At 43.1% G+C, this 144,179-nt stretch overlaps 3 protein-coding genes and 1 long non-coding RNA gene across 4 annotated transcripts; 2 read left to right on the top strand and 2 right to left on the bottom strand.

Moving 5' to 3' along the window:
* Positions 1-28,432: 28,432 nt before the first annotated feature.
* LOC139062586 (uncharacterized) lies at positions 28,433-31,906 on the bottom strand. Its single transcript, XR_011516141.1, has 3 exons — positions 29,036-31,906; positions 28,742-28,840; positions 28,433-28,620 (listed from the first exon to the last, which is right to left on the bottom strand). It is a non-coding gene; the product is annotated as an uncharacterized lncRNA (long non-coding RNA).
* Positions 31,907-41,944: 10,038 nt separating this feature from the next.
* On the top strand, positions 41,945-43,597 carry p2ry1 (purinergic receptor P2Y1). The gene is made up of 2 exons (XM_070543278.1): positions 41,945-42,163; positions 42,281-43,597. The coding sequence occupies exon 2, from the start codon at positions 42,310-42,312 to the stop codon at positions 43,369-43,371; it is 1,062 nt and encodes a 353-aa protein (XP_070399379.1). The 5' UTR covers positions 41,945-42,163; positions 42,281-42,309; the 3' UTR covers positions 43,372-43,597.
* A 23,902-nt stretch (positions 43,598-67,499) lies between these two features.
* Positions 67,500-102,416, bottom strand: cenpe (centromere protein E). Its single transcript, XM_015951074.3, has 52 exons — positions 102,158-102,416; positions 101,376-101,482; positions 101,206-101,295; positions 101,010-101,128; positions 100,805-100,924; positions 98,923-99,004; positions 98,776-98,843; positions 98,624-98,698; positions 98,486-98,537; positions 98,143-98,230; positions 96,421-96,550; positions 96,207-96,326; positions 95,968-96,120; positions 95,712-95,883; positions 95,525-95,621; positions 92,758-93,028; positions 92,626-92,682; positions 92,384-92,551; positions 92,211-92,285; positions 91,975-92,043; positions 91,717-91,848; positions 87,860-88,037; positions 87,586-87,740; positions 87,244-87,492; positions 86,965-87,144; positions 86,088-86,204; positions 85,845-86,003; positions 83,043-83,186; positions 82,688-82,903; positions 73,854-73,937; positions 73,672-73,755; positions 73,439-73,591; positions 73,132-73,347; positions 72,989-73,051; positions 72,788-72,904; positions 72,486-72,716; positions 72,343-72,405; positions 72,142-72,258; positions 71,849-72,070; positions 71,663-71,746; positions 71,478-71,558; positions 71,121-71,243; positions 70,847-71,035; positions 70,567-70,776; positions 70,249-70,461; positions 69,922-70,125; positions 69,664-69,840; positions 69,490-69,590; positions 69,280-69,377; positions 68,171-68,306; positions 67,738-68,084; positions 67,500-67,659 (listed from the first exon to the last, which is right to left on the bottom strand). The coding sequence occupies exons 1-52, from the start codon at positions 102,211-102,213 to the stop codon at positions 67,589-67,591; spliced, it is 7,083 nt and encodes a 2,360-aa protein (XP_015806560.1). The 5' UTR covers positions 102,214-102,416; the 3' UTR covers positions 67,500-67,588.
* Positions 102,417-109,138: 6,722 nt separating this feature from the next.
* On the top strand, positions 109,139-110,595 carry LOC107380052 (ras-related protein Rap-2b). The gene is made up of 2 exons (XM_015951077.3): positions 109,139-109,953; positions 110,364-110,595. The coding sequence occupies exon 1, from the start codon at positions 109,350-109,352 to the stop codon at positions 109,899-109,901; it is 552 nt and encodes a 183-aa protein (XP_015806563.1). The 5' UTR covers positions 109,139-109,349; the 3' UTR covers positions 109,902-109,953; positions 110,364-110,595.
* The last annotated feature ends 33,584 nt before the right edge of the window (positions 110,596-144,179 follow it).

Here is a 144,179-nt window from a genome sequence, read left to right as displayed (position 1 = left end):
CGGACATGTGAAGCAGCAGATGGAAGAACCTGACAAAGAGTGAAAAACAGTTCTGAAGTGGAAAAAACTTGTTGGGACTTCAAGGAGATAAAAGGAAAAAAAACTCAAGAAACAACTGTGGTGTTGCCTGAACAATGTCACTGTGACAGCATTCTGCACCGTCACCGAACCCAAACCGCTTGCAGTTTTGTAAATTTGCTTCTTGCGGTAATAAATCAGTATTCTGTCATATAAACCACATATAATTCATTTTGTTCATCTGCAGCTTTCCTTAACAATGTCTCCTGTCACCTTCTCTCACTTTCCCTTCGAGTCCATCCCTGCCTGCCATGCATGTTTCACACATAAAGTAGCTGATTCACTGAAGCCATCAACAAGCTATAGTCCATCGGCACACTAGCAGTTGGCAAATGAATCATCAGAGCTGCAATTAATTCACTGTGATTTAAAGAGCGAGAGGCTCAGTGCTGAGACGGGCAGCACCTCTCCTCTCTCCATCTTGTCTCCGTGTTATTGATCTAATCCCAAATGCGGGCCTGATGTACTTTCTCTTACTGACTTCATATTAATTAATCTTCTCCAGCCCCTTTAGTGGCCGCTTCTCTGAAAAACAATATCTGTCAAAAATCAGACTCTCGTATTTCTGTAAGGAAAGGTTTGACGTATCCCCATCTTCAATTTCCTGTTGAGAAGGCTTAACTGATTTCCTGTGATCATCAGGTAGGATCTCTTCAAATAAAAGATAAAACTCTGTTCTGACTGTCCGTCAAAATCATGAGAGATGTTTTAATGTATTCACGTGTTGACAATGAAGCTGCTCAGTTTGGATGAGGAGGCCATGTCTATTGTCATGGCTGAATTTACTTGAGTGACACATCCATCCATCCACTTTTGTCTGCTTACCCGGGGACGGGTCGTGGGGTCAGCAGCCTAAGCAGGGAGGCCCAGATGTCCCTTTCTCCAGACACTTGGACCAGCTCCTCTGAGAGAATCCCAGGGTGTTCCCTGGCCAGCTGTGAGACGTACAGGTGCTGGCCAGTAAATTAGAATATCATCAAAAGGTTGAAAATATTTCAGTAATTCCATTCAAAACGTGAAACTTGTACATTATATTCATGCAATGCACACAGACCAATGTATTTCCGATGTTTATTACGTTTAATTTTGATATTTATAGGTGACAACCAATGAAAACATCAAATCTGGTATCTCAGAAAATTAGAATATTCTAAAGGCCAATGAAAAAATGTTTGTTTCTCTAATGTTGGCCAACTGAAAAGAATGAACATGAAAAGAATGTGCATGTATAGCACTCAATACTTAGTCGGGGCTCCTTTTGCCTCAATAACTGCAGTAATGCGGCGTGGCATGGACTCGATCAGTCTGTGGCACTGCTCAGGTGTTATGAGAGCCCAGGTTGCTCTGATAGTCGTCTTCAGCTCCTCTGCATTGTTGGGTATAGCGTATTGCATCCTCCGCTTCACAATACCCCATAGATTTTCTATGGGGTTAAGGTCAGGCGAGTTTGCTGGCCAATCAAGGACAGGGATACCATGGTCCTTGAACCAGGTGCTGGTGGTTTTGGCACTGTGTGCAGGTGCCAAGTCCTGTTGAAAGGTGAAGTCTGCATCCCCATAAAGTTGGTCAGCAGCAGGAAGCATGAAGTGCTCTAAAACTTCCTGGTAGACGGCTGCATTGAACCTGGACCTCAGGAAACAGAGTGGGCCAACACCGGCAGATGACATGGCACCCCACACCATCACTGACGGTGGAAACTTTACACTGGACCTCATGCAACGTGGATTCTGTGCTTCTCCGCTCTTCCTCCAGACTCTGGGTCCTTGATTTCCAAAGGAAATGCAGAACTTGCTTTCATCAGAAAACATAACTTTGGACCACTCAGCATCAGTCCAGTCCTTTTTGTCCTTGGCCAGGGCGAGACGCTTCTTGCACTGTTTCTTGTTCAAGAGTGGCTTGACACACGGAATGCGACACCTGAATCCCATGTCTTTCATGAGTCTCCTCGTGGTGGTTCTTGAAGCGCTGACTCCAGCTGCAGTCCACTCTTTGTGGATCTCCCCCACATTTTTGAATGGGTTTGTCGTCACAATTCTCTGCAGGGTGCGGTTATCCCTAGAGCTTGTACACTTTTTTCTACCACATTTTTTCCGTCCCTTCGCCTGTCTGTTAATGTGCTTGGACACAGAGCTCTGCGAACAGCCAGCTTCTTTAGCAATCACCTTTTGTGTCTTGCCCTCCTTGTGCAAGGTGTCAATGATTGTCTTTTGGACAGCTGTTAAGTCAGAAGTCTTCCCCATGATTGTGGTGCCTTCAAAACAAGACTGAGGGACCTTTTAAAGGCCTTTGCAGGTGTTTTGAGTAAATCAGCTGATTAGAGTGGCAGCAGGTGTCTTCTATATTCAGCCTTTTCAGAATATTCTAATTTTTTGAGATACCAAATTTGGAGTTTTCATTAGTTGTCACTTATGAATATCAAATTTAAATGTAATGAACATTGGAAATACATTGGTCTGTGCGCATTGCATGAATATAATGTACAAGTTTCACGTTTTGAATGGAATTACTGAAATATTTTCAACCTTTTGATGATATTCTAATTTACTGGCCAGCACCTGTAGTTCCTCCAGCGTGTCCTGGGTCTTCCTTGAGGTCTCCTCCTGATTGGATGTGTCCACAATACCTCACGAGGGAGGCGTCCTGGAAGCATCTTAACCAGATGTCCAGACCACCTCAACTGGCTCCTCTCAATGTGGAGGAGCTTTGGATTTACTCCGAGCCCCTCCCGGATGACCAAGCTTCTCATCTTATCTCTAAGGGAGACACCCTGTGGAGAAAACCCATTTTGGCCGCTTGTGTCCAAGATCTCATTACTTTGGTCACTACCAAAAGTTCATGATCTTAGGCGAGAGAAGGAACGTAGATCGACGGGTAAATCGAGAGCTTCGACTTCCGGCTCAGCTCTCTCTTCACCACGACAGGTCGGTACAACGCCCGCATCACTGCAGACGCAGCACCAATCCGCCTGTCGATCTGGCGCTCCATTTTTCCCTCACTCGTGAACATAACCCCCGAGATACTTAAATGCCTCCTCTTGAGTGACACACGTCAGCTTGAAATTTCTGAGACAAAATTGCCCTCTGTCAACTCCTGGAATGAAATGTTGCTTTGTGAGGAACATGAAGTGCTTTCAGAATCAAAATCATCCTCATTAGTTACCAGTAGCTAATTCTGTTGCCTGGAGATTTGTGATCCAAGCACACACAGTGAAAATAATGATTTTAAATAAATAAATAAATAAATAAAGACAAGTGTGAATGCCAGGGTGCAATCATCCATTTTTTGGTGTCACATTCTCAGAACAAGAACACCTACTCACCTGATGTGGCTTCACACATGCTGCCCAGTTTCCACCACCATGTCTTCCTCCTCTCCTGAAAAACACAATCTGTAAAAAGATGTGTCCAACTCCACAGAAGGTGTCAGTTACAGAAAACCACTGGCTCATCTCTTTTGTTGTTGTTGTTTTCTGCTGTGCCCAAAACGGTGCCGTCAGTCTTAGAGGAAACATTTCATCAACTCGTTTACGTGATTGTTTCAGAGTCAAAGCACATTTCTACTCCTCAAAACTCCTGATTAGTTGGATGCCTGAGTACAACTTCATTCAAAAGGACCCGTCTGATGCGACGAAGGCTAAAAGATCTCAGAAAGCAATTGCCAAACCGGGCGTTGAGGTCTGCTGATTGCCTGCTGCTTCGTGTTCCATTAATGAAATACAAAACGCGGGGGCAGCGTGCTTTTGTCTATGCTGCTCCGACATTATGGAATGCACTTCCTCTTTCGGTGAGGCTGGCACCATCCCTCCTCCAGTTCAAATCACTGCTGAAGGCTCACTTTTACGACCAGGCATTTTTAAATCCCTGACTTTTATTATTTTATTATGTGTCTTTTTATTGACTGTACTTATCTGCCTTTTTGTGCATTTTATTGTTGACTGTGTATTGTTTTATACTGTGTTTTTACTTTTTATTCGGTACAGCACTTTGGTCGGCTGCCATGCCGTTTTTAAATGTGCTTTATAAATAAAGATGGTATGGTATGGTATCTTTTAACCTACGGGCCTTTTACCCTTCCCTGGGGGAGTTAACCCAGGGTGGCGTTGTTGTAGCTCTTTTTATCAAATTATTTATATCTCTAATTCCATTCTTGCCACAGGAACTATAAAAGACAAACAATGCTTTCACAGCACCGAATCCCAGAGCGCCCACTGCAAGAAAAGAGAAGGGGGCTGGGCTATTTTTGGGTTTTCCTTCTCGGTCTCTGCAGAATTAATAGGTTGGTTTTATCAGGCAAAATCTAACGAATATTGCCAGTTTCGGCAAGTGTGGGTGTTGGCTCAGAGACGATTATTCAGTCCAGTATTTTTCCAGAACATTAAAGCAGCGTCAGTAGTGCTTGAAGCAGAAAGCGTTAGAAACAGGCTGTGAACAGATGTCAAAACATATAAACTCTAGGAGATTCACTTCATTTATCTAGCCAGCTCCTTACATGTAGACAACGACGCTCAAACACACAAATCGCATCGTATTGTTTTGTACGTTCATCATGTTGCATTCTTTACCCTCTTCTCCTTGTTTTTGTATTTCCAGGCTTTGTACATAAAGTCTTTTTTCCAGTATGACCTTGTGAAGACAAAACTACTATCATCAAATCCACCATCTTTAAACCCAGAAGAAAAATGGTGTCTTTGTTGTGCCCTACCCACGTCCACACTCTTCAATGTGACCTTCAGCCTAAAATATTAATGTAGGCAGGAAAACCTGAAGCAGGCAGTTTCTCATGAACCGGTGTGTGAAAAATCCTCCAACCTACACTGACTCAGACTCTTTATCACACCAGGACAAACAGTTAAGTGTTATTTTTATCTTCCTGGACTAAAACAGACCCAGGTCTGCAAATCTAAAAGAGTGCACATTTTGCAACATGTACATGTATTTTTGTGAGATAGGCAAAGTTACTGAGTCCTGCTCTTCCTCCTCACTGACACCTTTTTAGGTTTGGAAAACGGTGCCCACCAGACCGTTTGGGTATTTGATATGAGCTGAATAATAGAGAACAAGCCTTTTGTGTCATGAGTCGGGGAGAGGAGGAGGACAAAAAACTGGAAATGTCGGAAAAACAAATGAGACATGAAAACTCAAAAAGGAACAAAAGAGGGAGAAAGTACATCGAGTCATTTTTCTGAACAAAGTTTTTTTCTCCTCCACACAATACCTGTAGACTTAATGCTGGGTATTACAGTAAATACGTGTTTTGTGTAAGGTTAATGAGGCCCACTTCTTTTTAAATGTTCCACGCCAAGTGGGCCGGGCCACTACAACCATAACATACGTAACTAAAAAAGGTCTTGTTTTTCCATTTTTGTGCATAGATAGATAGATAGATAGATAGATAGATAGATAGATAGATAGATAGATAGATAGATAGATAGATAGATAGATAGATAGATAGATAGATAGATAGGGGCAGTAGTAGCTCAGGTGGTAGAGCGGGTTGCCTCATGATCAGAGGGTCATGGGTTCGATTCCAGCTCCCGCCAGGGGTATCCTGCTGTTGTGTCCTTGGGCAAAACACTTCACCCAACTTGCCTGTGTTAGTGGTGGTCAGAGGGGCCGACGGCGCCAAATGGCAGCCTCGCCTCTGTCAGACCTCCCCAGGGCGGCTGTGGCTACAAGTAGCTTACCATCACTAGCAGTGTGTGAATGTGAGAGTGTGTGAAAGCGTCTTTGGGTGTCTAGAAAAGCTCTATATAAGTTCAATGCATTATTATTATTATTATAGATAGATAGATAGATAGATAGATAGATAGATAGATAGATAGATAGATAGATAGATAGATAGATAGATAGATAGATAGATAGATAGATAGATAGATAGATAGATAGATAGATAGATAGATAGATAGATAGATAGATAGATAGATAGATAGATAGATAGATAGATAACGGGGCCAACAAGTGCTAAACACCTCTGGGAACTCCTTCAAGACTGTTGGAAAACCATTTCAGGTGACTACCTCTTCCAATCCAATTTATTTAGGAAGCACTGATAAAAACAACAATGTGTACCAAAGTGCTGTGCAATTAAAACATACATTAAAAGAAAGAAATAACAGTTTGCAGCAATCCTGTAAAAGTCACAGTAAAAAAACAACCAACTTAATGGAAGGCTAAATAAAAAAGATGAGTCTTCAGGCGAGTTTTAAAACACAGTAAGGGAGTCTGCCTGTTTTACTTCTATAGGCAGAGCATTCCATAACCTGGGGCCAATCATCCAAAAGGCTCTGTCTGCTCTACTCTTACATTTTGTCAGGGGCACAACGAGTAGTCCACGATCAGCTGACCAAAGAGACCACACAGGCACACGAGAAGTCATCAACTCAGACCAATATTGTGCGGCAAGATCATTTTGGAAATGTAAAAACAAGTAACAACATTAAAACATTTATCCTGTACCTGACCATAAACCAATGAAGGCCCGAAAGAACCGGCAAAATATGGTCATACTTTCAGGTCCCAGTTAAAAGACGTGCCTCAGAATTCTGAACCAGTTGCAGACGTGAAATGAAAGACAAGCTGATGCCCATACCTCTTGAAGCTCATCAAGAGAATGTCAATAAATGAGTATCTAATAGTGCTGGAGACATGTAGTCATTAATAATTTTGCCTAAAACCGTCATTGTTGCTCTCTATATGTGAGGCCCATTCATAGGCATGTCAAGCCTGTAGGTGGCAGTAGTTTAAATCTTTAGCACCTTTGGAAAACACTCTTTGGAATAACTAAGTAATTGGCAAACACTGTCCTTTTCTTGGGGTCTTCTACATAAAGCCGTGACTGAGCTTGTAAAAACAGGTAAGCGAGTGTAAACCCAGGTCACCCTTGGGATGTCATCATTTTTGTTGCGGGCAGTGATATTGCGAATCCTTGTTATTTATGTCCACAAGCAAATGCCGACAATGAAGAATTCATAAATCTCCACTTTTGTCAGACCTTTTAAAATAATAATTTTTGGTGTTGTTGATTTTCACTTTTGAATGGATAATGGGCCAAACCATAGAAAATATTTTTGTTTTGCGGGACACCCAACTACGTGTGTACATGGTTTTAGAACTTGTTATTTAACAATATTTTCTCAACCTAAATCAAGCCCAAATCTTGATACTATTGCCACCATGTTGGCCTACTCGTGGAATTTCGAGTTTACTCCTCTTTAGGCTTTTATAGTCTGGCCTATTGACAGTTCTTAGTGGTGGGGTGGGATCTCCAGTTCTACAAATCTACCTCTATCTGCTCCTAACTCAAAAATTTTTTAAAAAAGCCCAAGTCCAAATAGTCCAAAGTTGACATGGCGTTTCCATCTTTCTTTATTCAGTAACATCCCACCCACCAACAGAGGGATTGGATTGGCCCACCAAACCAGTAGAGTGCTGTGATTGGATCATTACAGGGCCATCGCCATCTTGGTTTCACTCATCGACATATATAGTTTTTGTGCCAAAATGGGAGATTCCCACCACCGCCATTTTGACCGTGTCACAGGTTCCATCACGCCCAGACAATTCCAAAAAAGGGAAAAGAGGTGGAGCTGAGGGTGGGGCTGTAAGGCTTGGATCAAATGACGACACCCGTCGAACTGAAGCAATGTAGCTACAAGCTAACCCAAAGCTAACGGAGGTAGCTACCTAGCTACAACCGGAGTTAACTGTGCACAACACCGGAGCTTCTGAGTCACAGATACACCGGGCTGACCGGTGGGTAAAACTGGGTGGAACACAGAGATCTCCCGAGAGCTCCACAAGCTGGCAGCCACGCAGCAGACCGGCACCGCTGCGATCAGAGATGCGCCGAGCTGCCGCTGAGGGGGACCATACCGATAGTCGGAATCCAGCTCCACCAACATGTTATATTTCAACCCATTTTCAAAAATGCAGCGTTATGTTAAATGCACTGGGTTTTACCCTATTACATTTAAATTTCATGTTTAAACAGTACATGTTAAAATCCAAGCTCAGCTAGCGCAAGAGCGCCAATGACCTAAAATACATAAATATAATTTTACTTACCGAAAAAAATGAAGTGGAGACTTCTTGGGCGCTCTATTGTACAATTAATACCACAGCAAGTCATTGTGTCCAACAATTGCACAAATAATACAGTAAATCCTCTAATACAGGCCCGGGCCTGTATTTGACTCAAGCTCATCAAGCTCCAGGCCTTTATTGGAAGGAGGACCAGAATTAGAGGCAGGCCTCTATTTCTATTTGAGCAAAATTAACTAATGGTTCGCTGGAGTTTTTGACGATTAAAATTGCGCCCACATTTTCAAAGTTAAACACATTTCTTTTAACAACGGTAGTTTCTGCTTCTGCCCTCTCCCCCCCTCTCCCTGCGCAGTGGCCGCAAACTCACTGATGCGCCTGCAGCCTCTCGGAGTTCCTGCTGCTCTAAACATTAAAATAATTATTTCATTTTCTGTTCCTCACTACTGATTACCTTCAATGGTGTCTGTTTGTTGCAACCACCAGGTACAAAAACTAACTTGTTTTTATTTGACTATTTTTCTGTCCTGTCTGTTTATTATCTTCCTGCATCTCCTCTCAATCCTAAAGAAAAACTGCTACCTGGGTTCATATATATTCACCTTATGAGTTACCTTTGAACTGCAGTTCTAAAAGATCTACCGACCGCAAAAACAGCGGAGTGCTCGCTGCTTGGCGGCCGCATCAGTGATCTGTGCGTCACCGAGGACAAAACGGGTGATGCGCCCCGCTCCACAGCAGAGAAACGCATCAGCCGCAAATAAAAGAATAAAAGACAGAAAACATTAAAGGAAATGAGCCGACATGAACGATCGCGTGTTAAATTAGTTTTTGAGGTGGTGACACCTGATTTGATAATGTTACTGTGGACGTGCTCAGGACACAGATGTCTGGAGCGCGTCAACAATCAGAACTTTGCATGCGCAAGCTGGTTAAGGTTAGGATGGGGTGAGGGGAAGGTTAAATTGCAAGAGGGAAAACGTCACAATTTGGTTACATGTCCATTCTACGGCGGTGTCAGTACCAATGCTCTGGCACAGCGCGTTGCTTCCCGACGTGCAGGAGCTTGTCACCTGCTGTCTGCAGGCTGCTGTCTTTTCCGAGGGCTGCATCTTGCCGGTCATTGTCATGTGACAGCGACTAGTCGAGGACAGGCATAAAAAGTCACTATAGTGAAGTCGACTAGTTCATACAACCCCTGTTACTACTCCCCAGTGTTCTGCAGCATAATCAGCACGTTCTCTTTGAACTTGATATCAAATTTTCGCCTCCTCTTCGTCTCCGCACCTGCCAAATCGCGGTCTATCACTGGCAAATCAAAAGTGAGACGGATGACACAACCGCCCCCCCCGTGGTACTTGCTTGTTACCACATTCCACCCGGCCACAATAAAATACCGGCCATTATTCACCTCCGCCGACTCCGACACCGGCCAAAATATGATACCCGGCCGTTAAATGAACACAGGCCAATATTAGAGGATTTACGGAAGCTAAAAAGAATGCACAAACGCTACAACTAATGGTCTAAGTTGAGAGACTGAATATGGCGGAACAGTTTTAAGGCGAGGCTGAGGCTCAGACTGAGGCCTTTCCCCGGAGCTAGCGCTGCGGTCACGTGGGTCTGATGCTCATTAATTTTTCAGAATTTTAGGCTTTTAATACACTTAAACAGACGAGTAACAAAAAATTCACCCCCCTCAGAGTTGTCTTGAGTGTAAACTAGATCTATTAAACCAAAAACATGTTTTGGAACCAGGCTGTAAACATGTTTATTTCTGCTGTGAAATTGGTATTTTTTACATGGGAGTCAATGAGGATTTGCTCGCTTCTGACACCAGCCCCTAGTGGATGAGGGTGGAACTGCAATTTTTCTTACTTCCTGTTTCGCTTCATTTCCAGACCCTAATTTTGGGGGCTTGGTTTCACTCTGTCGATCTAACACCCTGCCCTCCTGGCTGATAGAGCGTTGTGATTGGCCAGCCAGAATACTGAATACTTCCAATGAAGCATTGCTAAACCGACGAGCTGAGCAGAATCATTTTGCTTCAGCAACAGGTGGTCTAGATTCCATACTAGGTAAAAAGTCCAGCAATAAGCAATTTATTTTCCGTTTTATCAGTTTGTGTCTCATAATAGTCACACGTGAAATTGCACAGCCTCTATTAGGCTCTATTATGCTGCTGCTGTGGTGTTTGAATATAGAGAAATGCATTAAACAGCGGCAAGCCTGATCGCCATGCTTAATAATTACTAATCCTATTGGTTTTGTGAATTTGCAGCTGGAAAGCTGCCAAGTCAGCTGTTGCATTATTCCCCGTTTAAATTTGCTCCCATGTGACTAAATATTCACCTGACTTCGTTTTAACCATAATTTGACTTCTTGGTCCACCAGTCAAGTTACAAACCAGATAATACCAGAGTGCTCATGATTAAACTCATAATTTGCCCATCATGCTCAGCTGACTTCACTTAGACTCCAATTATTTGGTTTTAAAGCTCCCATGGTGCCTTTCTGCTCCCCTGCCATTTCTTTGGTTCCTCATATAAAAGAAGTGATTGTTCCAGATCTTGGCACTCCCTTTCTCCAGATGTAACATGCAGCTCCTTCCCCTCTCTTTTCATGGCTATCACCCCCCCCCCCCCTCCCTCCCATCATTTTTGTCCTCTCAACTCTGAATTTCCTCCTCCTCTTTTATTCATTCACTCTCTCCGTCTCTAACACGTCCTGCTGTCACAGCTCTCTCTCTTTGCATGTCTTCCTTCTTCTGGTCCCTCATCTGTCTTCTAACGTCACGGTGTCATGCAATGACAGTTAGCAGTCTGACACAGAAGAAGGCATAACTGCTTCCCCTGTAAAATGTCCTCATGCCACTGTTTTTTCTTTTGATTTGCATAAACCCAAAACGTGTTTGAGTTGGCAGACTGCCTTTTGCTCTCACGTTAATCTGTCATTTTGTAATCTCTTTTAGTGAGAGCAGCCAGAGACTTAACTGTTTTAATGCCACGAGCAATAAATTTACTCAAAAGAATGAAGAAGGGCACGAAGATAAAAGATGTAATGCTGAAATCAAAGCTTTAGACTGTCTTTATTTGCATGACTATATCATCTTAATTTACAAATTGCATTAACGGTGAGCTCTCTAAAGCTTGTGTGTGTGAGAAAGACACAGATATTTGGTTGTTGAGCACGTAAACTTGTTGCATCATGTCGTTTTGACTTGCACCCTCATGTTTCATTTTAACCCTTTGTCTTCCTTTTCTTTCCGCAGAGTTTTCAGAGCTTGTTTGGACGTGTTAATTTACACACTATAAGCTGGAAGGAAGTTGTACTTTTAACAAGTACTTGGCATCAAATGTAGCAAACTGATTTTTATTACCAGATGGAAGTGCTCTTTCAAGTTTCACCGAGCAGTTTCCTTCCCTCTACTGGTTAAAAGTGGAATTACAACAGTTGTAAACAACCCTGCTGTAGCTAGCGCTAACAGTGAGCTAACACTAACATGAGCCAACTAATACTAAAATAAACCACGAAGTAAAAAGATCCACACTGTTGGACAAAAAATATTATTAGTTACAGGTCCAGAAGCAAAAAAGCCAGGTCACCATCAGTCAGGAGAAAAAAAACTAAACGTAAGGGTGCCAAGCTCGCCACCAAAGTCTCTCTACAAATGATGTGATATGCTCGGCCTACACTTGAGGCTATTACACGCGTCTCTGTCTGCATCGGTGCGCTCACTCGCACATGTATTGGCGGAGATGTTTTCCATTTATACTTATCTGTTGGCGTCATTGTTGTGTAGCAATTTTACGCCAGGACAGCAGAGGGTGTATTGCATTTCTGGTGCACCCAGCCCTTATTGCAGTCACATGTCTAGTGTGTTTATAATGTAGTTATGTATTTCAGAGACATTAGAACACGGGCAATTTTGTCCTCTGCCCCTTCATCCAGTCACCACCTTTAAACTCATATTTCCTATAATGTCCTGACATGAATAAAAGGTTTGTTGCATGTCTTTGTACTCGTTCAGTCACGGGTGTATAAGCATTTATATTGTCGGACTTTTCCACAAGACATTCTTCAAGGTGCTCGTATCAGCCACAAGATATGTTTTGCTCTAATTTGATCTTTTTGAGGGGGAATGGCGGTGCTGCTGACGGAGTTAAAGGAAGTGGTTTCCTGACCAATCACAGGCTTGCTGTCTCTGTCGCTTTCCATGGATATTTATTGTCCATTCCCATCTGTACCGGGTAGGCCCGGGCCGGGTAGCGTAGGTTGTTTACATATCTGGGTGGCCTGGTATTTTTCCGGGCCAACCAAGGCTCATTCTCAGCCCTCTTCTCGAGGGGGTCTGCTTCAGGCCGACCAGGGCCAACACACCCACTGCTGACAGCAAATTCACACCTTCCATTAGAGCAAGCCTCTGATTGGTGGGTAGAATCAGCCCACATGGGCTTAAGGCAAGGATGTGTGGAATCAACCGGGCCAGGCTGGGGCCGACTGGGGCCGACTGGGGCTACCCAGCCCGGGCCGACCCGGTACAGATGGGAATGGCCCATTAGAAAAGTGGGCTCCACTATGTTTGTCTTTGCGAGCCTGTTGGAGAGCCCTTGGTGTTGCATGTCTCCATCAATGCAGATGGAGAAGCATAAACTAGGCTTTAGGCGAGCCAATGGTTGACCTGCTGACGCTACAATGAAGTGTGGCTAGACCACGCTGCGGAGTCAAATATTTTCCTACCGCTATACAAAGACATACTCCACAGGGTGGCTGGCTCCCCCTTAGAGATAGGGTGAGAAGCTCAGTCATCTGGGAAGGGCTTGGAGTAGACCCACTGCTCTTCCACATACAGAGGAGCCAGTAGAAGTGGCTCGGGCATCTAGTTAGGATGCCTCCTGGACGCCTCCCTGGTGAGGTTTTCATGTCCAACTGGGAAGAGACCTAAAGGAAGACCCAGGACACGCTGGAGGGACTGTCTCGCGGCTGGCCAGGGAACGTCTTGGGATTCACCTGGAGAAGCTGGTCCACGTGGCTGGGAAGAGGGAAGTCTGGGCCTCCCTGCTTAAGCCGTTGCCCCCGTGACCCGACCCTGAATAAGCTGCTGAAAATGGAAGGATATATTGTAAAAATCTAGGCTACTGATGGGACATTCAGGAACAAATCTAATATTTTGAATGGCTCTTCCCTTTGAACAATGAGAACAAAGTCCTTTTAGAGAATCGCTCTAGTTTCTTCCATCAACTAGATGGACATGATTTTGGTAGTAAGACACATCATCCAAAGCTTCAGCGGGTCACCAAAGCTGGCCACGACCAGAAGAAGCTTCTGCCACTTCGAGAGAAACATTTGTTTTTAATACGGTTTGGTACTCCAGCAGAGTGCACTCTAATGGGGATTTCTCATGGAAGCATTTTAAAGAACATATAAACAAACAGCCTTCTGAGTCATTATGGGTCAGCACTAGTTTATGGTCACACCTTTAAGTGCACCATTAGGCTTTTTCCCTTCCACTCTGTGAAGCACCTCAGCGCCATTGTCTCCAGCTCTGATGGTGCTTAATATTACAGGGTGAAAGACAAGCATCCTTCTCCTCCTCCTCCATGAGTCAACCTTACAAAGATTATCAACCTGATATCCTCCTACCAATCACCTGTTTAGATCTTGTAGCATCCCATCTGCCAGTTAGTCTTTATCTCATCTGGACCTCCAAGCTTCAGTCTTGCTCATAAAAATGAAAGCAATAAAAATCTAATTTGGTCATTTGAAGTACGGTTTGTAACAGAATGAAATGACTGTTTTCCACCGAAAGTCATTTTCCCCCTCTCCTCTGACACAGGACTAGCCTGCATGAGATATGGCCTCAAGGTCTCATGCATTTGCTTATAAACTGCTTCTTTCCAGCTCAAGAGAAGAATGAAGAAAGGACTCTCTCCTTTTAATTAATCAAAGAACTCTATTTTAATAAAGCTAATCAAGCAAAGTGTTAGTCAATAATAAGATGTGACCAATCTGTGAAATCAAAATATTAATTACTTTATTATAATCCTATAGAATATAATAAGTCATGGACATAACTTTTGGGGGGGACATGTCCCCCCCACTTTTTCCAAAGTCAAGTTTTGACCCCTGCACTTTTTACCATCCAAAAACAATATTACGCTATATTAAATCGACACTGGTTGAGCTCTAGGACCAAGCGGAAAACAACCATTTGTGTTGAAGCCTGTTTCCCATTAGAGCATACTGCAAAGACACCCCCCCCCCCCCCCCCCCAAAGTGAAAATTACGTCCATGTAATAAGTAATATGACTTTAAATGTTTCCACTAGGACTGATCTCACGTAGCGTTAGGACATGACACATTGCTTTCACTGATCCAATCAGAATCTGCCAGATCTGACGGAGGCGTGGTTTTGGTGGTGTTTGGTAAATCTGTCAACTTTTCATTCGACCATAAATCAAAACATCCGAAGTATAAAACTATGCCCACGCCATCTTTAACGCCAGTTCAAAGCGTTCTAGAGAAGTTGTCGGAGTGGCCAATCCGTAACTTTCCTCTTCAACCAAAAGAACCAACGACAAGCTGGATAAAATTTGTTGTTGTTCCACCTGCTGCAACGGTTCCTTTCAGAATAAAAGCTGAACCATCAAGACCCAGGTTTGGGTCTCGCTAGACGCCAACAAATTGTCGTGACACAGAAGTATCTCAAGACGGTTGGTCGGCTGTCGTGGCTGCTTCTACAGGCTCCGGCTCCATAAAGGTCAAGCTGGACCTTGACACCTCCTGATCTAACAGGGACTTCCACTCAGGGTACGTAGACTGACAAATGGCGTTGAATGTGTTTATGAATCTCCAAATCAAAGCTTAGCGTGAAGACATCACCTTCAGTTCCCATCAGAACTAATTGCTTCTTCGGATTTGCCGGTTCTGAGCAACATTCCACCTCACTCCATTCACCGTCTCATCCACCTTAGCTACACCATACATTTAGTGTTTAAAGTTAGTCTAGTTTAATTTGTTTTTAAGAAAAAAAAATTACTTTTAAACTTGACTCTCTCTCTTCTGTTGTCTCTGAGTGAATACAAAGCTGTTATCTAATCCCTGCATTAAAAACTTCCAATCTTCTGGTTTAAAATAACCCAACAGATCCATAAGGTTGATTTCATATTTCCTATGGAATCTTGCGCCGTATGGCTTATTAAATAACACGTAATTTAAATCATTACAGGTTCTTTCACCCTAGATGTTTTTTTCTCATAATTTGGAATAAATCAAGTTTTGAATGAACTTTATTTTGTCTTTTGTTTGTTGTCTGAATCCAGAAATATGTTCTAAGTGTGTTAAACTTTTCCAGTTCGTTTAAAAATAATTGCTCATATTTACAGTACGCTAAAGTACACTCTTATTAATTTCAACTAAACTTTTTTATATGAAAAAGGAGTAGCAGTTATTTCAAAAGGTACTTTATGTTAAATAATATTAATTCATTTTGAGACAAACTGCAATTCCTTAAAACTGCAGTCAGAAAATCAACTTATCTCAGGAGCCAGAATACGGTCATTGACCTGATTACACCTGGTTAAAAAGTAGTCAAACCTCTTCAGGTTGTTCTCAAATAAATAAACAGAAAAAAATCAAAACAACAAAAAAACAGACCTGCCTGAGATTGTAAATAGAAATCACAACATTAATAACTTCTGATTTTCAGATTAACACAGCTTCAACATGTTTTACAGACAGGAAAAAATCTATTAAACTAATATCTATATCGCTATCGGTTAAGGGTTACCTATATGAATATTTAAATAAAGATGCCATAAATTATGTTAACTTTTAACCTTTATTGCCTCAAAGTGCTACAAAGATAATTTTATTGGCTTTGTCCCAGGGCCGAAGTGGTTAAATGGTGGAACACGTGTTTGCATTAGGACCCAAGACTAGCGAGGGAGTGTAGCAGCACGCAGACTTTACTTCATAGGCTCACAGATGATTAACTGGTTAGAAATAAACTAAAAAGTAACTACAGGAGTCAGTACCTGCAGGAGACGGGACACAAAGGGAAGTGAGACACTGATATAAACTGGAGGGTTGATTACTGAATGGGAACAGCTGACTGGGGACTGATGAGCAACAGGTGGAAACAACGAGCAAACCCAGAGGAGCTGGGGGGAGAAATAAACAGACAATAAAAAATAACAAACAGACTCAAATAAGATGAACTGAAGACAAACTGAAAACTATTAAAATAAACTTAAAAATTCTCATGTCCTCTGATGTAGTAGGACTTGTCAAGTTATATTTATTTAATTAATTTACTTTATATATATTTGTGAAGTTAAAAAAAAACATTAAAATCAACTTTTAAAAAATCTGTTACGCAGACCAGAATGTAAACTAAACATTTCTTTATGCTTTCCTTCATGAGAGCAGACAAGGTGCATCCAAACTTACCGACTCATTCCACCAAAACTCATTTCTGCTTTAATGAAATTTAGTCCAGCAGCTCGCTTCTTTAGGGCAATCCTTTCCTTAACTGCCAGACTTGTTATGTCCTCCCGAGAGCAACATTCATCATGAGCTGCTGGCGCTTTTGAAAAAGAAAAAGACTTTTTAAAGCAACATCACACAACAGCTTCTTGGGACCACATTTTTTATTATTTTAGGTAACGTTTAAAGGGGACACATTATGCAAAACTCACCTTTTGTCATGTCATGCGGGTCTCTACTGAATGTAAACACTAACATAGAAATAATAATAATAATTTGTTTTCCATTTTGTTTTCTGTCACATTGATTTTAGGAATTACGTGCCTAAACGAAGTTGTTTCAGAAAGCCCCCATTTGTGATGTCACAAACAGGAACATTAGAATTTAACCTCATCTGCCATGTAGAGCTGCTGGAGGAGCTGTAGCTCTACTCTCAGCCCCTCAGGCATATGAGAGCTTCTCAGCATAAAGCAGAGAGAGAGAGAGAGAGAGAGAGAGAGAGAGAGAGAGAGAGAGAGAGTGAGTGAGTGAGTGAGTGAGTGAGTGAGTGAGTGAGTGAGTGAGTGAGAGAGAGAGAGAGAGAGAGAGAGAGAGAGAGAGAGTGTGTGTGTGTGTGTGTGTGTGTGTGTGTGTGTGTGTGTGTGTGTGTGTGTGTGTGCGTGCGTGCGTGCGTGTTTGAAAGGTAATTAGGAGACATAAGTGTGTGTGTCTGTGTGTGTGTGTGTGGGGTGGGGGGGTCCAATTTAATTTAGTTCACAGAGAGAACGACAGAAGACAAAAATGAAAGAAATCTTCGGAGACCCTTGAGATTTCTGAAATTATTATTATTTTGTCTGTATTTGCTTTATAAACCAGTAACTCTCATAATTTATTAAATTTAAAAAAGCATCTTCCTGCCTTTTATATTGGACATATAAGAGCCTAGAGAGGAAAATAGCCTGGAGTTATTTTCAAATACAAACCAAATTAAGAGTTACAATACAATTTAAATAATAACTAAACAACCATTACTCACAATCACCAGCAATTTTCTGAAAGATTTAGTCTCTTCAAATGCTGAATCCAAACTTTTTTGGTCCTTAAACTTCCCAGACAATCAGATCTTCCCTCAGCTTGACGGAAAATCTTCGTGACATTTAACCTGATTGATCACATTAGCAAAGAGTCAGTTTCTCATCCTGTGAGAGTAAATTACCTGTCGTTGGACAGTTGAAACAGATGTAGGATCTGCGAAATGTGGATAAAATTATTGGAAAATGAGAGGGAAGATTAAAAAGGACAGGAAAAGCATGTGTGGCAGAGGCAACGCGTTGGGTTGGGTGTAAGGTCGAGCCTGTTGATCACAGCTGTAGCCAGACGAGCCCAGGGGAGCCGCTGACCTTTGTGCGATCGTGTGTGTGCGTGTGTGTGCGCGTGTGTGTGTCCAGACTGTTTACTGAAAAATAAAAAGCACACCTGTCTTCACTGACCTTTCTTTTAAGGTCGCCCTGATGTGAATGTGGGGTGGTGATGTCAGCAGAACATGACACTGAATGTACTACTGTAATTGCCTGTTTTACTACAAAACTTTACTATGCAGAAGAGTTTGAAAAACACTTTACCTCCAGTACAAACTACACTCTCACTCTACAAAAGGTTTTCGTTCCAGCTCAATGAAAACTCGCTGTCTGTCAGCCATTGCTCCTTGAGTGGATTGGCTTTTACAAACTTTTTTTTAATTCAAACTTTACTTTAAAAAATGGGATGAAAAATTCCATTCACAACATAAGAATCTCATTCCATGTTGTCGTTCTTTTTTAAAACACAGAAACGGTTTTGTTACCTGTTATTGACGCTACAGTTTCGCCGACGGCTGCCGGCTTCTTCAGGCTGACGCTGATGGTGGCGCGTCACTTCCTTCTCCGTTTATCTGCGGGCAGCAGAGGACGTCGTCGCCCTCTACTGCCCGCTCTCCCCTCTCCGACGATGCAGTCCCATGCGTGGTCCAGCGTGTAAACTCCGTCGTCCCTGTTCATGGTCCCACATCCACGTCTCCTTATCTCGATTGCTTCCTTGATCCATCTTTTGTATTTTTGTTGTTCAGTGGTTATGATCCGTGTGTTGTCCCAGTCCATTATATGGTTTTCTCTTATGCAGTGATCTGTTACGGCTGACTTATTTATTGTACTTTCTGCTTCTTCTTTTGATGTTCTTGTGTGTTTTCGATTAGCCTCTTTCTCGCACTCCTTTCTATGTTCTATTGTTCATGTGTTGCGTTGGCGTCTGGTTTCTCCTATGTATGTTTTATTGCAGAGTTTGCATGGGATTTCGTAAACGACTCCACATTTAAGTCCAGCTGATATTTTGTCTTTTGGGTGCACTAGTCTGTTTCTAACTGTTGTGTACCATACAATACCATACTGTAGCATCAATAACAGATAACAAAACCATTTCTGTGTTTTAAAAAAGAACGACAACATGGAATTAGAAATAACGCACAGCAAGAACACACCTAAGATGTTCAAACAAGAATCTCACATTTCAGTTTAAATTCACACCTCCTTCAAAAGATTTGTGTTCACAAGGTGAAGTAGATAAACTGTCGTTGACTAAAGACAATCCCCGCAATGGTAGGCACCCTCCAGGAAGCATCTACGCCTCCTGCTGTTGAGAAACAGCCAGCTGCTACCATTTCAGCTTTAGGACAAACTACCAGAGTCCAAAAAAGAAAAACACCATTTGAATTCACAAACAAAAAAAAGTTGTTTAGCCTTTACCGATGGCTAGTGCTGAGCACTCTCTCGTTTCCTCTGTGGGCTCCGGTTCTGACGGACTTGGCCTAGGGATGATGGCCGACAGGCAAGGTGAGTGTTCTGTGACCGTGTTTGCGTTTAAAAACTACCGTATTTTCCGGACTATAAGCCGTTACTTTTTCCCACGCTTTGAACCATGCGGCTTATAATGAGGTGCGGCTTTAGTCAACCAGAAAGGATGGATGCTGGAAAGTCTAATGAAGGAATGGTTAAAGGAGTGCTACGGAAAGCGCCCAGGAGGATTTTGGTCACAGTAAAACGGTGCTGCTTGTTTTCCCAGCTCCACCCCGGGATGATGACAGCAGCACGGAGAGTGACACTGACATCGCCACAGAAGAGATATGTCACGAAGCTCTTCTGAGGCTGTTCGACTTCAGTGGTTTCAGTGTGCAGGAGGACAATGAATGAACTAATCAATAACTTTGCTGTTTTGTTTGATACTGATCAGTTCAGTTACGTTCAGTTAAACTATGTAAAGATTTAATTTACATCTATTTAATGAACCATAAGACATGAGATTCCATAGTGAATATGAAATCATTCTTATGGATCTTTGGGTACTTCTAACCAGAAGATTGGAACTTTTTATTGCAGGGATTATGTAACACTTCGTATTAACTGAGAGACAAGAGAAGAGAAAGTCACCTTTAAAATGTTTAAGAAGATTTATTTCTAAACAATTTTAAACAAGACTAACTCTAAACTCTAAGTGAATGGATCTTGGTGTGAATGAGACGCGAGATGAATGGTGCATGTGTGAATGATGTTGTCATCAGAACTCTCGTATCCGGAGAAGCAAGTCTGAATGATGTTGTGATGTTTTGCTCTTAAGCTATGGTCGGAGTTTCATGAACGCATAAGACACCATTTTGTCGCTCCACACATACCCTTTAGGATGAGACCTCCGTACAGATCCAGAATGCCAGGTCCTCGGACCCCCCTTCGGTACCGTAGCCGATGAAACAGCGTCAGCAGTACGACAGACTAGTCTCTGGATTGTCTCCAGGTAAAAAGCGACAGTTGGTTGACAGCGTCAGATGGACCCGGAGGGTCAGTGAGCTCAGCTTTTATTCTGAAAAGAACCGTTGCTTGGTTGGTAAAATGCAACAGATTTTATCCAGCTTGGTGGTTCTTTGCTTAAAAAGGAAGTCCGGGTGGCCGGTCCGATGCTTCTCTTAGAATGCGGTGAACTGAACTAAGATGGCGTGCGGACTGGTTTTATTAATCTGGATGTTTTGATTTATGGTCGAATCAAAGTTGGACAGATTTATAAACACCACAGAGACTATGCCACGCTTCAGAAAGAAAGGTTCCGATTGGATGAGTGAAAGCAACGTGTCATCCGTTTACATTACGTGGATCAAGATGTCTAGTGCAGCTAGATTAAAGTCATATTACTTATTAAAATTTACTAATCTTAACATTGTCATTTCACAGATTGGTCAACATCTTATTATTGACTAACACTTTGTTTGATTAGCTTCATTAAAAACAGAGTTCTTTGATTTGTTAAAAAGAAAGAGTCCTTTGTCTTCATTCTTCTCTTGGGCTGGAAAGGAAAACAGTTTAGAAGCAAATGCATGAGACCTTGAACAATATCTCATGCAGATTAGTTTCTGCTGAGGAGATGGGGGAAATTACTTTTAGGTGGAAAACAGTAATTTCATTCCGTTACAACTACGTTTTCAATTCAGTAGATATCTGCGGCTTTTAGCCCGGTGTGGCTTATATTGAGGTGCGCTCTATAGTCCGGAAGTCACGGTAGCTTGTTTTGTGGATTTTCTATTGCATCATAGACTATGTTTACATGCAGCCAATATCCGGGTTATGATCAGGTTATGGTCGGTATTCGGGTTTCTGAGTTGATCAGAATAACCCGTTTACAAGCATAAATAGAAAGAGTTACCCCTAACTTGCATAACCCGATTTAAATGCGGACGTTGGGGTAGCGTCAGGTATCCATGAAAACAACGTTTCCCAGTTCGGAAGAGATAGCGGCCGCGTTTGTTTGCGCCTTAGTTTCCTCGTCACTCCAAAAGTGTGGTGCTGTGCCGACTCGCCATGTTGCTCCCAACTTGTTGTTTACTTCCGGTGTTCTGGCGCATACAAGACGTCTCGCTACTCAAAAGACCAAGATTCCTTGCGAACAGAGCATACGCAGAACACACGCCTTGATGGGGATATTCCAATATGCGTTTACACGACCAAACATTCGGGTTAGAAAAGGGTTACCCCAGGTGTAGTAACCGGGTTTTTAAAAACCCGTTTATGAGCCTATCTGGGTTGTTGGCGGTGTTTACATGGACCTGCGGAACCGGGTTATTGTGAATATTCGGGTTTTAAAAGGTATACTGGCTGCATGTAAACGCACTGATTACCTCTAACCCAACCGTCACCACTATAGCTAGTCTATTCTTAACCCTAACCTTAAAAGTTGAACACTTAAAAAAAACATTGTTTTAATGATTATCTCTGATTATAATCGGTCACTCTGAGTTTTTCATGCAGACTCCTCCTACACCTATCTCCTTGACAATGGCCATGTTCGAGTTGAGCTGCGCCTCACCTGGAAAACAGACAAGAGCAGACGGAAGCAGCAGGGGGAGTGGCGGAAAGCCGGGGTTTAAGTCGGACACAATTTCCTGCATGTGTAGCTCGGGGGTGACGATGGCTGAAGATATCGCGTTAGCGTTCACACTTGTTTAATTTACAATTTTAATTCTGGTGCCTGTTAGCAGCTGAAACACATCCTCACATGCTTGTTAATATCATATATTGTATATGAAGACATGACTGTAATAATAAGTAAAGGTTATCAGCTGTAGGTTTAGTGTGCTCATAGGAAACGTGACAAAAGAACACAAAACGCATTTCTCTTTATGGCCTATATAGTTGTCATCATCAATGTCCCATGATTTACAGAATACATGTGACCAAATAACATTTCATGTTCTACCACCGGATGTTTGGATCAAAATATGAACCAATCAGATCTTGGATCAGGTGAACGCCAGGCGTTTCCCGTCATCCTCTAGGTTTTGCAGCCGAGGGAGAGCAACTGCAGCGCCTTGCTCCAAAATCTGCGGCCGCCTTGATCTCACGAGGTTATCGTTGCCTATGTATGCATGACGTCAGAGCAAGTCGGCGTCAAGTCGGACACAAATCTAACCGGCAAGCACTGCTCGCCGATCACCGGTGATTGAATCTGCGCAGAACTGGCTCATCTCGAACACAGCCATTGAGAAACACCTAGAGTCATATTGCTGTTAGCCAATCAGAGGTGAGGTGTCCAAATTTAAGGAAACAAGTGTTCAAAACCTGTCGCTCTCTTCTGATGTGGCACTCTGCTAGTTCCTGAAATAAGTGCATCTGAGCTTGTTTCCCCCACTCGGAGTATGACTTAGGCATTCATTCCTACTAGAGACCACTGCAAATGTATTGATTAAATGATTGCTCAACTCCTTTAACTTAAATTTAATTCATACTACACCTATAAAAGCACGTAATGAGGTTTATTTCATTCTGGGGACTAGCCAAACGTCCCCATGATTTCAAAATGTTTCCATGTTACAAGATAAACATGAACACAGCCCCTATAATGTAGTAAATACACACACACACACACACACACACACACACACACACACCTGATCATCATTCAGTGATCTATTTCCCCAGTAGTCTTTTCTCTGATTTTCTGTTTGTTTCTGTCTGAAGAGGTTTTTTATTTTTTTATAGTGTATTAAAATATGTATATCCTGCCTTCCTGATGTTGCCAATATTCCTGCACCTTGGGTCCTTCTCAAGTTACATCTAGGCTCATTTCTTTGTTTTTGTTAATTAAGCGTCAGATCTGAAGGGGCCATGTTGGAATTCATCACCATCCCTGTTTCATCCCAGCAGTAAGAGCAAGAAATGCTAAAACACTAAAATATACGTAACTATAAGTTCATCATATTTATATTACAAACAAACAAACAAACCATACAGAGATTATTAGTCTGTTTCAGCGCTAATCCAGAAATCCGTGAGAGGAGAACGTTCCAGCAAATCCATGGCAGCACTGGGAAGACAGAAAAGCTTATTGGCTCGGTCCAAATGGTGAGCTTGAATCTACTGTGAGACCACAGTGCTAATGGCTGCAGCAGTTAAACCCAAAGTTGTTTCAGCGGAGAGGAAACACAGAAAGCCATCAGCAAATGATCCGCATGGGAGCGACTGTTCGGGAAGCAAGACTGAGGTGGAGGTTTGACCCTTTTCCATCAGAGACACAACACCGGAGTGACTTACGGACAGCTCGGAGAAATTCCTGGACTTCCCTAATTACAAAATATATCTGAGCTTAATCAGACATAACTGGACAGAGAAGTAAACAGTGTTCCCATGCAGCCGTAATCAGCAGGAAAAGATTAAAAGATTGTGGTTTGCACAGCTTGTTTGGTCATGGTGCTTTGTTTTAGTATAAAAGCAAAGATTCTGAATAGCTAATGACACTTTTTGTTTTTGCTCTTTTAATGCTTGTTTGGCACAAGTCCAATATCAGCTAAGTCAGGAAATACCTGGCTGTTTTTCAGCAGAAATCTCAGCTGTGCTGGCGTGGACGTCGAAGCGTTTATGTTGAGTTCACTGAAATGGGCCGTGAACAGAAGCACACAGATACTTTTGCTTTGAGAGCAAAACTAAATCAACAGATTTCTTTTGCAAGCAGTGGCGGCTCCAGACATTTTTTTCTGCAGGTGCTATGAAGGAGCTAGTCTTTTTATTGAGGGTGCTATGAAGGAAGTGGTCATGCGTACCTATTGTTCTCTAAAACACCTTCAACACTAGCAGGTACACATGCGTGCACAAAACCTCAACAACACCTGAAACAATCATTAATTCACATAACAAACATATGAACAATCGCTGACTTTTCCATGAAATCATAAACACATACAGCCACACAGAAAACCGTCTATCGTGTTGCAAGGTTAGCTAACGTTAGCGTTAGCATTTCCAGCGGCAAAACCCTGGACTGCTGCGGCGGTTGAGGGTTGACTCTCTTCATTCAGATCCGTAGGTTTTTGTGGGTCTGAGATCACTTTCAAAGATTCATTCATTTCTGACTGAACCCGTGGAAATGTGGGCATCAAAAACCGATCCATTTTACCACTAGCTCTACCTTTCACTCGTTCGCAGATGGAAAATGAGGTCAAAGGTTAACATCAATTTCCTGTTTTGGTTTAAGGTTTTACTTTTTATATGATAATTTACTGATTTTTGTTTTGTATGTTAAATATTATCACATCCACACGTTAAATTAAAATTAAATTGTAAAAAAAAAATCTAATATTTACTTGGGGGTGCAATGACTAATCCAGGGGTAGCTATAGCGCCCCCTAGCGCCTCCCTGGCGCCGCCACTGTTTGCAAGCAAGCTACCCAGATAGCAAATTCTTTATGGCCCTAGTTTGGCATGCCAGTTTGGTACTCTTTTGGATGGAATGATGGGCCAAATATGGCCCATATTAGGCACACCAAAATAGAATTATGGATTGTCAAAAGGTTGCCAGAATCATTTTTGGCACTAGTTTGGCATGCCAGTTTGGTACTCTTTTGGGTGGAATGATGGGCCAAATATGGCCCATATTAGGCACACCAAAATAGAATTATGGATTGTCAAAAGGTTGCCAGAATCATTTTTGGCACTAGTTTGGCATGCCAGTTTGGTACTCTTTTGGGTGGAATGATGGGCCAAATATGGCCCAAATAAGGCACGCCAAAATAGAATTATGGATTGTCAAAAGGTTGCCAGAATCATTTTTGGCACTAGTTTGGCATGCCAGTTTGGTACTCTTTTGGGTGGAATGATGGGCCAAATATGGCCCAAATAAGGCACGCCAAAATAGAATTATGGATTGTCAAAAGGTTGCCAGAATCATTTTTGGCACTAGTTTGGCATGCCAGTTTGGTACTCTTTTGGGTGGAATGATGGGCCAAATATGGCCCAAATAAGGCACGCCAAAATAGAATTATGGATTGTCAAAAGGTTGCCAGAATTCTTCCAAAATAAATTGTGGAATTCCAAAGCACAACCATAACTATGGCCAAAGGATATCAAGGTGTAACCATAAGTTTGCCAAAAGATCACCCAAAATAAAATGTGGCTTTCCAAAGCATAGTCATAACCATCCCAAAATCCCATAATAAAGCCAAATATGAACCATAACTTATCCATAATTAGCCATACATTTACCAAAAATATTATATTTTATTCTGAACTTTATGCTAAATGTAATTTAACATTTTAATAGACCATAAAATGTCCTTGTACAGAAGATTCAGATTTTGTGCCTCAGTTAAATAGCCTTGTGAAATAGCCTAGGTTACTGTGTGTACGAGGTGCATAAACATAAAACCAAACAAGAGTAAAATTTGAATATTTTATTTATTTATTTTTGTAAAGGTCAGTCCTGGACTGAGTCCTGGGCTGGTTGAGGGGTTGGTTGGGCGGGCATTCTCCTTTTGCGCCCTCCGTCCCTATCCCCAGCCCAATAGAACCATTTTTTAATTGTATTTATAATTTCTGCCTCCGTAGACGCCACACAGACCAGATTCCTTCTCACTGCAGCTGAAAATAAAGGCATACACATGGAGAAAGACTTAAAAAAGGACGACGCAACAGTCCATGCAAAAGAGAACTGTGGTGGGCTAAGTAACTGGCTAGTTAAAAAGTCAGTTTTGCATTAGTTAATGGATGCATCTCGTCATATGGGGTTGAAAGTGACAGCCAAAGTTACAACATTAAATCATCATAGTCACTTAGTACTTACACGGCCACAGTTTACTTTACCAAACACAGTTTACCAAACACAAACCAGCAGTTCTTTCCTGACACTAAAACCAAGCAAGAATTTCACGAGCGAGAGTTGACCCTGAAGAACGCGTCACATTGTGGGCAAAGTGGCAATAGCTGTCTTGAAGCCAGCGATAGCGTGGTGTTATAATTACGAGATATTCACAGGCGCACTGCGTGCCATTTCGCAAATGAGTTGTTAAGACTATAAGTATTTTGACTTTGAAAAGAAATGTGATTGTCATGGATGGCTAATAATTTTATCCTAAACTATGATTTTATCAGCTGTGTGATAGAACAGTTGTGTTACTGTTGTGATTAAACTTACCAATTACAATGCCTTTTAGGTGGAGCCTCTCAAAGGCCACCTTCCCATTTTGCCCTCGGCAAGGGCATTAGTCATGGCTCCTTTGAGGACCCGCCACACCGTGTCCTTAACTGTGGACCCCCCCCGCAAGGCCGAGTTTTGAACCCTAAAATTAGAAAAATTGATCTTCATTAATTTTTTAAACAAAGATTGATTTTCATTGAATTTTCAAACAAATATTATACAAATTTAAAGAAAAGCCTGGATAGCCATTGTGCTCCACTATTTATTTATTTGGCGTTACATGGTTGCCTGATGAAGGGCAGAGACCTGAAACGTGGGGGGGGGCAAATAATTGGGTGGAGCTCGTTGACTTCACAAGCAGTCCTTTAACTCCTTTGGCATATCTACCACTTTAAGATATTGAACAACACATAAATTGGATGTGCATGCCAAAATGCATTGTCCAAAACTTTGTTGTAAAGAACAGAAAAAAGCTCACCAATTCATGGGCCAATGTTGGACTGATTCCAAGCTCCCTCTCCAGGGCCATCAGGGCCTGAACATCTGCCAAGGGGAAGATGCCGTGGTGCCTGGTCTCCACACTTCCCCCTGTGGTCAGGCTCTGAAGAGCAGTAACAGCAACAAAAAGGTCCTGCACCATTTTGGTGAGGCCGCGCTGCTGCTGAAGGATTATTTCCTGTTTCACCAGGACTTCATGCAGGAGAGCTGAAAAACATTTCAGACACAAAGAGACAACATAGTTTAAGCATTTTTTGCATTTACATGTTGTGTGTGTGTGTGTGGCATTTTAATTAACCAAAAAGAGCACACGTCACCCCTCTGTTCATTGAGCTCCACTGGCTACCGCTAGCAGCACGCATCAAATTCAAATTGCTATGCTAACACTAGCATACAAAGTCCAAGTTGGTATGGCTCCCATCTACCTGAATCCTCTTGCAAAGGCTTATGTCTCGGCCCGGCCGCTCCGGTCATCACAGGTTGGTCGGCTAGCAGTGCCTACACCACGCTCAGGACAATCCAGACTCTTCTCATGCATCGTTCCACAAATGTGGAATGACCTTCCAAGCACTACCAGAACAGGAGCTTCCTTTTCAATTTTCAAGAAACTCCTGAAGACCCTGCTCTTCAGAGAGCATCTTCTTAAGTAGCACCCTCCTTGCACCCATCCCCCCTCTCTACTGTCCACTCCTTGTTCCCTACTCTCCATGATTGATGTCAAGTTGTTGTTATTAGCCTCAAGGGCAACATGCCGATTATCACTTGTAAATCGCTTTGGACAAAAGCATCTGCTAAATATATAAACATAAACATAATTCTTTTCCATTCAGACTCTCTCTCTGTGTGCGTGTGTGTGTGTGTGTGTGTGTGTGTGTGTGTTTAGCTTTATAAACCATCTTATATTAGTATGTATGCGTGGATCATGTGTGTTTGTATACTGAAACTGGCATGTGAGGACTGGGTTAGGGTAAACCATAATAACCTTACATGTCGTGTCGTCCCTCTGCTGCCACTGCCCTGGAGAGGAGTTGGGGCAAACTGTAGGCACCTCGAGAGCCGGTTCCTCCCTCATCATCCCACCAGATGAAGAGGGAGTTGGAACTGGAACCCCCTGGGTTCCCTGGTGACCCTGCAGGTCAGTGGCCTGCAGCAATGATGTCCCCAGGGTCATGACATGCTGGAAGAGTGTGTAGAAGATTGAGAGGAAGAAGAACAGTTTACAAAATGTAATTATTGACCTCAACAGTGACGTAATGGCTCCAGAATTGTTTTTCTCCATGTAACTGCCTCATTAACCTTTGTAAATTTCCTAATGTATCACATTTGAAACACCACACTTACCTGATCAGCTACACTCAAACCCATTTGCTATACATACGTTACTGTGGTATTTGTTGAGATTTCCATTACCTGGTAATTGGTCAGGTCAGGCAGAGGTACAGGTTATTGGGGAGGATGAACCTTCTCCTCACTGGGGGGATGGCTGGGAGTGGGGGAAGCCCTCTTCCAGGGGTCTGGGCTTCATCCTCTGATGAGGCCCGGTCCTGGACATATGCTTGGCCTTTGGAAATGAACATGCAAGACAACATTTATTCTGAATTAAACATTTATTTTAAGTTAATGAGTGCAAATTCAACACAGGCCCAAGAGGTGGAGGAATGGAAAGTTCACAAAATTCTTACTTAATTCTTCTTTGAGGCCTTTCAATGGCTTCCGCCTCAGACTGGAGGTCTGTCTGCTCCTCAGCAAGAGGGAGCTTCCTCCTCGCCTCATTAAGTCATCTGTGTTCACAACAGAGTACATTTTCATGTTGTGTCACTTTCTTAATTATCTTTATTAAATATCCCGCTCCTGCCCGCTCCCGCTGAATTTCTGACATTTACCGCCTGCAACCGCAACGTGCGTGTTACACTCCCGCACCCGCTGTGTGCATGTCTACTCCCGCCCGCAACTGCATAACTCTGAGAAATTATTACCTCACAATAAAAGACATGTATTGAGTTTGTGTCCTCTCTGGTCCTGGAGAAAACATGTCATTTTATAGGCTATACCAGGGGTCGGCAACCCGCGGCTCTTCCATCCATCTGATGCGGCTCTCTGTGCTTGTAAAATAATGAATGGATATTAAAATAAAATGCTTTATATTTTACTGAATTAATTTTATATCTGTAAGTCAATTCTAAATGTAAAGATTGTCTGCGTAAACCTGAACAGTTCCAACCCGGTCTTACTGTGAGACCGGGTTGACGGGTCACGCTTGTGCATAATTGGCATTTTCTGAGCTGAAGAGGATGTGAGATTCTGGGATTCTCCTCAGACAGGCTCAGGGATGCGTTGCCACATTGGAGACAGGAACAAGCACTATTCAGCCAAAGTTTCATAATCAGGGAACATTTTCTGACAGTCTCTCTGAGGGACAGGGTTAGGAAAACACTCGCTTCAGTGGGAGGAACCTTCCCGCATGCGCCCTGGTTCTGCGACGCGCTCCAAGCCCCTCTCCACATCTTCAGCTCGCTGTGCACCTTATGTATGCGCTGACAGCGAGCTGCGCTGAGTAGTGTCCAGCTCAGATGTTCAGATGGGAATCTTTTCTCAGGTGATTTAGCTACATCTGCAATAAAATGTCAGTTCGTCTGCATGCGTCGGGGTAATTCTTTCTATTCTTTCTCCGTCAAAATAAACGGTCAAATACGGGAAATATCCGGTCAACACAACACAAGCCCTGCTTTTAACTGTTCTGTTTTCTTGTGAAAATTGTTGGAAAGAGATTAAATTTAACTTGATTACCACCAGAGCCGTGCACTGCGCCGTTGTCTTCGTGACTGGAAATGAGGGAAAAACAAATTGATCGGATCCTGGACGTCTTTTAACACATTGGTCAGGATTGACGCACTTTGTTTTCATTTAGTTTTTAACCCTTTAACGCAGATGCGTCACCAGGATCACCGGTGACGCATCGGCGCATGTTATTTCAAACAACTCGCTACTTAAACTATAAAATTCTTGAAAAAAAAAAACATAAAGGAGCTACTGTGTGGTGCTTAAAGGGATAATGAAATCAAGGCCGTTTCATATTCTATTCTCCTCTGTAATCAGGCAGTGATCGAGGTCACTTTTCTGAGACCTGATTGAGAAATAACACAATCGGAGAAACTGCTCCAAATGTCTGACTTGCCTTGCTTTGGTTTTTGTGTCATAAAGACCTTGTTTCAGCTTCTTTTCAACATCAGTTGCCGACTCCATCATACTCATCCCGATCCAGCCGACCGTTCCTGCCCGCAGCAAAATTCACACCACCCTCCCCCACAAGACTTGTGTTGGGTCTCGCGGGACCCAATCCCGATGCAGCCCTCTACCACCTGGTACTGTTACAGTCTGCTGCAGCCGCAGCGAACCGCGTGACCCTATGGCGAAGCCACTCGGTCGTATATAGACGCTGGTTCCGTTAGCTGTAGGTTAGCCACAGTTAGCATCTGTACCTCATCTAAACAGCGGCACAGCCACTATCTACTAGCAGAAACCAAGCCATTAGTTCTGGAACCCGGAACGTGGCTGAATATTACATTTTGCTAAAACAAACAATACAGACCTAAAACAAAACTATAGCAAACAAAAAGGTAGGATTCAAGAAGAAATAGTACTCACCTCTGTCGTGATGCTGGAGAAATGAACAAATTAGTCCTGATTCCCGGTCTTCGATCACTATTTTTCCCGCCATTTGATGAGTTTTATGGCTTGCCAAAATAACCCCATAGCACACCTGCAGAAGTCACAGACGCTGTCCCGCTCTCTTCTGGCTACCCAGAATATGCCATAATAGCCAGCCGCCTAATTTTCTATTATGGCAAACCATAATTATGCCACGGTTAAAACAGAAACACTTGCTGACGTAATTGTCTATAATGGGAACCCAAAATTATGCCACATTTATGCCAATTTACTTTTTCGAACATTTTTGTGCCAGAAGGATGCCAAAATGCCCAATTAATGCCAAAATAAAACCAAAATGTTTGCTATCTGGGTAGGTTTTGAACACTCACCCCTCCCCCTCCCCTTAGGTATAAGGAGCCTAGTCTCCTCCCTTTCCATTCGGCTCATGGATTCCCGAAAGAAGCAATTTTCTAATCCGCTTTGCCTGACGTTCTGAATCACACATATGTTGTACTTCAGTTTAAATGAAAAGTAATGAAGTGTGTTTCGACCACCCCGGCCACGTACTTAGAGATTTGTCAGCTGGTAAAAGTTCGTAATTAGCATGATTACAAATCGGACATCGGTATGACTTCACCACAGAATCGTCTGTCTCCTAGCATAGCTGCTACTTACCACATAGCCAGATTTATGGTGGTTCTTTCCTCCTGAAGGCCGGATTTGAAGTTTGCTGAACTTACAGATATTTTACCTCTGCTTTTCTCTGTGTCTGGTTCGATGACGTCAACTTGGTGATGCACATTTGTAGTTCTGGACATATTTTCACACAAAACCTAAAATAAATTTTACCTCCGTTCAAAAATAAATGTCTTCCTGGCATCAAAATGCATCTTATAATTTGTGGAAATCATATGTGAAATCCATGGCACGTAAGAAAAGGACTAAAAAATAGCATTTTTAGCCTCATTAATTCATTTTTTAGCTTCTTCCGGGGACCCATGGTTCAGAAGTAGATGAATGTGATTTCGGCTTCCTATGCCAGAACCGAAAACCGTGATGTTGGACAAAATTAGCGCTAAACACCAGTCACCATTTTCTCTTGTCCAAACGTCTAGTTGTAGTTTATCCTAAAGTTGAAGTGGTAGCAGCTGGCTGTTTCTCCTTCTCTGATATTATTAAGTGGAGAACTTTCCACACCAGTGGTGTTCTGTTGCAAAATACGCGAGAGCCTAATGAGTGGAGGACCCAGGGAAGTGCACAAGTGTGGCAGTTTGACGAGACCTACAACCGGACAGTCTGATGGTTGCTTTTTGGTCCGTAACACGTTATTGGCTGTGGTTTTTAGACAAATGCAAAAGAACCATTTAATTTTTTTTTATCTCCACAATATACTTATAGCTACACTATGGTAGGATGTTGTTTAGAGGCTTGAAAAAAAAGTTTTAAGCTTATTTGTTTTCCAATTTTGTTATATTAGCTTTAAAGCTTTGGAGATTTGCTTACGTATTTAATTTTAGGGTTTTATTTCGTTATGTTTTTGCATGTATGCATTGTAACAACCTCAGGTATTAATATTCTAAAATTTCTTGTAAAAATTATCCTAAAAGGCAGAAGTAAAAAAAAATGACCATGCTCTCCGACTGACTTTGCCGCTCAAACTGCTTGAAAACCAACTTTACCATATTTTACATTTTTCTGTTTTCCTTTGAACTGTGCAACCTCATTTAAAGCAGGCTCTCACTGGAAAAACTCAACTACGCCATCAGATATGTGTTTACAGGAAATGCACCTAAATGGCTTCCAGACCCTCAGCGTAAAGGGCAAGCACTTTAGTGTTTTCAGGCAGGAAAACAGAAGCATTAGGGCAAAAAAAAACTAGCCTTTTAATGAAATTCAAGTCCCAATCCATTGTTTTGTTTGCACTAAAGGGCCGAGGTGTGTGATGTTTGAGGATGAATAGAAGAGAGAAATATAAAAGAGCCACTGAAAGAGGCACAATAGTGAGCTGATTCAGCGTGACAGAAGAAGAGAGGAAAAAGAAGACTTCATTATTTTCCCATCCTAGTCTGTTGGAAAGCTGATAAGAGAGATCAAACCTGGCTCATCAGAATCATGTTCGTTGGTCCTGTTCTCGGCATGTGACGAGCCTGGAATTGGATTAAAAATATTTATAAGTTTAATGAGGGAAAAATATTCATAAACTGTAGACGGACAAAGGTAAACAGAGAAGAAGAAAAAAACAGTGGCGCACTCTGGAGCTCTGGAGATAAAAAGAACTTGAAGGCATAGTGGAAAATTGTTTTCTCACAAATCCCCTAATTTGTCAAATTAGATTTTCCCACTAAGAGAGAAGCCCCCTCTGCTTAATATGCTAATGTGCCATGGCGACTGATTTTCTTTCTTGGTGGCGTTGCAGAGACCCAGTTTCACCACTCTTAAGAGAAATGACTCGTATCAGAAAAGCTGCTAACTACTCTGACTCTGATGGCCTGCACAGTGGGATGTACGACAAACAGGTCAGGGAGGGAATCGCTTCACCAGCCTGTTAAAGTTAAATTTGCTGCTTGTGTTTTAAAGCCACAATTCTTTTTTGTCAAACTTCTAAGCTGTTGGTGACCAGAGAGCAGCGAATGCAATTTTAGCTTTGATCTAATCTGATTTCACACGAGAAAACACGTACGGATCAGCACTGGGCCCAATGACACGGACTGGTTCTGATGGGAACTCCTGATTCTCCAGTAGAAAGGACAGAAAAGAAAGATATGTCTGATTCATGCATTAAAGTGACGATGTGTATTTTCCCTGGCGATAGGGGGCAGTTTACCTAAATCATTGTAAGCAAGTGTTTGAGTAAGACCTTACCAATGGATGGCCATCATGGTCAAAAATCCCTGGGAGCGCAACTTCAAGCAAAATGACAACACATCAAATTCCCCTTCATCACTGGCAATGAGTGAAGAAGTAAATGTGTAAAACAACGTTTATTAATGGCGAATGTTTTGTAATCGTTTGTATCTGTGAATCAGTAAATGCATTTTGTCCTCGTGGGCTCCCGTAGAAGGAAACATGGCGTCGCCCAGAGACTTTGGGTGTTTCTCAATGTCAAGTCACCTGGCCTTGCAAGGCGATGTCTTGCGAGGCCAGGCACCTTGCTTACGAGGACACTGTCCTTCCTTGGTCAAAGAAAACGGTTAAATGGAACAGACTCGCATCACGTGAATGCGGCTTCCACGGCGGTCATGTAACGTCACGTGACACGGGAGATAATATTACTGTATATTTAATACATATAAGTTTCAATACAAATATATAATGAGCCTTTTTCTTATTAAATTGTGTATGTATTTGTTAATTGATTTATTTTTTATATATATTTTTTATATTTGTTAAATTAAGTATATAAGACTTGCTTTTAAACTTGAAATTGGCCCCCGAAGTAGTTACCGACTTCTGATCCGCCATCTTTTTGAAAATACTGCGATATATTCTGGGAATTTTTTTTTACCAAGACTAGGCTACAAGACACCTCTCATGTATCCTTGCTCAGCTAGTTAAACAGCTAACAAACGGCGAACACACGTCTCGGTAAAAAATGAACATTGGAACACATCTTGGCGGTTCCTGATGACATATCTCCTAGGCAACCGGGGAGGGGCCAAGACATTGAGAAACACCCTTAGACCCGCTTACATGTATTTTAGACAGTGACCCTACAAACAGCTACATGTAAATGTTGTGTCATTAAAAAAATAAAAAACAATATTTATTGATGCTATTGCCATTAAAGGCACACATTAAAGGACCCTCTGGAGGTTTCTTCCTGTTAAAAGGGAGTTTTCTTCTCCACTGTTGCTAAATGCTTGCTTAGTATGAGGATTGTTGTAAAGTCACTGACACTAGTCAGTGGCTTGACGCAATTTGCTGGGTTCCTTATTTAGGAAACTTTTTTTCTGATTGGCTTAATGAATTGACCTGTATTGGAACGTTTACTATGTGAAGTGCCTTGAGACGACCCTTGTCGTGATTTGGCGCTATATAAATAAACTTGAATTGAAAACTTGAACTTGGCAATTTTGGCTTGCTTTTAGCACCCTCTAGTGTCTGTTTAGTAAAGCGAAACCTATCTCTTCGCCCGCCAGTTGGAAGTTGCAGTTGGTCACAGGGAGAGGTGGGTGACATTTCATCAACTCTGTAAAGAGTCATCACATACTGGCTCAAGATAATGATTTCAAAGCATGTGAAAATTGCAAAGAATGGCTTTAACCAATAAAACTGATGGAAAAGTTTGGATTGTACTTTTAAAGTCACCATGCCTTGTACGCTGGATTTTTAAAAATCGTTTATATTTCTCTCCAGCACCATTGCAAGTTTAAAATCAATTTAGAAACATGGTGAAAACTTTCCCATCACGGAGCAGCTCCTCTGACAGGTTGAGGTGTGCTGACCTTATGAATGTAGCTGCTTAATACTTTCATTAACGTTCCAGGGAGCACCCAGCCGTGTCCAAAATGTCTCTGTTCCTGTCAGCTTCTAGGGGGGTCAGAGCTAAAAGGGATAGGCAGGAAATTTAACAACAAAGTCCTGAATGTTTTCCTTACTTTACTCAAACTGTCTTGAAACTTTTACATTTTTCATCTTTCTATTCTTAAAGGACATTTATTCAAGGACGTGATTGAAAAGAACTCTAATAGTCGCTCATTGTGTCTGCTGGAGTCTGTTTTGACTAAAATCTTGTTTCATTGTCAATTTCTGTACACTTGCTGTGTTTGCAGCACAGAAAAGTGATAAGGGGCAAACTTTTACTCTCATCTGTTGACAGATGTGCTCCCTGAGACATCTGGAATGGATTAAAGAGACACGCAATGCAGTGAGTTAGCAAACATGCCATCCTAAGCATTTAGAACACTTGAATGCTAACAAATGCAAATTCTTGGGATTTCTTGGCTGTTCTTAAAGCAGCAAAACATCCAAGTGCACACTCACTGCCTCATCTGTTGGCCCAATGCAACCATCTCTTCTTCACTTACATAAAAAGCCCAAACACAACCTATGGGGTTTCTCTTGTCACCTGCTAGAAGGGATGAAAAGCAGGAATGTTAGGAATAAACCTTTGGAGGACGATGCACTACCTGAAAGAGAAGCCGATCTGTCAAAGTGAAACAAGTTTATTGCATCGTTAATCCTTGGTGAGATAAATATGCCACACAGGAAGAGAAAATACCACCAAGTACCTGATGGTTAAGTAGCAGCATTCAATGCAAAATATGAGGCTGATTGGCTGTACTTCCATCCATCCATTTTCATCCGCTTATCCTGAGTGGGGTTACGGGGGCAGTTGCCTAAGTTGAGAGGCCCAGCCTTCCCTCTCCCCAGCCACTTGGGCCAGCTCTTCTGGGGGAATCCCAAGGCGTTCCCTGGCCAGGTGAGAGGCATAGTCCCTCCACCGTGCCCTGGGTCTACCTTTAGGTCTCCTCCCAGTTGGACGTGCCCGGAAAACCTCATCATCAAGGAGGTATCCTGACCAGATGCCCTAGCCACCTCAAATGGCTCCTCTCGATGTGGAGGAGCAGCGAATCTACTCCAAGCCCCTCCCGGATGGCCGAGCTTCTCACCCTGTCTCTAAGGGAGAGCCCAGCCACTCTGTGGAGAAAACACATTTTGGCCGCTTGTATCCGCAATCTCCTTCTTTCGGTCACTACCCAAAGCTCGTGACCTTGCAGTTATAGTATAATTATTATTTTCGGTAAATTTATGCTTTTATTTAGTAATTTTAGATTATATTTAGTCATATTTGACATTATTATTTACACCAGTAGAAGAGATAGAGGTTGAAAATACGCGTCCAAAACAATTCCTCCGCTCCTCTATGAGCACGGCACGGCACATGGCAGACCGTTTATTTCCTGGTCCTCGGGAAGGGACTTGTGTAACATTACCGTAATGTATTGTATACCACTGGAAAGTACATCATCTCAGCTTTCAGAATCTGTTGATTGCGCAAACTGTTGAAGAGTTACGGTAAAGTACGAAAGCCATTTTGTGTCGCCATCGACACAGCCGCAGCAGCTTTGGGGGCCCCTAGCGGCTTGGGGGCCCTATGTAACAGCATAGGTTGCACATAGGAAGAAACGGCCATGAGACCATGTCTGGGCTCTCCCTTAAGCCCAGACCACACTGTGTGTTTTTTAGCCATCCTGTACAATTTCCTCTTTGTGAACAGAATCTTGACAAAAAGCAGTGATTGTGAGGGTGATGTGCAAGTCTGTGGCCGTATAGTGTGACCAGCTCTGTGACAGCTTAATGAGCATCCTCACGACCAAAGTCAGCCTCCAGCAGTCTTCCAAGAACTGCTTGAAAACCTACGACTCCCATCTGCAATCCACCGATAAAAATACACCCAAGGATTGGCGTGAACAACTAGTGACGGGAGAGCAACACGAGAGTAGAATTAGCAAAGTATACAACAGTGGAAGCTACACGCAGGGTCAAGCGGACTGCTCCTTTTAGAGACGAGTTCAGAGAATTAGCGGTGCCGCTTTTCTCTATTTCCATCACTGTTTTTTTGGATAGCTGTCGACTATTAGTGACGTATACTTTTCAGAAGGTGCGCTCGTGATGAATGAGATGTTGTGTAGTCTGGCTAACTAGTGTCCTCACAATGCGACATGAGCAGTTCTGTGTGCGACAGCTGAAAACAAACTGTGTGGTCTGGGCTTTAGCTGGTGAAGGTTCTCATTGATCCAAGCCATGGTAATTCAAGGGTTTTGAAAGAATGAAACTGGACTTTTTTTGGCTTCTTGAAGATGTTTTGATTCTCATCCGAGGAGCTTTGTCTCTACCTATGAATAACCCTCCTCCCTACCCCTAATGAGTATTCCAGTCAGAATTGACAAAGCTCCTCAGTGGGAAGCTTCATGAAACCAAATAAATCCTGTTTCCTTCATTCAAAGCCCTTTGGATAGGGTGAGAAAGTCAGACATGCGGGAGGAGCCTGGAGTAGATCCGCTGCTCCTCCACATCGAGAGGAGCCAGTTGAGCATTTGGTTAAGATGCCTCCTGCACGCCTCCCTGGTGAAGTGTTCTGGGCACGTCTAACTGAGATATGGACATGTTGGAAGGACAACGTTTCATGGAGCCTCTGATTCTCCCAGAGGAGCCAGCTCAAGTCGCTGGGGAGAGGGAAGTTGGGACCTCTCTTTTTAGGCTGCTGCCCAGGACAAGTGGATGAAGATGGATTGATGTTGTTACTGACCTAAAGCTGCTTTTGTACGTGACGCCATTTTGGATGCTGGGCTGAAGTTTAAACAAGCTTGTTGAATCATATTGTGGTTTATGTTGTGCAACCATCATCTGGAGCTCCAACGTTCTATCAGATTTGTTGTTTGATTCTAATGTGCAGTATTTTAGTTGCAGCTATTTCTAAAACCAACTCAGCCCGAGGTAACCCTGGAGACATCTGCCCACACTAAAGCAGCTCTGGCCAACTGGCAGAACAATCCAGGCAAGTTCTGGGCCTTTAGTGAGGGGTAGGTTGAGGAAACTAAGATAGAAACTATCAGGCAGAAAGCAACAAACTTGACAGAAGTCCCTCCTAAACTGTCTTGTTTTAGATTACAAACGTAATAATGTACTCATAATTTATTTACAGATTTCCTCTTCAGAAATATTCTTGAAATTTACGACTAAACCTTCCTCGAAGAGATGCACGTCACACATCCATCTATTTTCTATGCCCAATTATCCACGCAGGGCATCAGGGGGCCAGACCCTGGACAGCTTACTTGTCCATCTCAGGGCAACACAGACACACAAGACAAACACCTAACTTACTCACTCACTTGTATTCACACTTAAGGACCAATCAGACCAATCAACCTGAAAGTCATGTTTTTGGACCATGACAGGTAGCCGGAGAACCCGGAGAGAACCCATGTGTGCACAGGGAGAACGTGCAAACACCTTACTGAGAGACCCCAGGCTGGGACTCAAACCCAGCACCTTTTTGCTGCAAGGCAACAGTGCTATCCACTGCTCCACCGTGCAGCCCACATTTTTTTTTCTTTCTTTCTTTATTGAACATGCATGCAAATCAATAGACAACCCAAAGCATTCAAAAAGTATCCAAAAAGAAACCCACACATATGTATATGCATATATACACATACACACATACATACATACATACATATATATATACATATATATGTATGTATATATATATACATATATATACATACATATACACATGTAGAACATGTTCAATGGGAAGGGAACGAAGCTCTGGTAGCTTATATAATCCCCCCCAAATCAAATTTCAAGAAAGACAAAACAAAAAATATATATATTTTCCCTACACTGAGTGTCATTGCCATTTTCCTATAACATGTTTTATCCTCAATCACACAAACCAAATTTACATTTTCTCATGTTTCAACCCCCCCACCCCCCCACCCCGCCATGTTCACAGCTCCCAGTTCACCAACAATAAACAATTACAATCAAATGCAACACCCTTACAATTTTTCCTCCTCCTCCATGTAATTAATTAGTATAATTTTTTTATACTTCTCTTTAAACTTATGCAATGAGGGACTTTGCTTTAGATCCTCACTTAGCTTATTCCAAACTCTTACACATTCACACATTCTTGAGAATAACACACAGAGTCTCACACTACAGGTTTGTCTCGTGATCCGCCAGCACTCAGTGTGTTGTGAATGACTCTCAGCTGCAAACACGTTAGATTTCAGCTCAGTAGCTTTCAAGCTAACATAGTTAGAGCTATTTTGTATTGCTTATACTGATTATATGTGGTAGACACTTTCAATCAAGTTGCTTTCTTTAATTAGATGTATATGCAATGAGGATTTTCTGAAAGTCTCATTAATACCTGTCCAGTGGTCTGTGAGATTACTGCCTGCCAATAGATGAAAGTGTGCCACAAAATGTTATTTCTAAAAAAACACAGAACAGGGAAAAATATAAGGAAAATATAGCTTTACCATTTATTTTTGGTCTATTTAGGCAACTATTGCCATTTCCTGTAGTTTAATTTTTATGTGAACTAAATAAATGGACAACAACAAAAATATAAACAACAACGAGGGCCTATGGAGTCAGTGTTTAATTTATTCTTTGGTCTAATAATAACATCCATTATAAAACTGAAACAATCTTGGCTCACTCTCTTCCTCTATCTTAGGATTCTTGGCCATTACAGCATTTCGTCTTCATCCAGATCACTTGTCTATTCACCGGTCATCCTCCTGTCTTTCTTTCAGCTGTCTGCAGGGTCACGATGTCCTTGGCTGTCTCTGTCGCACACTTCAAGCTGTCTGTTCCAACTTTTTTAAGGCAGCATTAAATGAACATCCTGACCTTCTGGCACAAAATCCTCCTCTTATGCTTCTTCTAAGTGACTGCTCTTTGGCTTCAGTCTCTTCTTGACTGATTGTATTTGTGAACGAATTGTAGCTCTTAAACGAGGAGGCTAACAATGACTTACTGGTAAAAGTAATCTATCACTTGTATGTGTTGTCTAGGCCCCACTAGAAGGAGCTATGATCTTCTTTAAAGGTACAATGTGTAAGAATTTTATGATGAATAAATCATAAAGAAGCAGGGGTCCGAAAATGATCACAAGTCTCGCTGGTTAATATCATGAAATTCGAACATCTCACCTAACAGAAACGCAACTCTTCTGCTGCCACCGTTTGCTTTTCTTTCTTGCCTAAAAATGCAACGTTGATGTTTTATCTCCACAAATATCACCAACCTGAACGCTTTCCACCATGTTGTGGAGTTGTTATTGCTAATGGTTAGCTTCTACTAGCCAAACACACTCTGCTCTCTCCTGTTTGCCAAACCAGCAACAGCCTTCTGCGGTTGGAAGCCAAGGTGGATGAGTCCATGAATGCTAACTTAACAGTGTGACACGCAGATCTGTTCGTTTGTTTTTTCTGACGCAAGCCTTTTCCCGTCTACTTTCTGTCTGCGGTTAATGAAGGAAATCAGAGTTGAAGACTACTTTCGTGTTGTGCATGCATGAAAAAGAACAAGTTCTTACAGAACTTCACATTTAGAGAAAAATAAATACATTTAGCATCAATAACTCACTTAGTCTATAGATTCAGATTATTTTATTTTTGAAACTGTTGGGCTATAAAAATTAACACCATTTTCCTCTACACCACTAGTCTGTCCTGTGTACCAGTTACTTCGGATGTTTGCCTGCCTTGTTGTCTGAGGAAACTTTTAGATTAGAGTTAAATCCCACGTTCCATTGATTAGCGTGCTTGCTTATGTTTGCATAGGCTTTATGGAGCCAACCTTGTTGAATCTACTTTCCATTTTAAGCACATTTAATTGTGTATATAATGTTAACAGCTAAATAATTAACACTTAAGTCAGACAGATTCATACATTATACATAAACTATGAAATGATGCCCTCAAGGATGAAATGGGCTCCATTATTGATTATTTCCTTTTCCATTGTACGTCTAAAAGAAGATCAGGACATTATTGTAACATAACATGATCAATACTCATGCTTATTTGTTATTAAATACATAAACGGTAAGGGTTTATTGCATTGGCATTTTGTGTTTTTTTTTTTTTTTTTTTTTTTTTTTTTGCTTTTTTACTTTATAACTAAACAAAAAGAAATCCTAGAAATCAGAATTATTAAAACAAAATGGCTGATTTAGATTTTTGGAGGAAATATATTTATTTAGAAAAACTAAAGACTTCTTTAACATATATCAAGTTTATAATGGCAGGCCTGTATAATATTACCCAATGATTTCCTTTCATCTTTATTGTTATTCGTCGCATCATTATGAACTGAAAAGGGGATTTTTGATTTTATTTTATAAAAAAATTCAAATAAATATTTCTATCTCATTCCACCTGGATTTAAAGGGTCCACGTGTCTGTAATAATACACAGCCAATCCTGATCTGATAATGGTGAAGCTGCAGAAGTGTGTGTGTGTGTGTGTGTGTGTGTGTGTGTGTGTGTGTGTGTGTGTGTGTGTGTGTGAGTGTGTGTGTGTGTGTGTGTGTGTGTGTGTGGACTTGGACACGGGAAGCGGCTGGGTGATTTTGTGAGTGCGCTCCTCCCCTCCCCTCTCCTTTCCTCTCCTCTCCGCGCCAGAATGCGCGCAGCCTTGTCGCGCTGTTTGTGATTCCTGCTCTTCATGCCAGAGCCTGCAGCTGTCTCCGATGCATCCCGCCGCCACTGTTGTTGTAAGAAAGCGTCGCAGCGCATAGAGGAACTCTCCTTCTCTCCCTTTCTCCACACTCCCAGGGGATTTCCTCACTTTTTAAAGCATTTCCTGCTCTATTGGAGGACTTGAATGAGAACAACCTGGCAGCTGAAGCGCCCCGTCTGCATTCTGACTGAAATCTCTGTAAACTGTGAAGGCATGAGGAATACAACTCTATCTCGGCGGTAAGGCTTCTGTTTACTCTGCAAACCGAAACCAGGAAAACAGAGACTGTTCGTGTTTTCTCTTCTGCTACGATCTGCTTTAATGAGACTGAACATGACATGTTTTCTCACACACAGCAACAGGACCAGCTTTTGTCCCTGAAACCATGACCACAGACTTGAACCTGACGTCTCTAATGAACATAACTGAACTCGGCAACCAAACAAGAGGATGCAACCTCACCAAGACCGGATTCCAGTTCTACTACCTGCCCACTGTCTACATCATGGTCTTCATCACGGGGCTGGTGGGCAACAGCCTGGCCATTTGGATGTTCGTGTTCCACATGAGACCGTGGAGCAGCATCTCCGTCTACATGTTCAACCTAGCCCTGGCTGACTTCTGCTACGTCCTCTCTCTGCCCTTCCTCATCTTTTACTATTTCAACAAAACAGACTGGATATTTGGGGATGTGATGTGTCGACTGCAGCGCTTCATCTTCCATGTGAATCTTTATGGGAGTATTTTGTTTCTCACTTGCATCAGTGTTCACAGGTACACAGGGGTGGTGCATCCACTCAAGTCTTTGGGTAGATTAAAGAAGAAAAATGCCGTCATCACCAGCGCGCTTGTGTGGTTGGTAGTTATTATCGCCATTTCACCGATTCTTTATTACTCCAGGACTGGTTTGAAGCGTAACGCAACCACTTGTTATGATACCACCACTGAGGACGAGTTACCGGGGTATTTCATCTACAGCATGACTTTGACTGTGTTTGGCTTCTGTATCCCTTTCATCATCATATTCTGTTGCTACGGCATGATCGTCAAGGCGTTGATCTACAACGACATGAACAACGCGCCCCTCCGGCAGAAATCCATCCACCTGGTAATCATAGTCCTCGCGGTCTTTGCCGTCTCTTACCTGCCTTTCCACGTTATGAAAAACCTCAACATGCGGGCCAGGTTGTATTTCCAGAGCCCGGACATGTGCGAGTTCAACAACCGCGTCTACGCCACGTACCAGGTGACGCGGGGGCTGGCAAGCCTCAACAGCTGTGTGGATCCCATTCTTTACTTCCTGGCAGGAGACACCTTCAGGAGGAAGCTGTCGAGGGCCACGAAAAAGCCGTCCAGGAAGGGGGACACCGTCCTTCAGTCCAAAAGCGAGGAGACGGCTCTCAACAGCCTGGCTGAGTATGTGGAGAACGGAGAACGAAGACCATGACGGGACCACCGGTCCTTCCGACGGACAGAATAAATGAATGCACTGTGTGGACTGTAGGATGAATGCTCCACTTAACCCTGTGACACCATTGCTTGCTTGCAGCGTGTTGGCATTAATAAGCTATTGTACTGTACTGTGTTGTTCTCAAAGTATCAGAGCCATCACTTTTCTTCTTCTTCATCCTCTAAATCTTCTCCATCATTAGGTAGTTACTTACACTTCGGACTTAATGAGCTCTGTGAAGAATCCGTCAGGGGGAAATTAATTGTCCAACAGGCCTTAATCTCCTGTTAGTCATTAGTTTCGTAGCAGAAGCCCGAGAACGCATAGCACCCTCTCTAGCCATGAGCCGATGCCTAATCAATACCTCTTAAGCAGAGGAGAGCTTCGGCTTAAGGAAGTGAAGCTAGGATGAAAGAAAGGAAGAATGCACTGAACCTGCAACTGCAAAAACAAGTGCAATGCAGACAACGTAATGCACTATTAGCTGAGTTCCTTCGCTCATTCGGTCGCTCCTGATTCTTTGTTTCCATCTTTTGCAAACGGAATGGAGCTCATTTCTTTGTTGACAGCTCAGAGGTCAAAGTACGCGAAGGCTCTGTTACAACATATTGTCATCTCCGATGTTTGTCACGATATTTCCAGTATTTTTTGTCGATATGGTGACAGATTTTTAGATGTGCTGTACAGGATGTCGTGACGGTTCTGATTTGTTTGTTTTATTAGGTGTCAGTTGGACTAATACCGACCCCTGAATATTGCATGAGTCCAGTAAGAAGCCAGTGTCAGTGAAACCGTGACTCACCGCAGCAAGTTCAAACTATCCGAGCGTTTATTGCAACATAAAGTCAGACTTCTTTTACCGTTCTTTTGCGACTCCATCGACACGTTGAAGATCAGCTTGTGTGAGATACCTCAAAGTAAACTATGTGCACTGTCTGTGTTCGGCAGGTGAGCCTTTTTTGTTTGATGTCTGTTGTAAACAAAACTCTTGATACATTTTCTGTAGATGTTTGATGTCTGTAGCTGACTAATTTCTGTGTTGTGGCCGCTACGGTCGTCAAGAGAGGAAGTAAATCAGTCGTGCAGGAAATGTGTGTCGATATTTTTATACACGTAAGAAATGATCAAGTCTACAAGACAAGCCATCATTTCTCTTTTATCAGTTACATTAGCTTTTGATGCTGAGAGAACAAACCCTGACTTTGGTCCAGTTTTCTCCACCTTCAGCGAGGAAGTGAGGGCCTGAGGGAGGAATTAAGAGTGGGACCTTTTTCCTTTTGGCTTCTACTCAAGCTGCCTTTGTGTCCGTCACAATGGCGTGGAGTTATTGATGCAGGCGGGGTGTGAAACTGTCGCCAGGGGCCCTCGGTGGCACGGTGCTCTGAGCACAGGAAACCAGCAACCTCTCCTCCCTAGAAAAGAGCCCATGACTACAAACCGCTTTTGATTTCCTGGCTTTGAGGTACAAACGGAATAGACGGCTCTGAGAAGTGTGTGTGTGTGTGTGTGTGTGTGTGTGTGTGTGTGTGTGTTAGAGAGGCTTAAGGCAATGGGGGGACCTGATTCTAGAAGGTGCCTGTTAGTTATTTTTGTTTAGGTTGTTTGGTGTTCAAAAGCAGCCACTGAGCATTTGTGGAATTTATCCTCTTTCTGCACAACTCATTAGATGAAAGCAAATTTGGATTCAAAGAGAAGTCGGGTGTTGAATCTGGACTTGCAGAAGGTTGGGATGTTTGCCAGCAGCCCCTCCCTCGCTTTTTCTTCCACCTCTCACCCCCTTTCTCCTAAATGGAAGATGTGCTAAATGCAAAATAAGAAAAGAGCGTTTTCTTCAAGGCAGCGTGGGAAATGAAGGGAGGGCGCCAAAAGGAAGAGTCAGAGCGACTGCAGATGTGGTGAAAGTTTGTACAGTGCTGGCCTCGGAGGGCTCACTGGGTGGTGTCGGTGTTCTGCTCAAACGCCGAGGTTTGTTTGGAGAGATTTACAATGGATCCCCAGGACGACATCCGTTATCGATCACAGAGGCAGAATCTGTTTGAGACAAAAGCTGCCGTTAACCTCACAAAAGCCAGATGCATCAAAGTTTCAGCGTGCGGTCGTGGTGAGCAACCCGTGGTACAGCAGTGATGTGGCTGAGCTCCAAATTGTAATGCATCAATCTACACAGCAATGCTCCACACCATCCATCAGCTCATCTATTGGCTCTGCTGATACTTGCTAACGTGTGATTGGCCGTTCCCGCCACATGTGTACTTGGATAAAAACACGTCTAGGCTGTAGTTTTATACATATTTTTTGTATGCTTACTGTAAACGTGGACGTAATTTGGGGGGGGGGGGGCATGTCCCCCCCACTTTTTTCAAAGTCAAGTTTTGACCCCTGCACTTTTTACCATCCAAAAACAATATTACGCTATATTAAAACTACACTGGTTGAGCTCTAGGACCAAGCGGAAAGACTCCCCACCCCACCGCACCCCCCTGGTCCTTATGCTGGTTGTGTCCCCCCACTTCTAAAGTCCATGCTGGAAGCCTTTTGAATTTGGTGTTAGTGAATCAGAAGGAATGAGGCAACGCTGAGAGGGTGTGGCAACCAAATTTCAAGAAAAATGGGTACATTTTTGTGATTTCACCCAACCAATCTACATGTATCTTGATGATTTGGAGAAGGCCCTATGGGGGGTACTTCAGGAGTATGGGGTACCAGTCCCTCTGATACAGGCTGTTAGGTCCCTGTATGACCGGTGTCAGAGCTTGGTCCACATTGCTGTTTTCACAGATGTCGGGCTTGTTTCCGATGAGAGCTGGACTCCGCCAAGGCTGCCCTTTGTCACCAATTCTGTTCATAACTTATGGACAGGATTTCTCGGTGCAGCCAAGGTTTTAAGGGCATCCGTTTTGGTGGCTTAAGGTTCAGGTCTCCGATTTTTGCAGATGATGTGGTCCTGTTGACTTAATAAGACCGCGATCTCCCATTTTTACTGGAGTGGTTCGCAGCCAAGTGTGAAGCAGCTGGAATGGGAATCAGCTCCTCTAAATTCAAGATCACAATCTTGAGTCAGAAAAGGGTAGAATGCCTTCTCCGGATCATGGATGAGGTCCTGTCACAAGTGAACGAGTTTAGGTATCTCTGGGTCTTGTTCACGAGTGACGGAAAGAAAGACCGCGAGATCAATAAGCAGATTGGTGCCGTGTCTGCAGTGTTGTGGATGTTGTACCGATCTGTTGTGGTAAAGAGAGAGCTGAGCCAATTAACTGGTCCCCCCATGTTCCAACCATCACCTATGGTCACAAGCTTTGGGTAGTGACTGAAAGAATGAGGTCGCGGATAAAAGCGGCCAAAATTAGTTTTCTCTGTAGGGTGGCTGGGCTCTCCTTTAGAGATAGGGTGAGAAGCTTGGCTGTCTGAGAGGGGCTCGAAGTAGATCTGCTGCTCCTCCACATCGAGAGGAGCCAGTTGAGGTGGCTCGGGCATCTGATTAGGATGCCTTCTGGACGCCTCCCTGGTGAGGTTTTCCGGGCAACTGGGAGGAGACCCAAGCAAAGACACAGGACACGCTGGAGCGACCATGTTCTGTTTCCGGTGCAGGTTGGACTCTCTCTCTCTCTCTCTCTCTCTCTCTCTCTCTCTCTCTCTCTCTCTCTCTCTCTCTCTCTCTCTCTCTCTCTCTCTCTCTCTCTCTCTCTCTCTCTCTCTCTCTCTCTCTCTCTCTCTCTCTCTCTCTCTCTCTCTCTCTCTCTCTCTCTCTCTCTCTCTCTCTCTCTCTCTCTCTCTCTCTCTCTCTCTGTATATAATATAATGTATACACATTGTATATATATATTATATATATATACTGTATATATATATATATATATATATACAGTATATATATATATATATATATATATAAGTAAAATCTCTTGATCACTAAACGGATTCCTACAACTAGTCTTTAGCTCATCAATCCAGTCAGAACTAATCTCTGTTTCTCCAAACTGAGGTTGTTTTCATTTCTGTCGCACAAAGTTTGACAATCGATGAAATAAGTGAGGCGCTTCTCTGGGTGGTGGCATATGTTTCCCCCGAGTCTGTAAATGTATCATTCAGCATTAATGATGCTGTTGCAGATGTGCGAGTTACCCGGGACACCCATACAGAATAAACGCTTCTTTACTTTGGTGGACACGGTGTCCCTGACTACATAAAACTCCTTCTAGTTGGATTGTTTTGTTAAAAAAGGCAGATTTGCATTTTTATAGCAGTCTTTACATTAAACCAGCTCTGTCTCAGAGACAGGGTTGAGTCACCCGACATCTGTGGAAACAGCGTGCACACCATTAAGATGTTGAAGAGCTCTGACGTCGGTTTGTACACAAAACAGAGCAGATGTTCGGGACGAGTCGCACAAGCAGTTTATGCCTTTTCCATCTCCGACAGCAAAGTAAACACGTTATGAAAATATTTTGTCCAGTGACTTTTAGTTGCATCACTCCAACTGATCCTCTGCTTTGACAAGATGTACATGTGTTCACTTGCCTCAAGCAGACATGGAGCAGCCCACGCCGTGCCGCACGAGTCACAGCTGTTTGCTCTCATAGGGCGACGTCGGCACGCAGTGATACGTTTTGGACATGGACGTGGATATTTCATTTGATTTGAAGCAAAATATCCACCTGAATAAAACTATCAAATGTAAATGAGGATCCAGACGGCGAATCCAGCTCAAGCCTGAACAGCTGATTTCAAAACGCAACAACTTGTGATTTAGTTTGATGTGTTTATGCAGTCATGCTTAACCTGTGTTGGCACAGTGAAAAAGTTTTACAGGTCTGAGAAAAGTAATGAGAAGCAAAATGCACAATCAGTCTCCTGAAGTGAAAATGATAAACTGCACAGAAAATGAGGCTCTAAGAAGGAATGTTTTTGCACCCAAACCTGTCCTACTGGTGTTCAGGATGCCTGGAGGCAAACTGTGTGTGCGTGTGTGTGTGTGTAAACATTATCAGGATTTTCTTTTTACAATCAAAAGGTAACACACACACACACGTGTGTGTGTGTGTGTGTGTGTGTGTGTTACCTTTTGATTGTAAAAAGAAAATCCTGATAATGTTTACACACACACACACACACACACACACACATATATTTACAGGGTATCCACGGGTCCTTAAAAAGTCTTAAAAAGTCTTAAATTAGCTTTTCCAAATTTAAGGCCTTAAAAATCCTTAAAAATGACAAATAATCCTTAAATACAGTTTCCAAAGGTCTTAAATTTTCAAAGACCCAATAAAGAAGATTATTTTATTTCTATGAAATTTTAATGAATTTCTAGTTAGTCTTCAGCATTTTTTGTGTATGATGTTGGCGTAAGCGGAACCGTACACATTCAGTTGGTTGTGAAAGGGGGCTGTTTTTAGATGAGCACATTAGCTGGTTAAACTAGTGGGAGCTTGCGCCATGGGGAAGTGCAAGTTTAATGGTATATGGATGGCTAATCCCATGTTCGCGACGTGGTTAGCACCGGTTCCAGGCAATAGCTGGAAAATAAAGCTTAAATTTAATTATAAAAAATAGCTTAAATTTGGTCTAAGTGGCCTTAAAAAAGGTCTTAAATTTGGCTCCCTTAAACCTGCAGATACCCTGTATATATATATATATATATATATATATATATATATATATATGTGTGTGTGTGTGTGTGTGTGTGTGTGTGTAAACATTATCAGGATTTTCTTTTTACAATCAAAAGGTAACACACACACACACATACATATATATATATATATATATATATATATATATATATATATATATACATATATATATATATATATATATATATATATATATATATATATACATATACATATATATATATATATATAACCAGGGTGTATGCCCAAGGCTATACGAATAGGCCACTGAGACAATCCACCACATAACTGCAGGGTGTAAGATGCTGGCAAGGAAAGCGTTCATGGAACGCCACAACCAAGTGGCTGGCATCGTGTACAGCCAGGCTATTCAATTCCAGTCCTGGAGGGCCGGTATCCAGCAAATTTTAGTGGTTTGTCTGCTCAAACACACTTGATTCAGTGGTTGACTCACCTGTGCCTTCAGCTCTCAGGCTATGGAGAAGCCTGTTCATTGATTGAAATCAGGTGTGTTGAAACAGAGGTAAAACTAAAACGTGCTGGGTTCCAGCCCTCCAGGCCTGGAATCGAATATCCCCGGGGTACAGAAACATCTGTGCAGAGTATGAACTGGAAGCACCAAGGTCAAAGTGGGTACCACCCCCTAAGGTGGTAGAGAACAAGAGAACCAAGCTCCAGTGGGACTTCCAGATCCAGACTGACAACATTGGCGAACCAACCGTACATTGGACAACGGAGGACAGCTGTTGTGGTTGCAGTGGTAATACCAAGTGATGGAAATATAAGGAAAAAGGAACACAAGAAACTAGAGAAGCACCGGGGCCTAAAAAAGAACTTGAGAAAGTCTGGAGAGCGAAGACATCGGTGATGCCCGTGATCATCGGGGCAGTAAAGCAGAAAAACATCAGACATCTCAGTCCAGAAAAGCGCAGTTCAAGGAACAGCTAACATACTGCAGACGCACCCCCCCCCACCCCCCCACACACACACACAAATTACGTCCATGTTTACAGGAAGTATACAAAAAATATGTATAAAACCACAGCCTAGACGTGCTTTTATCCAAGTACACAGGTGGCAAGAATGGCCAGTCACACATTAGCAAGTATCAGCAGAGATGAATATATATATATATATATATATATGTGTGTATAAGTATATATATATAAATATATATATATATATATATATATATATATATATATATGTGTGTATGTGTATATATATAAATATAAATATATAAATATATATATATATATTTATATATTTATATTTATACACATACACACATATATATATATATATATATTTATATATTTATATTTATATATATACACATACACACACACACATATATATATATATATATATATATATATATATATATATATATATATATATATATGTGTGTGTGTATGTGTATATATATAAATATAAATATATAAATATATATATGTGTGTATGTGTATATATATAAATATAAATATATAAATATATATATATATATTTATATTTATACACATACACACATATATATATATATATATATATATATATATATATTTATATATTTATATTTATATATATACACATACACACACACACACATATATATATATATATATATATATATATATAAAGTGATACACGTTCTCACACAGCAATTGTGGGTAATAACCCCATGCTTTCGTTCTTTTTTAAACACAGAAACAGTTTTGTTTACCTGTTTGTAGCTACGGTTTCGCCGACAGCTGCCGGCTTCTTCAGGCTGACGCTGATGGTGGCGCGTCACTTCCTTCTCCGTTTATCTGCGGGCAGCAGAGGACGTTGTCGCCCTCTACTGCCCGCTCTCCCCTCTCCGACGATGCAGTCCCATGCGTGGTCCAGCGTGTAAACTCCGTCGTCCCTGTTCATGGTCCCACATCAGCGTCAGCCTGAAGAAGCCGGCAGCTGTCGGCGAAACCGTAGCTACAAACAGGTAAACAAAACTGTTTCTGTGTTTAAAAAAGAACGAAAGCATGGATTTACAAAGACACAGCAAGAACACACCTAAGATGTGGGTAATAACCTTCGTCCAAGTCTGCATTGACGCAGATATGGGTGAAGGGTTCAAAAGGGGCATGATCAACTCCTGCATTTGAGAATCGGGGCACCCTACTCACTCGCACCCCTGGCTGGAATCAAGCAATTGAAGCCCCCACCTCCCTCTGTATATTTTACAAGGCATTCATTCCTACTAGAGACCACTGCAAATGCATTGATTAAACAAGTGAACCACATCTTTAATACTTTGTAGGATGTTTTTGCATTTAACAGCAGAATTTAAGAGTGAAGAATAAAATGACATCAGAGCTAACACCAACTCAATTTGGGGACAAGTTTCAGATTACATAGCTTGATTAGCTTTATTAGCTAGATTACATGGATTCCCTCGCTCTGCTCCACACTGACCTGCAGGAATGACTAAGAGTGATCACAGTTTTGAACCTTGTGCAAGACTCCAAAGTCATGCCTGTGACTTCCTAGGACTGCTGCCAGGAACAATAACCAAAGAAGGTGTTGCATCCAAGTCGTGCATGATTTAGATGGAAGCGGAAGAGCGACTGCAGGAGGGTGTGTTCGACAGAGGCGAGGCCATCATATTTTGGCTCTCACGTCATTTATGATCACTATCTCTGCAGCCGCTCTTGTCTGGCCTCTTGTTGTTTTTCTGTTGCTTCTTGAAGCCGTCATTGATCAGTGTGAACGATCGGTTGACATTCACCAACCTGAGGCTTCGGTTAAATGCAGCAGGGTCAAAAATGATGCCATCAAGCAGTTTAACCCAGACTAAATACATAAAAGGTGCTTTGGCGTTGTAATTATTCAGCCAGAACTGCATCCTATTTGTGTCCTGTTGACTTTAATCAATAGGCTTAACAGTAAAGCGGTTTTGAGTTTTGTGTTTCAAAGTAAAAAAAAAAATGCTTTTGTTTTGCAGAAATCACAGGATGCAGCATTGCAAACAGTTGGATTTGTGAGGAGAGTCTCTCAGAGCACAGATGATGGACAGGCTGATAAGAGTTATGCAATAGGAAGTGTTGTCTTTCAAAAAAAAAGGAGTTGTTGAATAAAACGGATTTTGCTGCTCTGAGAAAAGGGGAGGAGCAAAGAAGTGTGAGAACAGGAAGCTGTGAACTATGTGGACCAGTCAAATGTGAAATAAATCAAGAGAACACGACAAAATCTTTATTTTTGCAGCCTTTACAATCAGAAAGCTGCTCATCTCTGCAGCGTGTGTTTCTGTGAGGGATTAGGAGACATCCACATCCTGCTATGAAGATTCACGTTTGTTTAGATCAGACGTGAATTGTGGTCATTAAACTGCTGGTGTTTATCCAGCGGTGTTTATGTTTTAAAACAGAAAAGGAATTGGAATGGATTTCCTTAAACATCCTGCTGCGCTGCCTCTGCAACAAAAAGTCCCCGGCAGTAACCAAAGAAGTTAAAGCCGCGTGGAACGACTCTCTCAGATTTTAATGTTTTCTGTTCAAACTGAAAGTACCGGGAGAATTAATCCGCTCCAGCACTAAGCAGCACCTCAAGACTGGACACATTTATGGAAAAAATATGATTTATATTTTAAATGAATAATACTTTTAATTTTCTCTTCAGATTTTCAGCAGCAGTAGATGCTATTTCTGCTCTTAATGGCATCAAATAAATACTTCAGTGAAATAAATAGAAAATCAGTCAGATGTGTATTTGCTTACTTTTGTACATGTTCTCACATGTTTTTAAAACAATTTTTTGCTTTTCTTGTTTTTAAAGGGACTTTACGGAGTTTTGAATTTTTATGCTCGCGATTGCCCCCTCAGGCCAAAAGCGTAACGGCAGCTTCAAAAGGAGGCTCGTGCATGAGGTGCGCATGCTGTACGTGCACACTCCTTAACAAAAATAACAGCTGAGACAGTCCCGTGCGTGCGTGTGTGTGTGTGTGTGTGTGTGGGGGGGGGGGGGGGGGGGGGGGGTGAAGGACAGGAGAATGTGCAGCTAATTAATTAAATAATTTGGTTCTGTACCTTTCTCTTCAGCACAGCCGACAAAGGTTTAAGATGGGTCAGTCCTCCTGCATGCTCAGATCATTCCCTTCCCTTGCTTGAAAAATTGTTCCAAAATGAAAGTTGAACCCACATCTTTTTTATCTGTGAATTCAATGCCGTTCGGCGAGTCTCAAATAAAAATTTGGGCATCTTACTGTAAAAAAATATACCATTAATGTAAAAAAGAAACTCTAAATAAACTATGTTCACATCCAGACTCGAACCCGGGTGTTCTGCGCGAGAGTCCGACATCTCACAAGGTGAGCTAAAGCACCAGTGATGTCTTTTGTATCTGTAACATTTATATCCTTGATGGCAGCTGAAACAACGTTCAAAGAACGGTTCGGAGCGAAAATGGCTATTTTGTTGCTAATTTGAAGTAAAAATCTAAAATAAAGTTCTACAGAAAGTAGCTAAGGGTCTTCAGAAATGTAGCTAGCTTTGTCACTAGGCGTTAGGAACAGCGACAAAGTGGCACTGCCTCTCTCTCTGCTGCTAAAGCTACTGATAGCAAATGCTACGGGCGATGCCTGAGCGTGAACGCGCATGAAGCAGCCTGCTCGACCCGAGCATCTCTCTTTTTCTGTGATTTTACAGAAAAACAGGCAATCACAGTAAAAATGCCAGGGCTCATTCTACAGGACCAGGGCATTGCAGGAGAATGTATGAAGAAGAAATGTATTATTTCTATACATGTTTTGGCTGTCAAACTTCCATAATGCCCCTTTAAGATATTTTTTAAATCATTTTTGAATTTTATTTCTTTAGTTTCTGTTCTTGCGAAGCGCCTCGTGATTTTTTCATCTTGAGAAGTGCATTATTGTTCCTTTTTCACATTTCTGTGTGTATTTGCCTCTACATATGCAATAATATTTACAAAAAGCACATGTAATTTATGAAACTGCATTCATTTAAAGGTTTTATTTTGGTCATTTAGATGTGTTTCTGCAAAATGATCACATCACCCTTTTTTGAGTCTGTACCAGACTAAAATGTGTTGCTGCATCCTTAAAAAACAGCTCATTTACAAAATTACAAAGCAAATAGTTTCATCAGTCATTGTGACGCACGGAGACATCTCAGGACTGATTTGAGTCGTACCGAGGTCCCTCTACCAACCTCGTGTCCGGAGGACATCATCTCCACCTGACATCTTGGATCCACCAGAGGGTCTCCTGAACTGGGTGAGGTAGACTTCCCGACAGATGGCGTCTGATGCTGTTCTCTCTAAGAAACAATTCAGTTAGCTGCAAAACAACGTTTTTCTACCCAGAACGTTTTCTCTCTCTGAAAGAAACCTTCTGAGATTCATTCACGCATCCAAACCTCGCATTTCATTTTAGCTTTTCATTCAGACACAGGTAAAGCTTTTAATAACAAGTTTTAATATCAAGCTGTTACAAATTGTCATTTTGAAAAGTGTTAGTAATAAATTCTTAACTTTCTAAAACCTAAAAACTCTTCTTTGAAATGAAACACAGAATGGTGCATATTTTGGTTATTGAATAAGCAAAGATTCTGATAGGTTTTTTCCTGTATTTAATGTACCTTTTTGAGGCCTAAAGAACGTTGCACGACAAGATAAGTATTTGTTTAAGCGAAAGGTCATCGATCTTCTTTGATCACATTTTAGAGTGGTGAAGAATGGCCTCTGTGATCACCCAACTTCCTGAGACAAGATGAAGGTCCAAACAATATGTGTTGATTAAGTTACCCCGGCCAGCTGAGGAGTTGTGTGTGTATTTTGACTGTGTAGTTCCGCTGTAAATGATTCCTCTGTAAGCCTGCTGTGCTGTTATCTCTGGAATATGGTTTCCTAGGAGATGAGTCTGTACTCAAGGAACTGAAACTCAAGGAAGGCCCGCCCTCCATTCCATTGTTCAATAAAAACCTCTGTTGAGCTGAGAGGGGTGGGGGAGACGATGGAATCGGCTCCGGAGGGAGTTGTGCATCGCCTCCTCTCCGCTGTTCTGGTGAGACAGTGTAAAACGAACTCCTCTTTGTATTTGATGTGTTTATTTCAGGTAAAGGGTTATCGAAAATACTAATTACCCAACAGATTCCTTTAAGCTTCTGATTCAATAAATAAACTTTTGCTAAAATTTAATTATCTTAAATTAAAGATTAATCTTTGGATTAAATATGGACCAAGCTTGTTGGCGTATGAACTTCTATCGAATATATTAATATCCTAGATATTTATACATGATAGAAGCTTCATTTGCTAACTCGTTTGATCTTCTTCAGAATCTAACAAAGCTGATAGCAAACAGCGTTAATTCTAGTATGTCGTTAACCACGCTGCAACACCGGCCGGCAAAAAGCTCCAGAGCTGTTAAAAGAACTGAGTCAGTAAACAGGAGCAACCCAGAAGTTATTTCTCGTACCCCTAAGAAGCCACGGCATCTTTTTGTCCCCCCCCCCCCCCCCCGGATCGGGACAGGGGTGGAGGTCAGACAAAATGCAATTTAAAGTACTTTTAATTCTGAAACCGTTTAGAAAATGGATGGATGAGTTGAATACAACTCTTTCTCATTTAAAATGACAATCTGGCCAAGTGGCAGCAATATAGTGGAGTGGAAAGAACGAATAATTGTTTAAAATGTTGGGGAGTGAAATTAGCCCTCAAGAAGATTACGTACTTGTACTTCATTCCATTCCATTCCATCAATGTGTAAAACAAACTAAAATAGTCAGTTGCAGCTTTTTTTCTTGTAAGTTTGACAGAATTTCTCTCATTACACCGAATGGAACTGAGCGGAATTTAGTTCTACTTTTTGTAAAATGCGGTTTTGATTTTTGCAGGAATTTTTAAGAAATTCTTGCTGGATTTTACTCCTGGATGCAGCAGGAGTGATACAATTTGAGTTTATAAAATAGCGCTGCGTATTGAAACACACTTTGGCCTTTGATTTTTCTCAGACAAGATATATGCATAAAGGTGCTATATGTTTCTTTTTAACGTGGAAAGTTCCTGTTTTATTGTAAGAGTGACCTTATCTGAACTACTGCACTCTTAAAAAAAAAAGTCTGCATCAACTCTGATTTTATCATTTTGCTTTCACCAAGTCACTGAGCCAGACTGTTTTGTAATCTCTCTAAGTGACTTCCAGCAACCGAGCAATGAAAAAGGATCAGATCCCAAAATTGTTTTTTTGACAACAGATAAAGTTCAAAGAAAAAAATGTTTCAGATTTTCAGAAAAACCGGAGAAGTCATCTGTGTTTTTAAGAAAGTTATAATCTGCGAAACGTTTGAAGTAAATGTTGTTCGAATGTTTTAAATGAAATAGTTTTAAAGTTTTTTTGATGAGCACATTCACAGCAAATTATAAAAATTACATTTTAAACCACAAATTTACAATAAAGGTCCCTTTAAACATCTTTGGTGTGTTCTTACTGTGTTTGGTTTCTAATTCCTTTTTTTTTAAACACAGGAAAGGTTTTTCTTTACCTCGCTGACGTACGTTTCGTTTGCCGACTGCAAAACCTCCTCAGAGCTGACGCTGATGGTGGCGTCACTTCCTACTTCATTTATTTATCCATTTATTGATGGAGTTTACTCATTGGATCGCGCATGGGACTGCATCATCGGAGAGGGGAGAGCGGGCAGCAGAGGCGACAACGTCCTCTGCTGCCCGCGAATAAACAAAGTAGGAGGTGACGCCACCATCAGCGTCAGCTCTGAGGATGTTTTGCAGTTGGCAAACGAAACGTACGTCAGCAAGATAAAGAAAAACCTTTACTGTGTTTTAAAAAGAACCGAAAATGGAATTAAAGGTCAGTTTATTAATGTCACCATTATAGTTAACTATTAAGGTTATAGGACAAAGAGCTGCCTAGTAATGTATTACATATTAGGGAGCCTAAGTCACGCCCATCTACTTCTGGATCATGGGACCCCAGAAGAACGAAAAAAAAAAACTGACTGCAAGTCAACTGGGCTAAAAACGCTATTTTCTAATTCCGCTTGTTTTGTAGCATGGATTTCACATATGATGTCTGTGAATTTTAAAGACACATTTTGATACCAAGAATGCGCTCATTTTTGAACGGGGGGGGGGGGGGGGGGGGACAATAAGTCCAGGACTACAAATGCGCTTCACGAAAGTGACGTCATCAAACCAGACACGGAGAAAACTGAAGGAAAAGGGCTGTAAGTTCAGAAAACTTCCCACAGGAGGAAAGAACCACCATAAATCTGGCCACAACAAGAACTGCGCTGCTCTGGGTGGCTGCATGTTGGAGTAGCTCTGTTGACTATATGTAAGTTTTGCCTTTTCTTGGGCATTTTTTCTTCTAGTATCTCAAGAAAAACTATTTTTTTTGGACATTTCTGTTTCTGGTGCTGCGAAGCTTGGAGGATTTTTACTGCAATTGTTTAGCTTTTTTCACTTTTTAAGCATTTGTTATGATGCGTAACCATGGCAACAAGCTGGTTTACAATCAGGGGCAGCTGATTAACATTGGAAAGGTTGAAATAATACCTCAACTGAAGCCACAAATCCCAAATGAGTTAAAACGCTAAAACGCAAGAAGCGTGGCTGCAGAGCGGGAGCAAAACGGAGACAGAGAAAGAGGAAATTCAAACCATCTCTTCCATCGATCATAATGGGCAATGTGAGATCACTGGCCAACAAGATGGAGAAACTCCAAGCCCTTTCAAGGACTCAGCCAGAGTTTCGGCAGTTTTGGAACCGCTGGAGGAGATAATGCAAAGAAGGATTCTCCAGAGAACCAAGAAAATGATGGACAACCCTGAGCATTCTCTTCACAAGACTGTCCGACAACGGAAGAGTGTCTTCAGTCAGAGGCTTCTTCAGTTTCGCTGCAACACTGACCGCTACTGGAGATCCTTCCTGCCAACAGCCATTGTAATATACACCTCTTTGATGACTTGATTATTATTATTATTCTGAGCTACTACAGCAATCAATTTCCCTCTGGGATTAATAAAGTGTTTTTTATTTTATTTTATTTTATTTGTTAAGTAGCAGCATTTTGTATGATTATTTCTATTCATAATCGGTCACTCTGAGTTTAACATGCAGGCTGAACATGAAAATGGTCTCTTACACCTATCTCCTGCATTAGCTTCTGTTAGAAACTAGACGGTGAAACTCTAGGATTAGGAAAGCCTGACAGATCTACATCACACTGTCACTGAACATTTATGGATTCACCCATTTTGCCTATCTCCAGCGGTCAACGGGCAATCAGGCAGGGTACACCCTGGACAGAGAGCCAGTCCATCGCAGGGCAACACAGAGACACACTGGACAAACAATCATGCACACACACACACTCACACCTAAGGACAATTTAGACAGACCAATCAACCTAACAGTCAAGTTTTTGGACTGTGGGAGGAAGCCGGAGTACCCGGAGAGAACCCGCGCATGCACAGGGAGAACATGCAAACTCCATGCAGAAAGATCCCAGGCCGGGAAGTGAACCTAGGACCTTCTTGCTACAAGGCAACAGCTCTAACCACTGCGTCACTGCGCAGCCCATAGGCAAAATTTCCAAATATAAAAAATCCCTGCTGCAGCAGTCTTGTCCATGCTGATCTTCTGGGCTTCTTTTGTGCCAATTACATCTTGCAAGGCATTCATTCCTACCAGAGACCAATGCAAACGAGTGTCCCACACCTTTAATAGTTTATTAAAGCTTATAATGCACTAGGTAACGTCAATAAAGGGTCCCTTATTGTAAAGTGTTACCAAATCATGTTTTTGCATATGTCTAAAAGGTGATTACATTTTTCTTCATGCCTTCCACAACATAAATCCTTTTTCCAGTGCTATGCCACCGTTTAGAAGTATTTTATTGATTTCATTGTACCGTGATGAATTGTCCATTTCTGACCTAAAAGGCCCTGCTCTGTTTTGCTCTGCTCAAAGCAAAACCAGAAGTTTCTGACACAAACCTAATCTGCATGAGATCTTGCTCAAGGTCTCATGCTCTGCTCCTAAACTGATCATCCGGAAGATCATCAGGGGGTCTTTTGTTCCCTCTTTGGGGGGAAAACTCCCACTGGGTTTAAATCTGGGACTCTCCACCATTTGACCCTAGAACTGAAGAAGCCTCTCGGATGAGAGGTGAAACGTCTTCAAGCAACTCAAAGAAGTCCAGACGCTTTTCTTTCAAAGCTCATTAGACTACAATGACCTGGATGACTGAGAACCTTCACAGACATGCTCCTAAACTGTGTTTTACTTTCCAGCTCAAGAGAAGAATGAAGACAAAGGACTCTCTTTTAATAAATCAGAAGAACTCTATTTTTAATAAGCTAATCAAACAAAGTATTAGTCCAATAATAAAATGTGAACCAATCTGTGAAATGACAATGTTTATGATCAGTAGTTATAATAAGTAATATAACTTTAAATGTTTCCACTAGAGACTGATCACACATAATGTTAAGAATCAAATGACACATTTCCTTTTTCTGATCCAATCAGAGCCTTCCAGATTTGACGCGAGGCGTGGTTTTGGTGGTGCTTGGTAAATCCCCTCTTGGTGTCCCTTTCTGATTCGACCGTAAATCAAAACATCCAAATTATAAAACTATGCCTACGTCATCTTAAGTTAAGTTCGAAGCTTTCTAGAGAAGTTATCGGAGTGGCCAATCCGTAACTTTCCTCTTCAGCCGAAAGAACCCAACGGCAAGCTGGATAAAATCTGTTGCATGTTCCACCTGCTGCAACGGTTCCTTTCAGAATAAAAGCTTAACTATCACGACCCCCTTTTTGGGTCTTGCTAGATGCCAATAAAATTGTCGTGACCCAGAAGTATCTCAAGACTGGTCTGGTCGACAACCGCTGCATATCTACAGGCTTCGGTTCCAGAGAAGGTCAAGCTGGACCTCGACATTCCTGATCTAACGGGGACTTCCGCAAATGGTACGTAGGCCGGCAGAATGGCGTCTCAAAGTGTGTTATAATCTCCAAACCAAGCTTAGCGCGAAACATCATCTTCACTCCCATCAGAACTAATCGTTTCTCCGGATCTGCTGGTTCTGAACAACATTTCACACATACACCATCCTCAGTCTTACTTCACCTTAGTGTAATGATAGATGTTAATTACATTTAATTAAGGACCATAAGACATTCAATTTCATATCGAGTATGAAATCTATCTCATGGACACTGGGCTATTTAAATCAGAAGATTGGATCTTTTTAATGCAGGGATTTTAAAATAACACCTTGTATTAACCGAGAGACGAGAGAAGAGAGAGACTTTCAAACATTTAAGGAAATTTATTACTAAATAATTTTAAACAATTTAACAAGACTAACACTCTAATGATGGATGTTCTGTTTGAATGAAGTGTGAGGTGAATGGTGTGTGGTGAATGAGTGTCAAATTCACAACCCTCGCATCCGGAGTAACAAATTCTCAGTGGGAGATGATGTTTTGCACCTAACTGATCAGAGTTTGAGACTCGTAGTCATAAACACATGAGACGCCATTTGTGTCGCATCCACATACCCTCAGTGAGACCTCTGTACAGATCCAGATGCCAGGTCCATGGACCCTCCGCTGGTACTGGAGCCGTTGAAGCAGCGTCGACAGTACGACAAACAAGTCTTTGGATTGTCTCCAGGTAAAAAGCGACAGGTGTTCACAGCGTCAAAAATGGGACCCTCCTTGGGTCAGCGAGTTCAGCTTTTATTCTGAAAGGAACCGTTGCTTGGTTGGTAACAATGGAATTTCCCAGCTTGATGGTTCTCAGCTTAAAAAGAGAAGTATAGATGGCCGGTCCATACTTCACTTAACATGCGGTGAACTTCATGGGATCTTGAGAACGAGATCTTGAGAACTGAATTTAAGATGGCGTTGGAACTGGATTATTAATCTGGATGTTTTTGATTCTGGACGAATCAAAGCTGACAGATTTAATAAACACCACAGAGACTATGCCACGCCTCAGACTAGGAAGGTTCTGATTGGGTCAGTACAGCAATGTGTCATGCGATTATTTACCTTAGTGTATCAGTGTGTCTAGTGAACTAGATTAAGTCATATCACTTATTAAAACATATTAATCATAACATTGTGATTTCACAGATCGAGCACATTGTATTATTGACTAACAGTTGTTTTGATTAGCTTTATTGAAAATAGAGTTCTTTGATTTGATAAAAGAAAAGAAAAGAGTCTCTTCATCTTCTGTCTTCATTGCTGGAAAGTAAACAGTTTAGAAGCAATATGCATGACCTTGAGGCTGTTTCATGCACTCTGGCGCTGTGTCAGAGGGAACAGTGGAAAAAGTTAAATAACCTTTGAGGAATAGCTCCTTCATCACGTTGCATTAGTTACACCATATATTAAGTGTTTAAAGTCAGTCTAGTTTTAATTTGTTTAGCAATAAATCTTTAAACTTTTAAAACTTGACTCTCTTTCTGTTGTCTCTGAATTAATACGAAGTGGTTACATAATCCCTGCAATAAAAAGTTCCAATCTTCTGGTTTAAGTTATCCAAAGATCCATAAGATTGAATTCATATTTCCTATGGAATCTCACATTTTATGGTTCATTGAATAATATGTAAATGTAATCGTTACATCATTGAGCGTTTGCGTAGGGTTAGGGTTTGCGTACCGTCACGTCATGCTTTGTACTTCCAGCCTGTCCGTGTTAATGATCCACCGCAGATAAATTATCAAGATCCTGTCTTCCAGTGGGACGTCTGTCCTCTCGGATCACTCAGCAGATCCGCTATGCATGCCTAGCAGGTGACACTCAGATGTTTTGCTCTTTTATTACTGCTGCTTATTGGTTTAGGTGTTTAAAGGCAGAAATGTACCAAGGGAAGGTCATATAGCCTTCCATTAAATCCACAGAGTGACATTTCAGCTTCCTGCTGCAGAAATCGAGTCAGGGACTGGTGTTTCTTACAGGAACAGTTAAATCTTTGCTTCTTAAGCTTTTTGCATCGTCCCTCATTGCAAATATTAATAAGGCCCTATTGTAAAACCACCGGAACAATCAGAGGCAGTGTGTGTTTGCTTTTCAAGAAAACGTTTTGTTCTCCAGATCTGAAGGACAAACGCCGACGCCCACACTTACAGGAAGTGTTAAGTAATACCTGCTCGCTGTTTTTTTTGTTTGTTTTCAATTTCACCTCTGTCCCATTTCCCTCCACTTTAGATTTTCACCCTGCTCTCATTTCTAATTTCCTCGCTGATTAGTCAGTCGGGCTCCAGGCGCTTCCACTTCTTCTCTCTCCTCTAACCTTGTTGTTTGGATTCTATTATCCCGAGCTGCTTGACTGCCTCGCCTCCCCCCGCGTGGTGAAGTTTGTGTGCAGTGTCAGTGTGAGAGCGTGGTGACTACCACCTCTCCAGAAGATTAATGCTCTGGGTTGGGTGAGGTGAAAAGTGGATACACACACCAAGACATGCGCGCGCGCACACACACACATTTGCTTTTTGCAGGTGTCCTGTTTATATCTTGTCAGGATGGAGGCGGGGCATGCGGGGTGTCTGTCTGGACGGCTGTCTCACTCGTTCCTTTGAAGGAAGTGAAATGAGGATGCAGGAAAGATGAAGTGAAAGTGACATTCTGCCGACGGGCCGGTGCAAGTCTAAGAGAATTTAAACTAAAACTACAGTTTACTATTTGCTGAAATGAAAGAAAGTGCTTCAGTCTATGAACATGTTTCTGATTGTGTGTGTGTGTGTGTGTGTGTGTGAGTGTGTGTGTAAGAGAGAAAGAGAGTGGGTAAGTTGATCTTCTCATCCTGAATTCCCTTCTAAACTTAGCCAGTCTTAGCTGAGTGGTGATCAGTGAGGTTCATTCACCTGTTTGACGGCCCGAGTGGCCGCATGTTGACCCAAACACTCACGATACTTCCACAAAGACTGGCCTTTAAAGAGCAAGTCACCCCCTGCCAGATTCTTACTCATCTCCCACTTCCTGTTCGAAAAATGCAACAAATGCTGTTGCCTAGCAGACCGAGAGGGCGGAGCCACTAACAAATACACACACTCACAACATTGTGACATCATAATGTACCATCTAACATCATAGGCTGTGTCTCAATTCAGGGTCTGCATCCTTCGAAGGACCCAGCCTACTCGCCCGACGTGGGCTGGGTCCTCAGTCAGCCGAGTAGACCAGATGTTAACGGCTGTGAATTTGGACAGGCCTAGCCTTCATGAATTCCCGCCACTCCCTCGGCGAACGTTCCATCGCCTAGCAACCGTGGAACCGCTGAGCAGAAGGGAGAAGGAACTTTAAACGATGGAGCTCGAAGTTTTATTTAGCTTTTTAATCATTTCCTTGACTGTCGGAGAGCTAATTCAGAGAAAATACTTTCGGCAAGCTGAGCCTGAGCAAAGATGTGATAATAGTTTTTAATACTTTCTAAGGGTCTTAATTTGACCAAAACCGATTTATCACCTTTTAAGACTTTTCAAGACCCAGCGGATACTCTGTAATATTAAACAATTCTCATTTGTAAACAAAAATAAAATTCAACAGTTTAATAGAGAACTCATTTTATTTAGACATTTCTTTTATATGTACATGTTTAATCTTTATTAACCATTTTTTTCTAGCAAAGTAAAAAGCTGTCAAAGTTCTTCCTTCTCTCCTGCACCCTCTGCTGCTCTGCCTCCCTCTGCAGCCTCATGTCCTCCCTGATCAGCTCCAGAAGCTGGTCATCGCGGTCACCTTCCCCTGGATGCCCATTTTCTCCAGAATAGTCTTAACAAACATGTAAGAAAAGAAACAGGAAGAGAAAAGAGGACAACGGGTTATTCCTTTCATGTTTTCGCAGAAAAAACTAAACTCAAACGAGTTTTTAAAATATGAGATGTTATTGTACCTCCATGCCACAGCCGCCGAATACTTTGCTCCGGTGATCATGTGGTCCATCTCCGCCCTAAGCTTAATAAATTCCCTGGTTTTCTCTTTTGTCCCTAAAATACAAACTTCTATTCAAATCAGGGGGAAACGTAGCGGGAGAAGTACGACACCGAGCGGCCGAACATACGAGCCGAGACCGCAATACAAGCACTTTTACTGTAACATTTCTAACTAAAATAACGTTCATGTATCACAAAAAGTCCTTAACCTAACAGTTTTCAAGTTTATACTGACATTTATATGCGCAATCCTCTCCGACAGCTCCCGCTTCACTGTCTGCCATTGTTTTTAAAAGTTCTACCGTCCGGCCCGCAAGGCATCTTGGGAAATGTAAACCATTGAAGGATACACCGGACCCATCCTTCATTCAAGCGAAAAGAAGGCCGAATTCATCGACCGCATTTGAAGGAGTCTTCGAATTGGGACAGGCCTGGTCGCGGCGCTGTGACGTAACCGGCCGACGAAGGATGCAGACCCCGAATTGAGACACAGCCATAGTGTACCTCTTAGCCAATAGCGATGGCAGATTTAAATTCAAATGCAGTGCTGAGTGTTTGCCTGACGACGGTGCATTATTATAGGCAGATTATTTAAATTTTAACTAAGATGCACTAAATTGCCAAATTATTGACTGAACGTGTCTACAGAGAAATTAGACACTCATTTATATAGTTTGTCAACAAAAAAAAGTTGATTTGAGGGTAACTTGCTCTTTAAGATCTGGTCCAAACTCGTACAAAGCGTTACACACCCGTTATAAACCACTGCAGAGATTAAATACCAGATTTGGCATCTTCACAGATACAGTTTTTCACAGCACATTCTCCAAATGCTAACAAATCATACAAAATCTTGCAACATTTCACAATTGCACGTGTTTTTGGTCAAAATTTGATAGAGCAGCTAAACCTCAACTGCTTCTATGCTAACAGATTCATAATCGCGAGCTTATGAACTATCTTCAAAGTGCAGATGGATAAAATATCTACAAATCTTTATGCTCTTTCATCGCTTGACTGCTCAGCTTGATTTACTCACAGAGCGAGCCCCAAAATGTCAAAGTAATTATCTGAACTCAACTTAAAAAAGGACAAATTAAAAAGAAGTTAGAAGATGTATTAGAAAGTGGAATAAATATCGCAATTATTAAAGGGCAAGATGTCCATCTTGTGTCATCCTTTTGTGAATGAAATCTCAGTTTCCAATATCTCAGCAGCTGACTGAGAGAAAGGGGAAGTGTGCGGTCACATACTTTAGTTGTGTCTTATTTTAACTGATGAATTGCCCCGATTGAATCGGCAGCGTTGATTTGGGATTCAGCCTATTTGGCCACAATGCCCAGCCACACACACACACACACACACACACACACTTGTCCAAAATAACATGCACACACAAATGCTCATAATCTGAGAATTTCACAGCTGCAGCCTCCAAGCTGCAGAGCATTAAACAAATCCACTCTCTTATGGCACTGCTCATTATGAGGAAGTGAGAGCATCAGACTCTTCTCTGGGATGACGACCACCGTGAACTTTGACCTCCAACTGGACGGAGCTGCACACAGCTGGATGTATTATTAATGACTGAGAAATTCCACACATGAAAGGTTGGCTTTGTGGCTGGATGAAAGGCCCTGTGTCTACGCCTCCTATCTGCTGCTCCACATTCTCCCCTTCAGTCAGTTTATCTCAGCTCTACTCCTCATGGCAGACTAAACCACTTGTTTTTATTCTTACTATTTATGAACAACAAAAACCCACTCTTTGGTGTTTTTTGTGCTCAGAACACCTCTGTTTAAGTACCAAAGCTGCAGAAATAAAGTTAAAGTCCCATTAGTTGTCACACACACTGATGTGTGTGCGAAATTTGTTCTCCGCATTTGACCCATCCCCTGGGGGATGGGTGAGCACGGCTCGGGAACCATTTGGTGGTTTAACCCCCCAATCCAACCCCTTAATGCTGAGTGTCAAGCAGGGAGGCATTGGGTCCCATTTTTTCAAAGTCTTTGGTATGACCCGACCAGGAATCGAACCCTGATCTCCCAGTCTCAGGGCGGACGCTCTACCACTAGGCCACTGAGCTGAGCAACAATAGAAAACAAGCTACTCATTTCTGATTTATTTGATCTGCGAGAAGATTTTTTCTGTTCTTTTCCCGAGTAAAATTGCATAAACTCTGCACATTTCACAACTCTTGCACCTCGCTGCAGAGCATATTCAAGCATGGATGCAGCTCTGCTGCCCTCTACTGAACAAAACACCTTACTGCAAGAGAAAAACAGACAGCTCAGACCTAATTTGACTACTTGAGCCCACTGAAGGAACTCCAAATTAATCATTTTGTTAGGTTAAATATAATTATTACACACATGAGCGTCTTTTAAAGCCGCAGGCCCTTCTGCGGTCTCACAAAAGGCTTTCTGTTGAGAGAGCAGTGCTGCTGAAATGATTAACGAGCCCCTCTCTGTTGGCTGAATTCATGACAAAACACAAAGGATGAGAGAGGATGCAGATCATGAAGTAATTATTCAAAGTCAGGAAGCTGCAGCTCTTTATTTAAGAACATTGTTGATTTATGAGGTCACTTTTAGGTTTCCGCTTATTAAAACGAGCTTTTTGGCTTCTTTTAAATATTCTTTCCCCATTTTATTTATTCTGATGCAGTCTCCATCCCATAGATCATCCAGGACTTTGTTAGAGAATGTCTCCATTTTCATGCAGGAATGTCCACTCCTGAGGCCACTGGCAGCTACCTGTAAAGTTTTCCTGGAAGCAAGGACTTTTCCTTTACATCTGGTCTCTGTTGGCCATGCATTAAAGAAAAAGCAATGGCCAATCATCAGTTTCATTTGTGCATAAAATCAACAGCACCCGACTGCTAATCACTCCCTTAATTTGCCCGTTTCACTGCTGATATGGATTTGGACTGATTAATTAAAAAAAAAAAAAAGCTTGAGGGGTTGCATTCCATTAAAGAGCAAGTCACCCCCTACCAGATTCTTACTCAACTCCCACTTCCTGTTTGAAAAATGCAACAAACGCTGTTGCCTAGCAGACCGAGAGGGTGGAGCCGCTAACAAATACACACACTCACGACATTGTGACATCATACTGTACCATCTGTCATCATAGGATACCTCTTAGCCAATAGCGACAGCGGATTTAAATTCAAATGCAGTGCTGAGTTTTTACCTGACGACGGTGCAGCACTGACAGTTTTGGGCAGAAAATTAAAATTTTAACTAAGATGCACTAAAGTGCTGAATTATTGACTACACGTGTCTGCAGCACCATCAGACACTCATTTATACAGTTTATCAGCAAAAAAATAAATAAAAATAAATAAATAAAAAGTCAATTTGGAGTGACTTGCTCTTTAAGAAAAAGTTCTGGTCCTGCAGCTGTAGGAGAAAAACACATTCCACATCTGTTCCTTTCATTCTCTCGTAAACATCTAGTGAAACGGTCGCGTTGCCAAAGATGGTTTTCTGCATCGAAGAGATTTCAATTAAACCCGACCACGTTAGGAACTGAAGGGTGAAACTTTATTAATTTTCTGGTTAAAACAACAAAAAAGACAGTGGAGGGAAAAACATTGCACATTTCAAAATCTTATTGCGTTTTGCACATCTCCTCCTCTTTGGGAGACCAAGGCCAGCTCACCTCCTTTGGGCCATCTTTATCTGCAGAGAACAAGAGTCAGATTAGGTTAAACCGTCAGGAATATTCTGCTGCTCTGACCGCTGAAGCGTGGGGCTCACCTGCAAAGGCTCCGAGGCTCGAGTTATCAAAGAACTCTTTGGGAAAGCCGCTGGACAGCAGGTCTGAGCCTCCAGCCATGTCAAGGAACTTGTTTTTAGGGGTATCAAGCAGGGACATATTTGGAGAGTCCAGCGGCTTTTGGGGAGACTCCAGAACATTTTTAGGAGTCACTAGGATTTTGTTCTTGGGCGAGTTGAGGTGGTGGTCAGAATCTGAAGAGAAAGTGTAACCCCTCTTGGTGGGACTGCTGGGCGGTGTCCTGTCTACCTCGGCTTTGCTCTTCCTTTTCAGCTTGATGGCTCGACTCTTCCACTTGCTGATCTCCGCCTTCTGACCCAACCCGACGCTGGTGAGACGGGAGCAGAGGTCAGTAGCCATCTCAAAATTTTAGAGGAAAAAAAACAAAAAAACAAAAAACAAAGTCAATTTTACCTCTCGAGTTCTGTAATTTTCAGCTGAAGCTGCTGGACCTTCTCTTCCAGCTTGGTCTTCTCCAGTGCGATGCTGCTCTCGATCACTACTTCTCTGGGATTGGTGAGTCTAGCATAAAGTTCCTTACCCTGCAGAACTGAGGAAAAACAAACAAAACAAAAAAAAAAAAAAACGGCATAAACGTTGTCCTCAGAAGGCTTTTTAGGCCGTTTTGATAACATTTAAGACCGTACGCCCTCAGAATGAAAAAGGGGTGTGGCCACTTTACAAATAGCTCTTTCCAAACCTTTATTTGAACTTTAAGTGCATCAAGATATTTGTGAAACTCAAAAATTCAGAATATGATGCAAACGTTTATTTATGTCAGTAATTCAACTTAAAAGTTAAAAAAACACACGGAATACTCGTCACATGCCAGATACTACAGCCTTTATTACACATGTGATGATTACTACTTACAGCTCATGAAAACGCCAAATTCAAGATTTCAGATCATTAGAATATGGTGAAAAGGTTCAATAATCTAGACTCAAAGTGTCACACCAATCAGCTAATGAATCCAAAACACCTACAACGGGTTCCTGAGCCTTTAGATGGTCTCTCGGTCTCCAAGTATGTGGGCGGGGCAAAAGACGTGTGGAAAAGTCCGTGGTGTCTCCATTAAAATGAACAAAAGAGCGTTCGTGGGCAGTGTTGCTTGTGGAGACCGACTCCGATATTGCATTGTGTGTGTGCGTGTCGTCAGTCAGATGTGATATTTATTCCTCAGTATCCAGAATAATGAATCACACATGCAGGAAGTCCCCTCTGGCTGTTTCTATCCTCCAATCGGAGACTCCCCCTAATGGTAGGCTAATCAGTCGACAGTGGGTGTGTTGGATCATTCAGCCCAAAGCAGACCGCCTTGGGAAGAGGGCTGAAAAAACGGACGTGAACACTTCCTACCGTATCTGGGCGGAGTGGAGCTGGCCCTCCTTCAGACACCAGATGTGTGACACATCACCAGCACCGGTAGGTGACGAGTTTCAGTCATCTTTAGAGCTCAGCCGTGACATTTCTGAGACTCAACCGATGCAGAACTTGCTGCATCTAACCAATCACGCACTTACCAGGCTCCTCTCCCTGCTGCTGCAATTTCCTCAGAGCCTCCTTCAAACTCCGCAGCGACGCCTCCTTCTCCCTCAACACGGTGTTCATCCTCTGGATCCTATAAGAGGAAATGCTGCTTAGGTTTCCTGATGTTTATTTTTGTTTAGTGAGGAGGATCATCTTAGGACACAAACATTCGGAGCAAAAGCAAAGACCACAGGGGCTCTTACTCGAGTTTGTGTTGATCTGATGCCAAGTTAAGCTTCAGCTCCATTTGGAACACCTTGTGGCGGAGTCTTTCCTGCTCGGCTGCGCTGGGCGGTGCGTTTGTCTAAATCAAAGAGGGAAACATTTCTATTAAAAGTAGCTCAGTGGAAGGAAGAAGATCAACAAACGCCACTCACTTCAGACGCTCGTAGTTTGTTCTTCAGGGTTTGGATGGTGTCGTCCTTCTCCTGGACGAGGGCGCGGCTGTCCTGCAGCTCCGTCTGCAGGAGCTGAGTGGCCTCCTTGTGCTGGGACACGCTGTGGTTGGCTTCCATCCGAATTTCCTCCAGCTCTTCCTTCTGTACATGCAGCATCTGGGGAAAATGAGGTCTCTTCAGGAACTCCTTCATCTCAGGATCGACAGGCGTTGGTCACTTATCTAAAAAGTGGCTCACCTTGATGGTTTCTTCAGCCCGCTGGAGCTGGAGGACGAGCTGCTGGTTGTCCCTCAGCAGTGAGACCTCCTTCTTCAGAGGAGCTCCTTCCAGCGCTCGCAGCAGAGTGGCACTTTTGCTTTTCTCTTCTCTGAGCTGAGATTCTCCTTCCACCTCCAGCTGCTTCAGCTCATCCAACAGGTTGTTCTGCTCGCTTACGAGGAGCTGCGGGAGGCAGAGGAGACGAGTCAGACACCGTTAGAAGGAAATCTGCACCAAAATTCTCGATTAGAAGACTTTGCCCAGATTTTAAAGGATTACTGAAACAAAAAGGTGGTTAAAGCCCACCTGTAGAGACAGCCTGCTCGTTTGGACGGTTGCAGATCTGCGGCCCGCCTCTTGGCTCAGAACGCAGTCCAGGTTAGGGAAGCTGATAGGCTGGCTGCTAATCGCCCCCTCTAGCTGCTCCGTGAACTTCTCTTCCTCACAGATCTCAGCTCTTTCATTGTCGACATGAGCGGCCGTGTTGCTCTGGAGCTTCTCCGCGATGCTTTGCATCTTCTGCAACAAACCAACATCAGCGGTAATAAAGCTGCAGCAGTTATGACGAGTAAAGCTACATTTCCACTCCATCAGGTGCGTGTCCTGCATCGCCTTCCAGCTCACCTGCAGGTGAAGCCGCCGTTTGTCCAGCAACTCGGAGAGTCTCGGTCCCCAAAGCGAGCGGAAGTCCACGTCCCCGATGGCGTGCGGGGGGGCTTCTGCTCTGGACAGCAGCAGGTCCTGCACTCTCTTCTCCTCGAAAATGGCCAGGTCTTTCCTCACCAACTCCTCAAACAGCCTCTTGCAGTCGACTGCTTGCAGGTGGAGTCTCATCTAAGGAAAATTATTTTCGTTCGTTACGGATTAAACCTAATCTCGGTCAGGAAATGCGTTCAATACTAACCCGAATGTCTAGGAAGCTCTGTACTGTCTGCATCCCCAGCTGATGAACGGCACCGTAGGAAGCCACAGTGGCTCTAGGCAGAGAGCTCAGCAACGCGTTCATCAGAGAGCGTTGTCTCCTCAGAGCCTTGTCCGGCGACTTGTATTTGGAGATGGTGTCTTTCAATTCTTGGAATCTTCCAAAGCACTCCTGGAAGAACATTTCCACCAGGATTAGTCTTCTGGTCCAGCTGTTCCTCTGAGCTGCTGCCGCTTCCCGAGGCGGTTCCTGTTACCTGAAGCTGAGAAGAGGAGTCCTGCAGCTGTGACGAGATCACCTCAACTCCTTCGGCGTTCTGCTCCAAGCCGTCAAGTCGCTGTTTCAGGGTCGAGATGGTGGCTTTAGCTTCAGTAAGCATCTGAAACAAGAAGGTAAACATTACAATGTTTTATGTTAGAAAGACAATTATAATATATACATCTTATTTTAATGCAAAACACGCATCTGTGTGCACGAAGCAGCTTTCAAATCGCGTGACGGTTTTATTACAGAAGAGATGCATTTCTAGAGAATCCAACTCGATGATGTTGCAGAAACATTTTGTACAGAAGCTGATTTTTAGGCTTCTTTGATAAAAAGTTTGTTTACAAACCAGCTGAGAGGCGTCGGCTTCAGCTTTAGCGCGTGCTTGTTGCTCCGTTTGCGTTTGCAGCTCCTCCTCGAGGTGCTGCACCTGATAAATAAGGAAGATTTCATCGTTTGTGCCTCTGAGCAGGACACCTACAGCAAATATGGAGGCGGAGATTTTAAAATGTTCTGTTAATTATTTGAACCTACTTCACGTTTCAGCTCAGCGTCTCGTTCTTGAAGCTGCAGGCTCCACTCCTCCTGCTGGCTGAGCTTTTCCTGAACGGCCGACATCTGGAATCAGACGGATGAAGGAGTCATTTAGAGGGTTGCTTTGAGGTCAAATCAAATCTTCATTCAGATAATTAGTGACCATGTTAGGTAAACATAACCAACCATGCGTGTCCTGTCCTCCAGCTCCTCTCCGAGCTGCCTCTTCTCCTCCCTCGAGCCTTCCAGCGCCTCCTGCAGCCGAGCCCGCTCCTCGCCGAGAGACGAAACTCTGCTCAGCGCCTCCTGCAGCTCCTCCTTGAAGGTCTGCTGACTCGTCTGCATCTCACGGAGCAGATCATCCCTCTCAGCTTCAACGCCCCTCAGACTCTGCACCAGATCATTTATCTGTGGAGGAGGAAGCAGCTATAAGGATCATTCAGCTCTGAAAACAAAAGCCTTCCATGGCTCCAATGAACCTTTAGACTTAAGCGAGACTCCTTCTCCTCCATCCGTTCCTCCAGATCAGACTTCACCCTCCTCTGTTCACAGAGCTCGTCTTGGGCGGTCTTTAGAAGCTCCTGTGTTGATGATACCTTAAAAACATTAAACATGCATCAAAGACGATTCCCCCAAAATGATCCCAGAGCACAACTTCAGCGCAGACCTTCCAGCCTCACCTTCTCCAGCTGCTGCTGGTTCTGCTCAGTAAGAGTCTTTAGAGTTATATTCAGCTCTCCTATCTGTGGGAGTAGAGGTAAACATCTTCAGGTTTAAAGCCCCAAAGTAAAGACCAACATGTGCAACACTTTCTAACACGAACCTCAGCTTGGAGCATCTCCGCCCGGTCCTCCAGCTCTTCTCTGAGTTGCTTCTCCTCCCTCAAGCCTTCCAGCGCCTCCTGCAGCTGAGCCCGCTCCTCGCCGAGAGACGAAACTCTGCTCAGCGCCTCCTGCAGCTCCTCCTTGAAGGTCTGCTGACTCGTCTGCATCTCACGGAGCAGATCATCCCTCTCAGCTTCAACGCCCCTCAGACTCTGCACCAGATCATTTATCTGTGGAGAAGGAAGCAGCTATAAGGATCATTCAGCTCTGAAAACAAAAGCCTTCCATGGCTCCAATGAACCTTTAGACTTAAGCGAGACTCCTTCTCCTCCATCCGTTCCTCCAGATCAGACTTCACCCTCCTCTGTTCACAGAGCTCGTCTTGGGCGGTCTTTAGAAGCTCCTGTGTTGATGATACCTTAAAAACATTAAACATGCATCAAAGACGATTCCCCCAAAATGATCCCAGAGCACAACTTCAGCGCAGACCTTCCAGCCTCACCTTCTCCAGCTGCTGCTGGTTCTGCTCAGTAAGAGTCTTTAGAGTTATATTCAGCTCTCCTATCTGTGGGAGTAGAGGTAAACATCTTCAGGTTTAAAGCCCCAAAGTAAAGACCAACATGTGCAACACTTTCTAACATGAACCTCAGCTTGGAGCATCTCCGCCCGGTCCTCCAGCTCTTCTCTGAGTTGCTTCTCCTCTCTCAGTCCTTCCAGCTCCTCCCGCAGCTGGTTGTTCTCCTCGCTGAGAGACAAACGCAGCTTCTCCATCTCCTCCAAGTGACTCCGACTGATCGATTCCTTCTCAGACAGCAGATTGTCCCGCTCTACTCCTACGGATTCCACCTCTGCAGTCAACACCTGAGTTTGGAAAAAACAAACAGGTGAATTTAACCATTTCGTTCTGCTCTCACCGTTCCTTTATTCTCCGAGCAGAAACCTGGACTCCTACTTGGACTCTGGACTTGAGAGACTGGACTGTCCCCTCTGCCTCATTCTTCCTGCTCTCCAGCACTTCCGTCTGAAGCTTCAGAGCTGCGAGCTCCTCCTGCAGGACTCTGCTCTTCTCCTCAGACACGTCCAGGTTCTCCTGTTTCTCAGCAATCTAAAACAATTCCAAACCAAATCTTGAACAACTTGTGCTTAAAGGAGTAAAAAGGGTTGATGTTGAGGAAAGAAACTCACTAGCTTGACTTTGTCTTGTAGGTCAAACTTTAACCGACTCGTCTCCTCTTTTGCGTTCTCCAACATCTTCTCCAGCTGATCCATCTGGAGCACAGAGCAGGGAAACACAAACGGTCTTGTTCAGCGATAAAACAAAGAAAAACAAGGAACCCGTCAGAGCGTTGAGAATAAAAAGCCTGAACCTGGAGTTGGTGATTCTCTTGGATCTCCATCAGCAGCTGTGGCTCAGAGGTGAGCTGCTGCTGCTGCAGGAAGTCACACTGCATCTGTGCAAAGAGAACGTGGGCATTAACCCTCTGGGGTCCGTGGACGCGTATCCGCGTCTTTTGAACAGGTCTGATTTGGGACGCTGTAGCAGCAAGACTCCGCCTCCCTGAGTTTCGGTTTCAATTCAGCTTTAAAAAGGAGATTATAAACTACACCCCAGTTTTTAAATTGTGTTAATAGGCAACGTAAAAGCGGAGTTAAACTAAACTAAAAAACGACCTTTTTTTAGACAATCTGATAACTTGTCAAACAGCAGTTTAGTAATCCGTGAGAGGGAATGTGCTTGTGAACATAAAAAACCCACAAAAACATGAGATCCTTTTGCTGTTGCTGGAAGTCTCACATATTCAACTGATAAAAAGTATCATCATGTAGCTGAGAGAGAGAGGAAGGCCGCACGAGTAACGAGATGTGCGCAAAAAGGAGCCGCTTGGCGGGGAACGGAGTGGCACGAATGGAGTAACAACAAACAGTTAGACAGATATTGACGGTAAACTTCATATTTTGGAGCGATCCGGGCAGATATGTTGTCTCTGCAGTTTAGTAGGCTTTTATTAGGCTTATATAAAGGATGGTGAGAAGGATAAATGTCCACCAGGCAGTTAGGGCTGCAACAAACGATTATTTGGATAATCGATTAATCGGATGGGGTCTCGACACGATTAATCGATTAATCGGATTACATGGGGAAATTTTTAAAAATTGCTAGGGAAACGTTATTTCTCTCCTTCCTTCACTTTATTTAACACAACATTATTAGAAAACAGTTCAATAGCAGAAAAACAACATGCCATCACCTAAATTGTCTTATAAGGTGTATAGACAGAGACCCTAAGCTACATCTATCTGTGACCTAAAATGCTTGGTCCAAGTTAAACAGCTTAAGGGCAATTCTCATCTGTTTTGTTTGATCTCATCTGTTAACATTTATTTTAAATGTAATTAAACATAGGCTGTGAATTAATCAAAATTGATCACCATTTCCAAAACTGACTGAGAAAATACCAAATAAAACAAAAGTAAATGAATGCCATCCTCCTTGCGATGATGCCCTGGGCAACTGCCATAAAGTCACATCAAGAAATGCTGCTGATCATTCCAATGATCCCAAATAGACTCACATTAGGCCACATGAAAGCAACTGAACCCAAAAATATATTAACCAGTATATAACTGCACTCTCACACAACACGCCTGCAGCAACAGTTAGGACTCCTCCCTCCCTTTTAAAAGCGTTTTTGCTTCTGAGGACATTGTGGTTGTAAAACCACATGCTAGTAGTCTGGCCCCGGTGTGATCAACCAGTTTCTGCATGAATGTGACGGCGGAACCAGGGCCAGATTAACACTTTGTTGTACCCTGGGCAACAATATTCAAGGGCTCCATCATCACGACCCAAGGATCACCATAATATGGTCACATACAGAATATTTTACTGTGATATGCAGTAAATATACTCAATACTTGAATGCCTGACAACATGTAACCCGCCCAGAGTAACCTTTGACCCACCTCGTGTGGACTGACAAATGAGGAGAGGGTCTTAACTTGAGGCCCTCTCTTCATTGGTCAGTCTGCATGAGACTGACTCTCAACTGACATTCAGTCGTAGGCAGCGAAGCGTCTCTGTGCAGCGCAAAAGCCCGGGTGGACAGTTTGTTTAATATAGGGTGATCATATTTCCATTTCCAAACAAGAGGACAGGGGATCTGTGCCTACGACGTCACACTATGGCAACGCCACACAAACCATGTTGGGACCCATTTTTTGTAAGAACTAAATTAATATCAGATTCTGCCAATTAAAGGGCTCTAAAACAATTCATATGTAAATATTTTGCATATTTAATGCAAAATCTAATTTTTCTGCTTTAGTGCTGCAACAAGGTTTTATTAATAAGAAATTATTATACCTTTTGTTTTACTACAGCATCGGTAAGCTTCCTGTGCACAGATTATTAAGGATGCTTGTTTCAGCTGTGAGATTAGACGATAGGATCAATGAAAAAATAAGTTGTCACACACTCCATGGAAACTTTCAGAGAATCCACAAATAGTGGCTTTCAAATGGTTTTGTTACTTTTAGCAGGTTTAGAAAAGCAGCAGATGAGACAGCAAGTCTGATAATTTAGTTTTTCATCTGATAATATTAGAACATGTCAGTAATGTCTGAGGGGCTTTTATAAACACCATATAACTAACACTACTGGAGAGGGCATGAATTACACAGAGGCTTCTGGGGAGCCCAGTTATGGGGGGGGGGGGGGGGGGGGGGGGCATTTTGCCTTGGCCCCCAAAATGTCTTGAAACGGCCCTGGGTGTGTGACTGAGTTTTGAAGGTGATCTGAATTGTATCAGATGTATAAATATGACATGTGTATAACTTATTGTTTTTTACTGGTAAAAACGTGTCATGGAGATAAATCTACCTACATTTTACTTTTCAACACTTTGTTTTGTTTTCTTGTTTTTATTCAACTATTTTCCTGTCCTGTCTGTCTCTCATCTTCCTGCATCTCCTCATAATTCTCCAGAAAATCTGTTGCCTGGATTCTTACCTTTTCACCTCATCAGTTACTTTTGAGCAGATCAAAGGGATCTCCTGACCGAAAAGCGCAGAGCGCGTTTTCGATGCTGCTGAGGTGACATCACCACAGCACAGGTGATGAGCTCCACAGTAGCGAGCTTCAGGCACAGATAAGACAGAAAATAGAGAATATGTGCGGACATGAACGATCGTGTGCTAATTATAGTTTTTTGGTTGCGCCACTTTGAGAATGGACCGTGCGCTGGAAGCAGCTGCCTGGATCGCTGCGCGACAATGCGGAACCGGTTCGCAGCAGTGCAAGTCTGCCGGCTCTCCCTCGCGCTGATCTGCGGCTCTCCCTCACGCTGATCTGCCGGTACCGGCTCTCCCTCACGCTGATCTGCGGCTCTCCCTCGCGCTGATCTGCCGGTACCGGCTCTCCCTCACGCTGATCTGCGGCTCTCCCTCGCGCTGATCTGACTTGCTCTGGTCTGCGCGCAACGGCGGGCAGGAAGGGTGGGGGGGGGGCGCTTTTGGAAGAGTTGTGCAACGCAACGAATCGATGACGCAATTCGTTGCCAACGCTTTTAGTAATCGATTTTCATCGAATTTATCGATTCGTTGTTGCAGCCCTACAGGCAGTTCAGCTGTTTTTTGAACTGGAAGCAGAGGAAGTGGACGGAGACTCGCAGCTGGAGTCTGAGGCAAATAGCGAGGATGTTGATGACGATGTGGCAGATCCATCCTTCCTCATAGAAGAGTTGGGTCATGATGAGGTAGAGGATGAAGGCAGAGATCCAGCTCCTCGGAGATCCAACAAGAGGAGTGGGCGGCGCCGCGCAGCTGTCAGATCTCGATCTCTGCGGCGTGAGACAGAGCCACTCCCCACTCCAAAATGCATGCACATTATTGCCAAATTAATAAAATAAGTATAAAGTCAGATAGTCCAGGTTGTCCTGAAAATAATGATACCCCATAAGGTAAAATTTATTGTTTTTATTAGAAAATACAAAAGAAAAACCAAAATGAGTCAAAAAAAGTGATTTACACCCAGGACCCCAGAGGGCTAATATTAAAAAAAAAAAATGTTATTTGCTATATTTATTCATATTTTTTATAAATGTACAGTCTAGATTACCATTTTAAATTATAAAAAACATTCATCATAAATGTTTGTTGGTTTCACAGTAAAATAATCCAATTCGGATTTTATGTTTTTGAGTGATTTAAGGTCTAATATGCAACCCCTTTATGTCCAAATGTAAAAAATAAGTATACATTCATGAAGTCCAGGCTGTGCTGAAAAGATTGATGCCACATAAGGCAGTGGTTATGGCTTTTATTTTGGAAATACAAAGGAAAACTCTAAATTAGTCAAAAACGGCAAATTACACCCTGGACCCCAGAGGGTTAACACGCAACCGGCTTAAATGAGCCAATCAAAAATTATTTGCACTTTCACTAAAAACAGTCAAATTGAAAAAGCTTCAAAACTTCAAGTAGAATATTTTCTATTAGATTGAAATAAATTGAGTTCATTCAGCTGAAATTAGGTGTAACGTGCAAGAGTGACATCCTGTGGTCAAATGTGGGTACTGCAGCCCCTTTTCACACGTTCTCACTTCCATTACTCAGTTTCATGGCCGTAGCCGGTGTCGGTACAGGATCTGCTCGGGTGCAAGATCGGCTCGGGGTCCTTCGACTGCCGATGACGTCAAAGTACGGCAAATCGACTCGGACAAAATACACTACACATGTATACTGTTGGAAAGAATTTAGCAGTTTCGTTATTAAAATAATGTTTCTTAAGACGTAAGTTTGTGTTTATAATGGTATTTGTAAAATAAAACACAATTTTATTCATAATGTTGAACTCCTCTTTGAGCACATCCCTTGAAGGATCATAGGTATTAGCAACACCTGTGAAATTGTATTTGCAGGAAAGAAGTGTGTCCCGTTTATTGAAGTATTTTGTGTTTAGAGTTTTTGACGTCTTGTCCATGAGTAGTTCAGTTACGCTCATAGCTGCTAGCCAAAACTCTGGAGTTTAAAGTTTTCTGGCTTTACTAAAATACCTGTCTGTACTTATTTGATTGATGGTAGTTTTACTTTCTATTAGACTCCAAATGTAATAATTTGGCACGTTTCTATTTCATAATTTGTAAGAATGTAATCAGCGATATTAGCATTAGCATTCCTATGGGTTTTCCCATGTATATTAGCATTGCGCTAACCACTCGCTGCCAAATTGCAGCCTTTGAGATTAGAAAATCTCCTTTTGTCACATCGCAATTTAATTGCACATGAAATTAATCGTTCAGCCCTAATATACATGCAGCTCTATGCTAAAAGTGTATTTTCAAAGAGGTAATGATGGATTTCTATGTAAAAGTTGTTCATCTTTCCAATAGACAGATTTGCCTGGACCAACGTAACGTGATAACAACGTTACGTGATTACGTAATTCAGTGAGGTTCATGTTCAGCCAATCAACTACTTAGACGTCATCGGCAGTCGACGGACCCCGAGCCGATCTTGCACCCGAGCAGATCTTGTACCGACACCGGTTACGATCAGCACCAGAAGACTCTAGATGAGGAGCGAAGACGAGTCGTATTCAGTAAGTTGATAGGCAGATAAATGCATGTCACTGTAATATTGAGTTGTTGGCAATTGCGCCATCAAAAACATGAAGAGAACTGAAGATATGTAGCGGCAGACATGAAGCATCTTTAATACCTCACGGAAAAAAAAAAAGTCTAAAAATATGAACGTTTTATTCACCTGTGACTGGAGGAGTGAAGAGATACGCAGCAAGCGTTTTATTCTTGGACGGAAATGACGGGAAATGTGGGTTTAGAGGTGGCTAGCGCATGAAGAGGTGAAGGAGAATGAGAGACTAATTTATTTGTGTTAAATCGTAACTGAAATACGAAAAAAAAAAAAAAAAGTAAATGCACCATTTTGGAAAGGATACAAGACAGGATATCCCAGAACAACGCTACGCCCTCTGTTGTTCTGGCGGGGAATTGCTTTGCAAGACACCCCAGGAGACGGAGAAGTCTTGATGCAAAACGTCTCCGTATCTGCCAAGCCCATCCCGCCTTTCAGAATTAGCCAACAGCGTTACATACAGGGTGCGAAATTAACGCTCGCCAAATGCGTGCAAATAGCTCCATTTGGCGAGTACATTTTTGAGCTCTATCTGCCACATGGCGAGTAAATGTTTGCACCAAATTAGTTATGTTTACAGTCATCTTCTGTGATACTCCTCCCGCCTGCATGCAACGTACAAAAATGTACGCGAAACGTGAGCGCCGCATCCAACGTCATTTCCGCCTATCCCATTCAATCAGTTTATCAAGCTAGCGGTTAGCTTCGTGTTAAAACTAGCGGTGAAATGTGGCGGTTTTTAACTGGAGTCAGCCAGCCTTCCAAAAGAAAACTCAAACTGGAAGAAAAACCACCAGGACCAGTGGCAACCAGAAGATTTTGTGAAAAGTGGTGAACTGGAGACGGCGGAGTCGTAAGACAGGCTACAATATGAAGCAGAATCTGCGCAAATGAGCTGCACCGTTTGCCGCCAGCACGCTCGAGAGAAGAACTGGAACAACTCGTTTGTCATAGGAAATAAGACCATGAAGCTTTGAGACTATTCGAGAACATGAAAACAGCAAATGCCATATTGCCTGCACATCCATGTCCCGGGCTCAATCTGAGTCTCCACTGGTGACACCCACGGTCTCAGCGCTAATGGCTATGTCAGAGAAAACAAGGAGTCTGACTAGATTTCAATGAAAGAGTTCATAAAAACATCTCTAAAAAATAAATAAATAATAAAATGACAAAACTGTTGTTTTTCTTATTAATTGATGTTTTTAATTATTTTGTCTCTCCTCTGTTTGGAATCAACCTAATATAGAATAACATGCTTTAGGTAGATCTAAATCATTTAGAATTTTGGCCGGTAAAAAATATGCTTGGCCGGTAGATTTTCATCACCTACCAGCCAACTTGGCCGGTGAGTCAAACATTTTATTTCGGACCCTGGATACATGACAGGATATCCCAGAACAACGCTACGCCCTCTGTTGTTCTGGCGGGGAATTGCTTTGCAAGACACCCCAGGAGACGGAGAAGTCTTAATGCAAAACGTCTCCGTATCTGCCAAGCCCATCCCGCCTTTCAGAATTAGCCAACAGCGCTACATACAGGGTCCGAAATATACACTCGCCAAATGCATGCAAATTGCTCCATTTGGCGAGTACATTTTTGAGCTCTATCTGCCACATGGCGAGTAAATGTTTGCACCAAATTAGTTATGTTTACAGTCATCTTCTGTGATACTCCTCCCGCCTGCATGCAACGTACAAAAATGTATGCGAAACGTGAGCGCCGCATCCAACGTCATTTCCGCCTATCCCATTCAATCAGTTTATCAAGCTAGCGGTTAGCTTCGTGTTAAAACTAGCGGTGAAATGTGGCGGTTTTTAACTGGAGTCAGCCAGCCTTCCAAAAGAAGGCTCAAACTGGAAGAAAAACCACCAGGACCAGTGGCAACCAGAAGATTTTGTGAAAAGTGGCGAACTGGAGACGGCGGAGTCGTAAGACAATGGCTACAATATGAAGCAGAATCTGCGCAAATGAGCTGCACCGTTTGCCGCCAGCACGCTCGAGAGAAGAACTGGAACAACTCGTTTGTCATAGGAAATAAGACCATGAAGCTTTGAGACTATTCGAGAACATGAAAACAGCAAATGCCATATTGCCTGCACATCCATGTCCCGGGCTCAATCTGAGTCTCCACTGGTGACACCCACGGTCTCAGCGCTAATGGCTATGTCAGAGAAAACAAGGAGTCCGACTAGATTTCAATGAAAGAGTTCATAAAAACATCTCTAAAAAATAAATAAATAATAAAATGACAAAACTGTTGTTTTTCTTATTAATTGATGTTTTTAATTATTTTGTCTCTCCTCTGTTTGGAATCAACCTAATATAGAATTACATGCTTTAGGTAGATCTAAATCATTTAGAATTTTGGCCGGTAAAAAATATGCTTGGCCGGTAGATTTTCATCACCTACCAGCCAACTTGGCCGGTGAGTCAAACATTTTATTTCGGACCCTGGATACATGACAGGATATCCCAGAACAACGCTACGCCCTCTGTTGTTCTGGCGGGGAATTGCTTTGCAAGACTCCCCAGGAGACGGAGAAGTCTTAATGCAAAACGTCTCCGTATCTGCCAAGCCCATCCCGCCTTTCAGAATTAGCCAACAGCGTTACGTTCAGATGTCAGAGTGTGTGTGTGTGTGTGTGTGTGTGTGAACGTTTGAGGACGTACCTAGACAGATGCAGAGTTGGCAACATGTCTTATTGACTAGTAAGTCTTTAAAATATATATTTAGGAATAAACAGACAATGCGAGGATAATAACTGTAGAACGTTGTTTTAGCTCCGCTTCCCAGCTAGAGGTGTGTGTTTATCAATGAGAGGCATTGCTTCCAGCTGTAATCACAGAGGTAGGGAGAGGGGATTATGGTGCAATTTAGTTTTTCACCTCTAGATGGTGCCATCTAACAAATAACTCCAGATTTCTGCTTTAAAGAGCAAGTCACTCCAAATCAACATTTTTTTTAGCTGATAAACTATATAAATGAGTGTCTGATCGTGCTGTAGACACGAGTAGTCAATAATCCGGCACTTTAGTGCATCTTAGTTAAAATTTAAATATTCTGCCTAAAACTGTCAGTGATGCACCGTCGTCAGCACTGCATTTGAATTTAAATCTGCCATCGCTATTGGCTAAGAGGTACACTATGATGTTAGATGGTACATTATGATGTCACTTTGTCGTAAGTGTGTGTATTTGTTAGCGGCTCCACCCTCTCATTCCGCTAGGCAACAGCATTTGTTGCATTTTTTTAAACAGGAAGTGGGAGTTGAGTAATCTGGTAGGGGGTGACTTGCTCTTTAAGGAAGTGTTCATCCAGGAGAGCTGGAAACTTCCCAAACAAGTCCCTAGTCTCTTCCTGCTGCAAATGCAGAGAGACGTCACGAACACCAGGAGATCTAATCCAGCTGTGCTACATCCAATCTATGTTTATGTTTCACGTGACTCGGCTGTTATGGGTCTTTTGTTTTCATCTCACATTTACTCTGCTGCGAATCCGTCTCATCTACGACGAGGTGCTGGACGGATCTGAAGGTTAAGTTTTTACCGTCTGTATCCGGTCCTCCAGCTCTTCTCTGAGCCGCTTCTTCTCCTCTCTCTGCCCTTCCAGCGCCTCCTGCAGCTGATCTCTCTCCTGGCTGAGGGACGAAACTCTGCTCAGCAGCTTCTCCATCTCCTCCGTCTGACGGTTGGACTCCTTCTCTAGCATCAGTGCGTCTCTCTCCGCTAGCACAGGCTCAAGCTCCTCAGTTAGAGTCTTAATCTGTCAGAAAGTGCAAGAATTGACTGAGTTTGTAGAGGTGTTTATATGGTGCTCCTGCACCCAGGTCTGCATGTTTTTGGGGAAAGTTTCTCCTACAGTTCTTGTGTTGTCAGCAGGTGTGCCACAAATGCAGGCTTACCTTTCCCTGCAGCTCCTCTAGCTGTGAATTAAAATCAGGAGGAGGTTCATTCCGTGCCTTTTCAGATTCCAGGAGTTTGATCTTCTTCCTTTGGTCCTGGTTTTTCTCCAAAGCCGCCCTCAACTCCTCCTGATTTTCAATCATCTGTCAGACAGATCGCTCATGTTAACTGCTGCGGCGACAAACGGCAGATTTCTAATAAAGTACTTTTTTCCACAGTTGCTAATATTTTAAATAGGGATTTTAATTCTTCCAAGAAAACCCCCTCAGACACTCTTTGCGAGGAGTTTGCAGCCCACTTCAGAGGGAAGGTAGACACCATCAGATGGAACATTTTATCCTCCCAAAGCAACACTGCATCAGATCAGTCTGAGAGCGTGTCTACCGGAGGAAACACTGGACAGTGTTGTCTTGGTTGAAGCGGAGATTCTTGACAAAGTTTTCTCCTCAGTGAGACCCACCACATGTGTTCTGGACCCTATTCCCACAAGGTTTTTTTTTTTTAAACAATTTTATGACTCTTTGAAAGATAATAATTGAACTTATATAGCACTTTTCTAGACACCCAAAGACGCTTTCACACACTCACATTCACACACTGCTAGTGATGGTAGGCTACTTGTAGCCACAGCCGCCCTGGGGAGGTCTGACAGAGGCGAGGCTGCCATTTGGCGCCGTCGGCCCCTCCGACCACCACTAACACAGGCAAGATGGGCGAAGTGTCTTGCCCAAGGACACAACAGCAGGATACCCCTGGTGGGAGCTGGAATCGAACCCATGACCCTCCGATCATGAGGCAACCCGCTCTACCACCTGAGCTACTGCTGTCCCAAGATGATGTTTCAATTCTGATGAATTGCTCGCTTCAGATGGGGGGGGGGGGGGTCTTTCCTGCTGCTTTTAAACGGGCGGTGGCGAGACCCCTGTTGAAGAGCAATTTAGATTTTAACGATTTAAACAACTTCCAACCGGTGTCCAACTTGCCATTTTTAAGCAAAATTTTAGAAAAGCTTGTGTTCAATCAGCTTAATGATTTTATTAACACTAATGATGTCCTAGAGAAATTTCAGTCTGGTTTTAGGGTGAACCACAATACCCAGACGGCCCTTCTGAAGATTTTAAATGATTTTAGGATAAATTATGATGCCCGGAGGGCGATGGTGTTGGTTCTACTGGATCTAAGCGCTGCCTTTGCGACAGTGGATCAAACCATTCTTTTAACCCGCTTAAAACAGACCGGCCTCTCAGGTGCTGTACACAGATGGTTCACTTCCTACCTCAGACAGGACTTTTATGGTGAGTTTGGATACCTGTTCCTCTAGGGTCCATGGGATTACATGTGGTGTGCCTCAGGGTTCAGTTTTAGGCCCAGTGCTTTTTAATCTCTACATGCTGGGTATCATCAGCGTAACTGATTTTCCACAGTTACGCTGATGATACCCAGCTGTACATCTGTCTCCTATTGACACACAGCCAATGGATGCACTTTTAAACTGCATTTTAAACATCAAATCCTGGATGGTAGAAAACTTTCTCCAGCTCAACCAGGACAAAACTGAAGTTTTAGTCATCAGTCCCGAGGCCCAGAGAGAGAAACTTTTACCAAAACTACAATCAATGTATTTTAATCCATCTTCACAAGTGAAGAACCTGGGCGTGATTTTCAACTCTGAGCTGACTTTTATCCCCCACATTAAAAATATCACTAAAATAGGTTTTTATCATCAACAACATCGCCAGAGTCCGCCCCATTCTCTCTCGGGCCAATACGGAGATGCTGATGCATGCTTTCATCACCAGTAGGATAGACTACTGCAATGCCCTGCTTTCTGCTCTTCCCAAAAAGAGCACCTCAGGTCTACAACTTTTACAAAACACAGCAGCTCGTGTCCTGACGAAGACCAGGAAGCTGGAGCCCATCACTCCGGTTTATCACTGCATTGGCTCCCCGTATGTTTCAGGATCGATTTTAAGATACTCTTAATGGTTTTTAAGTGTCTTAATGGTCTCGGGCCTTCTTATCTTTCAGAACTGCTTTTACCATATGAACCCTCGTGGTCCCTGCGCTCCTCTGGCAGCTGTCTCCTTGTCATTCCTAAAGTCAGGACTCGCACTCACGGTGAGGCGTCTTTTAGTTATTACGGCCCTGGCCTCTGAAACGGGCTGCTGGAGGATCTCAGGGCCGCAGAGAACGTTCATGTTTTTAAGAACAGGCTCAAGACCCACCTTTTTAGTTTAGCTTTTAACTGATTACTATTTATTGCATTGCTTGTTTTACTTACATCATCCATTTTAGCTTGTGTTATTATACATGTCACATATTTTAATCCTTCCAGCATTTCCTCTGGGGAGCCCTCTGCCTCGGGACCAGTGGTCGGTGGCAGCGGCTGGGGCGCCCCTAGGGTAGTACCCAGGTAGTGGTGGGGTTGCCACCCTCCCAGGGCGCCCTGGATTGGTGTCTTGGCCGATGCTGTTAATCTGCTGCTGTTGAGGCAGATGGCTCCCTTGATGGTGTGTCTTTCATTACCTGTCCAATGTGAGCTCAACTTAGTGTTTACTGTGGTCTTTTAATGTGTTATGTGTACGTGTGTGTGTTTAAGTGTGTGTGCGTGTGTGTACCTGGCAATAGTTTGTGGATTGGGGGTGAAACTGTCACAATTGTTTTAAGTGTGGGAAAGGGAGGGAATGTGGGTTACATGGGTCATTTTAATCTGTTAAGCACTTTGGGCTGCATGCTATGCATGAAAAGTGCTACATAAGCTAAGTTTGATTTGATTTAACATTTTAAAATGTAAAACTCACCATATCTATGTTTCCCCGCAGGTCGTTTTTGAGCTCATCTCTTTCTGCCGTGAGAGCAGCCACTGCAGAGAGCAGCTTCTCCGCCTCCTCTGCGGCGCTCTCCTGCAGAGCCCGGTTTTCATCGCGTGTTCCCTGGAGCTCCTGGGATAGCTTTGATATCTGAGGACATAAAAACCAGATAAGAAGTCAGGATGCTGACCACGAGTGTTCGTTTGTGAGCGGCTTCATCAACATTCGACTCACATGCTCCTGTAATTCACACTCCTTCTGCTCAGACGTTCTCATCAGATCAAAGATCTTCTGCTTCTGTTCTTTGAGCTCTTGTTGGAGAGACTGCAGCAGAACGTCCGTCTCTGTGGCCTAAAATAAGAAATGTCAAAACAGTTTACTGTTTGTGTCATGGACAAAGCCTCCACTCAGTCACCCGCAGGTTTCCGAAGAGCTGAATGGGCGGGTACCACCACCACCACCACCATCTTGAAAGCGTTACGCATCTCGTCACTCCCAGGAAAACACAGAAATGGAGCCGAGAGCGGGGCTGTGAGGGTGGGAGCTGACGATTGACACCCAACAAACTCTGCGCCGATGTAGCTACGAGCTAACTGAAGCCAATGGAGGCTAATGGGTGCTTGTAGCCAGCCAGAAAAGTGAGGTTGAGTGACTCTGCTACTCGCTGCCTTTTAGGCCGCAACACTTTTAACGTGAGCTCGAGACTGATGCCTTCGCTTGGGCAAGTAGGAGGGCAAGCTGCTAATGCTAGCACTGAGCTACCTGTCAATGAATAGATACATCCTAGTTATTAATCATTTTAAGCTTTAATGACAACAGATGAGATACAAAAGTCATGTTGTCATGGCTGTAGACTTGACCTAATAAACCTAAAATGTTTTTTGAACCAGGCTGTAAACATGCTTATTTCTGCTTCTTTAACATGGGAGTCAAAGGGAACTTGCTCCTTTCTGGAACCAGCCTCTAATGGATGAGGGGGGGGGGGGGCTGCATTTTTGTCCCTTCCGAGTTAGCTTTGCTTTTAGCAGCTGGAGTTACCCCTTGGTCAAAAAAAATAAACATGAAATACACTAATGAGATATTTTAAGAGGTTTTAATGTAAAAGAGTCACCTTGTCCACAAGTGTCTGCAGCTGCATTCTCAGCTGGTCTCTTTCTGCACTCACAGACGTTATGGTGGAGTTCAGCTTTTCAGACTCGTCTGCAGAGCTCTGAGCAGAACCACGCAGTTCCGACAGAAGAACCTCCTTCTCTGCATGCTCCCACTCAAGCGTTTCTCTCAGTTGCTTTATCTATAAATACAGAATTTAAATTGACAGCAGTTTAGATATCTGACTTGTTTCAAGGCCAATCGTGTCCCAATCCAGGAGAAACCGTGGCTCTAGCATTACCTCCAAGTCTCGTTCTTGAAGGAAAGCAACGAGCCGACTCTTCTCTTCCTCGGATCGCTCTTGCGCTGGGCGGAGTGAATCCAGCTGCGGCCTCAGCTCTTCCTCCTGAGCAGAAACGCCGAGATCTGCTTGAATTTTCGGATTCTCCTCGCTGAACTGCCGGGCCTCCAGGTCACTCCGAGTTTGACCTGAGAGCAGGTCATCCCTCTCGGTTTTAACACACTGCAACTCCTCAGTCAAGTCACAAACCTGGAACCCAGAAGAATCAAGATGGTTTGATGGAATTAGTGAAGTAGCCCGTCCTTCCTGACATCACCTGTAGAGGGCGCTTGTAGCGCTTACCTGTTTTGTCAAGTTCTCCACCTGATCTGGAAGAGTCTTAAATGAAGCCAGCGTCTGGAGCTCAGCTCGGAGCGTCTCCCCTGCTTCACGTGAAGCCGTCAGCTCCTTCTCCAGCCGGGTCACAGTTCTCTCCAGTTCCAGACCGTCAGTCAGACCTGTGGACAGGGCGAGGAAAAAAAAAAAAAAAAAAAAAAAACAACGACCTCATTTTAAAAACTTCATGACTTCCCTTTTCAAGGCAGGTTATGAACTACAACTAAAAATATGAAGTTACTTTTGGGGACGTTGCCATCGAGCAGAGTGGAGAGTTTGGTGTTTTCGTCAAAAGCAATGTTCAGCTCCTTCTGGAGATCACTCTGCATCTTTTTGTAGCGAGATTTCTCGGTCTTAAGTTGTAAAAGCAGATCGTTCATCTCAGACTCCATTTTCTCCTGTTTGGCAGTCAGGGTCCCCTTTGGTAAAGAAAAAAATATTTATACAAATCTGGTTACAGTGGGTGTAACAATATCCAAATCTCACAATTCGATATCGTCACGATACGATATTTACTGCGATACTGTGAGGAGGTTCACGATGAGACTAAAAAAATGGTTCGACTGCTAATTGGTAAATTTGCCATCAACTTTACTTTTTTATTTAAATCTTTTTTTATTTTACATTCTTGATCACTTTTGTACTCCTGCCATCCGTCTGAGCTGTAGTTACGCAAAAATGTCCCCACTGAGGGATCAATAAAGTCTTATCTTGTAATTACAGGGTATCTGCAGGTTTAAGGGAGCCAAATTTAAGACTTTTTAAGAACTTTTTTAACACTTTTTGGACACTTTGACCAAAATTAAGCTTTTTTTTTCTTCAATTAAATTTAAACTATAATTTCCAGCTTTTGCCTGGAAACAGTGCTAACCACATTGCGAATGTGGGATTAGCCATCCAGTTACCATTAAACTTGCATTTCCCATGGCACAAGCTCCCACTAGCTTAACCAGCTAATGTGCTCATCTAAAAATAGCCCCCTTTCACAACCAACTGAATGTGTACGGTTCCGCTTACGCCAACATCATACACAAAAAATGCTGAACACCAACTAGAAATAGAGTCAGAAATTTCGATAACGATAGTGTAACGGAATGAAATGACGCAAGGTCTCATGCATTTGCTTCTGAGGCCTAGTCCACACGTAGCCGGGTTTTTTTTAAAAAGAATATCCACCCCTCCAAAAACTTGCATCCACACCACCTCGTTTTAAAAAAAAAACCTCTGTCCACACGTACCCGGATAAATACGTTGTTAAGAACATGCCAGACCTGTAGGCAGCAGTACTTCCCCCGTTCTTAACCTCGTCCTTCGTCTGTGGTCTTCCGCAAGGAGCAGTAATTCCGCTTGCAAAAACAAACAAGCAAAAAGCGCTTGGACAATTGATAAAGCGAGCGCAGCTCTGAGGGCATCCATGCTGTCGGCTAGTGTAAACACAGGTCGCACACGTGATGTCAGCATTTTTTTCTCGCGGAAAGTGACGTTGCGGACCTCCACACGCAGACACCCAAAACGGAGAAAACGCAGATCTTCACTTTGGCCGGAGTTTTTAAAAAGATCCGTTTTCGTGTGAAAAAACTCAGTTTTCGAGTGGATGACAGGCCAAAACGTAGAAAAATATCTACGTTTTGGCAGATCCCCGGCTACGTGTGGACAGGGCCTAAAACTGCTTTCTTTCCAGCTCGAGAGAGGATTGAAGAAAGGACTCTTCTTTTAATTAATCAAAGAATTCTATTTTAATAAAGCTAATCAAACAAAGTGTTAGTCAATAAATAGGATGTGACCAATCTGTGAAATCAAAATATTAATTATTATATTCTATTGGATTATAATAAAGTAAGTAATATGACTTTAAATGTTTCCACTAGGACTGATCTCACGTAGCGTTAAGACATGACACATTGTTTTTACTGATCCAATCAGAATCTGCCAGATCTGACAAGTTTTGGTGGTGTTTGGTAAACCTGTCAACTTTTCATTCGACCATAAACCAAAACATCCGAAGTATAAAACTATGCCCACGCCATCTTTAACGCCAGTTCAAAGCGTTCTAGAGAAGCTGTCGGAGTGGCCAATCCGTAACTTTCCTCTTCAGCCAAAAGAACCAACGACAAGCTGGATAAAATCTGTTGCCGTTCCAACTGCTGCAACGGTTCCTTTCAGCTTTTACCATCACGACCCAGGTTTGGGTCTCGCTAGATGCCAACAAACTGTCGTGACCCGGAAGTATCTCAAGACTGGTGGTCGGCTGCCGCAGCTGTTCTACAGGCTTCAGCTCCATAAAGGTCAAGCTGGACCTTTACACCTCCTGATCTAGACGGGGACTTCCGCTCAGGGTATGTAGACCGACGGAATGGCGTCGAATGTGTTGATGAATCTTAGGGCGTGAGGTAAACGATTATTCTGACGATTATTTTGTCGAATAGTCGACTATTCTAATGACTATTTAGACAATTAATCAAATGATTATTTTTCTATTGCACAGTTAATAAAAACCAAAAAAATCTAATAAATTCCTCAAAAAATTGATAAATTCTTACTGTAAGAGAATAAACACTACAGGCCTTCCATTTTGTATAACACTGCTTTTATTGTGTTGGTTGGTTATGTTCTGGTGACGTGTAGAACTTGGGAGTGCAGGCTGCTGCCTGAGAGGTGGTTGGAGACAGAGTGTCTCCATGCTGCTTGTTTTGGTCACTTATGTGCGTGAGGCGAGTGGTGTTACGACTCTTCCTGGGGAGTTTGGCTCGTGTGCAAAAAGGAAGGGACAATAACGTGGGATTTAAAAGTTAAAATGATGATCAGGTTTATTTACAACTACAAAAAAACTAATCTTTCCATCCACAGGTTGGGAATAATAACTAATTCTGCCTGTGGGGAATTAAAACAAAAGTACAAATAAGTAGGGATGTCCCACTGGGCAAAGATTACAGGGTTCTGGACCAAAATAAGTATCTCCAAAGGTCCAAACTCTAAACTGGGCGGTTAAACCAAACTCAAGGTGATATTTTAAACTAAACCGAAAACCCACAACACTCTAAATGTAATAAAAGGGAGATCTGCACCACAAAAAAGATGAACTCTAAACCAAAACATAACAGCTTATCCAAACGCAAGAAGCTGTTAGCGACGATGCTAACAGTAGCTTTACCAACGTTAAGTTCAAGTTACCAAGTTTAAATAAACCAAAAATACCAGCAGCAAATAGACCAGCACAGAGGAGAGACTGCTACCACCAAAACAGCTCTCCTCATGTCTGAAAGAAGCTCCTTTATGAAGGGAGAAACGCTCCCGGTGATTTTCTACATCTGCGATAGAGACGGAGCAGCGCATCTGACCCCAGAAGTTGTTGTCCGTTGCCGGGAGACGAAGGCGGGCAAAACAAGAAAGGAATCTAGTAGCGGACGGACGTTGTTCCGGGTCTTCGGTATTTGGCGGAGATGTTAGTGAAGGCGGAGAAGAGGGCGAACTAGAGGAAAAACGGGCAGATTCCACCTCTATTTACAAACTCCTGGGGATGCAACAAGTGGGCGCGGTGCGTCGACTACCGGATCTGACGTCGACAAATTTATAGAATCGAGCCGTCGACGTCTCGCTACAGCCCTAATGAATCTGCTAACCAAAGCGAAGACATCACCTTCATTTCCCATCAGAACTAACAGTTTCTTCAGATTTGCTGGTTCTGAGCAACATTCCACATCACACCATTCTCCGTCTCATTCACCTTAGTTACACCATACATTTAGTGTTTAAGTTAGTCAAGTTTAATTTGTTTAGTAATAAATCTTTAAACTTGACTCTCTCTTCTTTTGTCTCTGAATTAATACGAAGCCGTTTTCCAATCCCTGCAATAAAAAGTTCCAATCTTCTGGTTAAACAGTTCCCACAGATCCATAAGGTTGATTTCATATTTGATATGGAATCTTATGTCTTATGACTCATTAAATAACATGTAAATTAACTCATTACAATAGATTTTCGATTTATTGCCCAGCCCTAGTACCGAGGTAGCTGGTACACAAAGATGCATCTTGGCTAATGACGACAGCTTCTCAAAGTGACAATAACTAAACACAACACAGGAGCGACCTCACTTACATTTAACTCTTCCAAACTCATGTTTTCGCTCCGGAGGAATGCCCATTCCTTCTTCGTATCCCTGCTCACCCCCTCCGCATCATCCAGAGAGCGACGCAGCGTGGCGACCTCCTGCACCAAGTCCTTACCGCTCTGCAGAGATCAGACGGTGAAACAACTCAGCAGCAGCTCAGTGGAAGACTTCAGCGCTTCCAAACCGTTACAGGTGTGACAAGCAGCAAGCATCGCAGTTCCTCAACAACTAAATAACAAACGTACCATCTTCTGAAGCTCTTCAGCAAACTCGGTTTTCTTATTCAGCTCCTCAGACAATGCCTGAAGTTTGTTCTGAAGCAACAAACCAAACAAAACACCAAAAAAAAGGTTACGGCGTTATCTTTTAACCCTGGATAACTCAAGAACCATGTGGGCATGTGAGCTGCCCACCTGTGGTCGGACCACTCCAGAACCATGACCGCAGGTTTTATGAGCAGGACGTGTGATCACCAGCTTACCTGAAGCTCGAGGCGCTGTGCTTCAGATGATTTAACGGCTTCCTTCAGGCTACAGATTTCACTGCGTAACTCGGTCTGAAAAAACCCACCAAAAACATGAACAGTTCAGATATAACAGCACATTTAATAACATTAATCCTAAGTTTTTATAAAGGATTTGTACTGTTTTTTACCTCCAGATCCTTGTTGATCCTCTCCTCCAGCGACTCAAACTCGTCCAGGTCGTTGATCTCCTTCAGCTCCTGCGACAGCGCAGCTTTCTCTTTCTCCAGGTGTTGCGTTTGCTCCATGAACATCCCCAGCTCCTGTTTCAGGTAGTCCCTCTCAGCTATGATCTGGTCCTAAAAAGCACACATTCTTCGGGATTTGAATGGATTTGGTGTGGGTTTATTTTAAAGAAAAGCTTCTTCCTTACCTTCTCCGTGGCCAAAGTTTCACACAGCTGAATGGTTTCTGCAAATTCCCTCACCATCTGGGAACAAAAACACCTTTCGTCAACGCTGAGTTCCAAAGCTAAAGAGCTGGAGTTCGTTTAAACGCAGCTGACCTGTTTAGCATCAGCTTGGCTCTGCTCCTGCAGCTGCCGCTCCAGGTCGGCCAACTTCTGCCCTGCTGATTCCATTTTCTCCGCTGCTTCGCGTTTCTGCAGAGCTTCTGATTGAAGCTGCAGCTGCAGCTCTGCAAGTCTATCATCTAAAAGGTTTGCCCTTTTCATGGCTTCCTCTTTCTGCTGAACTTCCACTTCCAGCTGCAACTCCAACTGGGACACTTTCTCCGACAGCTCACGTGACTGACTGGGGCTCACCCAATCTCTAAAACTAGACGGAACACAAAATCTTACAGAGGCGGGAGCTTTCGTTTCACACATGATGTAAATAACTCTGTCCCTTTTCCACGTACTGAACTTGGAAAGAGAGCTGTTGCCCACTCAGCGCCAGCAGCTTGGAATGGGTTGAGGGCAAAATGCAGAGTGTTTTTAACCCTCCCACTGTCCTAATGGGTGTGTGGTGCGCACTCCTCACTAGGGTTGTCACGGTAACCGGTGTAGCAGTAAACCCTGGTAAAAAAGTCGACACTAATAATAACCGTCTTGTTTTTTAAAACATATTATCTCGGTGGGTTACCGTGGCTGCGGTGTAGTCGCGGTGACCCTTACCGGCCACCGTATCATCTGCTGAAGTTGCCGGCGGCACATGCGCACTTTGTTGTTTACAACCAAAACTTTCTTGAAGCTAAAACTGAAATAATGGCCAAAGGAGGAGACGGCAGCACTCAGGACATTCATTATCCCTCAAAGAAGACAAAGTGGGAAGTACGGGCGTTTTTTGGACATTTGAAGAATGCCGAGGGACAGTTGATAGAAGACGGCTATCCTGTTTGCAGCACGTGCAGAAAAAGTGTCTGTGAAAGGCAGCAACGCTTCAAATCTCATGACACATCTGCGTGACCATCACCCACAACTCTACAGTCAACGCAAGGCAAGCTAATGTTAGCGTTTTAGCTAAAATGCGTGATCCGAGGATTTGGGTTGAGGGAGAATGCAACGAGTCGCTATATAAAGCAGCCGCAGCGCCGCTACCTGCATATAAACCGTGTCGCGGACACCGCCATGTTGAAATGACGCTATGCATTACGGGGCTCCCAGGGGCAGATAAGAGTTGGTCTCTCTCCGAGAATAATTACTGCCTGATGACATTTTCCCACATCTGCAAAGCTCACTGGAAGGACACAAACCGAGGACAATACTTTCCTGATATAGGGTTTATTACTCAAGTAAGGGTAAAAAAGTATCTGATTAGAAGGCTACTTGAGTACTGAGTATCATCTGATCTAATATTTTTAAAATGATGACATCAAACAGACAAAAAAATAAGTTGTGGGCAAATATTGGTATTTTAAAGACTAAAGGGGACAAATGTAAACAAATTAGAGCCCTGCACGGGCCTGAAGTCTGAGCCCGTGTCCGGCCCGACCCGAGGGGGTGGAGCCCCAGCCCGACCCGGTCCGAAAAGGTTTTCAGGATTCTCTGGCCCGACCCGAGCCCGACTTTTTTTTTAACCTTTCATAAAGTTTTAGTGTGATAGGATGCTCAGCATTCTAATTATCTGTGAGAAGCGTTCTGCAGTAAAAAAAACAAAGAGAAACAGCATTAATGCAGCTTTTTTTCCCCTAACAGAGCGTATTTTTCGAGTGGCAGATGAAATTTACGAACACTATATTAATTGGATGCGTTTGTAAATTTAATCTGCTCTGAAAATGCGCTCTTGTGCAATTAGAAAAAAGCTGCATTCTAATTTTCTAACTGCAGAGCACAATTTCGGAGCGGCAGATTAAATAAACGCCCCCAATTAATGTAGCGTTTGTAAATTTAATCTGCCGCTCTGAAAATGCGCTCTCCAGTTAGAAAAAAAAAAACCAGGAATGAATGCTGCATTTTTTTTTTACTGCAGAGCGAATTTATTCACAGAAAAATAGAATGCTGCCATTTTCATGAGAATAAACGAATGTTTCTGACATCAAAGTGGACATAAAATGGCATATTAGAATAGGGGCACATGTTTCAATCAGCAGTTTGAGAATTTGTTTACGGTAGATTACAAACCACACAGACCTTAACTGAGCTAACGAGTGCCGCTGCGTGAGAAGCAGGCAGTTGCTGCTGCGTTCAAGTGTTTCAGTTTTTTTTTTTAATGAATTTGATTAAAAATAAAGGTGCCCGGCCCGTGTCCGAGGTAATTACACAGTTGTTGGCCCGAAGCCCGGCCCGACCCCCGGGCCTAGGGCTGGGCTCTAAAACAAGATAATTACAAAATAACTAATTTTAGGCAAAATTTAGACACAAACTGAGGACAATATTTTCCTGATATACAGGGCTTATTTAGTCGTCTGAAAATGTAACACGTTAAAAAAAAAAAAAAAAAAAAAACGCGATAGTACAGAAAACCGTGAGAATTTTGGTCACAATAACCGTGAGGTTAAATTTCCACACCGTGACAACCCTACTCCTCACCCCTGCCACACGGACCCAAGGGATAAACCATCAACCCCGCTCGAAGGTCAACTTTCCTCACGGGGTCACACCCGTTAGGACAGTGGGAGGGAAAAATCCAAATTAAGAAATCTTGAGAGCAATTCATTGACATGCAACAGTTTTATTCAGATTGTTTTAACGTTTTAAATCTACTTATTTCTTAGGGATTTTTTTAATGGGTTTTAATTGTGTGAACTTAGTTTCTGTGTATTTATGTGATGTTTTGCTCCCTTGAAAAAGTTTTCCTGGGCAAATAAAGTTTAATAAAAAAAAACAAACTCACCTGTCTCTGTGGCTGCGCGCAGTCACCGAGCTCTCATTCATCTCAGTTTCATCAAACGGCTCCTCTGGCGTCCCCCATTGGGAGTCAAAGTATTCAGCTGTGAAAACAGATCCAACATGAGTTCACTCAGAAATATCAGCGTCGTAGCGATGCCAGTGAGGCTTCAGTTACTCGTGTAGCTCTTCACCTTCACTCAGCTCAGTCAGAGAAGAGACGGGCATCTTCGTCCTACGACCGAAAGGTCCTGCAAAGCTCATGTCTGGTAAATCACCATCATCATCATCATGATGATCATCAAATGGAGCCTTGCCAGCAAGTTTGACCATCTTTCCTCCCCACGTTATCCTGCGTTTAGGCACCTAGAGAGAAAAAAAGAAGCTCGTTAGAAGCAGAAAGCAGAGGAGTCGCCACAGCAGCAAGAGCTTTATTCTCGTCGTGGTTACCTTTTGGACAAAAACCTGATTTGAACTGGTCACGAGCAGTTTGGTCAGGTTTTTGATGCGGTCCTCCTGTTCTCTCTGGAGCTGATCTTTTTCCTGGAGCAGCTGAGACAGAGCCTCCTTTTCCGTCACGGTGGTCTGCGAGACTGAAGAAACCTACGTGTGATAAAAATCACATGCTGGTCAAACGAAGAGCGGCGGCCAGAAAAACGTCCAGCATGAAATAAGGGGATTGCGCTCACCTCTTGAAGCCGTTGCTTCAGCTCTACGATCTCATTGCGATACCTTTTGAGCAAAGCCCCGTCGTCCGACACCTCCGTCACGTGTGGGTCGTTCTTCATTTTCTTTGCAGTGCTGGCGAACTAACGGAACAGACAAGTCACCGTCTGTTCCGACTTGACCTCGGCAATTTGTTGAGGCGTCACGAGAAAAAGAAAAATGGGCATTTTATCAAACCTGCAAAGTGCCGAGAGTCTCCTCTAGAGTGGCAGGAGTGATGGTGCAGATGATGACCGTTTTAGCGTTCCCACCCAGCGAGTTCTGCAGGATGCGAGTTAACTTGCTGTCTCTGTAGTTGATGAAACCCCTAAGAGCAATCGTATTCAGCAGAGAGGCATAATACTTTAGCAATCAACATGGGCAGCTCCAGGAAATTTTACCAGCAGTTGCTGTACAGTTGCTCGGTCAGTGTTTGGGGTTGCTGTCCCCTGTCGGCGCTTATTGAAGGGGGGGGGGGGGGGGGGGGGCTACAACATGAAATTCCAGGGCAACAAAATGAAGTACAGAAAAAGGTGAACATTTTTATCAAACGTGAAACATCAAACATTTTTCTTTGTTTTCTTGTTTTTATTTAACAATTCTCCAGCCCTGTCTGTCTCTCATCTTCCTGTATGTTCTCTAAACTCTCCAGAAAAACTGCTGCTTGGATTCTTACTTTTTAACCTTATAAGTTACTTTTGAGCAGATCAAAGGGATCTCCTGACCGCAAAGCGGAGCGCACGTTTCGATGCTGCGTCAGTGAGGTGAAATCAGCACAGCACATGATGAGCGAGTGCGTCAGGCACGATTAAAAGACAGTACCAGAGGATATAAACGGACATGAACGATCGTGTGTTAATTATAGTTTTTTGGTTGCACCATTTTGAGAATGTGCCGTGCGCAGAACGCAGCTGCCTGGAGCGCTCCCCCATAATTTGATCCCTGATTCTGGATGAAACACCGGACATTATCATGAATACAAGAACCAAGCCCCCCACCCCACCCCACCCCTCTGGACAGAGAGTGAAAAGTTGACATGTACGGCCTCCTGGTTTGATGCCAGCTCCGGCTTTCTCCTCGCAGTTTGCCAATCAAGCTAACATAAAATAAGTAGTGTTGAAACGGAGTTCTACTTGTTAAAGAGCAAGTCACCCCCTACCAGATTCTCACTCAACTCCCACTTCCTGTTTGAAAAATGCAACAAATGCTGTTGCCTAGCAGACAGAGAGGGTGGAGCCGCTAACAAATACATACACTCACGACACTGTGACATCATAATGTACCATCTAACACCATAGTGTACCTCTTAGCCAATAGCGACGGCAGATTTAAATTCAAATGCAGTGCTGAGTTTTTACCTGACGATGGTGCATCGCTGACAGTTTTAGGCAGAATATTTAAATTTTAACTAAGATGCACTAAAGTGCCGAATTATTGACTACACGTGTCTGCAGCACCATCAGACACTCATTTATATAGTTTATCAGCAAAAAAATTTAAAAAAAAAAAGTCAATTTGGAGTGACTTGCTCTTTAAAACAGATTGTATTCTGCAAACATGCAGCCGGAGATCCACGAACATTTGATGTCTGCGTAAAGCTGTGGAGCCGTTTGACACCAACTGGGTACAAAACCAACTAAAGTATAAAAACCAGGAGGAAAGTTGGATGTTTTGTGAAACAGTTCAAACGAAAAGTTCATTTATTCAAAGTAGGATGGAGAAAGAGACTCACTCTCTGCAAGAACAGAACAGAGGGAGCATTTTTTTTAAACTAAAATGCTTATTTCTACTTTCTGGAGTGTGAAAAAAAAGAAATTTCCACCAGTCATACTTGTGTTTTGTAGGCTGAGCATGCAGAATTTTTAGGAGTGGACGTAATAACGGGGAGCAGGTGAGAATATGGATCAGCGGTTTACTCACTTCTGGCTTTCATCAGTCAGCTTCTTCATCACCTGACCAAGCATGAAGAGACTGCGGTTTATGTTGCAACCTTCTTTGAAGCGAGCTCCTAGAGTGAGAAAGGAAAACAGGTCATCGCTTTCACTGAAAAGTCTCTAAAGCTACTTTCACTCTTCCAGGACTAGCCTGATATCTGTTCTGCGACTACCGCTTAAAAGCAAAAGAGGAACGAGGTCATATTCAGCCCGAGTCGTCTCCATCGTGACATCAAGGAGGGACATTTCAGTCCCAACTTGAAAATGATTTTAATGTGGTCTGACGAAAACGATGTCAGCGCTAAAGAAAACGAGTAGCTGCTGCTTACCTTCAGCTCCTGTTTGACTTGCTCTCTCAGATCCAGCTAGATCCACTAAGTTCTGGAAAGCCAAGAGAAAAAAAGTGAAACAGACTAAAAACTTTTAGAAGTAGAAGTAACAAAGAAAACAAACTGTAACAAACTTACCAAATGAGACACAATAATGGCTCCATCAGCAGTGTCGCTTGATGCTGGGTCACTCCGTTCACGGCTTTCTAAGATCTGGTGTAATGAAAAAAATAAGAGTTAAAACTATGAATATTTAGTGTTCGATGACTGGAAACAGCAGGGATGCTTACCATACGAAATATGGCATGCGAGCGACTGCTACGCTGGTTCATTTTAGTCTTTGCATAGTGACGGTTTTCTAGAGAGGAACATGGTTGTCACTTCCAGTTGGCAGCAAATGGTATCTAGAACATTTTAGAAATAATATCAGATCTTACTTTCTCCTTTCCGGACCCAGGCAAGAGCTTGTGCACAAGTAGTGACAAGCTCCTCAGTCAGATCAGCAACACAGATGTTCTTCTGCACACAAAGAAAAACAAAGCAGGGTTTAGAGGGCCAGTAGTGTCTCAAAGAACAAAGATGGAAATGAGCTCAGCTTCATGAGTCCAAGTGCCATTAAGGTCACCACCATGGTGGTGACCTTCTGCAGGAGGCAAAGGGATCCGGCTGCTTCAGTAACCACCATTATCCATGGGAACCCAGTGGAGGTAGTGGAGGAGTACAAGTATCTGGGAACCACCTTTGACAACCTCCTGAAATTCTCTGCTAACACAGGAGATTCTCAGGAAGTGCCACCAACGGCTATATCTCCTTAGGAAGCTCAACTCCTTTGGAGTCAGCTCCTCAGTCATGATGACATTTTACTGTGCCTTCCTGGAAAGCATCACTTGCTGGTTCTACTCCCTTAGCCTCCAGAACAGGAACAGACTGCAGCACACTGAATCAGTGTGCTCCAAAATCGTTGGCCTGCCTGCCAGAACTCTTGCTCAGGTCTTCTATCAACAAGCCCTGAGACAGGCAGCCCAAATCCTCCACAACCCCTCTCACATTCTTCACCCCGCATTTCAATGGCTCCCCTCTGGGCGACGCCTACGCTGCATTTCCTGTAAGACTGAGAGGAGAAGAGCCATTCTGCTCTTTAACTCCAGCAGATAAGATAAGACCATCCCCCGATAAACCCTCTCCTTGGGCTCTCCATACATTTAACTTTTATACAGACGACACTTTAGTCACTTACTCTGTTTTTTTTTTTTGCATATTTTACCATTTTATCCATCTTCTTGCTGCTTTATTACTTCCTTATTGCCTATTTATTCAATGTTTGTATGTCCAACATCATGCTACTCTGCTGTTATTTTTTTTTTAATTGCCCCTCTGGGATAAATAAAGTTTTTCTGATTCTGATTTCTCCAGCTTTTCCATTCGATACATTTTGTTTTAAAGATGCAACAGTGACATCCTGTGGTCAAATTTGGTAACTGCAGTCCATTTTAAAGCAAAAATAAAGTCCTCTTCTCACTCCCGTTCCATAAGTTTCATGGCTGTTTCCAGTTACGGATCAGCACCTGAAGATTCTAGACAAGCAAGGATGAGTCATACACAGTAAGGTGATAAGTAGATATATACACCATCACTTCTGGTGTTGGCACTCTTCGGTGTTTTACGGTAAGGAGCACTTACTACACTTATTATGGTAGTTTGTATCCAGCGTTAGAGGAAGTGTGGTTGTTCGCCGTCTTGCTGTTAGCTTGCTGTGATAGTTCGACTCACTGAAGGAAGTAAAATGCCACAACTGACTCACTATTCAATTCACACATGTTTTACTCTTATACCGAGTTGTTGGAAATAGAAAAAGTAGCTTTAGGTATTTTTAGAGCAATTTGTCTCCAATTCACCATTAGCATTGTTAGCTTAATGTTAGCCTCCAGCCTGCTTCACCCAATATTAGAGCAACACAAAAAGATGTAGTGACTTCTTAGCGGAACAAGAAATAACTTCTGGGTCGCTCCTGTTTACTGCCTTTGGTTCGTTAAACAACTTGAGCCAGGCAACCGCATTTGTTGCATTTTTCAAACATCAAATAGGAGTGGAGTAAGTTTATTGTACGGGGTGAATTGCTCTTTAACTAAGATGCACTAAAGTGCCAAATTATTGACTGCATGTGACTACAGCACAATTAGACACTCATGTATATAGTTTACCAGCAAAAAAAGTCGATTTGGGGGTGACTTGCTCTTTAATGATTTACTCACGGTGCACTGCATTTTAGAAATGAACTTCAATGCTGAAAACTGAACTACAAACATCTAACTCACTTACATTAATGCTTTCACGAACTTCCAGAGGTTTTCTCTTCCAGCTGTCAACAAGCAGATCCGTCACAGTCTCATTGTAGATTTCCATGTAGGAAACTCTGAGAAGAAACTCCTTGTTTGGAAACTTGAAAGTAAAAGAGAATAAACTGTTTAGAGGGGGAACAATAAATTCACAATAAGTTGCTTTAAACAAGCTCTATAATAGTTACATTTTTAATCGATTGGAAGACCTCTTCCACAGCTAGAGGAATGACTCCGGGGTTATGGTCCCCACCCATCATAGTGAAGGTCTTTCCAGAAGAAGTCTGCCCATAGGCAAATATTGTTCCTTTCAGGCAAAACACACACACACGTGAAATAAAGTAGAATAAAATAGGTTGCACTAATTTATCGTTTTACCCATACCATTGTATCCTCCCACAGTGGAAACAACCAGAGGCTTTGCGATAGTCTGGTAGAGCTGATGGGTTGTTTCATCAGCAGTGAACACCCTGTCTGTAAACCGTAGAGAGTTGATAAGTACACTTGTGTTAATAGGAATAAACTGAGTAACTTCAACGTCTAGAAAAACCTACCAAAAGTAAAACTTCTGTTGGAGCTTCCATCGTCAATCTGATGAATTGATTTTTTGTCCGCTTTCCAAAACTGGACAGGCTCAGAGTTCTCAGAAGCATTTTCTTCCCTGGAAATACAAGAGATGATCACTCCATTCCCACAGGTTGTTACACTGGTATCAATTTATGTACAAAACAATCATCGGTAGAACCCGGTCATCTTCCCATCTCCAACAAGCACAATTTATGTTCCCCTAACTTCATTTCTATGGTTCTTCTCAAAGTTCACTAAAGCTCACTACCCTCAATAATTAATTGCAATCAATTTCTGATTAATGTACCTGCTTCTGACTATTTAAGATTGTTTTAAGTCCGTTTTGACTGCTTGTACATAATATATGAGAACAGTCCTTTGTCTTTATGTCGAACAGTTTGATCGTATTTTGAACTTGTTTGTTTTTATCTTATTTATCGGTTTTTCTTTGGTGTAACGCGAATTATGTCTGTTGCTGCTGCCTCTTGGCCAGATCCTCGTTGTAAATAAGAATGAATTCTCAATCGACTCATCTGGTTAAATGAATAAATAAACTACAGATGAGACATAATGGCGGAAAATTAAACAAAGCCGTTATTTCTCCTTCTCCTGGCGTCTCTTAGACCCAGAACACAATTGAATGTGTACTCGAAATGGTCTGTGGCTTTTAGCATTATAATTATTAACATTCAAGTGCATTTGTGTTGAAACAGAATGGTTAACGGTTAGCTAGCTGGCTTTGGGTAGGGTATTCATATTACAAACTTACCTGGCAACAAACGGGCGGATTCGCACGCAAACTTTAACAGCTGATTCTTCTGTCATTTTCTGCTTTACCGTAAGAAACCACTAAATTAAGATATTTCTAACAGACTTCAAAAACATTAAATACGTCGAACACAGCCCTATCGACGACCGTGTACCGCCGTGTACAGGAGTATTTTCAAAAATCTGCTGCTGTGTGTTTATAGGGTAACGTAATCACGTGATCAGGTCCATGCGCAGGGGTGATTGGGCAGTGGAAAAAAAACAAGAATCTTGTTTTAATTTTGTTTTTTAAAATATGAATTCAAATATTCTCTAAATATGTTAACTGTAAGATATATATTGTCTTATTAAAAACAACTAAATTAAAGCAAAGCAGTTTAATTATTTTTGAAGACGACCAAATGATGACGACATCTATGTGCGACATTTTTTTGTACAGACGTAAAAAACACGCGCCTGGTTTATTTTACAGTGTATGTGATCCCGCGTATGGATTTGTAGTTCAGAGGTTTATTGTTGACTTTGATCAGTCGGATGAAATGAAAGGTACACATTTGTTTTTAAAGGCGTTGACAGCTAATTAACGAGGGACAACTAAAGTCGTCATTCTTTGGCATTTTTGGAAGTAGTTTAGAAGTTCAAATGCCTCTGTTTGTTGTTGTTGACAGGTAGGTATTTTACAGCATTTTCTTTCCAAATGCTTTTATTGTAGTCTATGTGCTTTTCTGATACTTTGCAGGTAGGTTTAGCAATACAAAGACAAATATGTGATTGTTTTTCGTAGAAATGAAGCAAAATAGCTATAAAGATGATTTATAACAGTGTGTTAACTGTATTTATGTAACAGTACGCTACAGTGTAATATATTTTTTATTGACATCAGTGAAACTTGCAAAATGCCATTAACAAACGGGAATATAGCTCAATATACATTAATTTATTTTTAAAAAATGTCAGCAACTTATCAAACGCATTCTGAAAATGTACGTCAAAATAATTCTAGCTCGATCATGATAAATGCAAGTGTCTACTGCGTTCCCAGATATCTTGGAGAAGAGGAAGATGGAAGCGTCTCCAAAGAGTCTCAGAGTCGGGTGCTGCTGGCTAAGCTGCAGCAGAAGGTGAAACAGAAGCAGAGACAGAGTCTGACAGAGCAGAGAGAATCTGCGCAGAAAGCAGCAGGATGATAAAAACAAAGAAGATGCAGATAAAAACAGCAGTAAAGATCATCAGGTCCGCAAGAAGAGAAAATCCAAAGTTGGAGCTCTGTGTGATTCAGACCTTGACAACAATGCTGCAAAGAAGAAGAAGGGGAAGACGCAGTTAGGTGTGTTAGTGTAATCACTTCTGCTTACTTGTTGATATGTTGTTGAGTGTGGATGACTTTTTTTTTTTCAAATGTTTAATTGAACATGCCACATCAGATTAACTTTTTCTCTTTTGTTTTTAAAAACAAATCAGCTCAAGATGTTTCTTCTGTGAGCAGAAGCAATGAAACAGAGGACAAAAGACCTGGAGGAGTCAGAAAAAGATTGATCAAAACCAAAGCCAGAGAAAACTTTGTCCCCAGCAGGATACACTGTTCTTGGTGGATTTGACAGCAAAGTCCTTCAGAAGGTGTGACAGTATGATGACGGTAAAAGAGCCAGGCTTTTACCTTCTCATCCATTCTTTATTGTTCTCTTCACAAGTGCACAGTGTTCTTCCTCAGTGGCTCGCTGATTCCGATGTCATTCACAGAGACATTAAATGCAAACTGACACCCATTTCTGCTGCGTCAGGGGTTTGTGCTCAGCTCCTGAAAAAACTGGAAAATAATGGAATTCATCACTTCTTTCCCGGTGAAGAAACTAGAATCTAATGCTGGTTTCTCAACTGCTTATTGCTTAAGAGTTTACTATGATTCTGTTTTGTTTACATTTAAATTGTGTTTGAGGATATTTTTATTTATCATATAGTTCTTCAAATTAGGTAGAGCAGTTGGGTCGTTCCAAAGCAGTTTGATGGCTTTTGCTGAGCGATGCAACATGGGAGACACGGTTATTTTTGTTGAAAGGGTTTTTTTTTTAAAGGATACGTGTAAAACGGTTTGGTGATCCTTTTCGGTGCAAGCAGAGGTGATCCCAGCCATCTTGGTGGGTGCACAGTCTGCTAGTTGGTGGAGGAGGCTACAGTGGCAAGACTCTTTCATTTGTTATACCTGTTGTATAGGTACTTGTATTCTTAAAGAGAAATATTTGTTTTGCGGTACATGCCGGGCCTAGTGTGTGTGTAAGCTGCATTGTGTGATTGTTTTCAGGCGCTGATGCAGCGGGTGGTGTGTGAAGTCCGGGCTTTGGCTGTACTCCCAACCAAAGAGCTTGTCCAACAGGTCAGAAACTTCAGAATCATTCAAGACTTAAATCTGTGACTCTGATGACAAATCAATAGATGTGCTTATTTATCTGTGCAGGTTTACAACGTTTTTGCCTCCTACGCTGAAGGAACGCCACTAAAAGTGTTGATGCTGGCTGGCCAGAAGTCTTTTGCTGCAAATAGGCAAATATGACAATGATATCTGTAATCTCCTTAGCTCTAAAGGCATTCCACCTGCTTCAATTTGGAGTGCACATATCGGGGAGGATCTCATTGCACCTAAACAGAGTCTTAAGGACAGCACCCTGAATAGCATCCAGCTTTTTTAATCTTGATTTCGCTGCAGACGCATATGCAAGACACCCATAATCAATAACAGATCTAATCAACCCAGTATAGTCTTTTCATAGCAACTATGGCTGCCCCCCCATTCCTTACTACACAAACATCTGAATATATTCACAACTTTTTTACACTTATCTACTAGTTTATCGTTATGATAATGCCAATTAAGTCTATAATCAAAATGCTCAAAACACTTTTCCTTCTTCTAAGTTGCTGTTGGACTTCTTCTTCTGGTGCTTTTTCCTGCAGCTGCTGTTTGTGGAGTAGCAATACTGCCCTCTGCTGGTCTTGTTCAGCTCTGTTTATTAAAGTTTCACCATCAAAAATGGACCTGAGATGAACTGTTCACTAGCCTGGCAAGCCAGACTAAATACATGTATTATTTAGTCTGGCCACGCTCCATTGACGGCTCTCGGTTGTGGGGCGGGTTCTACCGTTGTCTTTCAAATGATCTCCGCATTCCATTGGACAATGAATGTGACATACTCTTGTTTCACTCTGTTGCATCATCCCACCCACCAGGCATATAGAGTGCCCTGATTGGCCCACAAAGCGGATAAAGCTCTGTGATTTGTTCACTAAGCAGATAGAGCACTATGATTGGCCCACCATTATGGACCAATCACAGCTCTTTATGTGTTTGAAACCCCTCTAGAGAGCTGTGATTGGCTAGCCAGAGTCCTGGTAGGAGCTGCTGAGGTTCCAATGGAGCATGCCTAGACCATTCTTTGCAAAGCAAGAATTTGGTCTAGTTCACTAGGCTAACTGTTCACTTCACTAAAATGTAAAGTTTAAAGAGATTGTGCAAGATTACTTGCTGAAGTGTCTGAGATTTTCTAAAAAGAGTTAGCTAAATAAAAAATATATAGAAATTCTAATATTGTCCCACAGGAACAGATATGACAGAATTTGTGTATTTATTTCATTTTTTTGTTTTTTTTTTGTTTTTTAGCCTTACATTGTGTTAGTGAGATGGGCATAGGCAGAGATCCCAGGGGGGATGGGGGGGGGGGGGGGGGGGGAGACGCGTCCCCCCCCCCCCCTCAAAAGTTATTGTAAACACATAAATGCTATCAGTAAACCTGTATTGTCTTCTAAAACCACAATGTAAAAGTTATTCTGCAAATACAAAACAATGTATTTTTCATTGTTGAGAAATTATAGTCTTGTCTTTCATTTTCTGTTCCTCACTTCTGATTACCTTCAATGGTGTCTGTTTGTTGCAACCACCAGGTACAAAAACTAACTTGTTTTTATTTGACTATTTTTCTGTCCTGTCTGTTTATTATCTTCCTGCATCTCCTCTCAATCCTAAAGAGAAACTGCTACCTGGGTTCATATACCGTAAATCCTCTAATACAGGCCCGGGCCTGTATTAGAGGATTTACGGTATATTCACCTTATGAGTTACCTTTGAACTGCAGTTCTAAAACATCTACCGACCGCAAAAACAGCGGAGCGCTCCCTGCTTGCCGGCTGCAACAGTGATCGGTGCGTCGGAGGACAAGGTGATGCGCCCCGCTCCACAGCAGCGAAACACATCAGACGCAAATAAAAGACAGAAAACATTAAAGGAAATGAACCGACATGAACGATCGCGTGTCAGTACCGACGCTCTGGCACAGCGCGTTGCCCCCCCGAGCGCAGGAGCTTGTCACCTACTGACAGCAGGCTGCTGTCTTTTCCGAGGGCTGCATCTTGCCGGTCATTATCACGTGACAGCGACTAGTCGACGACAGGCATAAAAAGTCACTACAGTGAAGTCGACTAGTTCATACAACCCCTACTGCTCCCCAGTGTTCTGCAGCGCACGTTCTCTTTGAAATTTATATCAAATTTTCGCCTCCTCTTTGTCTCCGCACGGTTAAAGTTACCCTCGCGGTCTATCACTGGCAAATCAAAAGTGAGACGATGACACAACCGCCCCCCCGTACTTGCTTGTTACCACATTCCACCCGGCCACAATAAGAGACCGGCCATTATTCACCTCCGCCGACACCGGCCAAAATATGAGACCCGGCCGTTAATTGAATACAGGTCTGTATTAGAGGATTTACTGTATATTTTTAGATTTTGTGTATCTTTTCGATCAGTAGGACTTAGATAAAGTTATTAAATATTACAGAGTTATTCTCTAGTAGCCTACAAACATTTCTATGATTTATTAAAGAGATTTCAGTCATTTTGATGCGTGACTTGTGAAAGCTGATTTGAAGTTTGTTATTTTTCTAGACATATTTAGAAGGAAATTTTCAAATATATTAAAATCAATATGGAACTATTTGGATTTTAGTAGCTTTCATGTTATGTGATTTAATAAAAATGTAATTTGACATTTTATGTTCTCTCTCTTTGCTGTGAAAAAGTTAGATGTGTTTTAGTACTTAAAATTAATGCTTTGCATCCGTCCACACGTGTAGCTGTTGGTCAGCTAGTCATTTCAGGACATGTTGCTTCAACTATTAACGATCTACTTTTAAATCTTTATTCTGAATTGCTTATTCCGTTTTAGGCCACGGTCTTGTTATTGAAATGAAAACAAAAAGAAAGGATGCTTATGGAGATGTAAAATTGGCAAGATATTATTGTTGATCAATATCCTCCAGCTCCGTTCTAATGACAATATCCCATCTGTGTGTGTGTTGCTGTCCAACTGTCAGCAGACCAGGTCAGTTGAAATGGCAGAGAAATGAAAAACGGCAGACATCAGGTCGTTTTTTAATGCTCCAGAACGTCAAGTAAGTAGAAACTTGCATTTTGATAAAGACATCTATAAGAAAGAAATGAAATTGGTTCTAAATGGTTTCATTAGGCAAAGTCCAGTCACTTGAGCACAGGCAGCCAGAGCCTGTCAGACACAGGCACAGAGTCTCAGGTCAGTCTCTTATAAGGACATACAGTGTTGTGTGTAGAGAGCTTTTTTTTCATGCTCCCCCCGCAAAAATTACTCTCTGAAGTTTTACTGTTTATTGTCCCCCCCAAAATTGAAATGGGATTTCCGCCCTTGGAGATGGGTAATATTTCGCATTATCCATAGTCGCTTGTCACTTTGTGTTTGTTATATTTATTGATGCTGAAAGAGTGATATGCACTATTATAACGATGATTACCTGATCATCAAAGAGCTAAAAGACACATAAAACACACAAATGACAACAAAGAATCAATAATAATAATAATACTGACACTTCAAATTACTTGGACTTTTTGAAAAATATCTGCATGTCTAATCATTTGTCACTATATTTTTATTTTATTTTTTTCACCAGATGTTTTATTTTATATTTAGAGAGCTGCTTATTCGCAGTGAAAAGATCTGTTTTAAAATGTAGGACACTTTATTTACTGGAAACATTTAGTCATATTTGGTGTGGTTCCTCATGGCCATACAAAAAACGAGTTCAACGTTCATGAACAGGGAAATGAAGTAGGGGGAACAAAATAAGCACAGATAAAAACTGCGTCACTGGTTAGTCATAATTTTAACATTTCTCTGTTGTCTGTCTACGATCTGTTTACGACTTTCCAGTTTAAACATATTTTTAACATGGACGGCTCTTTAAAACTAAATAATGTAAAAAAAAACTTTAATTGAAGCAATAAAAGTGTTATTGGTCATAAGACATTTTGTTTATTTTCTAAATCAGCTATTCACACTTACTGAAACTTATCTGAAGAAATACTGTGGCAGAACAAAAAACCACACAACTACGTCATTTAAACATTATGTTTTTTTCCAGTAAGTTGTTTAATGACTCAAGTAACAGTAAGCTCAACATTTATGGATGTCGAAACTAAGGTGTGGCAGGTCTTTGTAGATATCAGGGGCTGAGTTAACCGATAAAAGCCGGACTGCACCTTTAACAGCGAGGCACTTGAGTGACGTAGCACGTAAAAACGCGTGTCGAGCGGGCGGACAGGAAGCGTTTGGAGCTCGTGCAGGGAAGCTAGCAAAGATGAGACAGGAAGTTATAAAGTAGCATTTTTAGATTAAATAATATTTTACCATAATTAAAATCTATGGCAACTGTGCGTACAAAACACGATTTGATTGAAACTATTCTCCAAAATTGAATCATTTAATAGATAGTGAGAATGAATTAGGAATGATTTGACAAACACTTTTGGGTTGGTTACTTTTATTTTGAAATGCTAACGAAAATGGTTGCCTTGAACTAGGGCTAGCTTGATCCTAACAAAGAGACCAGCCGACGCACGGTGGTTGCGCGTGAACGACAACGGGGGACGCTCGGACAAGAACCGGTTGGGCTGTTGTCGGAAACTCAGCATGCTGCAATTTAAATGCTGAGCGTGGGTCCGAAATATCCGTAGTTACTTTCCGAACGACAGTAGTTGACGGCCACGCCCCGGTTCCACCGCCTACAGCTCGTACAAAAGTGCTGGCGGCGAGACGGAGAGCGGTTTGAAACCCAGCAGGGCGGCTAGCTGGTTCGCACAAGGAGGACGCAGGAGTGTCGGCTGCTTCGAGAACCATGAGGGAGTACAAAGTAGTGGTTCTGGGTTCTGGAGGTGTCGGAAAATCCGCACTGACTGTCCAGTTTGTGACGGGGTCTTTTATCGAGAAATACGACCCCACGATAGAGGATTTCTACAGGAAAGAGATCGAGGTGGACTCCTCACCCTCCGTTCTGGAGATCTTGGACACGGCGGGGACCGAGCAGTTCGCCTCCATGCGAGACCTCTACATCAAAAACGGGCAGGGCTTCATCCTGGTTTACAGCCTAGTAAACCAGCAGAGCTTCCAGGACATCAAGCCGATGAGAGATCAGATCATTCGGGTTAAGAGGTACGAGCGGGTGCCGATGATTCTGGTGGGAAACAAAGTGGACCTGGAAGGGGAGAGGGAGGTCTCGTCCGGAGAGGGGAAGGCTCTGGCGGACGAGTGGAACTGCCCGTTCATGGAAACTTCAGCCAAAAATAAAATCTCAGTGGACGAACTGTTTGCAGAGATCGTACGACAGATGAACTATGCCTCAACGCCCAATGGCGACGACCCGTGCTGCTCGTCTTGTGTCATCCTCTAAGGAACAAAACAATCAAAAGTTTTATTCTCCGCTCAGTTTTAAGTTTGCAATGGTAAGTTGAGACATCACAGAAAACCCCACCAGCTGTGGATTTAGTCCATGCACCTATTGGTGTATGGAATGTTTTTATGCACAAATAACCTTATAAAGTAAAGTTTTCAGAACAGAACTAGACCGGATGTGTGCTAAATATAACTGGATTTAACACCCAAGTCTGCCTCTTTTTGTCAGTGCTAGCTAATAAACATAAAATCTGTTTTACCAAGCAGATTGGGGAAATTTCTGGTTAGTTTGTAGAACTGCAAAAGAAAAAACACTTTGGTGTCTTTTCGTGAATGTGGTCAAACAGGAGTTGGGAGACTCCAGCCCCACATTTAGGGTCCGGTTTTCCTCAAAGCAAGCAAAGAGCTGTTTCCTGAAGTTTGCTCATTCGTGATTCTCTCCCATGTCTGTCTGTGGCAGTGTGTTGCAGCGAGTCTGTACTGTTGAGCCCTTCTTCGTGTCTCGCCCTGGCCTTGGAGGAAAATGAAGGGAGGAATGCTGCAGGGGACAGGAGGAGGAGGGGGAAGAGAGCAACTGAGCACCAGAGAGGGTTTCACTCTTCAGGAATTCTGCTGGGTTGGAGTATCTTTGCTGCACGATCAGTGTCCACCACCATCAACATGGAGCTTCAGAACAACCCCTCCTTAACCGGTTCCAGACTCTACCCCCGGCTGGAGCCAAACTACCCGACGCTTAGAGGAGCTCACACACGGATATTTCTGTATAAGACGAAGACAGGGAAATAGAATTTATTTTGTTAAATAACTGCACATACTGATGTGAAGATTATGGGCATCTCTAACGCCCCCTGACCCCCCCCCCCTCTTTTCCCCCAAAAGTCAGAAGAAACCACGTATCTGACAGTGGAGTAAATGTGACATGTGCCACCTTTTCTCCTTCACCCCCTCTTCAGTGTGAAAGGGCCCTTACTGAAGTGGTGTGGGGACGCTGACCTGACCGCCCTTGTGTCGAGTGCCTTTCCAAAGCAAATCAGCTCTTTGGATTTTGTGCCAACCTATGTTTATCACCAAAAGAACCCTTCAACATGGCAACCTACTTGCTATAGAGAACTCTCCTGGATAATCTTGTATCGGTGGAGGAGGCTGAAAATGAACAAAACTGCAATAGGCTCTTCGTTAAGTCAAACGGTGGATTTTTAAGTATTATGTGTTGGCCTTTTTTGAACAATTCACATTCTCTAGCATCTGTTCTGGACAAATCTATATCTTGAAGCAAACAGGTACTGGATCCACCTCGGTGTTACGACAAAACGCAACGATTACCTTCCAGACCAGCGACATCAAAGGAACTCTGTTGAATTTGTTGTTTTTTTTAACAGGATATGTGATGATGTACTGTCGACAAATCTAACCTGATTGTAAGTTTAATTTCAGACGATCCATTTAACAGTGGACTGTCTGTTTCAAAGATGAGACTTTTAATACAAATTGCATTTTTTTAAAAAAAGAAACCAGACTCTTGTTTTTTGTTTGTTTCAGTGCTAAAAAACTTGCTGAATTTGTAGAAACCCTCAGGTTGTAGAAGAAGCTAGCGCCAACTGTGTAGTTTGGGGTTCGTGAAAATCCCACTTGAACCAAAACTATGTGATTTGTGCTTTTCGATCCGAATGTGAGGTAGCCTGGATGCTAACAGGAAGTTGGAAAACATTCCAGTTTGTTTGTGCTCACAAATTAGCTGAAGAAACTTTTTTTGGTTTTAGTAGTAATTTTTTTTGTTGTTGCCAGCACAAAAAAAACCTCCTCCTTTGTCTTTCTCCTGCTGCTGAGCCATGCATTTTTTTTTAAACAAAAGCAAAACTTTGTAACCTCGTGATTACCACTGAACCCGCTGTGATGTAAAACTAAACGGAAAGAAAACAACAGCGGGTGTCCTTACGCTTGGACTCGTACGTTCTAGAATGAGATATCGTGTTGAGTTTACGTTGCACAAGTGTTGGGTGTGCTTATTGCAAAGGCATTTATGTGTTTGCAGCAGCGGGAATTGGGGTAAAGATCATTTAAAAGTGCATGTTCGTGAAGAGTCATTCATTCATATCTGTGTTCAACATCAAAGCACCTTCATCAGAATCTCCTGGTGCGTTAGTGGAAGAGGCCCGGCTCTGCAGCTGTGGGAAATGTCTTTTTTAGCTGCGTGGGTGTAGCACTGTTACAGCCCAGAGCTTCAGCTTTGCTAGTGTGTGTGTGGGTGCTGTGGATGGAACCAAGCAGCCCGCTCCTCTGCTTCCGATTACCTGCAAGGTTTACCTCGACCGGGTTGGCTGGGTCGACGGCAGCGTGGCTGGGGGGGGGGGGTACGGTGTAAACAAACACGACTCAGGCTTCAAATAGAGTCCAGCTCAGTCTAATGCAATATTGGGAACACATGTCTGCCTGTCAGTGTCCAGCATTGGCTCAGATTGATGTTTGGGTGTGTGTGTGTGTGCAGCGGAATTGCATGTTTTCTTCAAATTTGCCTGAATCATGTGACTCCAGGACATGTGGGGAGGTTCACAGGACATCAGGTGCATTCAGAAGGTGGTTCCTGTTATTTTGTTTAGTGTAGTTACTTTTAAAAAAAAACTACAAAATGCATTTGAATCAGTGCCTGGAATTAATGTCTGTCTGGGAAAATGGAGGCGGCTTGTGCACGTTCCAACACGCGCCGCAAATTTCTCCCGATCCTTAAAGCAGAAAAGACTTGATGTTCGGTTTCAGTGAGAGGGAGCGTAGTTTTTGTGTGATTTGTTGATGGCTGTTCTCGGACGTTCTTCACAAGTCGTGTCTACTCTCCAGCTGTGTTATCGTTGTTGAGCCAAGGCTAATGGCACGTTTCCTCCAAGGCCTCGATACAGGAACAGCCCTGACGTTGAAGTCTGCCTGGACTGGTGGTGGATAAGAGGGGGAAGCTTTTACAGTTATACCCCCAGTTACTGTAAAAGTACCCCACCCCCCATCTTCTGCTGCCATGGTTTACGTGTCTTGATGTGGTGTAAACATCTGATACCAGAAGAATTTGCCCTTCAGAGTGGAAAAAATTTTTTCTTTTTATCTTTCTCTTGGTAAGGTGCAAGAACGGGTGAACGTTTCGCTTCCTGATCTTTTTTTTGCCCTACAGTTTTGTTGTGTTTATTTTGAGCCAGTTTCAGCCTCGTGACTCTTAAAGGTGCATTATGTAGAAATGAGGTAAAAATGACATCCTGTAGTAGCATTTGGTTACTGCGACCACTTTTAACAACTCTGGAACTATTTTCCAACTGTCATAAAATTTCAATTGTTGGTGCTTCAACGTTAGCTCGCAGGAGACACGGCACCCCCACACCCACTGGTGGTAAACAGTAGTTACGTCCCTCCTTCCTTTGTTTTGAAAGGAGAAAAACTGACAATCCCCACAGCCAGCTGGATGTGGAATAACCTTCTTTCCAAAATGACCGAAACATTAGACTTTTGGGGTTTTCTCGCTGTAAAATTCTCAAAAAATTCTTACATACTGCACCTTTAAAGGTTGCTACGAACATTTGTGTTTTGGAATTGTGCCGTTTCCACATTCCAAAGACTTTTTTTTATTTGCCCGTTTGAAAGTTTCAGTCCTTGAAGATTGCAGCCAATAGTGAATCAGGGAAGCTCAGGTTTGATCAGCGTATCCGCAGGTCCTTAAAAAGTGTTAAATTGGCTTTTCCAAATTTAAGGCCTTAAAAATTACAAATAATCCTTAAATATGGTTTCCAAATGTCTTAAATGACCCAATAAACAAGATACTTTTATTTCTATAAAATTTTGGTGAATTTCTAAAATGGTAAATGGCCTGTATTTGATATAGCACCTTCTAGAGTCCTGGAACCCCCCAAGGCGCTTTACAACACAATCAGTCAATCACCCATTCACACACTGGTGGGGATGAGCTACAATGTAGCCACAGCTGCCCTGGGGCGCACTGACAGAGGCGAGGCTGCCGAGCACAGGCGCCACCGGTCCCTCTGACCACCACCAGCAGGCAATGTGGGTTAAGTGTCTTGCCCAAGGACACAACGACAGAGACAGACTGAGCGGGTCTCGAACCTGCGACCTTCCGATTGCGAGGCGAGCACTTAACTCCTGTGCCACCGTCGCCCCATAGTTAGTGTTCAGCATTTTTTGTGTACGATGTTTGCATAAGCGGAACCGTACACTTGCAGTTGGTTGTGAAAGGGGGCAATTTTTAGATGAGCACATTAGCTGGTTAAGCTAGTGGGAGCTTGCGCCATGGGGAAGTGCAAGTTTAATGGTAACTGGATGGCTAATCCCACGTTTGCGACGTGGTTAGCACCGGTTCCAAGCAATAGCTGGAAATTATAGCTTAAATTTAATTTTAAAAATAGCTTACATTTGGTCAAAGTGGCCTTAAAAAAGGTCTTAAAAAGTCTTAAATTTGGCTCCCTTAAACCTGCAGATACCCTGTTTGATGGCTCAGCTTGTCTGTGGTTGTTGGTCACAGGAGGTGGTCATGTGATGTGGTTGCCATGGTTCAGGGAAGGGCGGGGGATCTGGTATGGGTGCTCATGATGGCCTCGTGACCTACAGGAGTTGAGCTGCTGCTGGAATTGGAACTGGTTGAGGAGAGGAGGGTGCTGGTGCGTTTGATCGTCTTTCCCTCAGCCGTCACTGGCATAAATATTACTTGACCTCATGATGACATTTTTTCCTGTCAAATTGAATTTTTACCATTGTAAATCTGCCTTTAGTACACACAAAACCACATTTTCTACTTATAAGGGTTAATTTTGTTGCTTTAAATTTTTGGGTTTTTCTTTTTTTAGCTTTTGCTTTGACAGGAAGTGTTGCCACAGAGGCAGCACAAGTGGGTGGTGTGTGTGTTTGCATTTTTTACATGGGATGTAATCACTATATAGGCTCCTCGGTGAATTACAGGCTGCTTCTCCCCAGGAATCCCCGCGCTATTTTTGAGGCACTTGTCTGCACAAAACAGCGGTTTTGCCTTTTTTTTCTTGGCAGATGTGCGTCTTACGTGTTAAAATCTATTCTATTCTTTTATTTTCCCTTCCCCGTCAGGTCAAACAAAAATAACATTAGGCGCGTTAGAACAATCGAGAAGATGCAAACAGAGTTGAGCTTAAAGTTTAAATGTCAAGAAAAAAGGCAAAACATACTTTTTACAGAGAAAAAGAAAAACTACTTTTTACTAAATGGAGAAATACTATTTAGAATAAAGTTATGTTAATAAAATGCTTTGTTTTTAAAGTTTATTCAGTAAAAACACTCAGAATTCCTGGTTACAGTAATAATGAAAGCTGAATTAGGGAAAAGAAAATATCGACACACTGAAATCCTGCAGTATTTTCTTTTTTGACGCTGAATTGATATTCAAAAGCAGTGTATCGATTACTTTTTGGAGAATGTACATACAAATATTTACTGCATTTCTTCTGTGTGGTGCAATTCAAACTCCACCCAATAGGAGGCAACATTTTTTTTCCGTCATCACTCTGACGGAACAACAAGATCTCGAGATAACACTGGACGCACAAACAACTGGTGCAGCAGCAGGCCGCCATCTTGGACGGGTTCCTATTTGCTCCAGTGCATTAATGTCTGCTGAGGAAGGTGTTAAAGTAAAGAATATTTTAATATGCTTTTTCAGACATAAGGTGTGGCATAATAAAATAGAATAAAGCACAATAAATGTAAAATAGAAAATCTGAACAGATAGGCTAGAAAAGTCAATAGTAATCCTGTGATGTTTTCAAGAGGATGCCAGTTGTTGCAACTGTTGGCTGCACAAAAATGGGCATAGCTGCTCACCCTGTTAACTCCAGTTGGCTTTGGAGAGTGAGGAACCCACCCAATATGGCAGCAACAATGTTATAGTCCTCAACGCCCAATGGCGTGTTTGTATTAGTGTTGTCAAAAAAATCGATACCCAGATATAAATCGATACTAAAAGTGGTATCTAAATTAGATATTCCATCCCTGTGGTATCAATATTATGGACTATTATACACAGCCTTCTTCAAGTACACCGACACGCACGACAGCCAGATGCCGTAAAGCAGCCTCCGCCTCCCAGACAAACAGAAGACGCCGCATGGCTACATTGCAATTTCCCACAAGAGTTGTCTCCAATCCAAGTTTTGTCTGCCAAATAAATAAACAAAAACATAAACAGAGAATTTGGGAGGCGCTTCACAGCCCAACTTCATTAGCATACCAAGTCCGACACGTAGTTGTATATTCACGCTTATGTGCTTAAAGGAAGCTCCCGTTTATTGCAACCCGGACTTAATTTCTAGCATGCAGTACGTTTGTTTTCTCACGCTGACAACTTTGGTGCTACTTGGATTCCCCGGGGTATTTAGATCCATCGGCGAATCGCCATCAGCGTATATCCATATAACGGGTGCGGACGGGCACCCATGGTGCAGCCTCGAAATAAGACATTATCTGCACCAAAACACATCTTCATGTCGAAAGGTTTTGTTAGGAATCATTAACGTGATTCCCCTGTTCGTTTGGAGCGGGTCTGGGATTTCTAGGCGTAAACAGACTAGCTGCGGCTAATCTAACCGGCGCTTTTAATGACGTCACTGCCGTGCGCCAGTCTGTTTTTATTAAGATTACCGGTAGATGTACCTTTGTCCTACTGTGGAGAAATTTGTTTTCTCCCTTTATTGACCAACAGAGTTGTTCAAAAGTACAGAACAAAACATAAGGCATTACATCTTATGACAAAAATGCACCTTAAACAGAGTTTAAGCAGCAAAACATCACTCTGCAAATAGTGTTTATATAGTGAGACAATTCATGATTTAAAGTGTTAACTTTCACCAGTTTTTGTATGCACGTTTTAAAAAATGCTGATACTTGAAAGGTTTAAGCACTTAATACACTTAATTCTTAACATTTAATTTTTGCAATATAAATTGAGGAATGTTATTTTTTGAATAAACTTGTTCGATAAATGGGTGTTTCTAAATAGTATCGAAATCGAGTATCGAGTTTTTTTTTCAAGTATCGAATCGAGTTTGAAATTTTAGTATCGTGACAACCCTAGTTTGTATGCATGTCTATTACTGGACGTGTCTTGGAAGCGCCTGACCTCCTCAGCCTAGAAATCTAGACCAACCGTAGTAATAGGGAGACATATATATGATACATACGAGATATCCTGTAGTAGCATTTGGTTACTGCGACCACTTTTAACAACTCTGGAGCTATTTTCCAACTGTCATAAAATTACAACTGTTGGTGCTTCAACGTTAGCTCGCAGAAGACACGGCACCCCCACACCCACTGGTGGTAAAAAGTTGTTACGTCCCTCCTCCCTTTGTTTTGAAAGGAGAAAAACTGACAATCCCCACAGCCAGCTGGATGTGGAATAACCTTCCTTCCAAAATGACCGAAACATTAGACTTTTGGGGTTTTCTCGCTGTAAAATTCTCACTAAATTATGATTGATATATATATATATATATATATATATATATATATATATATATATATATATGATAGATATATATAGGCTAATGGCATATATATATATATATACACACATACATACACTCGCATCAAGAGCAAAATGGGGTTTCACACGCATGTTTATTTGCATATTTCATATTTAAAATCAAGCAAAAACTTCCTACGTGAGTCTCTGATTTAGCTTTAAAGAGCAAGTCACCCCTTACAAGAAGCGTACTTCACTCCCACTTCATGTTTGAAAAATGCAACAAATGCTGTTGCCTAGCAGACCGAGAGGGTGGAGCCACTAACAAATACACACACTCACGACATTGTGACATCATAATATACCAGTTTACATCATAGCATACCTCTTAGCCAATAGCGGTGGCAGATTTAAATTCAAATGCAGTGAAGAGTTTTTACCTGACAACGGCACAACACTGGCAGTTTCAGGCAGAAAATTTAAATTTTAACTAAAATGCACTAAAGTGCAAAACTATTGACTACACGTGTCTGCAGCACGATTAGACACACATTTATATAGTTTATCAGAAAAAAATAGTTGATTTGGGGGTGACTTGCTCTTTAAGGTTGCAGAATTGTTCAAATAATCTGTACGACTGTTGTGAGCATCACCATGGCAACAGCAAAGTATCCCTTTGTGCCTTATTTGTTTTACCCTTAAAGGTTGGATGAGCTTTGTTTTTTCACTCACACATGAAGAGTCACACACACACACACACGCACACACACACACACACACACACACACACACACACACACACACACACACACACACACACACACACACACACAGACACCGCAGTTAACCTACATTGTGCTCGCTTAAACACAGTGCAGTTTACATTCCTGCAGCTTTCTGAAAGCAGATCTTTGTCCGGACACATGGAGCAGGGCCATCACTCAGGAAGATGTCTCTGCAGGAACAGCGATGCAGACCAGACCTGACGGGATGATTTCCGTGTGAGCTTTAACAGCCCGTTCTGGAGTCGGTGGAGTTTGACAGATCACCACCGGCACTCGATCAGTTGTTTTTTTGGTTAGCCAGGGAGTGGCTTTCTCACTTTGAGCTGACTGTGCCATGATGGGAATGCCCCGGAATTCCTTTCATTCCTGTCATTCCTTCAGCTGCAATGTCTGGACATGTCTGTTAGCTTTAGCTAAGAGAGAGATGGATGGATTTTGGAGAAAGTTTGGAAGTCCTAAATGTGTTTATGTCGGACTTTTTGGCCTCGACCATGACTTGGTTGCCTCGGCTTTCCTAAGCAGAGATCAGTCAAAACAGAGAAAGTGTAAGCAAATGTTATTTTTTTATTTTAAGAGAAAGCACAGAGTCTGACTCCAGTATGATTCCACTTAACACAGGGTCATACTGCTCTTCATATCTGTCTTTAGAGCATCACAGCACAGTTGTCTCTGTTCCCAGCTAAGCGCAAAACAAACAGAAAACTAGGGCAAAGAAGGCAGCCAGACAGCACTAGTTACTCCCAGTCTGAGTGGATTTGTTGCTTTTGTTCGCTGGTGTCATGCTTTAGGACCGCGGCTCAGTTACTATCAGGGTTTTGATTATGATGGCAAAGGAAATCAGGTCAATGAGTTGGTGCGAAACACACAACGTGCTTCTGAGGGGCGAAGATTTCAACACATTTAACTTAAACCGTCTGACTGGTTTTCCGTAAGCAGCAGCTGCTCAGACAAGTTTCTCCCTCATTAAACGATGACTCAGGCTGCTCGTGTTGATTTACTTTTTGTTTACCTGGTTGTTGAGAACTTCCGTTCTTTCTCTAATCAGCCAGAACATCGCACGTCACCCTGGTGACTCACACCGAGCGACGGATGACCCCCGATCACACGGTTGATTTGAGTCACGTCTTGGCTGTTTGTAACGTAAAAATCGCGTAGCTTCAGCCGTTTGCTCGGATGTAGTGCCCAAAAAAAAACTTTTTAAAGCCTGTTGGATCATCACAGAAAAATAAAAGTCTTAGGTATGTTGTTGATGGTTCGTATCATTCTTTGAACACACTTTAATAAAAAAAAAAGGAATAAAACATTTGGTCATAATTAAAATAGGCAACAAAAGTTCAACCCCGTTGTTTTCTACAGAAAATTATTCTGGGGTGTTCTTCTGAATAAAAGAATCCAGATTAGATTTTTTTTTTCTTTACGTGTTTGAATAAATTTTTTAAACATTTTTTTATGTTTTGACACTGGTTTCCTGAATTAGATTTTGTGTGTAACACTTAAAAATTCCATTTGTTTAAAATTTTGTTTATTTCAGGAGCATTATGACATAATACTAACAGTGGCGTGTTCAGATCTTTTAAAATGGGGTGGCCCAGGTGAGGCACAACGTTGTGCATGGGTGGCACCAATGGTTATGCTTCTTTTGTTTTTGTTTTACCCCCAAGCCTTTTGTGGACAATGAAAAGCCTATTTAAAGGTAAATTAGTGTGGTGGCACCTGGGGTGGCCAATCAGATTCCAAGGGTAGCATGTGCTACCCCAGGCCACTCCCTGGGCACGCCCCTGAATACAAACCGAACTTAAAGAGACAATGTGCAGTTTTCCCCGTTAATCTCTTGAAATATCCTTCAACATATAACCATAAAAGTCTAAATGCATGGGAGTGGGTCTAAGTCTCTAGGAGATGCGATATTAGACGCCATGTTTCCTTCTACGGGAGCCCATGAAGACAAAATGCATTTACTGATCTATTGACAAGCGGTTGCAAAATGTTTGCCATTCATAAACGTTGTTAAACACATTTACCCTCTTCACTCATAGCCAGTGATAAAAGGGAGTCTGCATGTCATTTTGCTGGAGGTTGCGCTCCCAGGATTTTTTTTAACCTAATGACCGTCTGTTGGTAAGGTCGTATGCAAACACAAAACTACCGCTTGCTAGCAATGATAAACGTATTTTGGCAACACATTCTCACACCTTAAGCGTCAAAAAATGACGCAGTGTGACCAAGAGTTTGATTCCGATGCGTTGGGTGCCCCTGCGCGTCGCCTCCCCACGCGCAGTGCCACAGCGTCGGTATCTGACGCCCGTGGTGAAAAGGAGATTTCACTGACATTTTGCCTCTAACGTCTAGTGATTTAACCTTCCCCTCATCCCCATTTTAACCTTAACCCAGTATGTCAGTCTAAATTTTCTGTTAAGCGTGTTTGAGGGGAATGTTGAAATGCGAAACAAAGCTTTGCATGCGCAAGCTGGTTAATAAGGTTAGGATGGGGGTGCGGGAAGGTTAAAGAGCAAGAGGGTAAAGGTCACAATTCGGTCAAATGTCTGTTTTACCGCGGGCGATGGATACCGACGCGCTGTGCCAGGGGCTCCTACTGTTTCGGAAACAAACTCTTGGTCACACCGAGTCATTTTTCGACGTTTAGGGTGTGAGAATGTGTTGATTATGGAAGAGGATTAGGAACACTGAAAAGAAAAAAAAAAGAAAGAAGATTCTGACTTTTTCCTCAGAGTTCTGACTTTAATAATCTTGAGAGAAAAAAGAAAGAATTCTGAGAAAAGTCAGAATTCTTTCTTTTCTTTTTCTTTTCGGTGGCCCTATCGTCAGAGGTGTCAAATAACGAAGTACAAATACTTCGTTACCGTAAGTAGAAATTTTGGTTATTTATACTTTACTGGAGTAAGTATTTTTTACCCTACTTTATACTTCTACTCCCTTACATTTTCACACAATTGTCGGTACTTTCTACTCCTTACTTTAAAAAAATAACCTCGTTACTCCCACTTCATTTCGGCTTGTCGTCGGTGAAAAACAAAGGTTTGATTGTGGATGAATGAGATCTACCATTCCGACATGGTATTGGTCAGCGCAACTGCACGTGACACAAATCATGTGACACTCCAGGATGTAAGACCATTAGCAAATGTATGTTGTAGCAGTAGCATTGGGCGGAGAGGCAAATCTTGCTAACAAGATGTCTGAACCAAGTACCCGTGAGGACGGCTCTGATAGCCTGGAAGACAAGTCAACCCCTTTACATCCCTGGCCATGCCTGGAAGAATTTTTTGAAATGGTTGGATGCAAAAACAACTCATTTCGAATGCGCTACAAGCTTTGTGCACCCAAGTACGACGAGCTGATGGCTTTCAAAAACTTACCATCTAACTTGAAAAAGCATATTGAGGTAAGCTACAAGTTTCATATTATCACTCGATCATTGACAAAATATCGTATTAACCTAAAAACATAATAATGGTAAATTTTCAATGTTTGCCACGCTATGCCTGGGTACATGCTATGGCTTGCTTACTAGCAGTAAGCTATGATTTAATGTTGCAAGTTTGTTTGATTGGCTTTATTTGACATTTTAAATTAGACTCTAGTCAAATATTATCTGAGCTTATATTGTTGCTATATGCAATACTCAGTGGCGATTTTACCATTAGGCATAGGTCGGCGGCCGCCTGGGGCCCCCTTCTGTTGGGGGGCTCCCTAGCCATGACCGCCGACACCCCTCTGTTAATGCCACAATATTCTTATTACCAACTTGTCACCGCCGACGGGATTGGACATATGCACTGCTCATTACCATAACCCTACTAACACAGGTCCGTTGCAACAACGTTATCGCAACGTATTTTCCGACACCTTGTGATGTTGCAGGAACGTCGTATGTTACGTAGTAGCGACTTCCAAAGTGAAATTCCGCTACGACGTTGTCAGAACGTCACGTAGGACGTTGCTGGAACGTTGTCGCGACATATCCACAACTTTACTGCGATATCGTGACAACGTTGCTATTGTGACGTTGTGACAACATACCAACTAAATGTTTGTGGCATGTTGTAGAGACGTTTTCAGGTAAACGTTTTTTTTTTGTCACCTTTATTCATTATGTAGATACCACAGGAAATTATATTGCAAAACTAATGGCAGACTAACTGCAAAAGCAACCAGAATGGCAAAACAAATGTATAAAAACCTTAAAAACAAGTAATATAGGACAGCGGTGTCTTGATTTAATTTAAAAAATAAGCTCTTCTGCATATGTTTAGTAGTAGGCAGCAGAATCAGATGTAATTCACAAAGGATGGACAATAAACTGACTTTTCAGCTTTTTATTACATAAAGGTTTGACATTTTCATACACAATTTAAACAAAACTTTTTTATAGCAGCTCTCAAAATAAAAATCACAAGGAGTTCAAAAAATAAAAATAAATGATCAAAAAAATATATAAAGCAAAAATTGTGAAAAGAAAGGAAAAAAAAAGAAAACAGAAAGGGTGCAAGTGGCACCTATGTTCTGCGGATTTTGTCCATATGACCCTCTGCCGGGTGTCAGCCGGTGTCAGCCGGTGTCAACATGTGCTTGCATGGAAGAGATGAAAGGACAGACTGACTTCCTCCTCAGAAAAATGGACCTCCATTTGTGTGGCCCAATGCTGTGCTTCAGCCTGAAGGGGAAAAAAAGGAGGTATAAATTAGTGAGCAATTAGCTAGTTTGTTTGACTTTACTTGAACAGACCGAATAAACTACAGTACATAAGCTAACATGTGATAGCTACCCATGCGGCATTGTTTGAGGGCAGATATATGCTACTGCCTTTTGTAAACGTAAATTACAACTATAATAACAAGCAGGATTTAAAACTTTCTTACCTGAAGCAAGCAAACTAAAGAGTGAGTGGTTGACAAATAAATTAGACGAAGTAGCCAAACAGCAAAGAGCAACTGGAAATGAATCTTGTGGAAAAAAGCACGGGATAAAATAAGAACAAAAACAGAGGCAGATGAAGCTGATTGGAAGATGGTCGTGGAACATGTGATGACCATAAGATATCAGAGAACTGGTTGGAACATCAGTCACAGTAACTGGTTGATTTTCAGGGTTGTTACAACAAGCCATTGGAATGCTGTGAGGGTAGTAACATGTAAATTAGCTTACATTTCTTTGCTGGTGGATTTTAGAAAGTAAACATTTGTAAACGACAAAAATGAGTTTTTCAGTAAACAAAGTAAAAGAAAAAATCCAATTTTTAGGTAGAAAAACTGTTATAGAAGCCACCAGATATCAGTTTTTATTTTTTAAATTGTTTTTTTTTGTAGTTTTATTTATACACTTTGTAAACAACAACAACAACACACACACACCTTCATCATCATCAGTCCCCTCTTGTACAACATGTACCTTTGTTGGTGGTTTTCTGAAAGGTAGGACAGTATACAGGATATGATTTAAATGCAATCCTCGTCTATACTGATGTCACACAATGTCCATCCTCCTTCAAGTAGCAGCTCCTCCTCAAACATTCCTGAATATTCAGAACTTGTTTTTGCTAAATGCAAAAAGGATTTTTTTTCAGTAAACAAGTTAGAAAAGTCCAAGAATTTATTATTTTTATTAGAAAAATACTTATTTAGCTATAAATGTGATTCAAATGCTGCAACTAAAAATTGTTTAATTGTCAAAACTCCAAATGGTAATTTAAAAGAAGCTTCCAAAAATAAAATAACTAAGATGCAGTTGTAGAATACACCAGATGCAGATGTCAGTTTTTACTTTTTATCTGTAGTGGTGTAATTTTTCTATATGTTCGATCTAGTTAAGAACACACTGTGTAGACAAATTTAAACACGCACGCACACACACGCACGCACGCACACACACACACACACACACACGCACGCACGCACACACACACACACACACACACACACACACACACACACACACACAAATAATCAACATTCACCTCTTGCACAACATATACCTTTGTTGGTGGGTTTTCAAAGGTAAATAGTGGTAGTAGACGGGATATGATTTAAATGTAAATCATCCCCTTCGAGCTGACGCCCATTATTCATCCTCATTCAAGAATCTAGTAGCTCCTCCTTAAACCTTTTGGTACATTCAGAACTTGTTTTTGTCAAATGCAAACACGTTTTTTTTCAGTAAACAAAGGTTAGAAAAGTTTTTTTTTATAAAATAAAAAGTCCCATTTTTTTTATTAGAAAGACATTTTAGCTATAAACATGATTCAAATACTGCAACTACTAATTGTTTATTTAATTATTGTCAAAACTCTAATAATAATAAAAAACAAAGCATGAAAAGACCAAATTTCTTTGTGTGTTATTTTTCATGTGTGTTGAGGAAAACATTTAAAATTTTAACCAAATCCAAATTAGAATCACAATATGGACAAGCTGAAAATCTAATTTGATGATAAAATCTCTCTTAAATTTTATTTATTCTGGAACTACAGTTATCATGTTGTAACAATGTAGCAGCAACGTTGTTATTCAAAGTGCCGAATAAGTTACAGAGGGGACATTTAACAGAAGTTGTAAAGCGACTTTCCGAGGACGTTGTAGTGTGACGTTTCAGCAATGTACCAACAACGCCCCCTGTGGCCTAAACGTAGCAGCTATGTTGTCACTACGTCACAAACGAAACGTCGCAAAATGTGACGTTGTGGCGACTTTCTGTGTTAGTAGGGAATTCCTGAACCATTCAAAATATCTGTAAAATTCCACAAGTGCTGAAAAGATTAAAAATGGGGCTTTTTGTGCATATACAATACATTACGGTAGCCACCGGGATTCCCTGTCTTGAGCGCAACGAATCACAACACAGATTCAGAGACTGCTGAGCTTGTCATCCAAAATGCTCAGTTTTATAACTTTTGAATGGCTGATCAGATTCCAAATTCCAACTGTTCCTAAAAGTACATAAAAGCAGCTTTCCAACGATCTATAGCATGAAGCTATCAGAGTTAGGGAAATCCTGCTGTACAGCCTGACTGAAGTGGAGCACAGCGCCGCGGTGAAAGCGGATAACGGAATGGGGAATCTAATTAGCATAAATAGCCGGCATGAAATTATGGAAATGCCTCAAAGAAAATCAACACGATCCATTAGGTATCCCAGAAGGCTTATATCTGTAGACAGTGACCACGAAGAAGGACAGATCTCCACCAGGGTTTGCTCAGTTTTTATTTTTTATTTTTTTATTTGAACAACTCTAAACTATTTGCTAATTGTAAGATTCAGCTTCATTCCAGCATTATTTATCTTTTTACAATAAAAAATTATTTTTTCTAAAACAAAAGTTTTTGGTGTAGCAGTGCACGGTGTGCAAGAGAAGCACCCCATGGCAGTGTGAGGTGTGCAGGACTCTGCCTGCAGCTGGAGAGAAACTGCTTCAAGTTCTACCACATCAAATAAAAACGTCTGAAAGTTTACAAAAATAAATGGTTTTAAAAACTTCTGAAAAAGATACCAAGGTTCAAACTTTTTTTAAGAATAGATGCATTGCAGTTCAGTAATGGATGGACAAATAACTGATTTAAATAAGTAGTTTAAATAGAGTGCTGTGCTGTTTGAATGTATAAACTGAACGTCAAGAGAAATCACTAGTTTGATTGTTTTCCGTGAATAAAATAAAAATGTCAGGCAGGAGTGTCTCAGGATCTGTCTGAGATCTGTCTCGGTGAGACAGATAATAGCAATCCAAAGTGCTTTTTATGTGTGATCTGACAATTGATCAACCATTGCTTAAAAATTAAATACAGCTTATCCGGTTAATTGCTGTGATCATAAAACACATAAACGGCAGCACGCAGAAATCACGAGGCAACGTTTTACGTGATGTTTACTTGTTGCTACGAGTAATAAGACAGAAAAAGCCACGCCAAAATAAGTTTAGGAAGCCTACTAAGAATCGTAATAAAAGCATTTAAAATAAATACCATACACAGTTGAGGAAACGTTGGTTTAAGTACCTGATATGAAGTGGTCGCTGCATAAGCGAAAACCTTTACTCTCGGGATCCCACAGTTTCATTTTAGCCCGGTCACTAACGTGTTTTATTACAATGATCCAACGTTTGTGGCGTTCCGGATCTTGGGGAATCCTGTAGATGGCTCATTCCTTATTCCGTATGTTCAGCATCCTGGGGCACAACAGGAATCTACCATATTTCCCGTTTGATTGAGTTTTCTGACAATAACAAATAGTCCAGCTGCGGGCTTCTGCCTGCCAATATGGCGCAGTTTCGATTTGAACTGTTGCATGCCGGGAGAAGTGACGTCAACTCCTGGAGCTCTCTATACTAGTCTGCTCAAAATAATTGCATAGACCAGTGAAAATGCTCCTTATGAACCTCAATCTATGTCTGTGCATTCATTTTCTCCACAGAAGAAACACCCCACTTGTCTAGAGAGGTACACGCAACTTACTAAAGCCGCTCTCAAAAGGAAGTCCTCCACTGAAGTTTTTTTGCCCACACCCTCCAAACAAAGCAAGCTGTGGGAAACTCGAACAGTGTCCCAGGAAAGTGTGGATAAAGTAGTCGTCAAATTCATTGCCCAAGGCATCCACCCACCACATATTGTTCAGCAACAGGGCTTCATTGATCTTGTGGAGCATCTTTAGCCAAATACAAATGTCATGGCACACAACACTGTTGTAAACAAAGTCACAAAGGCATCTGCAGAAATTAAAAGAAAACTGAAAGCTGACCTTAGCGGAATTTAGTTCATAGCAACAACAACAGACTGCTGGACAGTACACCGTCGCAGTTTCATTGGTGTTAAGGTTGGTTTATGCTTGACGCGTCCGCGTGGCGAAATTGCGTCATTTTAACAACCACGCCCCTCCACCGCATCTCCGCACGGCCCAAAATTTCCGTAACGCGCACCTAGAAAAATTTCTAACCACGCGGACGGTCGGACGCGTAAAAACATGGCAGACTGGCAAGAACTAGTATGGCAGAGGTCCGTAAATACAGACATTTGTATGATTCAGCTCTCAGAGATCACCGTGATCAACATGTTGTTAATAATTCTTGGAGAGAAATAGCTCGCACTGTCGGTAAAGACGAGGACGCTGTTAAAAATGCTGAAATGCCGTGTTGTAAACAGTCATTTTTACTTCTACTATGGTGTAGTGTTGGATGCATGCCGTAGAGCTCCATGCTGCCTCGTTCAGTTTGGGAGAATATTGGCTCACCGCAGAGACAAGCCACATGAACCATAAACGCTGCGAGTTGTGAAGCTCGTTCCATCCGCGAGCCGCGTCAACAAGCGGAAAGTGAATGCGTCAAGCATAAACCAAGCTTTACTGCACACTGGTTTAACCCCGAGACCATGCAAAGATTCTGTGCTGCCCTGGCATGCAAGCAACTTAAAGGGCCGCATACCTTTTCTGCCCTGGCTGGTGCCCTAAATGATATCCACACAGAAAGAGAGAAGATCGTTTGCACCACAACTGACAATGGCTCAAACTTCCTGAAAGCCTTCAGAATTTATGAGCAGACTGACAATGACAACCATCCTGAATCTGTAGGGGAGGGTAATGAAGAAGAAGAAGATGATGACACCATCCACTATGACACCGACCTTTACACTCATTGGTGGAGAACAATCGACTTCCTGACGCACGTTGGCCGATCCGGCATCATGTTGAACCCATCAAAGTTTCAATTTGCTGAGAGGGACATTGATTTTGTTTGTTTCAGGGTCTCTGATGCTACAATCGAGCCCCTCCCAAAGTACCTGACAGCCATCAGGGACTTCCCCACACCTACCTCGACCACGGACATCAGGAGCTGGTTTGGTCTGGTCAATCAGGTGGCCAACTATGCGCAGCTGCGTGACATAATGGCGCCATTTAAACCCTTTTTGAGCCCTCGATGCAAATTTGTGTGGTCACCCGAGTTAGAGGAAGCATTTCAGGCATCCAAGCTGGCCATCGTGGACTCTATCTGGGCAGGCGTAGAGATCTACAACATGGAGAGGCGCACTTGTCTCCACCCAGACTGGTCCAGGCGCGGCATTTTATACTTCCTCCTCCAGCAGCACTGCACCTGCAGCTCCGGTGTCCCTGGCTGCTGTCCGGATGGATGGAAAATTACTCTGGCCGGCTCACGCTCTCTCTCCTCCACTGAGCAGCAATACGCCGCTATTGAGGGGGAGGCCTTGGCTGTAGCATGGGGTCTGGAGCAGACCAGATACTTCACGACAGGGGTGCGACAACCTGGTCGTGGTCACCGACCATAAGCCCCTGGTGAAGATCCTTGGGGACCGGACATTGGATGAAACAGCACACACTCCCATGGCGCTTTGACATTGTACACTTGCCTGGCAAGAGCAACTGCGCTGCCAACGCAGCCTCCAGGTATTCCTTGCCCTCTGGCTCTGATGAGGGCCGCTGCATGGGCGCATGGAATGTGACCGATAGCGAGGAGTCAGTGCATATGGCGTCCATTTCATAATCAATTTCCCTCTGGGATTAATAAAGTATTTTTGAATTTGAATTTGAATTGAATTTGCAGCTACGCACTGGAGTCTGCTGCCATTGCATGGCCACTCCTTGCACAGGAGATGGCCGCGGACGCATGCCTCTCCCACCTCCTGCACCTCCTTGAAGACTGGGGCAGCATTGACCCAAAGGACCCGGCGCTGGCCGACCTTTCAAAGGTCTGTGAGTCAGTGAATGCGCAAGATGGGGTCCTGCTATACTGTGACCGTGTCGTTGTCCCCACGTCCCTTTATCGTGCAGTACTTCAGCACCTCCACGCCGCCCATCAGGGCAAGTCGGCAATGGAACGACGGGCCTGCTCCATCCTAACGACATCCAGTTGACCAGGGAGCGATGCGCAGACTGTAACCGCAATGCCCCCTCACAGGTGGCCACACCTCCCATGCCGGCATCACCGCCATCCACACCATTTGAGGAGGTGTTCGCAGACTTCTTCGACTAATGGGGTCACCACTACCTGGTCGTTGGTGATCGCCTCTCCGGCTGGGTGGAAGACATGAGCTCTCTCGCGGGCACCAATCTCGGGGGCTCCAGTGGGCTTATCCGTCACTTAAGGGCTTTCTTCGCCACGTTTGGTGTGCCCTAGGAGTTGTCAAGTGACAGAGGCCCGGAGTTCTTGGCAGGGGGCACAGCGGATTTCCTCCGCTTATGGCAGGTCAAGCACCACGTGTCCTCGGTTGGGTTCCCCCAGTCTAATGGAAGGGCGGAGGTGGCTGTCAAGATGGCGAAGCGCCTACTAGTCTCAAACACCGGCCCGACCGGGAGCCTCGACCATGACCGCTTTCTGCGTGCGATGTTGCAGCTGCATAACACGCCTGACCCCGACTGCGACCTGTTTCCCGCGCAAATCATCTTTGGTCGCCCCCTCAGGGACTCGCTGTCATTTGTTAATAGGCTGGAGAAGTTCTCCAACCCTCACATCCGTCCGCTCTGGCGTCAGGCATGGGTGGCGAAGGAAGAGGCCCTCCGGACTCGGATGGCCCGTACCACTGAGTCTCTGAGAGAACACGTACGACCGCTCCGCCCTCTCGTAGTCAGGGACGCGGTGTTCCTCCAGAACCTAGCTGGCTGTAGCCCGCAGGCATGGGACAGATCTGGGGCGGTAGCAGAGTCACTAGGACATGACCAATACCGTGTCAGGGTCGATGGGTCTGGCCGCCTCACCCTGCACAACCGGCGCTTTCTCCGCGCCTTCACCCCGGCCACCCCTCACACTCACCCAGAGAGTGCTGCGCCCCTGTCTGCGTCCAATGACGAGACACACGACTTAGGTTCCACCAACCGGGAGTCAGCGGGACCCCTGCCAGATCAGTCACACACACCTCCCGAGCCCCAAGGCACAAACCCCGGCACCGCCCAGCCAGTACCGAATCCTCCAGACGTAGCCAACAGGGACGCTGCCCCAGCGGCCCAGACCCCGGAACAGTGCCCATCACCCCCGTCCTCCCAGCTAGCGAGCTCCGGTAGGGTAAGGCGGCCACCCAAGCGGTATGTACCTGAAATTGGCCAGTGGGTTAGGTCATGAGTCCACTGCGCCGGTGTGTCACATGGCTTCCTGGACTGGGGGGATGCAGAGGTCACCACTGGCCACTAGGGTGTGCTGCGATCAAGCCTCAGCCTCCAGGGAAAAAGGTGTATTCAGGGATGTGCCTGAATTCACTGTACGTACTGCTGCTTCTCATTTGGATTGCTGCCACTCAACCATCACACTGCATCCATGCTACTGTTCGACTTGTATCTGTAAGTCTACACCTGCTTGTTAAGCTAATGTAATAGTCACATTGTCAGTATGCATGCTAAGCCGCGCTGCATTTATTTACCTATTTTATCGCATTGCTTAGCTTTGGTCTTCAGCCCATGCTGCTGCTTCACGCTGCTGTTTGCTTCTGCTCACTCAGCTTTGTATGTTGCCGCAGGGCTCCTTCATCCTTGTCATTAAAACCATTTGATATCGAGGAGTGTATTTCTTCACTCACCCTATCTCTTAAGGCTGAGCCCGGCCACCCTACGGAGGAAACTCATTTCAGCCGCTTGTATCCGCGATCTCGTTCTTTCGGTCATTACCCAAAGCTCATGACCATAGGTGAGGATTGGGACGTAGATCGACCGGTAAATCGAGAGCCTGGCTTTCTGGCTCAGCTCCCTCTTCACCACGACAGATCGGCTCAGCGTCCGCATCACTGCAGACGCTGAACCAATCCGCCTGTCGATCTCCCGATCCCTCCTACCCTCACTTGTGAACAAGACCCCGAGATACTTAAACTCCTCCACTCCAAGTGGAGGAGTTTAAGTATCAGATATGAAATACGTGATAAAATTGTTTTTATCTCCTGAGTTTTTCTGAATATGGAAAGCTACTTAAACCGAATGTTTTTGCTACAGGCTTCAGCACCTTGTAGGTTGTCGGGAATCTTTTTTTGCACATTTTTGTTTGATACAAGAGCTGAAGGGTTGTGTTACACAATCCCATACCACACGTGCTCTAGTCAACGTTTAAATGTCTTTTTTTACTACGCAGTGATCTGACCCACAGCTTGTTTTGTTGACACCAGAAACTAGACCTGTTCATTGGGACCTCAGTTACATTGTTCTGCTGGGAAAACAAGATTATGGTGATTAAACTGTTACCCTGCATTCTGTTTCATGGTGATAACAATCGTGTTCAACTTAACCTGGAAATGACGAAAGGAAAGCCTTTTGATGTCAAATATATTTTATTTGTTTCCACAAAATCATTGTTTTCCCAAATATTTTTTAATATTTGTGAACTTTAGTCCAAGATATTCTCCTCTTCATTTAAAATAAAAATTTAAATATGAATCCAGTTGGTGATGTGTCAGAACAGGATATCAGCGGGCCACGAACTCTACCCCTCCAGCGACACAAATCCGTCTGCACTCATCATTTAATCCCACATCTCCAGTTTTCCCTGCTTTTAAACAAACATGGATGTTTGTTTCTCACAGAAATAAGTTGCTATCAGTTTTCTGCCCCCATTTCCTTGCAACCACCCCCTCATGTGTTTGAGGAAGGTTTGCATCCTCCAGGGCTCGACTCTGGGTCACATGACCACCGACCACCCCATACATTAACGCCCTTGTTGTTGGTTTCAACATTCTAACATGCCCTGACATTCATGGCCTTCCTCCCCATGAAGAATTCATTATTTCCTCTTTCTGTCTTTTTTTACTACCTTTTCACACTCATTTCCTTATCTTTATTGCACTGATTTCGTGATTTCCACCACTTGTTTTTGTTGCTATGCGCTGTTTGAATCCAATTTATGTTGTGTTCCTTTTCAGCTCAAGGTGTGTGTTTGTGTGTCCTCCTTCCTTCACCCTAAGAGTCTCGATTTATCATCAGACTTCTCTCCTGAGGCAGGTTTATGCAACAGCTTTTATAACCAGAGCACTAGGGAGCAGGGAAAGATTGTTGTGGGGAAACCATGTAAAACAAAAGGAAACTAAGTTTTGTGTAAAGCCAAAAGGTCTGATTTACCTAATGTGACTTATTTTCAGCCAACCTGCAAGGAAAAAAAGAAGGATTCCTAAAATGCTGCAAATTTTTATGGAAACCGTAATTTTTTAAAGTAAGAAATGAAAACTCAGAATGTTCTTCCTGGACTTTTTTCTTAATTTGGTCATAGCAGGAAGTGTGTTCAGCAAGACGAGCACGTGGCCCAGCTTAGCTGGTCTTAGCTGTCAAATTGCGCAGCAGCCCCGCCCAGAAAGCCGACGTATCTACCTCACTTCAGCATGCTTTTACAGGAAGCCAGCGTGACAGTGCAGCAGTCAGAACCAGTCATACCTCTGTAGCTGAATTGACCCACATCAAGTCATGACTGCATTAGTCACCCAAGTCTCTTTCATTTTCACCGCTGTGGTGAATTTGTGATGACACAAATAAAAGAACAGGAAAAATTCCCAACGTGTGACTCTTGACACGGATTTGGTGTTTTCAGATTTTCAGAGATGAACGCATTAAAGGAAATTGTTCATATCCTGTGTGGTGCTTCAGAAGAGGAAGTCTGTTTGGCTCTCCGGTTTACTGACCCACATCTCAATCAGGATGCTTCTGGATTTGTTCTTACTTTGGATGGTAATGTTTGAAATGGAAGTCTACATCCTGCTGTTACTGTTAACGGAACAGTTCTGATCATCTGAAGTGAGATTCTTAAAAAAACAAACAAAAAAAAAAAACAGATAACTTTGAATGGTCTCCGTTTGGAGAAATAGAAACTAGATTGGACAGACAAGCTAAAGCCGGGTCCACACTGGGTGCACCGGCGGCGGGGAATGGCAGCGGAACGTCGCTGCTTCAAATAGAATCCATTATAATTTATGGGGTATGTCCAAATAAGCCAAGGCGCGGCGTCCCAGAAGCAGCGTACCTCTCCGCGCCACAAAAGATAGGATCGGGTTTGGTTTTGCCATGCCACTTCTGGGAAATGTCAATTTCCGCAGTTAGCATAGAGCTAGAAAGGAAATCAAATGTTTGCTAATTTTCAAAATAGAAGACTATTGCGGAGATGCAGGTTCTTATCCATGTAGATTACGGCAAAATATGATTTAATGGCTTATTTACTCGCAGCATCTTTCGAGAAATGCAACGGAGTATTTTTATTTGGCTTTAATCCTGGCAGTTGAGTGGTACAACATTATCAAACAGCGATATGAAATGTGATCTCCTTCTCCTTGGTTTAATGAGAAATGGCTTCTAGCTGTTAGCTTGTCAATCAAGGTCACTCAAAAAGCAAGCAATGTTTGATTTTTGTTCAACAGATCATTTACTACATTTCATTTTTGGAAAAAGCATCTTAAATGTATTTTAGACCTCAGAAACAACTGCTGTTGCCAAATAGGTACCAGATTTACCCCCTCTCCAAAATATATCTGCTCATGCCTCAGATACTAAAAGAGACAAATTTCCAGCAACCATTAAATCACATAAAAGTGAGTATTTCATATACTTGCAATCATTTTTGAACTAGACTCAAATCAAGAAACATTAAAGGTAATATGAACTGATTACACGATAATTTGCTGGCATCTTGTTAAAGAAAGGTGACTCCCCAAGAATACTGACTCCTCATGGAGCCTCAAACTTAAATTTGATTTTAATGGCATAAACAACACATAAACTAATCTGTATGAAACACGTGGTGCAGTACTTGTGACATGTGTCATGTGATGCAAAACTGAATGTGTCCAGTGTTGCTGACAGGAAGGAAGGGTGTTTCCATCTAAGACTTCCTGTCCCGCGGTGTGGCTCCTTGTGCTGCTGTGAATTATCTGTGTTTTTATCAGCCGGCTTCCTGGTGAATGGAGCGTCTTAGTGCATCTTGCAGGTTTTTCAGTTTATTTTGATGAAAAAGTTCTTCATATTGACACATAACCATCTAATCTTCTATGTCAAGTGTGTACTTATTCATTTTAGCCTTTACAGTTTTATATTTATAACAAAAATAGCATTTCAAACTAATTTCAAAATGTTTGAAAGCTAAATTTGTTTTAAAGGACTTTGAAGGAGATTTTTATGGAAACATTTATTATATAAATTGTTGTAGATAGCTCCTAAAAATGCCTCCGTTTGGAGAAACAGGCTTCAGTTATATTGGACAGACAACAAATTAGTTATAAAATCTGTGAGTACTTTATTACCTATACATCCAATTTCACGTATCAGGGTTATTCTGACATAATTATTAAATTCCAGTCTGAATTAGCTAGTTGTGTTGCTAATTTAAGAATATTAATGCATTTTATTTATTGGCACCTTTCATGACCTTAAATGACACCTTACAATAAAAACAAAAATGAAATAACAGCAATGTATAAACCAATTTAAACAAGGAATTATACTATAAAAGCAAAATTCATGTGAAGAACATAATTTCTTTGGAGCCGTAATACAAAGAAGTATATGAATTTTTTTGTTTTTTTGTTTTCTTTTTGTTCCTGGCCTCATTGAGACTAGTAATTTGTTCACATCTCCAACTAGAGCTACTTCCTGTTTTTCTAAACTAAAACTGTTTAAAGAGCTATCTATCGCCATCACATGGAAGTGACCAATAAACAAATTTCCATATTAGGAGCTCCGGGAAATTTCAGTAAAATGAAAAAGTGATCTGGAGATACGATAGCGCGGTCCTCTCTGTCGTTGTGTCTTCACATTAAATCTTAGAATATTGTCAAGACTTTGCTGAGACGTCAGCATATTGTGACAGTTTTGCAGTGAGTGATGTCACTGATCGTCAAAAGGCGTCCACATACATTAATAATGGTAAAAGTTTTATTCAGTCAAATTACGCCATATTTAATCCCTTTGGAGGACGGTGTCACGAACTCCTCCAGCTGACTGCATTCCATTCATTCCTGCCACTAACGTGGCGACTGACGTCATCACGCCGACACTACTTAAGGAAGTGCCGGCGTTTCATTCATTGCTCAGTCATCGTTCTCACCAGACTTTGCATCGAGTCTCCAGGCTTACCAGCCCTCTAAACCCTCAAGCTACACCTACAGGAAATAACCACGCCGGTTATCTCCGTCTCTCCGCGTCTGGGCAACAGAACTCTCAGTCACGCTTCAGATCTGCCAACGAACCTGACAGGATGACTGAGCCCAAAGTTGACCCAGCGGAGTTCGCGCGTCTGCGTGCCGAAGTGGCTCAACAGCGCGCAACCTTGGATCAGCATACGGCAGAAATGAACCAGCTCCGCGCCACAGCTGATCGCCAAGCAACTAAGATCGAGTCACTCACCGAGCTAGTACTCTAGCTGACCACCGCTCTGCAATGTCAGACCGCAGCTGTTCCTGACAGGATGGAACCACGCCTCAGCCTTCCAGAGAAGTGGGACGGAACCAGGGGATCCCCGGAGGGCATGTTGGCGACCCTGGCCATGACTTTCGAGTGCCAACCGGCACGTTACCCCACATCCTGCTCTCGTGTCGCCCTGCTGACCTCACTGCTGACAGGTCGAGCCGGTGAATGGGCGGCGGCTCTTTACAATCAGAAATCTCCTGCCTGCAATGACTATGAGACTTTTGTAAAGGAGATGAAAAAGACTTTTGTGCACCCCAGCAGCGAGGTCTCGGACGAGACGCGGCTGCTTCAGCTTCGCCAGGGCTCCCAGACGGCGGCTCAGTACACCTCTCGCTTCCGGACAACAGCAGCTCGGTTGAGGTGGGATGACGCCGCCCTAAAGGCCGTTTACCTGGAGGGACTGTCACCGAGAATCCGGGAGGGCATGATCGGGCACGAGGTCCCAACCTCCCTGGACCTGGCAGTGGATCTGGCTCTCCAACTGGACTGCTGCATCCTGAACCGGCCGAGCACCATGTCAGCCCCTGTACACACCAGGACGTCACCCCGCCGGCCGGCTCACCAACTGACGGAGGAGCCGATGCAGCTGGGACATCTTCCCCCTGAGGAACGGGCACGGCGCTACCAGGAGGGAAGATGCGCTTACTGTGGGGATTTGGGTCACCACCGTGGCACGTGCCCAAAACGACCGGGAAAAGGTCCCTCCGGGTCGGAGTAGGAGCTGTCCCACCCGGAGTCTCCACCTTTCCGGCTCCACACCGAACCACTCTCCCGGTCTCCCTCCACCTGGACCAAGGCCCGACCAGACTGGAGGCACTTTTAGACACTGGGGCTGCGAAGTGTTTTATCGATCACGGACTGGTTACTCGGCTCAAGATACCCCTCACCGCCCTCGACCGACCCATTCCCGTGACCTCTGTGGACGGCCGGCCCATCATGCCGTACCCTCTCACCCACCGAACTCAGGGTCTTCACATGACTATTGACCAACACCGGGAGACCCTCCACTTCCTGGTCATCCAGGCTCCGGCCACGCCACTCATCCTGGGTCATTCCTGGTTCTGCCGCCATGAGCCTCACATCTCCTGGTCCACCAGTAAAGTCCTGGCCTGGGGCACGGGTTGCCATAACCACCGGGACTCCCCTGCACCTCGGACCAGAGCAGCCACTCCCACAGACGTAGACCTGACGCTCATCCCTCCTCAATACCACGACCTCGCTCAGGTCTTCGCTAAAGAACCCACTACCAGGTTACCTCCTCACCGACCCTACGACCTGGAGATCAGGCTCCAGCCCGGCACCACCCCCCCTCGGGGTCGCCTGTTCTCCCTCTCTCCGGCGGAAACCCGGGCTATGGACAATTATATAACTGATGCCCTGCAGAAGGGATTCATCCGACCCTCAACATCCCCCGGGGCCGCAGGGTTTTTCTTTGTTAAAAAGAAGGAGGGGGATCTCCGGCCCTGCATAGACTATCGAGGGTTAAATAAAATAACGATCAGGGACCGTCACCCTCTCCCTCTCATGGGCACCGCTCTGGACGCCATCACACAAGCCGCAGTGTTCACTAAACTGGATCTGCGCAGCGCCTATAACCTCATCCGTATTAAGGAAGGTGAGGAGTGGAAGACCGCTTTTATCACGCCCACTGGCCACTATGAATATTTGGTGATGCCTTTTGGACTCTGCAACAGCCCCGCCGTCTTCCAGCGGTTCATTACAGATGTGCTGAGAGACATGTTGGGCCGCTGGGTCTTTGTCTATCTAGATGACATCCTCATCTACTCCCGCACGGCCGAAGAGCACATCCGTCATGTTCGAGCGGTTCTGTCCCGCCTCCTGGACCATGGACTTTACTGCAAACTGGAGAAGTGTGCGTTTCACCAGGAGTCCACCTCCTTCCTGGGTTTTACCATCTCCTCCCAGGGCCTGAAGATGGACCCCCAGAAGGTTCAGGCCGTAGCTCAGTGGCCTCTACCCACGACCCTGAAGCAGCTGCAAAGCTTCCTGGGTTTCTCGAACTTTTACCGGAGGTTTATACGCAACTTCAGCTCCCTCGCAGCACCACTGACCTCACTCACCAAAACCACCAATCAGCCTCGCCCTTTTCGCCTTACTCCAGAGGCTGTCCGTGCTTTCCATGAGCTGGTTGGACGTTTCACTAAGGAACCCATCCTCCTCCACCCGGACCAGACCCAGCCCTTCGTCGTGGAGGTGGACGCCTCAGATGTGGGAGCGGGGGCCGTTCTCTCGCAACGGGGTCCAGACTCTAAGCTCCACCCATGTGCCTACTTCTCCCGGAAGTTTTCCCCCACACAGCAGAACTACGGGGTCGGCGACAGAGAGCTGCTGGCAATAAAATGGGCGCTGGAGGAATGGAGGCAGTGGCTCCTGGGGACCACCGATCCCTTTCTGATCTGGACCGACCACCAGAATCTCATTCATCTACAGACTGCCCGCCAGCTCAACCCACGTCAGGCTCGGTGGGCCCTCTTTTTCGAGCCGTACCACTTCCATATCGCCTACCGGCCCGGCTCCAAGAACCTCAAGGCGGACGCTCTCTCTCGGCGTTTCGCACCAGATGCCGCCCCCCCGGAGCCTCGGACCATTCTGCCGACTCAACGCTTCCTGGCCTCCCTCCAATGGCCGTTGGAGCAGTCCATACAGGTGGCACTTCCTGGCGATCCAGCGCCGCCAGAGACCCCACCGAACCGTCTCTACGTTCCCGCCTCCTGCCGGCAAGAGGCGCTCACGTGGGGGCATTGTTCGCGGCTCGCGGGACATCAAGGACAAGCCCGTACCCTCCAGTTCCTCCGTCGGGCTCTCTGGTGGCCGTCCATGAGGAAGGACGTCCGCGAGTTTACAGCTGCATGTGATGTGTGTGCTCGCTCCAAGTCCTCCAACCGACCCGGCGCTGGAGAGTTGCAGCCTCTCCCTGTGCCCAAACGGCCGTGGTCACACATCGGGCTGGACTTTGTCACGGGACTGCCGGTGGTCGACCACCTGGACACTATAATGACTATCACGGACCGTTTCTCCAAGGCCGTGCACTTAGTAGCCCTGGCCGGCCTCCCCACTGCCAAGAGAATGGCCGAACTGCTCCTGGAACAGGTGGTGCGGCTCCATGGTTTCCCTCAGGACGTGGTTTCCGACCGAGGACCCCAGTTCGTCTCACGCTTCTGGAAGGCGTTCTGTCGCCTGGTCGGTGCTTCCACCAGTCTGTCCTCTGGATACCACCCGCAGACAAACGGTCAGACAGAGAGAGCTAACCAGCAGCTTGGACGCTACCTGCGCTGCTTCGCTTCGTCCCAGCCGACCTCCTGGCCCCGCTTCCTCCTGTGGGCGGAGCTGTCACACAACCTCCAGACCTCCTCTGCCACGAGTCTGTCTCCCTTCGAGACCTGTTACGGTTATCAGCCTCCTCTGTTTGATCATCAGGTGCCCGAGGTGGAGGTCCCTGCTGCCCAGACGCTGGTCCGCCGCTGTCGGCTCGCCTGGATCCGGGCCCGTGCGGCCATCACCCGGGCCAACACGGAGTATGCCCGTCAGCATCGCCGCCGCCACCGGCCTGGCCCTGTCTTCCGGTCTGGCGACCAGGTGTGGCTCTCATCCGCTAACCTGAGGATGCCGGCTGGCTCCCGGAAGCTCACTCCTCGCTTCCTGGGTCCGTTCCCTGTCCTCAAGGTCATCAATCCAGTCACCTGCCGTCTACGCCTCCCGGCTACTCTCCGGATCCACCCGGTCTTTCACGTCTCCCAGCTTAAGCCGGTGATCTCCTCTCCTCTCCACCCTCCACCGGTCCGGGTGCCTCCGCCCCGCGGTGTTGAGGCGGATCGCACCTACACGGTCCGCAGGATACTGGACGCCCGCCGCCGGGGACGAGGTTGGCAGTACCTCGTGGACTGGGAGGGGTACGGGCCTGAGGAACGCTCTTGGGAGCCCACGAGCTCGTTTGTCGATCCTGCCCTGCTAACAGACTTCTGGGCCCACCGTCCTGGGACTTCGGGTGCCGTCCCTAGAGGGGGGGGGTCCTGTCACGAACTCCTCCAGCTGACTGCATTCCATTCATTCCTGCCACTAACGTGGCGACTGACGTCATCACGCCGACACTACTTAAGGAAGTGCCGGCGTTTCATTCATTGCTCAGTCATCGTTCTCACCAGACTTTGCATCGAGTCTCCAGGCTTACCAGCCCTCTAAACCCTCAAGCTACACCTACAGGAAATAACCACGCCGGTTATCTCTGTCTCTCCGCGTCTGGGCAACAGAACTCTCAGTCACGCTTCAGATCTGCCAACGAACCTGACAGACGGATAGAGCGGCTGAATGTTGCTTTTTGACACCACAAAGTTCATTGAATAACAGTGCTGTGGGACATTTTCCTCTCATTTTTTGTCATTGGGAGTTTAAAAAGGGCGATTTAAATACAGCATCAATGTTGCTCACTTTTCTTTTCCCTCCGTTCTGCTTCTCCAGCAACTGTTCCAGTTTTACAAATGGCGGTTTTGGTGACATCTGCTGATGTAATTTCCTGCCAAGTTACAACCAATAAGAACGATGAGTTAACAGGGCCAGGTAGGTGCTCTACAGGGGGAGCTCTTTACATGCTTTACGGCTGTTAGCTGTTATGCTAGCAGTTAGAGTTTTCAGTTTGCCGACTGTCAATAAAACGCACAAGAAGGTAAAAAAAAAGAAGACTTTGTCTTTTTTATTGGCATCATGCCTGGAAGGTAAAGTAAGAGAGGGTGTTTCTCAATGTCAAGGAACCTTGCCTTGATGCCGCCAAGGAGTGTTCCAATGTTCATGTGCTACAAAGGTGTCTGTCCTCCGTTTGTCTGCTGTTTAGCTAGCTGACCAGCGATACATGGGAGAGACCTTGTTGTCTTCTCTCTCTTATTTCCCAGAATACAGAGTGGAATTTTTAAAAGGATGGCCGATCAGAAGCCGGCGGCAGCTACTTCGGGGCTAAATTTCCAGTTTAAATGTAATTCAACTAATTGTAGCTATCAAGCTGATATCTAAATGTTTTTAGATCCAAAGCAGTTACCTGTGGTTGGTTAGTTGCCTAGTAGTTGCAGCTTTGGTGGCTAGCAGCTACTAACTCACTTACATATTTAATTTAAGCAATATATACACGATTAAAATGATTAAAAGGCTTGTTATACATCTATACTTAAACTTATACGTATAAAATATAACTTCACCTCATCTGGCCCAGGCGCCTTGACATTGAGAAACACCCCTGTCTTATCGCAAAAACCAGAATGAACATCGTTGTGGCCTACGCGAGTTTGAAGAAGCTAAAGAAGGCTACAAAATCCCAGACTGATGGTGACCTGGCTTTGTTGCTACTGGACGTGTAAGTAATAAAAAATGTTGTCCAACAGTGGGGATCTTTTTACCTCCTGGTTTATTTTAGCATTGGTTGGCTCATGTCCGTGTTAGCGCTAGCTACAGCAGCCTGCAGCAGGGTTGCTTGCAGCAGTTGTAATTCCACTTTCAAGCAGTAGTGCAGAGGGGCAGGAAACTGCAAGCATTGCATTCACTTCAAGTCGCACCCCGTTTTATTTCTGTACAAATAATCTTCATCTCCACAGTCATATGGCAAATAATAAAATAAAGCGGCAGGGTAATAATTTATGCACATCTCATCTTTAATCTAAATGCCTCCCTTGATCCTCTTTAAGTCTTTACTAAGAATTCCCTTCTGTCTTTGTTAACATAAATATCTTAGATGTTTATCATTATTGGTGCAAACTGGCAGGTGTAATGAGGCGCCTTTCCAGCCAGAAATTGGGTTGGCTGAATATTTAAAAAATGTCAAAGACAAGTAAAAAAAAAAAAGTTGTAACCAATTAATATAAAAGAAAGGAGGAGGCAGTGGTACAGCCGTGCAGGTCTTTACTGAACTTTGTTCCTGGCTACAAATAAATCCCATCATGTCGCTTGTCTTGTTGAGCTAGTTTGACCAGAAAACCCCTTTTAGCCTTGAATGTTAACATCACCATCTTGTAGCAGACACGTGTGCTCTCAAAAATCTCACCTTTCCAAGACCGTGTCCATCGTGAGCGTGCATGTCTGAGAGCTTATAAAATGCAGCTCAACACTCCTTCCCATGTCGTCGTTCCAGTTTCTTCACTGTGGATCCAGCCTCTGGGCTCTCATCCTTTTGGGCCGTGTAAGCCCCCAGACCATATGGGGTCTGGGGGCTTAGTGGACTCCCAATCAGCCCCCCTCCTTGGAGGGCCTATGTCTGGGGGGATTCAGGGGCAGCGTTTTTTCCAACTTCCTGTCTGGAGACTGAACCCATTTCTTAAACATTTTTGTAAGGAGACCTCATCCACTGCATGTCTGAGCACAGAGCTAACTCATGTAATAATTATTTGGTTTGTGATTCGTAGATCCCAGCACTCCAACATGGGCAGATGGCTCTATCTTGTTCACCAGTGTCTGTCTTCCTCCGCTTTCTCACTGTCACATTTTCTGACACATTTTTTGTGTAGTGTGTGTGTGTGCTTGTATGTATGTATGTGTGCGCGTGCGTGCACTCTGTTGTTTTTGTCCTCTTCGTGTCTTTGCATTAAAGTGTGAGTGTTTGTGTGTTTCTTTAGGAGTATCTTCTATGTGGACCATATGGTATAACACTGCCTGCTGGGCAAAGATAAATCCTGCACGCAAAGGCAGAAGTGCACACACACACACACACACACACACACACACACACACACACACACACACACACACACACACACACACACACACACACACACACACACACACACACACACACACACACACACACACACACACACACACACACACACACAATGAGAACAACTTTAGTATTGTGCGCTTGTGCATTGCAATTAGTCAGCACCTTCCCGTCTGTGTATTACAGTGAAATCCACCAGGCTTGTGCTGCATTCATCTGTCAGTCTCAGCTCTCTCCTCTTCATCATCATCTTCTTCTCTGGTTACTTTCTTTTCTAATACCTGCTTATAGTTGTCTACATCCAGGCTAACTGAGTCATTCAGGCCTTTGCGGAGTACTATAGGTCAACGTTGTGCCCCTGCTCTTTATTTTTCTTGACTGTTTTTCTATTTTCGTTTTTGTGACTGGACACAAATGATGCCACTTGTTTTTATTCTTACGTTTCTCCATCATCAAATTAAACCAACATAACGTAGTGATAATACAGGACTTAAATCTTAAACATGCTTTAAAAAAAGCAAAATGATTAAACTTGACTTAATTTTTTCAACTTTTAAGTGCTTTTTCATCTAAAAACTTATAATTATTATTTTACCCATTAGCTTCCTGTGTTGTCTTTATTTGGAGAAATTGAGTCTATGTCCTACAGAACTGTTGAACTAAAAATGTGTGCTTTATGCAACATTATTTTAAACATTGCCATAAATGAACTTACAGTTAATTAGTAACAAGATTTTTAACCAAAACAAAAAATTTGTTGCTTTCCTTGTGCATTCAGGATTTGAGTCCAGTTGGATTTTCTTGATAATGATGAAATGCAAAACTGCAGAAGAGTAACAATTCATGAAAACAGTGTATGCATTTAGTTTTGTGAAATTGGAGCTGTTTTACGTCCTGCTTACGCTCAAGCCAGCCGTTAGCTAAGCTGTGTCAATTTCTGCTCGTCTGGAGCCTAAGGGTGTTTCTCAATGTCGAGGTGCCTGGCCTTGCGAGGCGATGTCTTGCGAGGCTAGTCTCCTTGCTTACGAGGTCACTGTCCTTCCTTTGTCAAAGAAAACGGTTAAATGGAACAGACTTGCATCACATGACCGCGGCTTCCACGGCGGTCCCGTAACGTCACGTGACACGGGAGATAACGTTATATTTTATATGTATTAGTTTCAGTATAAATATATAATGAGCCTTTTACTTTTTAAATTGTGTAAATATTTATTAAATTAAATATTTAAGTTAGTTATTTAAGTGAGTTACATAGGATATGAGCTAGCCACCGAAGCTGCAACTACTAAGCAACTAACCAACAATAGATAACTTCTTTGGATCTAAAAAATCATTTAAAATTAGTTGTCTTACTTTTAAACTTGAAAATGGTCTCCGAAGTAGCTGCCGGCTTCTGATCCACCATCCTTTTTAAAATACTGCAGTGTATTTTGGGTAATTTTTGACCAAGGTAAGGCTACCAGACACCTCCCGTGTATCCTCGCTCAGCTAGCTAAAAGGCTAACAAACAGTGTCCCGGCCTTGCAGAGCACTGCTTCAGTTGACAATAACTCAGCTACATGGGTAGCTAAACACTCCCTCATTCGTCAGCAAGAAGCACACCAAAGTTTCTTTTAGCAGAGTTTAATGAGGTACGTGTAAAACTGAAAAACATAAAATAAAGAAACACAATCACTTTACAGGAAGTTAAAAGATTACAAATTCAACACAAAATGTAGAATACAGTCTTAAACTAACATAATTAAACAGAAGAAACGCATACTACTTACAGACGATGCTGTTTTAGGCTTAATTGAAAAGGAAGGCAGTGTGGCTGTGACCAGAGCATGTTTGACTAACTTCCTGGTTTGCCTTGTAATACCTAGTGTCCCCACTAGATGACCTTGTTTCACTCTCTTTCTCAACTGCTTTAAAATTAAACTGATAACAACACACT

Source organism: Nothobranchius furzeri, chromosome 13 (assembly GCF_043380555.1).
Source record: "Nothobranchius furzeri strain GRZ-AD chromosome 13, NfurGRZ-RIMD1, whole genome shotgun sequence".
NCBI classification, from domain to species: Eukaryota; Metazoa; Chordata; class Actinopteri; order Cyprinodontiformes; family Nothobranchiidae; genus Nothobranchius; species Nothobranchius furzeri.
Note: the sequence above shows the minus strand (reverse complement) of the source record. Positions and strands in the feature narration are given on the sequence as shown.

Coding starts and splice junctions, on each gene's coding strand:
- p2ry1 (XM_070543278.1), top strand. CDS start 42,310: ATGACCACAGACTTGAACCTGACGTCTCTAATGAACATAACTGAACTC.
- LOC107380052 (XM_015951077.3), top strand. CDS start 109,350: ATGAGGGAGTACAAAGTAGTGGTTCTGGGTTCTGGAGGTGTCGGAAAA.
- cenpe (XM_015951074.3), bottom strand. CDS start 102,213: ATGACAGAAGAATCAGCTGTTAAAGTTTGCGTGCGAATCCGCCCGTTT. Junction 96,551..98,142: donor CTGACTGATGAAAGCCAGAA/GTGAGTAAACCG, acceptor GATTGCTCTTAG/GGGTTTCATCAACTACAGAG. Junction 88,038..91,716: donor TGAGTTTGGAAGAGTTAAAT/GTAAGTGAGGTC, acceptor TCTTTACCAAAG/GGGACCCTGACTGCCAAACA.